Here is a 144,179-nt window from a genome sequence, read left to right as displayed (position 1 = left end):
TCGTTCAGGCCTTGTTGCCCAATGACAGTACACGTCGATATGACTTTGCGGTCGAAATGCTACGTATCACTTATTGAGGACGATGATGGTTATCTCAGACGAATTGCCTTTTCCGACGAAGCGACCTTTTTTGTCAGTGGGGTAGTAAATCGCCATAATGTGCGCATTTGGGGTTCACAACCCCCTGGCGAGGTCAAGGAGTGCACCAGAGGCAGTCCAAAGCTGAATGTTTGGTGCGCGCTATTGCACGATCGAATTATCGGGCCATTCTTCTTCGCTGAGGCTACCATCACATATGCAGTGTATCTGGACATGTTGCAACTGTATGCTGTTCCTCAGCTGCTTCAGTATCACCCCGATGTCTTGTTTCAGCATGACGGTGCACCGCCTCGTTGGGGTTTGGACGTCCGCGCCTATCTTGATATGACTTTTCCTGGGCGATGGATTGGTCGTGATGGGCCAACGGTTTGGCCTCCACGCTCTCCTGACATAACCCCATTAGACTTCTTTTTATGGGGTTATGTCAAGGACGAGGTCTACCGAACACGTGTTCTTGAAACCCTGCGGTAACGGATAACCACAGTCGTTGAATCGATCCCTCCAGTGATGTTGGCTAATGTGTGGACGGAAACTGAATATAACCTTGATGTGCTACGTGCTACCAAGGGTGCTCATGTGGAAGTTTACTGATGTGTGAAAAAAACTTTGATAGTTTGTAAACAATTAGACCCCAGTTTCATATTTGTATCTTACTTCTAGCCTGAGTTATCAATTTATGTAATCAGGGAAAGACTTTTCGGACACCCTGTATGTTCAGTAAACTGAATATATCAAATTCCCGGATTTGGAGCAAGTGACGGAAAGGCTTTAACGAGTCGGTTATACATTTGTGCCATACACCGAGGACTAAATCAATCATTAGTGCAATGTAAGAATGTGTTTTTTTGTATACCTTAAACTCCGGGAAGGGTTCGTTTTTCTCCCTTAAGCAATAACGTGCACAGAATATTCGTCTTGGCAGCAGCTTCATTCGGAATTCCTTTCATACAATGAGGCTGATATCCGTAAACACAAGATGGGCTGGACAAGCAAACCATGGAAGGGCGTTCCCAGGGTAGCAGCGTCATTTGATGGTTACATTTATTTAACCACCACATAGTAGCATGAATGAATAAAAAAAACAAAATAAATGTCTTTGTTTATATAACAGAAGCTGCTCAAAGAGTAATAGCAAAGATATCTCTAAAACAATGTAGGAAAAGGTCACTGAGGATTTCAAGAGATTTTCAGAAAAATAATTAAATTTTTTTAATCAAACATGACCTTCACACACAAGAGGACAAACGCAATCAGCATAAAATCTACTGAAAATTTTATCATGTAACAAAACAGGAAAATAGATTAATGTTGTCCATACGTGAGGCAAGTGCAGACCCAGTTTAGGTTCAAACCAGTAATCATGGATTAATGATTTGGAAATATTCGCCTAACATAATAATCAAGAGTACCTTGTGCTTCAGCAAGTTTAGAAAAAACTGAGCTACCCAAAATTCATAACATAGGCAATACAAGCGCATTAAAAAGGGGATGTACAAATTTAAGTAAAACTTTAAATAAGGTCCCATAGATCAGAACATTAAGTAACATAGCCACTACTTAAAAGTTATTAGAAGGCAGCGCGAACCAGCGCGCTAAGGCAATCGTGGACGCGCCTCAAACACAGCTAAGGCGGTGCGTAACAGCAACAGGCCCCGCGGCCACCTGCCGCTGACAAACTGGCCGCGAAGCTCAGAAGAGTCAGTAGGGCTGTCAACTAACACCACTTAGGTGAAACATAGTCCAAACAAACAAGTTAAGCAAATATTAATGGGCAACTTCTCGAGAAATGGGCAGATAGGCGTCTTAATGTGCCACCAAATTTCAAAGATTTATCTTTAACAAAATTTACAAAATATCACGAATGCGTAGTACTGACGAAGGTAATGTCTCTTAAACCATTTAGCCGAATAAAATTTTATACAGGAAAAGTTAATAAATGCCAGAGAATAAGATCCAAACCACACATCAAGGAACCTTGCGTGAACCAAACAGTAATGTGAGAAACATGACAAACCTACCTCTATTAGGAGGTACTTAATAATTAAATCATACAAGCAATGCTAAATGGTATTTAGACATGGAATTCAGCAACAAAATTTTGATACACCTATATTAAATACAGGAAATTTCTGTTAAAACATACACAGTATAAAATAAAAGATTAGATGTAGAATCCTTACACGGACGATTTAACCTGCAAAATAACTGCCCAAAAATTTTCCCGGAATACTACATCTACATCTGCATCTACATGGATACTCTGCAAATCACATTTAAGTTCCTGGCAGAGGGTTCATCGGACCACCTTCACAATTCTCAATTATTCCAGTGTCGTATAGCGCGCGGAAAGAATGAACACCTATACCTTTACGTACGAGCTCTGATTTCCCTACGCCACAAGAAAACCGGCGGTCATATCAATGGGAAGATCTAACGTTGTTAACCAATGAATTTAGTCTTTTACACTGCGTATAGCCAACACAAAGACAATACACTGAAGCTCTCGGTGGTACACAGAAATCTCCAAACCAGGCCCCATTTACATATAAAGCCAAATATTCGACTGATGAGAAATATAAATAATCTGAAGCAACAGAGCCCTAGATCAGATAGTTACGCTCAAACAAATATTTCAGCAAGCCACCAAGTGCAGGCAGTATAGGTGGGCATACCGTAGTGTGAGAAATACTGACCACAAACGCACGATGTGGCAGATATTTGATAATCCTGGAAATATCCAGTGCACCTCGCAGCAGCCAGGCCCACATAGCATGGAATATAAGAGCCGTGCAAATCAGCGGGCGCGGACGGAGGGACGCTGTACTCAGCTCAGGGTCATAACTCCGACAACACCAGCTACACCACGTCTTAACACAAACGGAGCTAACAGCCGACTGACCCACTACGTCTGAAACTCTGCACGTCATGTCCTTTAGTCTGCTGCCACTCACTGGCTCGCTCTTACTGCCCCACCAACGCTTCTCAAGGCCTAGTTTAGGACGCGCTCTACCGAAATTAATCACCGACGGGGAACAATCGATTCGCGCTGCCAATAACAGCACCAGTGAATAATTCCCGAAATCAAGGCTGGCGAACCGATTGCAAGCCCCCCGCGGTTTAAAGGCATAAAATTTTCGTTCTTTACTAATCCAAGGCTCTGGAGAAATGTATTTGTCTTCTTTGGTATTATCAGTATTCGTTACTCATTCAGATACTTTATTAACCCTCCTATTATTATCAATTTCGAAGCAGAAAAATGCAAATGAAAAAAAAGCTGCTGAATACATCTGGGAATCGAACATACATTCTCTGCTCCCCAGCGAAATAAATGCCTTGGTTGCTACGCCAGCGGCGCTTTCGTTGGATCGCCTGTACCTTTTCGGTGCTTAAGGGAAGTTGCAGTAGTTGTTTTTTCGATTTATGGGAAAGTATGCGTAGGTGGAACTCATATGTGCTGATGAAAAATGCTCGGTTTTCAATTATCTACCAATTCAGTCAATTTTGAATTGATTATTCGTCATGAAACTTAGGGGTGGTTTTTTCAGAAATGGAGGGGTACTGCGCCGAAATATCATTTTGGTTTGTACATAAGCGACTAGGGATGCACATATTTGAAAAAAATAACGTTAAATACTATATTAATATTTATATATGAGATCGATATCGTTGAGACAAGTGTATCGGTATCTTGGAATATTTATATTTTTCGCCCAACCCTATGCGAGAGAAATTTCGGGAGTGAAAGACTTGTGATAATTGTTCTGCGCATAATGTACTCTACTTACCATAAACATTTCAGACATTACGATAAACATTTCAGACATCCAAATTCCATTTTTCACTAAATACCAGTGCAGTATGTATGTAACTTCTGTGCCGAGTCTACGTTTCCTTTATACTGCGTTTATTTTTCTTGATTCAGGCAGCCAGGAGGAAGGAGAGTGCACATTCTGCCTCATAGCTGAGCAGTGGTGATTTCCACGATTCTCAAACAGTGCTGTCACCAAACGTGTTCATTTGCAATGGTAGAAACGACTCACGGAAGTAACAAACCTTCATGAACACGCAGTACAGACAGATTCGTGTTCAAACCTGGTGCTCATAAGACATTTACTGCTAGATTGCAAATATTGGCAGTTGATGGAATAGGCAAGAAACCTGCAGATGAGCACTATAGTGCTTATGAGTGAAAAAGAGACAGAAAATAAAAATGTCATTTTCATACCCAACATTTGATATCTATTAATGGAAATATTGCTTATGAATGTAAATGATACGTATATGGATATCTTATGAAAATGTATCGATATTACGACGAATCGATAATTTTTGTCCGTTCGTACAAGCGACCTGCAAAATATGCCTGCGGCCTCCCCCTTGTGAGTCCTAATCGACGGTTCAGTGGACGCAGTATGGCTCCAACATCTTTTCTGATATATTGGAAATAATTCTACTACCTTGCCTATTTTACTACATGTAGACTGTGAGAAAAGAAAAAGCGCAGGATGCTGAACAACCGTGCGTTTTCGTTCCCTACAGAGCACTAACTTAATGTATCAGTCATTGTATCCATTCTTTCGAGGCAACTGCGTTAAATATTTAATCTTCAAATTCAGGAGGTCCAAGCTATAAACTGTTGAAGCTCTACGTATGTTAGTTTTTTGAAAATTACTCTCTTTTGGGTCGGTTGATGAACGGTGTGAGCGCTTAGCTATCGACGAGGAGTGTCTTTCTTGCTGTGTGTGGACTTTAGGCAATTGATATTTTTTTTTTTTTTTTGTAAATTATAGATTTCAGCGATCATTCAATAAACTGTGTATGAAGCCCGACCAACAGGCATTACATGCATTGAGCAAAAATAATAACGTATTGAGAATGGCTAGCTCCTAGCTGAAATCTAAATCTGTCAATAAAATTTAAAAAGGACCACTGACCGCGCCTTCAGCAGTCTAAAGTCAAATATGTTTGCCCTACTTCCTGCATCACATAAACTACCACTTAACATTCAGAGATAGCGCCACACTGGACCAAAAGAGGATTACGAACAACTGAGCAGCTACACTAATAAAGCATCTCCCGGTGAATGAAGCGACATCAGTTTTTCTAAATCACAGTTTTCTGTATGAGAACTTACGATACCAGGTTAAAGTGAAGAGAAAAAGTGAGAGAAACAGTCTATACCAGCACCACTTACAAAGAAACAAACCAGTGATGTGCAATGCGACGTAAATGGTAAGTACACAACCTTGACTGGTGTCAGTCACTCTCCGAAAAAGTGTGGCAAAATTATTTCTGAACAAAGAGACATATTCTTCCTGCTGCTTTGTAGATAACATCCCGTGAAGCAATAAAACACGTAAAAGCATGACAACCTGTACCATACCATATTTAAAAGTACTGCTGTTTGTAATATATAATCCCCAGGCCATATCTGCGTGTCAGTCCTCTTCCTTATAATGGTCACAAGAGCCAGTTTCAGATTGCAGAGGGAAGAGGATTTTCGTTCGGCCTTCCGATGATGGACTCGTATTTCCCGAATCCACCTGAACGGATAGAGGCTGGAGGCCACTAGGCTGATTTCAAAGCCAACCAATTTTCCAACATTCGTTGAAGAGAACCTTCTGAAAGAGCGGGAAACAAAACCTTGCAGAAGTGCTGTAAGCGAGAGCGGTAAATGGCCAATGACAATTCCTACATATTGCTTCTGATGTGACTGCCAGGAAGACCTCAATGTTAAACAATTTCGTGGAGCGGTCTGGAGCTCGCGAAATATACTACTGGCCATTAAAATTGCTACACCACGAAGATGACGTGCTACAGACGCGAAGTTTAACCGAAGGGAAGAAGATGCTGTGATATGTAAATGATAGCTCTTCAGAGCATTCAGACAAGGTTGGCGCCGGTGGCGACACCTACAACGTGCTGACATGAGGAAAGTTTCCAACCGATTTCTCATACACAAACAGCAGTTGACCGGCGTTCCCTGGTGAAACGTTGTTGTGATGCCTCAGGTAAGGAGGAGAAATGCGTACCATCACGTTTGCGACTTTGATAAAGGTCGGATTGTAGCCTATCACGATTGCGATTTATCGTATCGCGACACTGCTGCTCGCTTTGGTCGAGATCCAATGACTGTTAGCAGAATATGGAATCTGTGGGTTCAGGAGGGTAATACGGAACGCCATGAGGGTCCCAACGGCCTCTTGTCACTATCAGTCGAGATGTCATGCATCTTATCCGCATGGCTGTAACGGATCGTGCAGCACGTCTCGATCCCTGAGTCAACAGATGGGGACGTTTTCAAGACAACAACCATCTGCACGAACAGTTCGACGACGTTTGCAGCAGCGTGGACTATCAGCTCGGAGACCATGGCTGCGGTTACCCTTGACGCTGCATCACAGACAGGAGCGCCTGCGATGGTGTACTCAATGACGAACATGGGTGCACGAATGGCAAAAAGTAATTTTTTCAGATGAATCCAGGTTCTGTTTACAGCATCATGATGGTCGCAGATGTGTTTGGCGACGTCCGGGTGAACGCACATTGGAAGCGTGTATTCGTCATCGCCATACTGGTGTATCACCCGGCGTGATGGTATGGGGTGCCATTGGTTACACGTCTCGGTCACCTCTTGTTCGCATTGACGGCACTTTGAACAGTGGACGTTACATTTCAGATGTGTTACGACCCGTGGCTCTACCCTTCGTTCGATCCCTGCGAAACCCTACATTTCAGTAGTATGATGCACGACCGCATGTTGCAGGTCCTGTACGGGCCTTTCTGGATACAGAAAATGTTCGACTGCTGCCCCGGGCAGCACATTCTCCAGATCTCTCACCAACTGAAAACGTCTGGTCAATGGTGGCTGAGCAACTGGCTCGTCACAATACGCCAGTCACTACTCTTGATGAACTGTGGTACCACATTGAAGCTGCATGGGCAGCTGTACCTGTACACGGCATCCAAGCTCAGATTGACTCAATGCCCAGGTGTATCAAGGCCGTTATTACGGCCAGAGGTGTTTGTTCTGGGTACTGATTTCTCAGGATCTATGCACCAAATTGCGTGAAAATGTAATCACATGTCAGTTCTAGTATAATATATTTGTCCAATGAATACCCGTTTATCATCTGCATTTCTTCTTGATGTAGCAATTTTAATTGCCAGTAGTGTACTAGAGTCGGTTGCAGCTTTCGTGGGTCTCGAAATCGTGTGATCTCTGTGGACAGATGGTGTTTTCCAAATGTATATCAGAATTCGGGAGATTCTCTATCATAAATTCAGTTATTTCTTGCACTATGGAAAATTGAGAGAGTTTCAAAGTGAGCTCCATTGCGCGAACGTAGATACTCGGGTTAAGTCATTCCTGTTTTGTAGCCGAGTGTTGCCGTTTAGCGAGTGAACAGATGCTCAGTAGGCAGAGGCCTGAGATTAAGTTTTATGAAGGCAAGCAAATGTCCGCCTCGACAGCTTCTGGGTCAGCGCAGCAAATGGCTAACGGAGGGGCCTAGGTGCGATTCCCTACCGGATCGTAAATTTTCTCCCCTCAGGTACTGGATGTTGTGTTGTCCTAATCTTCGTACCGCATTAATTGACAAGAAAATCACCTGTATGACGTCACATGATAAGTCTAAGCATATGTAACTTCGTACCAGGGTACGGTTTGGTCATGATGAATGTTCTGAGCTCTCGAAACACACTGACTCGAAAGTCAATTAAATAACAAAGAAGGAAATAGCTAGCCGGACGGTTTGGTGAAGAAGATGGGCTCGGCGAGGTTTAATAGAAGACGATAAATTATATTTTTCACCCTTGAATTCAGGAGTAATGTGTTTGTGTGATTTTTTGCCCGTTTAAGTGAATTTTTATTTTGTTATGTGAAGATTATCGACAGAGCGAGCTGGAGGCAGTTGAAAAATATATGCCGTGCACAGTTTTCTGTCGAATGGTAGGGTCTTTCTGAAAGTTGTTGGACTGCTATAGGGCTTGAGTTATCGGTTCTGGAGTAGTGAGAAGTTTAAGCCTGTTTCGCTGGTCGGCTCCGCCGGTAAATCGGGTCCGTCAGTAAACATTTCCGATTAAATCTGCGGAGCAGAAGTACGTCGCGTAACTTGCCGCACATTGCCAAAAGGTGTGACCTCTGTCAGTGGCAGCGAGCGTGATTTAGCGTGACGTCATGGGATCTCCAAGTTATGGATCAGATGAACGTTCGTATGAATAATTAAATAAAATGCATATTTCATAGAGTCTTGGCCTAAAATATAAAAACAACCAAATGTAATGTACGTTTTAATGGTTCTGGACCTAAATCGGTAAACGCGGAATCTTTATAAGGTTACTTTGCTGTCCGTTGTTCTTACGACTCCTTTTTCTTACAAATGGGTAGCGTATCGAGTTCAAATTTATGCCAACTGCTAAGATCTACGGTCCGTTGGCGGTGATAGTAAATAATAGATAAAATAAGAAATGAAGATATTACAAAGGAGCTTGAAAATCTGGAGTGTGAAAGAATAAATGGATGACAACAAAAAGAAATGGAATTAACATCTGCGAAGATTGCATCCAGAGAGTGCTCAAATAAAGATTTTTGAACCAAAAGGGAGAAGGGATCCTGACAGGCTGAGAAAAAGATGGAAATCGTACCAGGCCACAATTGGCCTAGTACGAATAGTGTGGAGGAAGATGTTTAGAAAATGGTATCCAACTTACTGTGCCTGCTGCCAAACGAACGTTTTTATGAATATTACAAGTATATGAAAGCGTTTTCCATATATGCTTAGCATTTGATCCTATTGGCTTGTAACGAAATTCTGTAGTTAAGAGTACTGTGTTAAATTTTTCTGGCGCGTTAATTGTCTAGGACACTTTATGGTACTCAATATGTTGATAAAGAATTATTTTCTCTTGTTATAAAGAATTAATGCAATCCCAGTTAACGTATATAACGTGTGCTCTATAGCAGGTTATTGCCTGTAAGCGTAATGGTGTGTGACTGTGTGGGGGAGGTATGGGGGAGCGGAACAGAAAGGACAGTGCTCCCAACAGCCAAAAACTACGCTGCAGCAGATAAGGGACAGGTACCAAGCTCAGCATTCCAAGTGTCATAATTACCGCATGGTCTTGTTGTTGCAAGGCAGCTTACTGTAAAATGTCCAGTCACAGTATTTCATAACAATTAAGGACAAGTAAGATGCTCGCAATTATTTCTGCTATGTTCAGCAGCTTCTAATTCTCGAAAACGATAAAATATACTTCTGTTGTTGCGAACGAAAGACTGCGTTTTACTGGCAGAACAGTTAGAGAATGCTATAAATATATTAAAGAGGTTCACTAAGTTTCTCCGTGCTCATCTGGACGACGTGGCACCCGTAACAAGTAGGACTGACGGAGGACATCGAGTAAGACCAAAGAATGACAACATGAAACTTCCTGGCAGATTAAAACTGTGTGCCGGACCGAGACTCGAACTCTGGACCTTTGCCTTTCGCGGGAAAGTGCGAGTAAAGCTGTGAGGACGGCGCGTGAGTCGTACTTGGATAGTTCAGATGATAGAGCAAATGTCCCGAGTTCGAGTCTCGGTCCGCTACACAGTTTTAACCTGTCAGGAAGTTTCATATCAGTGCACACTCCGCTGCAGAGTGAAAATCTCATTCTGGAAGGACAACATGTTTATTAGTATCAGTAAATAAGGGAGTGAGATTCATGGATATGATAAGCGAGTTCAGGTGACAATAATTAAAACAAAGGCATTCCGCACAGGGGAGATATATTCACGAAATTAAGAGCCCAACTTTCTCCTCGAAGAGCCGGAACATTTTGTTGACTCCCACTTGCTTAGGGAACAATAACCATCATGATAAAATACGAGAAATCAGAGCTCGCACGGAAATATTTAGGTGTTCATTTCTCCCACTCGATATCGGGGGTGGAACGTTCGAGAAACAAACTGAAAGTGTTTATATGAATCCTCTGCAAAACACTTCAGTGTGTATTTCTGGATAACTACGTACATGTAGATGTGGATGTTGGGTTCTGATCTAACCGACATTGGTTATATAGTTTTTTTCTTCTTTTCATTTTATATTTTCTCCATGAGTGTTGATTGGTTTATTAACCTACCAAATTCCAAATATTAGCAGTGTTACTGTATCCACTGTGCACATCCTACATCAGATATGATATATAAATCCTCGTCTTCTTCCTGGCCTTCTTCCATTTCTTCAAGGGGTCGGCATGATGATACGGATTTGGCTGTAGAAAGTGGCCGGATGCCCTTCCCACCGTCACGTAACATTTATCCAGTCATTATATCAGACGCTCTTTACTGGATTCCAAGATATGAGAGACTACCGAGACCGCCTGAGGGAATGTGTGTAGCTGATATGAAACGTTCAGGAGCGACGCGAATGCGTAGAGCTGATGTCCGTACTGCATGGGAAAGCTAGTGGAAGATAAAGTAGAGCAATGGATGTCTAACGGGATGGCAGCTGCTGCTAATTAATGATAAAATTATATACAGTTTTTTTAAAGCGATAAAAAGCTCAATACTTCCTTAGCAGAGACCTGGCTGCAGACAAGTTACTACCCAAGAATAGGGTCAAGAGCTGATAGTGCCGTTACTTTAGTGACAGATTAGAAAAGTTATAAGACACGGATACAGCCTTTCACCCCCACCGTTCAATCTACATATCTACAGCTACATACATTCTGCAAGCCACAGTGTAGTGTGTGGCAGAGGGTACTTTGTGTTCCATGGTTATCTTCCCCTTTTCCTATTCCAATCACAAATGGTTCGCAGGAAGAAGGATTCCTCATAAGCAATGACACAAACAAAGACAATTTCAGGAATATGATTAAAATTCGGGGTGAAAGGATGTCAGCTACCAGATTCGATGATAACATTGCTATTCTCAGTGAAAGTTAAGAACAGTTTCAGAAGGTCTTGAATGGAATGATCAGTCTAATGACTACAGAAAACGGTTTGAGAGTAAGCCATGTGAAGACAAAAGTAAGGAGGAATAGCTGAATTGAGATCAACAGTTCATGTATCATCAAAATTGGGGACCACGAAGTAGATAAATTGAAATAATTCTAATTATCCTGTGGTGTTGCAGTTCTTCTTGTTATCCCCGTGCTTGCAGAGAAATGGGAAGAGGAATTCCGCTTTATGCAAGACGCCTTTTCTTTTCTTTTGTTACACCCAGACATGTTTCAGCACATTTGAACTACCTTCCGGGAGTTCTTTTTCATTTTTTAACTGTAAAATAGTTGTTGCATATTAACATTCAGCGAAACTTTTGTTACATAATATTTACAATTGTGAATGAGTGATTGTTGTAAAATATTATACGTCATTTGTTCACAGTTCACCGTTTAGATATTTATTAACGATCTGATGCACTATGTGTTGTTTCTAACATTATGTGAAAGTTCTGTTTATAGCTAATTGGCAAAAAGAGAGGATGTATGCATTAGTTTACATACCTTACATGATATTATTGGACATTTATGGTAAAAATGGCTCTGAGCACTATGGGACTTAACATCTGAGGCCATCAGTCCCCTAGAACTTAGAACTACTTAAACCTAACTAACCTAAGGACATCACATAGATCGACACCGGAGGCAGGATTCGAACCTGCGACCGTAGCAGTCGTGCGGTTACGGTCTAACGCGCCTAGAACCGGTCGGCCACCGGCTTGGAGATTTATTTTGGTAGCTATTCTGCTACACAATGTACAACTTCTCATCTGCAGAAGAGCAAATGTAATTTTTATTTTTCTGTTTATTATGCATTTACAAACGGAAATAAATGTATGTTCCGTTTTTCGTGTGTAACTTACGGTTTTGATATTCTGGTGCCGTCTCATATGTTGTTGGCAAAGTGAATAGGCAGATTTCATGACCTGTGGTCGCTTGACACTGGACTTTCTCCGATTTTTCAAACTATAGGCAGAGTTTTCGCCGCCATTACGTGTTGTTGTGGCTGTGTGGTGTTCGTTTGTTTCGTAGCGTCTTTGGCTGGGTGAGGAGCGCGAGTTGGGAGTGTATATGGCATATGTGGTGTTTGGGATGTTTGAGTGTGCATGTGTGTGTGTGTGTGTGTGTGTGTGTGTGTGTGTGTGTGTGTATGTGTTCAGGACTGAAGCAGAGAGAGGGAGAGGTAGAGAGAGAGGGAGGGAGGGAGAAATAATTTTTTTCCTGAGTTGTTATGGTGTGGCTATAATTTGTATAGTTTATCTATTGTGGCGAAGAGGGTTTTATTGGACAGTGATGTGTAATCATTGAGTACATTCTTTCCTTGGGCTATTGATTTTTGTATGTGATAGTTTTCTTCTATAGTTAATTTTTGTTATAAGCTGCTGCTAGTTTTAAGGATGTGTAAGTCAGTTTCAATGTTTGTTTGGTGGTGATTGTGTGCTATCACATGGTCTGCAAATGTTGAGTGTGAGCTACTGTTCTTCAGTGCCCTGAGGTGTTCTGTGTACCTGGTTCTGAAATTCCTGCATGTTTGACCCACATATACAGACTGACAGCAGTTCCGGCAGAACAAATTAACACAAGAAAAAGTCCCATCATCACAAAATCCGACAAGGATAATTCAATACTAGTCATACACAAACAGGAAAACATTGACAAAAAGAAAACCCTCAAAAACATAGAAACAATTTTCACAGAAGCACAGATTACAAGAATGATACAGAAAAATCCCAAGGTCCCCACCCTAAAATCATTGACTAAAGTTCACAAACCCAGAATACCCATATGTCCATTGATAAACTTTATCAAATCACCAGCATACTACTTAGCCAAACACACACACAGACACACACACACACACACACACACACACACACACAATGCTACAGACACTATACAAATACACTAAAAATTGAAGTCTGAAGAGCCAAGTGACTTAATAGATAAGAAATGAAAACATACCAAACACATCAACATTGATTTCACTTGACACAATTCCCTGTACACACACATCAGAAGAGAAGAAACCGTCAACATCACAGAAAAATACCTTGAACTACAAGGAAACATACCCACAACAAACATACAAGAAATATGAGCCATCCTCAGGCTCACCACAGAGCAAAATTACGAGGGCAGTTCAATAAGTAATGCAACACATTTTTTTTCTCGGCCAATTTTGGTTGAAAAAACCGGAAATTTCTTGTGGAATATTTTCAAACATTCTCGCTTCGTCTCGTATAGTTTCATTGACTCCCGACAGGTGGCAGCGCTGTATGGAGCTGTTAAAATGGCGTCTGTAACGGATGTGCGTTGCAAACAACGGGCAGTGATCGAGTTTCTTTTGGCGGAAAACCTGGGCATCTCAGATATTCATAGGCGCTTGCAGAATGTCTACGGTGATCTGGCAGTGGACAAAAGCACGGCGAGTCGTTGGGAAAAGCGTGTGTCATCATCGCCGCAAGGTCAAGCAAGACTGTCTGATCTCCCGCGTGCGGGCCGGCCGTGCACAGCTGTGACTCCTGCAATGGCGGAGCGTGCGAACACACTCGTTCGAGATGATCGACGGATCACCATCAAACAACTCAGTGCTCAACTTGACATCTCTGTTGGTAGTGCTGTCACAATTGTTCACCAGTTGGGATATTCAAAGGTTTGTTCCCGCTGGGTCCCTCGTTGTCTAACCGAACACCATAAAGAGCAAAGGAGAACCATCTGTGCGGAATTGCTTGCTCGTCGTGTGGCTGAGGGTGACAATTTCTTGTCAAAGATTGTTACAGGCGATGAAACATGGGTTCATCACTTCGAACCTGAAACAAAACGGCAATGAATGGAGTGGCGCCACACCCACTCCCCTACCAAGAAAAAGTTTAAAGCCATACCCTCAGCCGGTAAAGTCATGGTTACAGTCTTCTGGGACGCTGAAGGGGTTATTCTGTTCGATGTCCTTCCCCATGGTCAAACGATCAACTCTGAAGTGTATTGTGCTACTCTTCAGAAATTGAAGAAACGACTTCAGCGTGTTCGTAGGCACAAAAATCTGAACGAACTTCTCCTTCTTCATGACAACGCAAGACCTCACAAAAGTCTTCGCACCCGAGAGGAGCTCACAAAACTTTAGTGGACTGTTCTTCCTCATGCACCCTACAGCCCCGATCTCGCACCGTCGGATTTCCATATGTTTGGCCCAATGAAGGACGCAATCCGTGGGAGGCACTACGCGGATGATGAAGAAGTTATTGATGCAGTACGACGTTGGCTCCGACATCGACCAGTGGAATGGTACCGTGCAGGCATACAGGCCCTCATTTCAAGGTGGCGTAAGGCCGTGGCATTGAATGGAGATTACGTTGAAAGTGTTGTGTAGCTAAAAGATTGGGGAATAACCTGGTGTATTTCAATGCTGAATAAAACAACCCCTGTTTCAGAAAAAAAATGTGTTGCATTACTTATTGAACTGCCCTCGTACTTCACATTCAACAACAGATTTTACTCTCAACAAGATGGACTACCGATGGGATCACTAATCAGTGGCCTCCTAGCTACATATTCCTCAATCAGATAGAAAACAAATCTTTGACAATATAGTAATACCAAAGTAGTACAAAATAATATATTGGTACATATATGTAGATGACATAATTTGCGTAATAGATGAATCACAGCCTCACATAAAAGAACTAAATGACAACAAGAACTCCATCCACCCACAAATACAGTTCACCATTAAAATACAAACAGAAGAAAATCTTAATTTCTCAGATCTCACCATACACAAAAGAACCAACAAACATGTATTCACAATCTACAAAAAACCCACCATCACCAGCACCGTTATTCATAACCATTCCAATCACACCATAACTCACAAAGAAGCCAGCTTTAGAGGAGGATTGATATGATCCGAAGAGAGTAGACAAAATACACTACAAAATACAAAAACAAACAACACGTAACAATGAAACACACACAAATAAACACAATGCAACACACAACAAATCAGCAGACAGTAAGCAACAAATGGCACATAATGACTTACAACAACAAAGTCACACACAGGGTGTGTAATATACTAAAGAAACATGGACTCGACGTAGCATACAGAACCAACAACACAATACAAAGCAGACTTGGAAGAAATACCACCAATACCGACAAATACATCCAGTCTGGTATATACCAACTTACTTGCAACTGCTGTCAGTCTGTATTTGTGGGCCAAACATGCAGCAATTTCAGAACCAGGTACACAGAACACCTCAGAGCACTGAAGAACAGTAGCTCACACTCTACATTTGCAGACCACCTGATAGCACACAATCACCACCCAACAAACATTGAAACTGACTTACACATCCCTAAAACTAGCAGCAGCTTAGAATAAAAATTAACTACAGAAGAAAACTATCACATACAAAAATCAGTAGCCCAAGGAAAGAATGTACTCAATGAATACACATCACTGTCCAATAAAACCCTCTTCGCCACAATAGATGAACTATACAAATAACAGCCACACCATAACAACTCAGGAAAAAATAATATTTCACCCTCTCTCCCTCTGTCTCTACCTCTAGCTCTCTCACTCTCTCATTCTCTCTCTCTGCCTCAGTCCTGAACACACATACACTCTCTCTCTCTCTCTCTCTCTCTCTCTCTCACACACACACACACACACACACACACACACACACACAAACAACCCAAACACCACAGATGCCATATACACTTCAAACTCGTGCTCCCCACCCAGCAAAACGCGCTACGAAACAAAAGAGCACCACACAGCCACAACAACACGTAATGGCGGCGAAAACTCTGCCTATGGTTTTGAAAAATCGGAGAAAGTGCAGTGTCAAACAACCATAGGTCATGAAATCTGCCTATTCACTTTGCCAGCAACATATGAGAAAGCACCACAATATGAAAACCGTTTACACACGAAAAACGTGATATATATTCATTTACGTTTGTAAATGCATAATAAACAGAAAAATTAGAATTACGTTTGCTCTTCTGCAGATGAGAAGTTTTACATTGCGTTGCAGAAAAGTTACCAAAATAAATGTCCAATAGTATCATGTAAGGTATGTAAACTAATGCATACATCAACTCTTTTAGCCAATTAGCTATAAACAGAACTTTGACATGATGTTAGAAACAACACATAGTGCATCAGGTCGTTAATAAATATCTCAACGGTGAACTGTGAAAAAGTGATGCATAATGTTTGCAACAATTACTCATTCACAATTGTAAATATTATGTACCAAAAGTTACACTAAATGTTAATATATAACAACGATTTTATAGTTAAAAAATGAAAAAGAACCCACTGAAGATAGCACAAAATGTGCTGGAACATGTCTGGGTGAAACAAAACAGAAAAGGTGTCTTGTATAAGGCGGAATTCCTCTTCACATGAAATAATTCTGATACAGTGAAACAAAAAACATTATGGACGTAGCGAAGTGTCATAAAAATCAGCTTAGCACAAACGAAAGGGTCTTCATGGCCAAAAACAAGTCTTCGAGTATCAAAGTCTGTCCATAATTATTTGAGGAGAAAATTTCTGAGAATGTACTATTGGAGTACAGTACTGTATGGAAGTGAGTCGTGAACTGTGGCGACGCACGAAGAGTTTGATATTTGGTTCCGTAGAAGGATGCAGAAAACTAGGTGGACTGATGAGACCGAGGGGGCTCTCCACAGAGTCGGTGAGAAGAGGAACATGCAATAGTCTTACGAGAAGAAGGAGCAACACGACAGGACTTACGTTTAGATATCGAAAAATAATCTCCATTGTACCTCCGTTGGGAGAGAGGTTCGTGGCGTGCCGCATCAAGCCAGCCAGAAATCCAAAAAAATAGTGTCTTTCTTCAGAATTGATCATACAGTCCACAATTCAGTTATTTGCTGTTATTGTCTGCTGTAATGGATAAGAAACATGTAGAAATCTCATTAATGACGATTACAGCATTTTTGCGTAAAGATTAATTACACCTTTGAAAAACTGAAATTTCACCCTTCACATCAGTCAAAAGGATCCATACTGATAACTGCCAGTTATTATGAAAATATTTGTTGACAAGTAATTTGATTTATAGTCTAGTTCCGTCCCTTTATTACGTTTCAGGTTTTCGGTTTCTTTGTCGGAGGTGTCTTTGCACAAACTAGAAATTTTTGTAGAGAATTCAAGTTATAACAGCTTCTTGCAACACTGGTAAATACAAGGCGTTTTTCTCATCTTTCTTGGCTGATAGGCGGAGCATGTTTGGCGTTTTTCCAATCGTTCTACAACGAGTTCTGCTCTTGTTTCTGCTACACCCAACACGCGGTGAATGGATGCTTGAAGCTGCTGAGTATGTAATCGTTGTCGCCTGGCTTTTTATCTCTGGTGCCACTAAAGAGTCTGCAAGCTACTTCGGAAAATTAAAGTGGTTCACCCGAGCATTGTTTTGGTAAGAATTGTGAAGGAGATACGCATTCACCCCACTTACGTCCAACATGCAGAAAAATAATGCCCGTGGCTATCGTTGGGAGAGGCTCTGACGACCAGCGGTTTTGTTTCGACAAACTATATGTCTAGAAGAACCTTTAGCTAAAGATTCAGTCTTCACACATCTGTCTTCATCACTTCGATCACGTGTTTCATTCAAGGAATTCACTGGTGGCAAAACAAATTCGTTTCCACTTCCTCACTGTTTGAATTCAGAATTATGTTCACTTTCAATTCCATAGTCACTTACTGATCCAAAATCACTTCCTAAACTGTCCTCAAACCACTTTAAAACAGTATCCTCGAAGTCAAGGTCCGTAATGTAAAACGGTAGACCACTACAACTTCTCTTAAGAACAACTAGACAACGCTGTAATCTACTACCCCAACTCTATGCATTATCAACAGACTAACGATTCTAGCGGTCTATGAGACCGCTCCTGGATGTCAAGAGTTAAAAAAAAAAATACCAGTTCAGTGCAAGAACGTGAAACGGAAGGAAAAGTAGATGAAGAAAATAATTCGGCGGAATCATTTGAAGCCACGAAAATAGCTTTCAGATGGTTCGAAAAGCAAACGGTTTGTGGTACCATAAGTTTGCTAAACCTTGAACGAATTTTCGATGTAGCAAAAATGAAGAGAAAAACCTGTTTACGTCAAATGACAATTATCGTATACCACAAACAAAATTAAAATACAGTGTTTGTCCTATGTAACTTTGGTTAAGTATTCCAGATATGTATGTACATACGAAAATGTGTCTCTGATCTCTTAATAAACATCGCTTTTTGTTGAATATAATTAGTAAAATTTGTTTTTGTTGTTTTAATAATCATCTAACTTTATATGTTAACCACAGAAAGATTATAACATGACACTGCGTCTAACAGATAACCGTACGTGGGTATGTTAATATTTCTAGAGTTAATAATACAAAAAATGATTTTCTTCACATATTCAGTCATCAAGATTTACGATTATCCGAATGATTTAGGAGAGCAATTGGTCCGGTTAATAGAGTCTTAACTGTAGGTGCATACAGTACGTTGCCACAAATCAGAAATTTATTTCTTGTAATAACAAGTGGGAAACGACTTTTTTGTATCGTGTCTTCTCCAATGTGGCCTTTGTGTTTCAGTACGAACCATATCTGTACAATAATGACCGCTGCAACTGCAGTTTACTATTTGCTTTTATAACGACCCCGGACGGGGCCTCCGGGCTAACATTGCCACACGATTATTTCATTTTTTCACGACAATAACAAATACTCTTCGCCAGTTTGTGTAGGTATGATAGACAGTAGGCTGCTTTGTGAATTTATGAATTTGTCACGGGTATCAAAATGCAGTGCAATGTATGTATCCTAAAACATTATGAACTTTTTGTTTCGTACACATTTCGTTAACCTACGCCCAAATGTCCATTATTTTCAATAGCGCTGCGACCTTAGGGTCCAGTTGCACATGGTCCATAAAAATACTACCTGCCATACCCTCATTTGATGGTGAGCCTGCAGTGGCTCCAAAACGAACTAATGGTACAATAAATCGTATCAAACTCAAAAAGCGCCTGGTTCTTTCTCATACCATCAGTGAATGGACATATTCGAGTTTGGGTACTTTAAGACGCTAATTTCTGTCTATACAGTACAGCTAAGCAATTTATCATCATCAGTATTTAGTCATGGAGTGGAGATGTTGTGGTGGGGAAGGAAGGAAAGAAACAAGCAAGAAAATAAGGTAAAAATGAAAGACGAAACGTATGAAGTCTGACAGCGCGTGGAGGACCTGTTACTAGTGTTAGTTGGTTGCAGTGTACCCTGCATTACTTGTGCACAGCCGACCGCCTCATAATTATTATCGTTACTACTAATTCATCCAATAATAAAGGAGATAACCAAAGTGAAAGACATAGTTTCTGTTGTTCATCCACTCCTTTCTACTAGAACAACGGCCATTACTGTTGGTCACTATGTGAGCGTGTGGGTGCTATTCTGTCATTCTGCGCAACGGATTAATCTGAGACGTACGCTTTACCCTGTGGCTCCTGCAAGATGCACTTTCCACCACCACACTACTACAGAAGTCAGACAGACGTTCCTAACGTTCTAAAGAGAAATGCCTGAAAAACTTTCAGCAATAAATGTCTTCTGGAGTCATCCACTGTAAGGAAATTACACAAAAATTCACCAAATTTCTTACGTAACTAGTGGGATACTTGGGTACTGGAGTAGTGTTAGTTAGTGTAAGAAAAACATGAAACTAACGAAAATTATTATTTATTTTGCAAAAATTCTGAGAAATCACAATGGCACTTTTAGTTATGAACTTAAGAAGTTATTTCCGGGTTGTTTTCAGAATGTGAAGTTACCTCATAAGGATAGGATTCGCTAATGAAATTTCTATACAAAGTTTAAGATTGTTATTGACTTGGTAGAATGGCTGTCAGCCGTGCCTACTCAACTTGAATACTTATCCGTTAGAATGTTGCTAGTTACGCTCGAGGCTGTCGCGTGTGAAACGCAGTGAAGTGTATTGTTGTGGAGGAAATATGGGACTCGCAAGAGCTGTAGCGTACAATACCGTAGGCTGCGATGACTGCTGTCTGCGCCGCTCGCTGCTGACAAATACGATAACGCTCGTTCTATCTGGATTGACCTTCGCCAATCAAACTCTCCCTATGCCTTCATGAAGTCAAGGACGCCTATTCGCCCCTAGTCTAACTATTGGCGTGGTACACCGGTCAGATAATCAGTCCACCGCGATGGTACTCAAAAATTCGCTCGCAGGCGTTTAACTATAACTCTGTCCGTTCACACCGCACAATAAGTGTGGCGGCCAACACAGTGAACAACGCTTAATCACGAGGACTCAGTATAGAGTTGCACTCCGATTCACTCTCGACAGAGGTCCTCTCCCATTGAAGTACTGAGGAGAGACTTGTTCCTCGCTCTTTGAGTACGAGTGCACACTCTCTCGTTACATGTTCTTGCTCCAAGAGCGACAATGGAACGGCCCCTCTCCACGCCAGACGTGAAGGGGTATATCTTTCGGTCTCTTCCATTACTCCTTCAGCTCAAGGCACCAGGAATATCGTCTGCCAATCAGCATTGCTCTTCTAAAATGGTAGAATGACGTTTCGTTTAAGGCGACCAGTCCAGAAATCTGTAGCATTGGCGTTTGCTATCTCCCTGTGAAAAACTCTGAAACTGCGTGCTATGTTTGTGAAGAATGCGTAGGCTGGGTGCTCCCACACAATGTAGCGGAATTTGCTTTTAAGCTGAACATAGGGTCGTTCTCCCCTTTCACTTGGGCAAATGCTGTCTGCTCCACGGTCGGTCGCCGTCCGACGTAGATGGGCTGAATCGTCCTCTGAAGGGACTGGCCTCTCGGCATGCAGTCCGCCTCTCCCAAACTAAAAGCTCTTGTGACCGTTGTGACTTGAATGTGTGTGTGTGTACGCCAGCCTCAAGTGTCTCAACCCCGGTGCACACTTGTTATTTGCATATCGTTTACATGAATTCATACAACATTGACTTTATCTATAGAGTCTGGGTTCGAATGAACCGTCTTGAATGCGGAATATGATTGTGAGGGCGGAATATGTAAGCAGTGAAGGTCAGGAGACCACGACGTCTTACAACTACTATGGATTTTTTCTCTCACTTTCTTTTAGATTCGTCGTCTTGCGGTTTGCGGAGACACGGGTGTTTCCACTCTTCATTTTCTACAATCTTCATTTCACACACTGATTGTCAGAATGATGTCGACCACACAGCATGTCGACAAGAGATATTGACTTATATCCTGTGGATGGTGATGAAATCATAGATGTAGGTCAATAAGTGATGAGAATAGAATGATAATCATCTTATACAGCTTCCAGCTTCTGGCCCAGTCTGTTTGGAACATGAGCCTCTCCATCGGCTTCAGTCTTCCCACCGCATCCCCATTTCCATGTCAACCCAGTTTTCCCATCCCTTTTGCAAGCAGTACTTCACTTTTTCCAGACACCTGTCTATTGGTCTCCCTCCAGGTCTTTCTTCCTTCTCTTTCATCTCGTGTATCTTACGGGTATCGTCTTCTCCTCCAATCTCTTATCATGTCCGCACCACCTTAGCCTCGATTCGTCTATCCTATCCCGTAATGGTTCCTCATTCACTAATTTCCTAATCATCTCATTCCTTAACCTGTCCAACTCTGTCACTCTGATACTATTTTTCCAAATTTTCATCTCACTACCTTGTATGTTGCTCGTCTGTCTTCCCTTCATTATCCATGTCACTGAGGCATACGTCAGGACTGGGCCATAATACCCCTGATGTATAGCCCATTTGCTTTTTTGGGGACGTCCTTGGCCCATATTAGGCTTTTAACAAGCTGCCGGAATGCTTCTGCCTTGCGTTCCCCGCTCATCTATTTCTCTGTCGTTCCTTCCACTCTTCTGTATTATGCTTACCACTTACTTACTTCAGCCAACGGCCTTGCCGCAGTGCTAACAACGGTTGCCGTCAGACCACCGAAGTGAAGCACTGTCGGTATGGACTAACACTTGGATGGGTGATCATCCAATCTGCACTGAGCCATTGTGAGGCAAACTGACGAGCTACTTGATCGAGAAGTAGCGACTCTGGTCTCGTAAACTAACAGTCGGCTGGGAGAGCGGTCTGCCCCTCCATATCCGCATCCAGTGACGCCTGTGGATTGAGGATGACACGGCGGCAGGTCGTTACCGTTGGACCTTCATGGCCTGTTCGGACGAAGTTTAGTTTAGGTACTACCTTGAAACTCTCGATCTTCCTCAGTAGTTTTAGCTGTGATTTTCTCTTGCTTCTTGGTTGTTGCTGCGTGGAGTAGCCGCTTTGTCTCGGGCACCTTGTCATGGTTTGCGCGGCTGCCCCCGTCGAAGGTTCGAGTTCTGCCTCGGGCATGGATGTGTGTGTTTTCCTTAGCGTTAGATAGTTTAAGTAGTGCGTAAGTCTAGGTACCGATGAACCCAGCAGCCTCGGCCGGTGTGGCCGAGCGGTTTTAGGCGCTTCAGTCCGGAACCGCGCTGCTGCTACGGTCGCAGGTTCGGATCCTGCCTCGGGCATGGGTGTGTGTGATGTCCTTAGGTTAATTAGGTTTGAGTAGTTCTAAGTTCTAGGGGACTGAGGACCTCAGATGTTCCATAGTGCTCAGAGCCATTTGAACCATTATTGAACCTCAGCAGTCTGGTCCCAAATGAACTTACCACAAAATTTCAAAAATTTCCTTGTTTTCATCATTTCATCCCATATTCTTGTGCTGTTCGTTGACATGTGACCAATTGCTCCTGCACTTTCGCCTCCGTGTTTCCTCAAATCGTCTGCAAACACCATTGCTTTCATCTTACCTTCAGCAGTTACTTGCGTCACGGCACAGTCAGGAGGAACTTTGAGAATAACTAACGGGGCACAAGCCTCGATTACGGAGGGATGGGGAAGAAAATCCTCTGTTCCCTTTCAAAAGAAAGAAACCCGGCAATTGGTTTAAGCGATTTACGGAAATCACGGAAAACCTAAATCTGGTTGGCCTATCAGCGATTTGAACGGTCATCGTCCCGAATGCGAGTTCTTTCTTATGAAGACATCGATAAGGAGTTAAAGGTACGTACCTTTAAGAAGAAGTAATAAAATACAAGGGGATGGAAAAGAAACATATGACAAGAATAGATGAATCAGAATTCTATAGACGTTGCTATACCACAAGCTGAAACGCAGAATAAGGAACGTTACACGAACGAGGAAGAGGTGGCCGGAACAAGACTTCTGAAGGTCGAACAAACGAAGAATGGTTAATCCATGATGGTTATGTACCCTTGTTTCGGCGGTGACTCATGGAGGGAGAGAACGCGTGGCGTTGTCGATAATGCACGCCAGGGACAGATTCAGTTTTCCGTTCTGGGGATTTCAGTTTACTGTTTCTTATCGTCTCTTCCTCCCCCGCCCCTATTCCCAAATACAATTTGCCGTCGCCACCAAATACAATTTGCCGTCCCTTAGATACATACGATTATGGCAAAACGACCAAGATATTGCAGTTGAGATAAATATAGCAGTTGGAAAGTAGTGGTCCAAAAATTGGAGAAGTTTTGATGCCTGCCTCCTCTCAATATATTAAAAATTATTAAAAATTATGCGTTCCAAACCTTGTTTATTCAACGAACTGGTTCGGTTTAATTTTCTTCAATGTCTTAAATAAGTGAAGAACAGAGGCGACAGCTGAGAAATCCCCTATGATTTCCAATACCAAAATTAAAAGTCATTATTCTGACTTACCTTATTTCCTGAAGTTCTTTACATTGTCTTCGTACTGTCGGCACAATCTTGAGGGATGTTAGCTGTCTTATTGATGCAGGAAGGTATTGGTCTCATTTAATGTTGAGTATTAATACGAACGCTAAAAGTTGCATGTGTTCGCATTCACTGTTGACATATTTATTCCATTTTTTCTAAATTATCATCTTCCAAATTATCATCTAAATAACCAACTTTAATATCTTACTTCCAGCCAATTACGTATAACAGCGTCTTCCAAACAGCTCAAGAAGAACAAAGACAATATACGTATCAAATAAACTCTTTTGCATAAGAAATTAATTACTTGCCGACAATCTTTTCTGAAGTTATTTTTAGAGTTTATAATTAACAGTCTTAATGTCAATGATTTCAAATAAAATTAAAAATGGATATGAAAATTTTGAAACAAATCCAGGCCCTCATAAGCAATTGAAAACTATCGTATGTTAAGGCAGTAATCCAGTTCGAAGTGTCGAAACCTACCCTGAAACTTTTCAAACTGGAAATACACAATGAAAGAAATACAGTCTTAAAATTTTAACTGCTTAGGCGCAATGCAAGTATTAAAACTGTGTTAAAATTAATTAGTTTTACCGTACGAAGACCCAGTTATGGCAGCGGTTTGTACAGCCCTTTCTGTCTAGTGAGCAGATCGGCGAATAAGCAGACACAGTGGGTAGAAACCAACATAGTGGCGCGCAGCGAGAAGTCCGAAATACTGACAGGCGAATTTTAAGCACTTAAGTCATATCTAAAATGCCTCAAATCATTAACTTTTTGAATAAATAGAGGTTCATAATGACAGCTAAACTGCTGCAGATGTAATTATTACACAAGTGACTACCAGATGAAACAGAATCAAGGCAGTGTATGACCTTCATTACAGACTACTTTCTTGAATTGGAACTAATGAAAAATTTATATCAATTCCTGCAACACAGTTCTTATGATGATATTTGAATAATGCACATTTTACTAACTACTACTACAGTTCCTGTAGCAATGTTAAAAACACGGAGCGTCAATTGGATGTGCGAGCTAACATCCCAAAGATGTTCGGGCACACATGCGGTTCCTCTTCGTCGGAATTTCTTGGCTCAAACTCATCAAGGAGTTGAACCGCACGTGTCGCTTTACACTCCCTAAATTAGACACTTGTGATCCTTTGGTTAAATTGTCTGGCTGATGGTAAGTTTGTGAAATACGGAATTACTGTAACATATAATAACAGTAATAATAATATCGGGAACTAAATTAACGACCCATAAATGATATAAGTCACGCAGTTGCAAATTGGTTAGAATAATGTTTACTCACAAAGCAAACTAATTGCGAAAGTGGTAGTATTTAGAGTTACTGTTACACTCGAGCGCATGTCCATTTGACACAGTTCGATCATCCATAATCTCATCGCAAAATACAAATTCGATACTCCATCTCGTTAACTATGCGAAAAGCTAGAGCTCACACCAGGCGCGAGGCTGCTCACCTCTCAGAGACTAAGTCCCGCGATACCACACAATTTTCTAAGTCGTTTCCCTTCCTAGCTGCCTGAAGACCGACCGTCCGCTTCCTCGCCTCCACCAGTACTGTACCCTTTGGTGTCTCCAGCCGAACTGTACACTTTGATGTCTCGACTAGAACTGCCTCTGCCCGTCCACGACAGCGTTTCCCGCGTGCCGAATATCTTCGCTCAACTGACTAGCGCAGTTCCCTTTCCTGAAGGAGTCCATCTGATTGGCTACAGCTTATTCTACATTAATTTATATTTCAACATATTTAAATAATCAAAGCTTGGCCACTTTCACGTTCTAAAGAAAGTATCAATAACATCCATTACATAACAAAAATTAAATTCTTTTACATGAAACCAATACAATTTCCTTCTTAACTTTGAATGTCACGGCCAGCATCCTTGCACCAATGTGCTCTCTGATACATAAATAACGAACAAAAGTAACTATTATGCACTAAACTTTACAACAAATATTCTATAACCTAATGGTTCAATAAGGTGTCATGTGTCATCGTTCAATGTGTTTTGTGTGGACGAAATGATGATCTGATGCTTAACTGAAAATACTGATAATTTAAGTTTACTATATATTTTAAACAAATGAAGTTACAGAGTTGATATTTACTACGTTTGTCATTTTAATGATGAGCTTCTATATGAAATGTCGATCGTTAAGATCGACTAAAGCATGCACATTTTAGCATTCAGGTCTTTGTTACAAAACTTGTGAATTTCACTTTAACAGTAAATCCTAAACTATTATATATATGGTCAATATTCAAGTTTTATTGGGGTCACCATGAAAATTTACGAAGGATGGTAGATTACAATTACTGTGGCTTGATTCCCTGGATTACTACAGAATTAAATAGTTTTCATAAATGTTTCCGCCATATTTAATACTGCTACGTATCCTTGGCCACAAAAGGCTTCTACAGGGTTTCCCTATGACGTAGGTTCTCGTCTGTCTCAGTCGCACGCTACAGCGATTAGGCCTCAATAGACAATAGACGCCTGTGAGTTTTCCCATTTCGTCGTGAATCTGCGCCCTTTGTTGCACGCGGTCCTAGACGACAGGGTTCGTTTCACAATTCCAGAAGGCTGACTCTTTCGGTCATATACTTAAATGAGAGCGAAATGCACGTTAACTCACAGATGACAGAAATAAAGATTTTCCTGAAACAAGGCACTCATGATGAAAGATAAATTAATGCATAAAGGCATTTCAAAATAATTACTCTTGTTATTTAGACAGAATTAGTATGGAGAAAGAATTAATCCAGGACGTTTTTCTGTACATTTTGCTCAGTATCAGGCATATTTCGTAAATTCGTAAAACGTGATCTCGTCGATCACGTTTTACGAATTTACGTCGCTACAGTTGGGCCTTCAACGTCTGTCCATTCGGAGTTTAATTTTAGTTTGATCATGCAAACTGAAAATATGAAAATGGTAGGAGATTGATAATACTGTTCCAGGGAAAAACTTGAAATTATTTTTTCCGATGATTTTTTGAAAAAAAATAAAAATAAACGCTCCACATTGTCGAAATATGCCTGTGGATGGATCACTGAGAAAGAGACGGTAAGACCAAGACTTTAGAGGGCAGTGAAAACGAATAATGGTTTTATCTTCGACCATCATATTGATATTTTCGTAGTGTCTAAATGGAGAAAGTGATGTTAATGAACCCGTCGTTGAAATTATTTTTTATTTGTTTAGCTTTGTCGCTATGTCCTTCTTGAGATGTGTAGGAAATGTGTCGGCATCGATATCTTTCCCTACTCTCAGCAATACAAATATGACACCACTCTCTTAACACAGACATTAAGCTACTACAGTGTAAACCGCCTCTAGATGTAATAATAACCTCACTATGGCGAGGAAGAGAATCCACAAATTTAATAGTATATAGTCATACCCACATGAAGCCACTCGTTGATGATTAGAATAATGTGGGTGGGTAACTCTGGGATGTAGTACTTCACTAGAAACTTCTTAACAGAAAATGTGGTATAAGCCGGTGCGTTGTCTTGATGCAGAATCCATGACTTGTTCTTCTCAGGGTAATAATGATAGCTAATAGTTCTGGAACCCAGTGAAGATACAGAGTTCCATGAATATCGAGAAAAAGTACTCATCGTTTTGAATTTTGATTTGCTTATTCTAGCTGTTTCCGGTCCCTTCCATTGCAAGTTACCGGATCACAAGTGAAAAGAACCAAGGTCCGGTACACGTTTTTACTCTTCGAAGAAATTAGGATCATTTTCAGCGATATTTAAAATATCAGTACAAGCATTTTCACAAGTTTCTTTTTGTTCGATCGTGATAATTTCGGCACTACTTACGCACACGTTTTTCTGATGTTAAATTTGTTTCGCAAAATTAGCGTTACCCACTCTCTGTCACTTCCTACTGCTTCAGCGGTCCGTCGCATACTAAACCGACGTTCAGATGAAATCGGATTACCTACTTTTTTGATACCTTCATCCGTTTTTGATGCCGAAAGGTGTCCATGGCATGAGTCATCTTCACGGTTTTCCCGGCCAACCAGCAAACGCTTGAACCACTCCCAAAACTGCCGGCCGCTGGTGGCCGAGCGGTTCTGGCGCTACAGTCTGGAACCGTGCGACCGCTACGGTCGCAGGTTCGAATCCTGCCTCGGGCATGGATGTGTGTGTTGTCCTTAGGTTAGTTAGGTTTAAGTAGTTCTAAGTTCTAGGGGACTTATGACCTCAGCAGTTGAGTCCCATAGTGCTCAGAGCCATTTTTGAACTCCAAAACTCGCCATACACTTCTTTTAATAAAATATAGGTTTCAGTTGCAGTTTTTCCAAGTTTCTTACGAAAATCACAACAGTTGTTTGCTCTATTATTACACTTTTCATTTTTTCGGTAAAACAAAATAACACCTCTTAAATGGTTCAATTTGCTCTGAGCACTATGGGACTTAACATCTATGGTCATCAGTCCCCTAGAACTTAGAACTACTTAAACCTAACTAACCTAAGGACATCACACAACACTCAGTCATCACGAGGCAGAGAAAATTCCTGACCCAACACCTCTTACTCAAAGGAAGGCCATGGCAACGCTGATTTGTTTACAGGTCCAGAGATCGCTCATGCGAAGACTTCACGCCTCAAAGCTATTGGTCGTTCATCTTTGGCGCATGCGTACTTAATCTGCGACAGCAACAGTCCCGCTGTTTTGTTGCCACACCTCGTACTCATCGTGAAAATGTACAAGAAATGGCAGCACTTGGTTACCGAGTATGTCCAGGTAAAAATTCAGGTTCGTGTTGACGCCAGTCTGAATGAGTGGACGCAAGTGTTGTCTGAACTTCACTCTCCGTACGTTGCGGGTTAAACACCTCATTGGGCCGTCGGTGCATTCCACCGCTTCAGTCCTTCGAATCGAGATTCGTTGTACCACGCTGCAGTTCTCCAGTCAGCTACTGTCTACTTTCTGTTTTGTTTGGCCCACTGAAGACGGGCAGCTTTAGGTGCCATTGTGAGATAAGACCTTTTTTCTAGGTTCCTGACTACAAATGTCCATTGCCTGCAGTTCCCTTAACAACGTTCGCTCGGAGATTGGTCGAGATGGACTTGCATTCACTGATGGCAGCAGCTGATAATGGCTTTACAACTGACTGTCATTGACAAACTGACACTCGTGCCCACTCCGTGTCGGTTAGGACATTTTCTCAAACACTGTTCATAGGCCTTGTTGCATGGCTGACACTGGCACACGAGTCTTTGACTACACTTTGGACAGTTGGACAGTTCACGTTGATAGACCAACAAACCTGAAACCTACATTCACGGTGTGGTCATGGGCACGTCCAAACACGACAGCTCCTTCCTGGTATTTTGTCATATCTCCATATGCACCCATCTTACTGCCGTGATTACACAAAACTGGCTTACACATATGAGGATGGTTTGGCACGTCTGGTAAATTATGTTGTATCTTCATGGTTGGTAATCTTGATTATACCAAGGATCTTAAACAATCAACAGTTCATTGTTGACAGTCATCTGAATTGGTCAGTGTGTCGACTGCCATTGAAACTGGAGGAAACGGAATTTCGTGGAGTTATTAAACATTGATTTGAAAGGCTGGACTCCCCACAAATCTTAACAAAACGGTCTCTACAGAATCACTGAAGGCCATGCACTTCTGTATTAATAAATTTAAAAATGGTCGACAAATACCGAAGACGAAGCGCACTATAGCCATCCGGTTTAGGTCACCACAAAGAAACCCAATGCGTGAGACTGATGAGACAGTAACTATCTCAAATGAGCGAGTGCATAACATCCTGCATGGATAATTGGCTATGAAAAAGCTCTGAGCGAGATGGGTGTCGCGATTGCTCACAATCAACTGAAGACACATGCTGCTCGACATTTCAATACACTGACTTCTCTGGCAATGTGTAATCGCAATCTGCAAGACTTCTTGCGCCGATTTGTTCAAATGGTTCAAATGGCTCTGAGCACTATGCGACTTAACTTCTGAGGTCATCAGTCGCCTATAACTAATTAAACCTAACTAACCTAAGGACATCACACACATCCATGCCCGAGGCAGGATTCGAACCTGCGACCGTAGCGGTCGCTCGGCTCCAGACTGTAGTGCCTAGAACCGCACGGCCACTCCGGCCGGCCGCCGATTTGTAACTGTTGATGAAACCTAGATCCATCATTACACACCAGGGTCGTTACACTACTCAAAACAATGAAACTGTGTCTGATGAAAGCGCACAGAAGAAGTCAAAGGCCATGTAGTATGTTAATATGGTGATGGTCACTGTTTTTTGGCATACTCAAGGAATAATCCTCATAGATTACTTGGAAAGAAGTCCAATCATAACTAGACCCTATTAAGCTTCACTGTTGGATCGGTTCATACTTACGTTTGCTGAAAAAAGACGAAGGTTGGCACGGAAAAGAGTGCTCTTATGCCAGGATAACGCACTATCCCACACACTAGCGATAACAATGGCGAAACTACAGGAATTGAGGTTTGAATGTGTTTCTCATCCACACTATTCACCAGACTGAACCCCAAATGACTTCTTCGTGTTCCCTAACTTGAAGCCGGCCGCGGTGGTCTCGCGATTCTTGGCGCGCAGTCCGGAACCGTGGGACTGCTACGGTCGCAGGTTCGAATCCTGCCTCGGGCATGGATGTGTGTGATGTCCTTAGGTTAGTTAGGTTTAAGTAGTTCTAAGTTCTAGGGGGACTGATAACCACAGCAGTTGAGTCCCATAGTGCTCAGAGCCATTTGAACCATTTGAACCTAACTTGAAACTTTGGCTTGTCGGAAGAAATTTTCACCAGATGAGGAAATGATAGGCGCAGTCAACGAGTATTTTGCAGAGTTTGGCTGAACCTGTTCCTGCGATCGATGAAAATTTTGGAGGATGGCTGGACCAAGTGTATATCACTCAGATAGGACTATGTCGAAAAGTATGGCGAGCTGTTTACTGGACAAATATTTTTTCACGATTTTTTATCAGACTTATCGAACCACCTGACTGTTAAAAATGGTTCAAATGGCTCTGAGCACTATGGGACTTAACATCTGAGGTCATCAGTCCCCTAGAACTTAGAACTACTTAAACTTAACTAACCGAAGGACATCACAGACATCCATACCCGAGGCAGCATTAGAACCTGCGACCGTAGCGGTCGCGCGGTTCCAGACTGAAGCGCCTAGAACCGCTCGGTCACACCGGCCGGCACTTGACTGTTATAATTTATGTCAGCGGTGGAGAGTCACATAACTGCTCGGTTCCAGTTCGACACCATCTATAGCGCTCCAAAACGACCAGCGTTCCCTGTTAAAGGGACGACTTAGAGAGTTTTTGAGAAAGTGATACAATGGCGCAGGCGGGCACACAGGGACGATATCGCGAGCGTTCCAGAGGCGTAGTGGCAGCGGACCGGGAGTGGAGTGGGAGGTGTGTCCAGGAAGCGACCATTCAAGGGCGGCGCCGCAGCGAGGCGCGCCGATTTGCATGGCATTAGCATATCGCGCCACCATCTGGGGAAATTACTTTATGGCGAATAATAATCGGCGAGTCGGTAAAGGGGGCCGGCATTATCGGAACAGTTTTACTGCCGTCAGTAATAAACAGGGCAATTACGGCTAACGAAGGCGGGCGCCGCGGCGCGGGAGCGACCCACCGCACGGCGCCGCACAGTGCTGTGGGGGTGGGAAAGGGGGGAGGGAGGGAGGAGGCGAGGCAAGGCGAGGCCAGGCCGAGCCACGTGGGGGGAGCACAGCCGCAGCAGGGCAGGGCACGGGCCCGGCGCGGTGCCTGCGAGTGGAGGAGCAGCTCCCTCTGGCTGTGCGAAAACTGCACTCAGGAAAGAATGGATCCAGTATTCCAGGAAACTACCGACTCGGCGTGAGCCACCTCTACCCCGAAGACCCGCATCCCTCCTAAGCTTCCTCAGTAAAATCCTGGAACACTAAATCCTCACGTTATTGCAATCCTTCCTCAGCGACAGGCAAATCACCATACCTGAGCAATTTGGCTTTCGTTCCGGTCATGGTACAGCAGCCCAGGTCACCTGAGTGGTTGAGCAAATCTGCAAGGCCAAGGCAGAAGAACACAGCACGTGAACTGTTTTCTCGGATATCGCATGACGGCATAATACACAAACATCATGAGATCGAATGACCCCTCCACGTAACCAAAATTCTTCCATTTTTCTTAGGCATTATTAAATGTTTTGTTAGCTTAGACAATTGAAAAAGTAAAATTAAACTAATAAAAGCGAGGACCCCAGGGTTCTGTTCTGGGTCCCATCTATGTAGTATTTATACTAATGGCTAGGACTGATGATATTTTTAAACGTATCAGGTGTCCGATATACCGATATTTTAATAAGATATTATTCCCAGCCATCGATATATCGACAAAATGTATAGCTATATCGAAGGAAAAAGTATCGACATAGTGGTCAATAAAATATCGGCGCCACATTTTATATTTACTGCCGGTTTTAGAACTGTATATTTAAATACTGATTGATTATTAGATATTCTGTACACCAACAAGCTAGCATCCTGCTTGTCCCCTTTACAGCAAGAATTAAAAGAAAAGCACTTAATCTCAAAATTTGTAATGGTACTCGCGTAGATGAAAAGATTGTATTACAATACTTTTATGGTCCACTCCACTGTTGTGTTGTTTATTAACAACTGTTAACATGGTACACACTAATGCAGTATTTCATTCTAATTAACCTCTCATACCACATTTGTCATTGGCTATATGTCGAAATTAACCTTTCTGCCTCCTCATGTAGGAAAACTGCGAGGTGATACTACACGTTGCGGTTTTTGTTGGTAGCGCCGAGCGCCGCTTACGTCAACTTTTCCCCTCACACGTCTCCAGCTGCCGCAAAGACCAATCTTGTCATTAGGGTTTTTGTTCGTCATTTTCAGTAACTGTTTTTGAGAATGCCGATGTGAGCACACTAGTTGCGATAAAAATTGTTTTTTAATGCAACTGGTCTGCTATTCCTTCCCACTGGAACTGTTGTTTTCCCATTCACACCACTACCGCCAAGTCCAATCGGACTTCTTATTTTGTGTCACCTGTACTTGCTTCGCACCATCAAAGAGAAATACTGGACGTGACGAAAGCTCAAAAGGTAGGAAGACTCCTTCACATAGGGAAGGTAAATTATGTTCTACTACAATTTCAAGAGGACAGTGTCAAATATCACCGAAAATTGCGAAAAAATAAATATAAAAAAACAAATATCGCTGCTCGATATTGTCATTTTTATATCGACATATCGCTATAACGATGCAGGAAATACAGCCGACATTTATCGATATTTCCAGTGTGAAGTACAGAGATATCGATATTTTATCAACAGCCTTTATAATGACTGCCCCAAACAAAACAACTCTCATCTCGCACCTTTCGCAGTCGATACTGCTATCTATTCCAGTCACCCAAATTACAATTACATCGTCATTCGCCTGCAGCGGCACCTTGAGGAAATAACTCTGTGGTGTAACTTCTGAAAAATTAAAATTAATCCTGAAAAATGCAACGCTATGATATTCACTAATAGGAGGAGACCTCCTAATCGTCAACCCTCTCTAGAAGAGAGGCACCCCCCCTGGTATTAATCGGTAAAATATTTGGACCACTAAATTGATCACAAACTACTTTGGAACTTACAAATTACCGATGCATTCATCAGGGTTTTCAAAAAATGGTTCAAATGGCGCTGAGTACTATAGGACTTAACTTCTGAGGTCATCAGTCCCCTAGAACCTAGAACTACTTAAACCTAACTAACCTAAGGACATCACACACATCCATGCCCGAGGCAGGATTCGAATCTGCGACTGTAGCGGTCGCGCGGTTCCAGACTGTAGTTCCTAGAACCGCTCGGCCACTCCGACCGGCATCAGGGTTTTCCCAGGCTTCATCAGCTGTATCGACCTCTCAGCGGCAAGGGTCGATAACCAAAGCCAAACCGTTAATTTATAATATCATAGTATTTCGCGCTGACTTCTATGACTGTGAAGTCTGGGGTATGGCTGTTGATACTCACCTGCGCAGACTACAAGTGCTTCAGACCAAAGCACTCAGACTCATTACAGATGCTCTCTGGTGTGTTTCGAACACGCACGTACATCAAGGCACAAACATGCCATCAATCACATCTGTCCTACAAAAACACGCACAGCCACTCTACAACAAAACAGACACTTTATCATTTCATCTGAACTCATTATCAAATACAGACCCCAATCATGTTAACTACAATCATAATAGGAATATTACCACTCACTAACTCCAAACAAAACACACTACAATACTCTTAATAGGGTACTATGCATAAAATTCAAAAACATACCAAAAACAAAACTCTCATCCTCCAGCCATACCTTATACAGAAGACAGTGGGAAAAGTCCACCAGACCTTCAAAACGGCATGGACAAATGTCCTGGCCGCGGCATCTCCTCCTCGAGGTTCCTCGTCCAATAGAGATGCTCCATATACCCGCAGCGAGGTGCTGTGTCGCGTCGACGCCGCCATGGAAATGACCAGCAACGTAAACATATGCAGCTGGAAGACGAGCACGACCGGTGACTGACATAACATCTGCAATGTGCACTCTCATGTATACATATTGCACTGATACTATTTGTTTTAATATTTAAATCAAGCCTTCCCTGCCTTTAGGATCTCTGTCCTAATACGAAAAATTAATTTATGCATTGTCATCTCGAAACGTTTTTTGTTTGCCATTATCTAAATTATTTCACGATGCATACTATCTCCTTTTAAAGCATTTCTTATTTAATACACAAATTTATAACGCTCATTGTCCTCGACTTGGCAATGGTGACAAAGGTATGCGGAATAATAAACATAGAAAAGATTGTTTACATGTGTTGAAGTCGCATACAGAGGATACGTCCATGTAGATCCAGGAGGAGGAGGAAAGGCTATGTCTAAGTAACCTACATACTTCCCCAATCCTGGCCTTTTACGAGGGGCACTGAATAAATAATGCAACAATTTTTTTTTCCTGAAAGCATGTTGGTTTTATTGAAGATTGCACTAAGGCATATTATTCCCCATTCTTTTGGCTACAAAACCAGTTTTTCATCATAATCTCCGTTCAATGCGATGCCCTTAACGCCATATTGCTGGGAGGGCCTGTATGCCCTCGTGGCTCCACTTTAATGGTCGACGTCGGAGCCAACGTGCCTCACTAACGCCGCCATCATCCACGAACTGCTTCCTGCTAAGTGCATCCTTCATTAGGCCAAACAGATGAAAGCCAGAGGGTGCAAGACACGGGCTGTGTGGTGGTTGAGGAACAACAGTCCAATGAAATTTTGTGAGCTCCTCTCGGGTGCACAGATGTGCGTGAGGCCTTGGTTGTCATTGACATGGTTTTTATTATCATCTGATAGGCGGCGAGAAAGTCAGCGTGCACGTACTTTCAGGTAACACAAATGGTGGACGAGTGTGTCAGCACTGGCAACACAGACGTCCTTTTGTACAGCGAAGTCTTTGATTGTGATCCATCAATCACCTAAAATAAGAGTGTCCGCACGTTCCAACACAGGCCATCGCACAAGTTTGCGCATCCTTGTTGCGTTGACGACAGACCCTCGCTCAACGACTCACCTTGCTTTGGTTACCTCCCCGGACTCGGTAGGCACTCTTGAAGCGCCTATGAATATCTGCGATGCTCTTGTTTTCCACCAAAAGAAATACAATCACAGTTCTCTGCTAGAAACGCACCTCTGTTACAGACGCCATTTTGAAGCTGCCGCCACCAATCGGAACTTCATGAAACTGTACGGGCTGAAGCGGAAATATTGCACGATGTCCCATAACAAATTCCGCCTTTTTTTCAACCAAAATGGGACTAGAAAAATGTGTTGAATTACTTATTGAACAACCACTGTAGTTACTACGTCAACACTTCTTACGTGCATTACAAGAACCAAATACTTATCCACGGGTGCGGACCGTATTTTATTTTTTCATTTATTTTAAAGTGTCCTTTGTCGAGTTGAAGAGAAACAGTTTTATAATTCTGGTTTCTAATTTTGTTCTTATATGGGAATATTGAAGTTTTTCAAGACTTGATTGTAAGTAAAGTTATTGTGACTGCGTCTGACCAGAAATAAAATAAATTATGATCACTTCATGCTACGAAAATTTTGGCATTATAATTCTTGTTTGAGCATCTCCGGTCCTCTTCAGCAGTACGCCACGTGAGAGCCTCCGGCCCTTCTATGTGCCCTGCAAATTACAGAGTTCGGACACGGCGATTAGTGGACTTCCCTCGATGTTTTCTGGGTGCTAATTTCACTTGTCGCATTTTATAGGACACAGTTCAATCTTCTTGAAGTGAACACCTCTTCTCCCAAACTTCGGCAAAGACCTAGCATTGCGGGCGTTTCTTTCACTTGTGCGATGTCCATTTCTGTTTGTTTTCCTTCTTCGGCTGTTCCTTCTGGTATCGATCTGAGACACATGGAAATAATACCTTAGTTTACATACTTTGAAATTTTGATGGTAGGAGATAAAATGCACCTAGTAAAGAATTTAGAAGAGCAGTTGAACGGAGGAGATAGTGTCTAGTAAGCCGTAAGATGAGAATGGAGAAAAGTAAAACAAGGGTAACGGAATATACTCGATTTCATTTAGGTGATACCGATGGAATTTCAATAAGAACACCTTAAAGTGAACACCTCTTCCCCCAAACTTCGGCAAAGACATAACACTGCGGGTGGTTCTTTCACTTGTGTGATGTCCATTTCTGTTTGCTTTTCTGATTCGGCTGTTTATTCTGGGCCGGCCGAAGTGGCCGTGCGGTTAAAGGCGCTGCAGTCTGGAACCGCAAGACCGCTACGGTCGCAGGTTCGAATCCTGCCTCGGGCATGGATGTTTGTGATGTCCTTAGGTTAGTTAGGTTTAACTAGTTCTAAGTTCTAGGGGACTAATGACCTCAGCAGTTGAGTCCCTTAGTGCTCAGAGCCATTTGAACCATTTTTTTTTGTTTATTCTGGTATCGATCTGAGACACGTGGAAAAAATACATTAGTTTACGTTCTTAGAAATTTCGATGGTATGAGATAAAATACACCAAGTAAAGGATATAGACGAGCAGTTGGACGGAGTAGATAGTGTCTTGAAAAGCCGTAAGATGAGAATGAAGAAAAGTAAAACAAGGGTAATGGAATGTAGTCGGATAATTTAGGGGACATTGAGAGAATTTCATTAAGAAATGAGACAATAAAAATAGTAAATGAGTTTTGCTATTTGGGCAGTGAAATAACTAATGATGGCCTTAGTAGAAAGATTACCAAATGCGGACTGACAGTAGCAAGAAAATCGTTTCTGAAAAAGAGAAATCTGTTTATATCGAAATAAATTTAAATGTCACGATTTTCTGAAAGTATGTGTGTGGATTGTAGCCTTTCACAGGAGTGAAAGGTGGACGATAAGCGGCTCAAACAAGAAAAGAAACGTTTGAAGCGTCGCACTACAGAGGAATGCTGAAGACAGACTGAACAATTAAAGAGATACTGAACGTTATTAGGCGGGAAAATTATGGAACAACCAGGTTAAAACAAGGGATCGATTGATAGGAAGCAACCTGTGGCAGGGGGTTCCGTAATGCAGGGAAGTGTGGAACGGAAGAAGTGTTTATCGAGAACAAGGCTTGACAACAGCAAGATGATTCAGATGTATGGAGGTTGCAGCAGGTAAGTAGAAATGAAGAGACTTGCAGAGGATAAATTAGCGCAGATAAGCCTTCGGACTGAATACCACAACAATGTGAAACCAAAAACTCGTTATTCTGCCTGCAGGAGTGGTCTCTTGGAGGCGTTGTGGAGCTGCACCCTGGGCTGTAGGCTGGTCACGTCGGTCTGTGACGTCCTACATTTCTTGTAGAAGTCATCGATCGCTCGCTTCTGCCAACCCTACTACCAAGCCCACATTCTCTGGCAACTCTCTCATCTATTCCTCTCCCTACCACAGCGCCCCAATCACCCATGATTATTAAGTTATTATCTCTCTTCACATAGTGAATTACCCTTTCAGTATCCTCGTATGCTTCCTCTATCTCTTCATCTTCCGCCTGTGATGTCAGCGTGTTTACCTGAGCTATTGCCGCCGTCAATATTCTGTCGTTTCTGGTGACAACAACCTTATAACTGGACTGTTCCAAGTACCTCCCCTCTGCCCTATCTTTCAATGCATAACGAATCATACTATTGTTACATCATTTCTACATCCGCAGATTTTACCCTACGAGGGCGTACTTAAATGTAACGCCTTAGAATTTTTCATGCGAATCTTCTTAAATCTATATATGAAGATAGTAACTGTTCTCGAAAGAACAGATACCATTGATGACCTTGCAGCTTCTCTAGAACAAATGATAATTCATTGAAACCCTCAGCTGCTGACAGGTGTTGTTGATATACCTTCATGGGGACAGCAGAAAATGTGTGCCCCGACCGGGAATCGAACGCAGGATCGTCTGCTTACATGGCACACGCTCTATCCATCTTATATATATATATATATATATATATATATATATATATATATATATATATATATATATATCCAAAGCAATTATTTTTATAGATGAAGAGATTCTATAAACATATTTTTCCAACAATAATATGAGGGTTGACATTTTCAGTTGAGGGCTAAAGCAATTACAATTGTAAACAATTGCAAATAAAGTACTGGTTACCAAATACATTGTTAAAGGGCTACCCGGCCATTGACCTTCGTCTGTGCGAATGCGCACAGATTGCCCGAAATCATACGGGAATCGTCGTGTGCGCGACTAATGAGTGGATGGGCAAATATCTATTAGGAACATTACGTATGTAGATTGTGGACATTTGGGAATTGGGTCTCACAGGAAGCGTGCAAGGGATAAGTCCGTGCAGTCGCACTATTAATCTGTGTCCTCGGTGGTTCAGATGGATAGAGCGTGTGCCATGTAAGCAGGCGATCCTGCGTTCGAGTGCCGGTCAGGGCACACATTTTCAGCTATCCCCAACAAAGTATATCAACAACACTTGTTGGCAGCTGAGGGTTTCAATTAATTATAATTTTCATTACCTCTTAAATCTTTTTAAAAGAAACGAACATTATCAAAATTCTACGTCTTTATTCTTATTGTCTACGTATTTGTAACCCTGTGCCGCTAGAGGGCTGCGCTTTGTTGCGTGTAACAGGGCGGTATGTAACAGCATGCTGTAATCGAGATTAGAATTCGAAGAGTTCATTCACACATGGAGTACCCTTTCCTATAGCATGACATTATCAGACTACCCACGACCGCTTCGACATGTGCGACAGTCCGACGCCTTGGGTTTTCTTAAATTCATTAATGGCTTTTGGGAATCACCTATTCTCAGATTCTAAATAACCACAATTATATGTGACATCCATTTAAACTGAAGCAACGATCTAAGCAAATTATCATATTAATATACCTACTCTTTGGCGCTTCAGCCCATGTAGGGCCTTGACCTCTCTGATGATCACAGCCCAATCCTGACGATTTTCTGCTCGTTTCCTCAACCCCCTGCCTCCAATCTTTCTCAAATCGTTTTCCATATCCTCCAGCCATCGTTTCCGGGATCTCCCTTTGCTCCTTTTGCAACCTGGATTTCCTGTGTAAACCTTTTAGACATTCGCTCTACATGGCCCAGCCATATCAATCTGTTACACTTAATTTCAGTCAACAAGTCAGTATTTCCATACAATTCTTCCAATTCTTCGTTTCTCCTTATCCGCCATTGCTCCGCCTCATACACAGCTCCTAAAATATTTCTTAAAATTTTCCCTCCCATCTTCTCAAGAGCTTTTCTTCTGCTGCAGTCATTGTCCATGTTTCTGAGCCATACTTTACCACCGGTATTATGACTGTTCGTTCGATAGACAGTCACCTTCGATTCTCTGTTCATGCTACGCGACTAAAGGATCTTGATCAGGGCTCGGCGAGCTCTATTTCCTGGAGAAATCCCAGATTTTATTTCTTCTCTTATTCTGCTATCCTTCGTAACCAGCACAGCCAGGTATTCGAACTCCTCACATCTCTCATAACTGCCTCTGTTCAACTCAATCAATTTCTCTTTAACAGGAACATTTTTGCTTTTTATTACTGTAATGCCTTTTATACGTTATAAGCTTATTACAGACTTCAACTATTGTATCCCCCTCTATTTTCGCTGTTTCAATTAATTATTGAAAACTAGTGTATGGCGACATTAGCGACATCTGGTGAACTTACAACACAAACATGGTTAAAATGGCTCTGAGCGCTATGGGACTTAACTGCTGAGGTCATCAGTCGCCTATAACTTAGAACTACTTAAAGCCAACTAACCTAAAGACATCACACACATCCATCCCCGAGGCAGGATTCGAACATGCGACCTTAGTGGTCGCGCGGTTCCAGACTGAAGCGCCTAGAATCGCTCGGCCACACCGGCCGGAGCAACACAAACGTCTTGTGGCTACTGTACGGCAGCTTGTTTTAAACAGTAGTACTACTGACAACATGACTCGTGTATGTGATGTTATTTATATGTATTTGACAATGCTGGTGCTGATTCCGCATTTAACATTTGACGATGCCACTATGGCTGCAGTACATTAGAACTTTGTTTTTACGAAACAGGTATGCCTCTTCATATTTAAAGCGCACAAATGTAAATTTTGTCAGTACTACTTTTAACTATGGTGTATTTACTGTTCGTAAGCTGTATACAATTTGCGAGTGTATTTATGTTTTCCCTATTTTTGCTGCAGATCTGATGATGGTCGTTGAAGTTCGAAACCGGTAATCTGTCAACAAAAGGTTTGTGACCAAAGACGTAAATTAAAGGAAACTTATTACATATACAGGTCACTGTTTTTTCGCGACGATGTCGCAGCTTGTGGAACAGCATTTTTCCTGGAAGCTAAGAGATACTATGCTTTTGTGTTGTTTACTCTAAGCCCCAACTGTTCTGCCTCCTTTTCCAGTCTGCCAAATCCTTCTTCCATTTCTTTCAAACTTCGAGACAATATGCACTCCTGGAAATTGAAATAAGAACACCGTGAATTCATTGTCCCAGGAAGGGGAAACTTTATTGACACATTCCTGGGGTCAGATACATCACATGGTCACACTGACAGAACCACAGGCACATAGACACAGGCAACAGAGCATGCACAATGTCGGCACTAGTACAGTGTATATCCACCTTTCGCAGCAATGCAGGCTGCTATTCTCCCATGGAGACGATCGTAGAGATGCTGGATGTAGTCCTGTGGAACGGCTTGCCATGCCATTTCCACCTGGCGCCTCAGTTGGACCAGCGTTCGTGCTGGACGTGCAGACCGCGTGAGACGACGCTTCATCCAGTCCCAAACATGCTCAATGGGGGACAGATCCGGAGATCTTGCTGGCCAGGGTAGTTGACTTACACCTTCTAGAGCACGTTGGGTGGCACGGGATACATGCGGACGTGCATTGTCCTGTTGGAACAGCAAGTTCCCTTACCGGTCTAGGAATGGTAGAACGATGGGTTCGATGACGGTTTGGATGTACCGTGCACTATTCAGTGTCCCCTCGACGATCACCAGTGGTGTACGGCCAGTGTAGGAGATCGCTCCCCACACCATGATGCCGGGTGTTGGCCCTGTGTGCCTCGGTCGTATGCAGTCCTGATTGTGGCGCTCACCTGCACGGCGCCAAACACGCATACGACCATCATTGGCACCAAGGCAGAAGCGACTCTCATCGCTGAAGACGACACGTCTCCATTCGTCCCTCCATTCACGCCTGTCGCGACACCACTGGAGGCGGGCTGCACGATGTTGGGGCGTGAGCGGAAGACGGCCTAACGGTGTGCGGGACCGTAGCCCAGCTTCATGGAGACGGTTGCGAATGGTCCTCGCCGATACCCCAGGAGCAACAGTGTCCCTAATTTGCTGGGAAGTGGCGGTGCGGTCCCCTACGGCACTGCGTAGGATCCTACGGTCTTGGCGTGCATCCGTGCGTCGCTGCGGTCCGGTCCCAGGTCGACGGGCACGTGCACCTTCCGCCGACCACTGGCGACAACATCGATGTACTGTGGAGACCTCACGCCCCACGTGTTGAGCAATTCGGCGGTACGTCCACCCGGCCTCCCGCATGCCCACTATACGCCCTCGCTCAAAGTCCGTCAACTGCACATACGGTTCACGTCCACGCTGTCGCGGCATGCTACCAGTGTTAAAGACTGCGATGGAGCTCCGTATGCCACGGCAAACTGGCTGACACTGACGGCGGCGGTGCACAAATGCTGCGCAGCTAGCGCCATTCGACGGCCAACACCGCGGTTCCTGGTGTGTCCGCTGTGCCGTGCGTGTGATCATTGCTTGTACAGCCCTCTCGCAGTGTCCGGAGCAAGTATAGTGGGTCTGACACACCGGTGTCAATGTGTTCTTTTTTCCATTTCGAGGAGTGTATTTCACTGGACCAATGCATACAGCTTCCTTGGCCATTATATCTACTTTTTCAAGGCCTTTTGTTCTGTTGTGCGTCTTATTTAGGTGATAAAGCCGGGCCGGCCGCGGTGGTCTAGCGGTTCTAGGCGCTCAGTCCGGAAACGCGCGACTGCTACAGTCGCAGGTTCGAATCCTGCGTCGGGCATGGATGTGTGTGATGTCCTTGGGTTAGTTAGGTTTAAGTAGTTCTAAGTTCTAGGGGACTAATGACCACAGATGTTAAGTCCCATAGTCCTCAGAGTCATTTGAACCATTTTTTGATAAAGCCGGCGCAGCACTCGCGGCCTACCGACCTCGTCCGAGCAGTGGGTTCTCCTGTTTCTCTTCAGCCCAAGTAATGCAGATTTATGACTGGTTACTACGGTGCTACAGTTTTATATTTTACATAGCCTAATTTTGGCATGCAAATAGTTTTGTGCCACTGGTTTCTGAAGAAGGCCAAATTATTTTGGCTGAAACCTGGGTAAAGATTGGTTTCTACTTGCAACTGAGGCTGAAGTGTTACATGTTCAGTTATCACAGTTGCTGACAGGGCTGTACAATGTTAAAAATTCGTTGTGATTTTCTGACCCCCAGATCCACCCGGTATGTGTCCACATTTCGACATCCGATGACATGTCGATTCATCACTGAAGACGACAGGATCCAGAAAACCTTCATCGTCATGCACAAACATTTCATTTACAAAGTTGGCATATTGCCCGCAGTCTGTAGGTCTTAGAGCATGTAACAGCTGCAACAGAAAAGGACATCGTTGTAAGCGTATCATTAAAAGTCTCCAAAAACACGTCACTGGAATTCCTAATTGACGTATTGCCTTCCCAACTGATTTCTTGGGGCTATGCGTGAAAGGCTCTCTCACTCTTTCATCACGTTCTTGATTCACTATTAATGGTCCTGCACTCTCCCTTTTGCAAATACAGCCGGTGTCTTCAGACTGACAATACTACCTACGGTGTTATTAACACTCGGAAGATTACAATATAACTTAATGAGGAACGCATCTTTTAGTCTAACAACACATTCACTCTTTGCATCAAGAGCTAACTGTTCACTAATCATAATCTTTGCTATCAGCGCTTTCTAACGGAAGACGCAGGAAAGACGCAGGAAACATTAATGCACACGAGTATACAAACAAAAATGTTTGAGTTGCTTCTTCACTTGATGTACAATGAGGTTATGGTTAGAGTTCAGCTACACACAGAGGTCCAGTGAGGGCTGTAATTATCGTGTGGCAGTGAAACTTGGCAGATATGCTAATGAGTTAATACGGAATCGATTTACGCTGAAAAAAAATTGATACGATTTTGGCCAGCAGGTGCAAATCTAGCGCTGGGAACGTGGGAAAGACGTGTAGAAATGTTTTAGAACAGGACGTAGGCAGGAAAGGTCAAACAAGTGAGAAAGGTAGTATATTGATTTCATTGTTAACTGCACTCACACAATTTGTTCTGTATGGGCACTGGAGACGTCAACGACATACTGTATTCGTAAAATGACGTGATGAACAGCTGCTCGCAGCCGTTCCGGTGGAATGGGGGCAACGTGTTCCTGTATACTGCCTGTCAGATCAGGTAGAGCCTGAAAGTGTCGCTGGTAAACGTGTTCTGTATCCCCAGAACCAAACGTCACGTGGATTCATATCAGGTTATCTTGCAGATAATGCATGTGTAATACCTCTGCAGACAACACGTTCGTGGACGGTCGCATTAAGCAGATCTTCCACTGAGCGAGTGACATGAGGTTCTGCCCATCTTGCATGAAAACAGTGGTTTTCGCACAGATGCGCTCTTCCAATGTAGGGAGCACAAGTTGTACAGGGAGTCCCGATATCGTACAGATGTCACGGTACGCCTTTAAGGCCCTCTGGGTGTATTATCTTCATTGACGGACGGACCGAAAATAAATATGCTTGTAATTCCACACAACACAGTACATCTACATCTACATCTACATCTACATCCATACTCCGCAAGCCACCTGACGGTGTTTGGCGGAGGGTACCCTGAGTACCTCTATCGGTTCTCCCTTCTATTCCAGTCTCGTATTGTTCGTGGAAAGAAGGATTGTCTGTATGCTTCTGTGTGGGCTCTAATCTCTCTGATTTTATCCTCATGGTCTCTTCGCGAGATATACGTAGGAGGGAGCAATATACTGCTGGACTCTTCGGTGAAGGTATGTTCTCGAAACTTAAACAAAAGCCCGTACCGAGTTACTGAGCGTCTCTCCTGCAGAGTCTTCCACTGGAGTTTATCTATCATCTCCGTAACACTTTCGCGATTGCTAAATGATCGTGTAACGAAGCGCGCTGCTCTCCGTTGGATCTTCTCTATCTCTTCTATCAACCCTATCTGGTACAGATTCCACACCGCTGAGCAGTATTCAAGCAGTGGGCGAACAAGTGTACTGTAACCTACTTCCTTTGTTTTCGGATTGCATTTCCTTAGGATTCTTCCAATGAATCTCAGTCTGGCATCTGCTTTACCGACGATCAACTTTATATGATCATTCCATTTTAAATCACTCCTAATGCGTACTCCCAGATAATTTATGGAATTAACTGCTTCCAGTTGCTGACCTGCTATTTTGTAGCTAAATGATAAGGGATCTATCTCTCTATGTATTCGCAGCACATTACACTTGTCTACATTGAGATTCAGTTGCCATTCCCTGCACCATGCGTCAATTCGCTGCAGATCCTCCTGCATTTCAGTACAATTTTCCATTGTTACAACCTCTCGATACACCACAGCATCATCTGCAAAAAGCCTTAGTGAACTTCCGATGTCACATGGCAATGGCTCTTCCTACACAACACGCGGTTTAACAGTACCTAAAATTCGTCAGCTCTGCGCATTCACTATAGCCTGTAGTGTAAAATTTGCGTCGTCAATCCATATAATATGGCCGGGCCACATGTCGTCGCTTTGATACGTGCAAGAAACCGAAGAACAAATTCAGAACGTTTCTGCGTATCATGAGGTTTCAGTTGTAACACCGTCTGGATCTTGTACGAACACCAGTGTAAAGTAGACAGCAAAACTTACCACACTGTTGACCATGGGATGGACAATTCTCGCGACACTAAACGAGCGCTAGCACTACCAGGGGCTCGGCAGTTAACAGCAACAGAAACTTCGGCAATCACTTCCTCTGGTACAGCACACCGTCTTCCAGGGGCCACACCAACCTGATTCGTGTTTTCGAATTTCATTTTCATCTTCTTTAAATCATTTAATAATGAGCCTCTCCTCAGCGGTACACTATCGATACAGCACTGTTCACATAAAACAGTTTCAGTAACGGCGCACGGTCTCTTTTCTTGATACCTATACTGTTCACTCACGTTATGGCTTGCCATATGACAGCGTGGATGTCATACCGTCATACAGACATGTATAGCGCCAGTCTTGTACCTGGTGGCAAAAATTGGAATTAACTTTTTTCCAGCGTAAAGCGACTCCACATTAATGAGCTAGCATTTCTACCACTTTTCGCTGACATACGATAATTACAGCCCACATCGGCTGTAGTTTATTTATAACTACCCTGGTTAATTTGTAATTGTAAGTTGAATGTAATAAATGCTACAAAGCCTTAAAACCGCCATATTAATTTTCAAACACATGGTAATATGATGGCTTCATCCTTACAAAACTGAAAGGGCAAGAGGTAGGGGGGGAGTGGGGGGGGGGCATGGGTAATAGGGCGGGGGTGAAGGGCATTTTGCGCAGCAGATGTATAAATATTATTCATCTATAACTAAAACGCATTTTTCGTGCTGCAGTGTTGGTTTTTACTATCGCAGACGCTTTTTTACAGGAGTCTTTAACTGCTGTCGTGGAATAGTATACAGTATTAGGTTTCACAAATATTTATCTTACATTTAAAAGAGCTATCGTGCTGATGCTTTACGAAAAAGAAATAATCCTCAGAGTTAATTTTACATTTCCTGGTGATTTCCATGGTTTGTCACCAGGTGGTCACAGGCCGCAATCGCAGCAGGACTTCACTAAAGAAGATTTCCGGCACAAGCACGGCGAAATCGTTTTGCAGGCCAATACAGTCATTTCCAATTGGCCCCTACCAAAAATCTAGACCGTGCCACTCGTTTCCAGTCGACCTCTACAAAAAATTCAGAGCACTTCACCTAAACATTCATAAAACCATTTGGCACTTAAAGAACAAAATCATCAGATAATCCAGCAGTACTGTACCCAAAATATAAACGGAAAGATTGAAACATCTTCACCCAGTGCTATGCTTACTAACGATAAAACTGGCTTGAAAGATGGAATCATTTCTTTTACGCAAAACAACATTTCAAATGTGAAATAAATAAAACACATCTACGGTTTTTAAACAGTATAAGCATATAATTATGCTGTTTCCGGTGGCCTGGTCGACAAGACTGAAGGTACAAGTGATAATAGCAACGTGAACGTCGAGGTAACTAGAGAACCAGCAAAAAAGACTTTCACAACAAAAGACGCCTTATAAAAGAGTTGTCACACATATAACACAAAAGCAAAAAAGAACACGCTTCACAGTGATAAAGTTGACATGAGATACATCTCATTGTGAACATTTTTAGAAAAGGAACAGAAGACCAATTTGCCTGCAGGTGATCACAAAACTACTGTCATACAATTTCCACACCCCTCCATTTACTCTAGTCCTATCAGCGTAATCCTTACAGTTCAGCTATTCTAGCCACCTCCACCAGCCTTCTGCAATTCCCCACACTTATACGATCACTCAACCAGTATCCTAACGTAATTTAAATCTCCTTTGAATAATGTGCGATTCTGTTTTCACTCGTTATTCTGTAATTATTAAAAATACCTAAAGGACATAGACACACACACACACACACACACACACACACACACACACACACACGAGAGAACAAACAGTTGGCGCTCCTGCACACAAACGAAATAACTGACGCGACAGTCAAGCAGGTAATTCTCTTTCAAAACTTCAACGGCTGTCGTAATGGTCGCCAGTGAAGTGTTTAAACCATACAGTGCATGCAAAATAGATTCATAAACTAGCGAAAAACGATCTCCCCCTCACGTAAAACGGAAAACAATCTGCGGTACTGAAAATCAGCTTTGCAGAACAAAAAATGAGATCTTTTATAAAATAATCAAAACTTTTACATATGACAACTAAAATTAATAGTTCTGATAGTAATATTAAAAGCGTATTGTCTACAGTCAAAAACATAACTGGAAAGTCCTTCATGGACCGAGTGGTTTACTCACTAAAGATAATGACAAATTCATAAATGACATCATCTACAACATATTTAGAAATAAATGACACAGATTTAGACTAGATACAAACAACTGTGAAAGACACACAGCTCGGAGAGTTGTAAGACGAAAGAGGGGCGGTAAGTAAGAATCTGAATGGCAATGTTGGGGAAGACGCAGCTCTGCGAAAAATGTGTGTAGAAAGAATTGTGGGGAATATGAGGGACGGCTCTAATATTGGCTTGTAACATGCAAGTGTGCCTGAATGTAAATTAAAAAAAATAACGTGTAATCGCTAAGTGATTAGTGAAGTATAGTGTGTGCTGTTACAAACGACCTTACCTCACCTGGATCATGTATATAAAACCTGCACGGATACCACGCCATACTCTAAGCTGATGGCTATTCGTACTATAACGCAACCAGCGTAATCTTGTAATTCGTGCAGAGAATGTAAATGCAGCTGTAGGAACACGAATTCTTCTCATTCGATGCTGGTAAAATGGAGGTAGCAGAAAATTTATGAGGTGGCGGAATAGAGAACGTCAACAGAATTCGATGTACTTCATAATTAGCTGTCTGTATGCATTATATTCCTAATTATACATATTTTGTTAAATAACGATCTGTTAGCTACAGCCCTTACATTTACATTTTAGTTATTATGTGGATTACTTTATTAAAAAATAATAACATTGTGTGGCAGATATTCAATTAAATAAATGTATTCTATGACCCACTTGAGACACTCAAGAGGACAGGTTTCCAAAAGTAGTAAATAAAAAGTTAAAATTCACATAGCAGACATTTTTGAGGATGAGTTCTTTACACTCCACAAATGAGAAAACCCTAGTTGGAAACTATCGGTAAAAGTGAATTAATTTTCTTTGCTGACGCGTAAGCTAGCCAAACAAGACAATCTAAAATGCATCAACGGTATCAAAGTAAATGAAATTTCAATAAAATCATAGGTTGGTTTTCAGGATATCGACTATCACTTAACTCAAGACATTCAGTACTATACAGGGCAGGATACAATTACAGTTTCAGTAAAACATTGTTATGCAATGTGTAAAATTGAATGTGGGAAGCTTTGAAGTTTGCATATTGATAAGATCTTGAACTAAACAGTGGAAATGTCAAACGGTATAACTACCACATCTCATGTTCTACAGGAGAAATAAAAACTTAATTGTGTCGAAAAAGCTGAGACAGTATTTTGATTTCACAGAATTATGCTACTTACATCACCATTGTATTATGAATGCAAAAAATACTGAGACAAATCCGTAAATAATCATTTAGTAGACAACCAAATCATTCCAGAATGAGTTTTTCACTCTGCAGCGGAGTGTGCACTGATATGAAACTTCCTGGCAGATTAAAACTGTGTGCCGGACGAGACTCGAACTCGGGACCTTTGCCTTTCGCGGGCAAGGGCTCTACCAGGTACTGGCAGAAGTGAAGCTGTGAGGACGGGGCTTGGGTAGCTCAGATGGACACCGGTACGGTAACTCGGCGTGTTCGGTCAGAGGGTTAGGTACCCTTTGTAATAAAAAGCTGAGTGAACGGATAAACAAAGAACCTGAACGGATGTCATCGGACGTCCGCCCCGAACAAATTCAACGAACAATTTGGAACAAAATGAGATCAACTAAAAAAAAAGAGGGTTAGCTGCCCTCTGAAATAAAGAAACTGAGTTAATGGATCAACGACGAACTGAAACGGGTGTCTTGCGACGTCCGCCCCGAGCAGATACAACGGACGAAATCGAACAAAATAAGATTTAAAAAAAAGATGGTAGAGCACTTGGCCGAGAAAGGCAAAGATCCCTAGTTCGAGTCTCGGTCCGGCAGACAGTTTTAACCTGCCAGGGAGTTTCTTCAACCGAATCACTTATCACTTCTTTTGAAATTTTTACAAGAGAATAATAAAATAAAATATAAGAAGAAATCTCTCAGCATTGATTTCATTTGTTGTGCAGCTCCGTTCCTGGGATCAGAAGATGCAAAATTACTGTAACTCCCTGTGCTTTTGAGGAAGAAAGGGCAGCAACGCCAACAGGTCTTTCTGTATTGCAATGATAAACAAAACTGGTCTTCCAGATGAACTACGCCAAGGCATACATCAGCCACTATCTTCCCTCTTTTGAAGACATTGACAGTTTTCCATTCCTCTGCTTCAGAGAAATGATTTATGAATTTTAATAGTCTGGCACGACTTTTCAGTTGTAACTACATACTCATTTAAATTGCAGATTCAGCATGTCTGAGCGATTTGCATTGTTCTCTCCTCATGTCACGGCATCTTCACTGATTTCAACCGCATCGATCGATTCATTTCGTTTCACGCAAAATAAACAATATGAAGCGAAAGTATCGGGCTATAATAGGACATTAAAACATTCGAGAAAAATTAATGCGCAGCCTCTCAAAACTAAGACATATTTTTTGTAATTTTTTCCTCACGTTTTTGTCTCAAAATATTTGATAATTCCGATTTACTTCTTGTATCAGTTATCTATTGGCGCCTTATCTGTCTGCACGGGTAGTACAGGGTTATGCTGTTCTGTAACTTAGACTAATTGCATTTGATTTGGCAGTGTGATTTCAGTTGTCTGAGAATGCGGTTATGTGTGTGTGAATTGCGTTTACGTAAGCGTGTATGCACGCGTGTGCGCACGTGCATGTGTGTGTGTGTGTGTGTGTGTGTGTGTGTGTGTGTGTGTGTGTTTCTGTCGCCTATTGTGGACGAAGGCCTTATTGGCCGAAAGATTTATTTGTGACAGTGTTTTTGTTGTGACTGTCTACGACTCAGCGTCTCCGCTAAATGGTGAGTAGCATCTTTACTTTTCATAATAGTGTTGCATTTGATTGAGACATGATATAACGTGATGCAATGTTACTGACATTTCCTGTACTAACCTAGTTTTTAATGCACTTTTCAGAAGTGTAATCGGGTAGTGTTACTAATACGGTGATGCTACTGATCGACGCAATTGGTGCGGCCATAAATACATACTGCATGGTCAATAAAAAAAAAGAACCTGCGTCATTTCCAGAGTTTGGTTTTCAAAGTCCGACCCATTTAAAGAAATACTGCTCTTCTACGTTAATTCTAGTGTTGAAATATTTACATTTCTTTCCATGGTCACGCATCACTTTATTATCAGTGGACAAGCAATTGGACATTGTGTTGATCCAAAGAAAGGTTTGTTCTCTTCGTAAATATTTATTCCATCTTCTCTCTTTTTTCTAATCATGTGTAACAAATAACATTTTAATCATTTACCCTAGAGGGAGCAGGAATTATAACACTAAAATTGCAAATGATGGTAAGTCCCTTTCTTCTGTCAGCACTTCCTCCGCTAACTTTTAGCTGTATGATCTAAAGCAAAAAGGCCGACTGGTAACAAGTCTCGCTTCGTCGGCGTCGTCCTGCACAAGTTGCTGCACCGCCTATTCTACTCCACTGATAAGATCCACGATGGGTATAGTACGTGGTGTAGGAGGAAAATTCAAACCTTTATTAAGGGCCGAGATGGCTCCTTTGTCCACGTTCTTGCCCGACAGGTTGACGACAGGGCATGCTGCTTAGAACGTTGACTCTGATCTTTGCATAGCTGCAAGACGCTCAGATTTCTTTACTTGTCAAGAGGGACTTGTTACCGGCCGCTTTTTGGCCTCAGCTAAGCCTCCCATATCTAATATCAGTAGAGAGGAGAGGGAGGGGCTCCGTTTACTTCGGAAGGATGAAGATCTTGTCATATTACCAGCTGAGAAAGGAAATGCCACAGTGGTCATTAATACTACCGAATATCACAGTAAAATGACTTCACTGTTGGAGGACAGTAAGTATAAATGTCTTAAACGGGACCCAACTTTGACGAACAGCAGAAAAACCATGAAGTTACTGAAGAATTCCAGGCTGTCAGACGGTGTTGCAAAAAATCTCAGAGTTCGAGCTCCTAGACCGCCACAGGTTGTATGGACTACCGAAGATCCAAAAGGATAATGTTCCCATGAGACCTATTGTCAGTGCAACTGGTTCTCCTACTTATAAGCTGAACAAATACCTAACAAAGTTGATGACTCCTATAGTCGGCCGGTGTGAACATCGCATCAAAAACTCCCAGATGTTCATTGAGAAAATCAAACAGATTAGAGTTGGTCCAAACGACATTTTAGTCAGCCTGGATGTGGTATCGCTGTTTACAAAAGTTCCTGTGAAGGACACTCTGAAAATGCTGGCGGATCTTTTTCCTCCTAAAACTATAAAGTTGTTCCGGCACATGATGACGACCACCTACTTCTTGTATGGTAATAAAATTTTATGAAATGACAGACGGTATGGCGATGGGCTCTCCGTTGTCTCCATCACTGGCTAACTTTTTTATGGAGAATTTTGAGGAACGTGCATTAAATTCGGCTCCCCTCCGTCCATCCTTATTTTATCGTTACGTTGACGATACGTTTATGGCCTGGCCACACGGCGCAGAAGCTCTTGAACAATTCATGGAACACATGAACAGCATACATTCGAACATCCAGTTCACTGTCGAGGTGGAGAAGGAAGAGAGACTGCCTTTCTTAGACGTTTTAGTACAACGACAGACGGACGGGCGTCTTGGCCACTCTGCATACAGTAAGCCCACGCATACCGATCTATACCTGAATGCACAGAGTTTCCATCATCCTGCTCAGAAGAGAGCCGTTTTGAACACGTTGGCATATAGAGAAAAAACTGTTTCTGACGAGGACCACTTAAGGTCCGAGGTTACCCATCTGAAGTACGTGTTCCGAAAGAACGGCTATGGTGCACGCGGTATAAAGGCAGCGTTCTCCAAAAAAAGGAAACGTGAAAATGCTGCACATTCACAGGATGAAACACCAATTGCGGTTCTTCCTTTTTGTGGCACGCTTCCCAGCAAAATATGAAGAATCCTGCGTAGATGAGATATAAGACCAATTTTTCGTCCTCTTAAGAAAATTAAGGGGATGATACGCTCTGTTAAGGACAATCTCGGCCTCATGGTCCCTGGAATTTATAATATCCCATGTGAGTGTGGAAGCAATTATATAGATCAGACGATTCGTACCGTTTCCGATCGATGTGCAGAACACAAACGCCATATTAAAAATAGAGAACTGGAGAAATCGGCAATTGCGGAGCACAGCCTCACGAACAAACATAAAATATTGTTCGATGAAACAAAACTTCTGTCCCATGCCTCCACGTACTGGGATTCTGTTATTAAGCAGGCTGTTGAAATAAGAATGAGCCAAAAGAACTTCAACCGCAATAGCGAATACCATCTGAGCTGTGCGTCGAAACGAGCGCTTGATGCAGAGAAGCAGCAGAGACGTTCCTTCCAAGGTTTACGTTCAAACGGAAGCGGTGGCGCCACCGGCGCACACAGCGACACCGTCTGCGACAGCCGTACGTAATCGCCGACAAATCATAAGCCGACCAATCAGAAGCCGTCCATGGGCTATAAAAAAGGCTACCACAGCAGAAGTGAACCCCCACCCCTCTTATGGGTCCTCATTCTCCATTGGCTCCTTTCCCCCCTCCCCCCTTCACTTTTCCTCTCCTTCCCCCCTTTTTATTTTCCCATCATCTGTTGTCCAGTCCCTCCCCCCCCCCCCCCCCTGCTCTCGGCTGTGGTATGTCATATTTGTACCAACTTTTTAGTGCAGTGTTTAAGTGAGTGTTCAGTGTTGTGCGTCTTTCCACAGTGTTGGGAACAGAAATCATGCTGTCGCTCGGTTTGCATTTTATATCTCTTGCGAACAGAAACCAGACTGTCGCCGTGTTTTTAACTGTCTGTCTATTATTTTTCTGCTTCCTGTGTATTTTCTTAGCATCATCAACCCTGTGTTTTATGTTTTAAGTTCCAGAATTTTCTGCCATTTTACCTTTAAGTCACCGATTTTATCGCCAACTGTTATTTTTTTATTATCTTTATCTTTTTAAAACAAATTCTTTAGGCTGAAGAGCGGCGTAATAAGCTGCTGCCAGCCCGCCCCCTTCAGGGAGAATCGAAACTCAATAAAGGAAAAAAAACAGCAGTGAAGACAGTCAGTTGCTCCTGACGATGACGTTGGAGGCTATCGTCGAAAGCTCGAGATTTTATCCAGAACTGACGCGGCAAGAATACCGAGAATGTTTTACATATACAGTGTATGCTTTCGTATGCTACTCTTTTCAGCGATGTCTTCCAGTGTTCTGTTATGAAATGGTTGATATTTACTCTTATTTGCACACAGAAAATGAATTTCTAAGCTAGGCAGATACTTCGATAAAATTAATATCTTTAGAAGCAGATTTGCGCTCTCCCGGATTCTGTGAAGTGTTTAGTGGAGATTGTACTGTTCAACTGTTCCATTAGCTGCCTACTCCCTTCTTTAATTAAATGTGTGACAGAGGACGATCAGTACGGTTCTGAAAGAGCACAAATAGACTCATAAATATTATGCGAGATGCATGGGAAAAATAATGTATCTCATTACTCGTCGTGGAATGTCTGTCTCCTACGCTTTAAAGGAAACCTTTTTCAATATGGAGGAGGAATTTCTTGGCAGCTGGTCCATGAGGATATCAGAATAATTATTCAATGTGTACAAAACAAATCCACGAGCAGAAACGCAAGTCTACTGTGAACCATGTGTCTCTTCTATTGGCTCACCTTGTTAAGGATGCCAAACTAAAGTAATAATCGGACGGACAAGACCTTTCGTAAATGACTTCCTTAGTGAATGTACCACCCCTCATTAGGATTCATTCAATTCGTAATCTCTTGTCTGCCTTTCAAAAACGTGTGTGGTCATTCCACCTTAAATTCCTCCAAAAAGGCAGCAATTCATATGTGACTGTTGGTTTCTGAGATTCATCAGCGATGGTTTGTTCAAACAACGTCAGAATTTTTCCGTAGATTACAGCAATGACATTAATTTTTTTGTGTTGAGCTTCAGCTGCCAATCTTTGCTTCTCTCGTTCTTATTGCGTAACCTAGCAACTTTCTAATGGTGGGGTTTTCTTGTACGCGATTCGAGAAAATAAGGGAATATGCCTTCATCAACCATAAATTACCGATTCATGCACATGAACACCAAAATGACACGACACTAATATAATGGTAACACATCTGGAAATGGAAGAAAAGTAAAGAGTATCTTATCCCGACTATAACATTTAATCATGAAATACAGGTATATATGCATTGACCCCATGTGGCTTCATAACAGTGTAAAGACTGAGATAAAAAAATACCAATAAAAACATATTAATACTCTGATATGTTGTGAATTTCTGTTCTTCTACGTAAAAATACTTCCTGTGATTAAAATTATATTAAAAACATTTTGCCACACTGAAACGAACTCTGTACATCTTTTGCTGTTAACAGAAGATATGGAATTTCATTTTTTTCCTCCATTCCGTGGCGTCTTTTTCTGGCTGGCTGTTGCAGAGTAAGCACACAAGTTTCTATGTCCTTATCTTTAGATAAAATATTTTTTGGAGATATGTAAGTGGAATTTAACTGTCGTATCAGATCTCATCATATCCCATGATAAAAACCGTAACTTTGTACGAATATCTGTACTTTTCTTTTCAGAGACCCTAAAGAAAGGATTGGTGACAAATTGTTCGAAGGTAGAACGTCTGAACATATTGCGTGGTCTCTCGTTACCTGTTCAATATTGCTAATCAGAACGGCCCTGAGATCGAGTTGCTGATCATTTTTGTCACTCCATACGTATATTTTTTACGTAAGAATCAAGTTAGGTTGGTCGAACAATGACGTCGCCAGTCGCTTTAGTGGCTTGATAGCAACAGGCGGTAGGTCTGGTATTTACGTGAATATGTAATTTACATCTCTGACAGTAATCATTAATGTCAGCTACCTCATCTTTTTGCTCAGGTTTACCGGCTTTGAATGTTTCTCTCGCCCGTGAGGGAATTGCATACTAATCGGTATTTTTTATTCGCCCTGACGTAGTAGGAAAGGTTTTTATAACAGTACTGTCCTAGGTGTTTCTCTTGTACTATAAATTCCAGATGGAAACGTTTCACGACGACATTGCATTAATTCTGAATGAAGTGTCAGTAATATTGGAGGCGATCTGGAATGGAAGCGTTCGTGCTTTGTTCAAATAAACATTTCGTAATTCACCTGATAAGAAAAGCCGTACGGGTATCTGAAGTTCAATCATAGCAAATCGGAGTTCCATGCCTTACATTTCACCGTTAACTCACTCAATAAAGGAACATGGAAGAAGTCAATAACAAACGATATCTACCGAAGCTGTATAAACCAAATAATTAGATGTTTCCGTGACCGCTACTACCCTAGTTTATACTACAGATTATATGTGAATAACACCACAGGAGGAGCTAACTATATACAAGACCGAGAGATTTTCGTGTCCATTGAGATACTCTGAAATCCATTACATCAGTTCACTGACTGACTGACAGCGATGCTACTCATCTCTCATGCCAACTGAAAATCAAACAATGGAAAATCCGTGATGGAATGTGAAAATATTATGAAAAAAATAGTTGCTACTCACCATATAGCGGAGTTCCTGAGTTGCAGATAGGCACAACAAAAAGACTGTCACAAAATAAGCGTTCGGCCAACAAGGCCTTTGTCAAAATTATATGACACACAACACACACACACACAATCACTCGGACACACACAACACACACACACACAAACGCAAACGCAACTCAGACACACATGACCACAGCCTCTGTCAGCTGAAGCCAACTGAAAATTTGTATTCTGTCGATGTTTGAAGCTGGATGACTCCCTTCCCACGCTCAGTAGCCTTAAATCCTCAATGTCACCGAGATCAACGTTCGACTGCCGTTTTCACGTAACTTTTCAGTTATTATGATGGATGAATAATAAAACGATTATGTGCAAGCTGACTGATTTAGTTCTCTGAGTGATTCCATGGATAACAGAGACTGCATTTCCAAAACATATTCACTAAACGCTTTACTTTTGATAATCTGTTATTTGGAGACACTGCATGCTGAAAGGTAACACTTGCTAATATCTTCCACTAAGAATACTGCTAATAGTGGCGAATTAAATACAATAAAAAATTATATTTGAACTATAATACTGTGTGTGTGTGTGTGTTTGAGTGGGTGAGAGATAGATAGATAGGTAGAGAGAGAGAGAGACGGGGGGAGGGGGGAGAACAAAAGAAAGAACAAGACAATTAACCTTTATTTCAGCTGACACCACAGCTGTTCATGTTTGTACATGAACTTCAAGTACGCATGAATAAGGCCGTTAATGCTCACAACTGTAGTGGCATTTGTTGCATACACTGATGAAAACTAAACAAAACTCCGTCCGAACAGGTCATGAAGGGGAGGGGCATGTGCTCAACACCGCTCTCCCGGACTTATGCCATTTTACGAGACTGGAGCCGCTACTTCTCAATCGAGTAGTTCTTCAGAATGAGGTTTTCACTCTGCAGCGGAATGTGCAGTGATATGAAATTTCCTGGATGATCAAAACTGTGTGCCAGGCCGAGACTCGAACTCGGAACCCTTGCTTTCTCGGACAAATACTCTACCGTCTGAGCTACCCAAGCACGACTCACACTCCGTCCCGTAGAGCACTTTCCGGAGAAAGGCGAAGGTCCCGAGTTCGAGTCTCGGTCCAGCACACAGCTTTGATCTGCAAGGAAGTTTCAAGTAGTTGTTCAGTTTGCCTTACAAGGGCTGAGTGCAACCCGTTTGCCAAAAGCGCTCGGCAGACCAGATGGTCACCCACCGAAGTGTTAGCCCAGCCCGACAGCGCTTAACTTCGGTGATCTGACGGGGACCGGATACACTGATGAGCCAATACATAATGACCACTGCCCTCCGCGAGGCTGAATGCCTCATGGTGCTGTTGCGGGCACTTGCCGCAATAAGGCAATAATGTAAGGGGAATAAAGACGAATGAGGAGTCATTGCAGCGACGATACGGCCAGGAAATGCGGAAATCCACTGATATAAGCGGTTTTGACAAAGGGAACATTCCTATGGCTCTGCGGCTGGAAATGACAGTCTCTGAACTGAATTGGAGAAGCTGGTAGCCTATGGGCGTATTACAGCCGTGAGTACCTATGGAAAGTGGTTGAAGGATGGTGAAATAAAGAGTAGACCATACGGTATTGGATTACCATGCCACATCACGAAACGTAGAGGTCGGAGATTCCCGACTTTGTTATCCAGAACAGGCAGCGATGTGTTGCAGATCAGACGACAAAATACAACGCTGGTGCAGGCACAAGTGTTTCGGAGCACACCGTTCAAAGGCCATTGTTGAACATGGAGCTCCACATGACAAGACTCTTACTTGTTCCTGTGTTGTCCTAATGACATCGTTAGTCTTGATTGCAGTGGGCACAGCATCACTGAGTTTTCACCGTGGATCGGCAGAAATGGTCCTCCCGCCGAATGAATCGCATTTCTTGTTCAACTAGGACGATGGTTGGGTCCTTACACGCCATCATCCAGTCGAATGGCTGCACGAAATATGGACCGCACCCATAAGCGGCTGTTGGAGGCAGAATTATGTTATGAGGTACACTGAGTTAGGTGGTAATCGAAGTCACCATGACAGCACTGAATTACGAAGGTTGGAACTTAAATAGAGGCAACTATTTATTAACAACTGATACAAAAGAGTTACATGTTTGCACCTGTTTCTGTCCTTGAAAGAAGTCGCCAGTGTTGTGTAGAATCAGTTGCGAGCGATGTGGAAGCCGTGGTATACCGTTAGCAGAGCATGTTCTGTTGATGGTGCTAATGGAGCGGTCTAAAGTTATGATGATTCTCGTGTACGTCTGTGATGGTGTTATCCTAACGCATTACGTTCCTCCACGGCAGAGCGTCAATGCACAGTATTACTGTTTGTGTTTGGAGCATCACCTGCGACCAGCTTTGCGAAAGAAGCGGCGACACTTTCTGCGCAACCCATCCATCATTTTGCACGACAGTGCGCAGGCGTATACAGCGCAAGCTGTGGCTGCTCTGTTCAGTCGATGGGACTTGGAAGTACTGTACCATCCACCATTTGATTCCGAAGATGAAGGAACCACTTCGTGGCATTCGCTTCAGAACTGTTGCAGAGATTCGACAGGTAGTAGACCGCTCCATTCGTACCACAACAAAACAGGCTCTGCTAACGTATACTACGCCTTCCACATCGCTGGCAACGGGTTCTACACAACGCTGGTGACTACTTTGAAGGGCTGTAATAGGGGCAAACATGTATCTTTTTTGTATCGATAGTGAATAAACAGCTGCCACTATTTAAGTTCCAACCCTCGTGCTTGAACATAATTGCGGACCACCTGCCTCGCTTCATGGTTGAAGTCTCCCTCTACGACCGTGACATCTTCCAGCAGGATAACTGTCCATTTTGCAAGGTCATAATCGTGCTAAAATGGTTTGAGGAGAATTGTAGTGAACTTACACTGATGTCTTGGGCAGCAAATGTGCCTGATCTGCACACATATCGAGCGCCAGATGTATGCCCGTAAACGCCCGTCCCGTAATTTGCGTGAACTGCGTAGGCATTTGGTGTCAATTACTTCTGGAGGCCAGTAAAGGTCTTGTAGAACCCATGCCAAGCATCATCTCTGTTGTACTGTGTTTGAAAAGGGCAACAACGCGCTATTAAACAGGTGTTCATAATGCTATGTTTCATCGGTGTAGGCACACCCTTCGAATGCACTATCCAATAGTGAAAAAGTAACTGCGATGAAATAAATGGCCGGCCGCGGTGGCCAAGCGTTTCTAGGTGCTTCATTCCGGAACCGCGCGACTGCTACGGTCGCAGGTTCGAATCCTGCCTCGGGCATGGACGTGTGTGATGTTCTTAGGTTAGTTAGGTTTAAGTAGTTCTAAGATCTAGGGGACTGATGACCTCAGATGTTAAGTCCCATAGTGCTCAGAGCCATATGATCCATTTTTGAAATAAATGTTTGTTAACTATACCGTCCTCCCCGATAACGAAAGCTAAAGTGAAACTCTCGAGCCGCGCGGGATTAGCCGAGCGGTCTGGGGTGCTGCAGTCATGGACTGTGCGGCTGGTCCCGGCGGAGGTTCGAGTCCTCCCTCGGGCATGGGTGTGTGTGTTTGTCCTTAGGATGATTTAGGTTAAGTAGTGTGTAAGCTTAGGGACTGATGACTTTAGTAGTTAAGTCCCATAAGATTTCACACACACTTTTTTTTTTTTTTTTTTTTTGAAATCTCGAATTAGCTCTCGTTTCCAAGCTAAAGGAGGGTGCATTCAATTATATTTTATTAGCATTCATTGTCAGTCCGTTCCAATATAGCTCCGAAATCCCGATGATGGTAGACAGAATGATGAAGTTCCAGGCAACAATAGCTGTGTGTATTTTGTAGCTGTTTTTAGCCTGGTCTCGCAGCAACACGGGGAAGGAGTAGAGGTAGGGAGGAGCGGGGCACCTTTCATTTCAGCGTAGTTTCAGTCTGTTAGATGCTGTGTTCCGTCCGTGTACTGGAGAAACTGTTACGGATGTGTAGGTAGTGCGTGTGGTAATTGTAATTCCTGTGATACTATACTCCTCGCAAATGCGTCAACAGTGCTGATAATGAGAGACTTTAGTTTCTCCCGGCGTATACAATGTTCAAACAACTTACAGGAATACACCCCAATGACGTCGTCCACAACCGCCGATATTTCGACAGCAGCGCAGCCTGCCATTTTCAGCAGTTGTGCCTTGAAAATGTCGAAATATCGGCGGTTGTCGACGACGTCCCCTGGCTGCATTCTCGTAAGTTATTTGAACAGAGCTGAGAATTTTTGCTAAATTTGCGGACAGACAACACTGAAATCGCGAAGGAGGCCAGTAATGGTGTATATTAGGAAGGATTAGAAACTGTAATCTGGCTGTGAAGTCGGGGACCAGGACAAGCCCTGGGCTCCTCATGTATAATGCATGTCTTGTGTCTCGAGTCTACATCCGTGGTTGAATTGTAAAAGATTTTCCATGGAATTTGCTATACCCACGATCTGGCGAGAGCGATCAAACCATGTGAATGATTGTTACTTTTGTATGACAATTCCATTAACACATAGTATTTCCAAGGAGAAAACGTGTTCCTTGACGTATCCTGACATATTGTCGGCCATGCGACCAGTGCCTCAGGGAGAGAGACTGACCGTTCCTGTCTCACCTCATAGTCATAGTGCTGAGAACGGTAGTGAAATTAGTACTGCACCAGCATCTTCCAAACGCAGTTCTTCAAAAGCTCTTGATTTTTTGTAGGGCGAGGCGTGTACAGAGACTGACAAAATAACACAGTGTGTACTTAATGACGTAGTGAGGGATCGGGAATTGCTGAAAGGTAAAGCTGAACTGTTGGCGTCAAGACTACAGATGTGAAATTGTCTTGATAAGACGGTAAATGCGTTCCGTAACAGCCATATGCCACTCCTTCCATTTTTCGAAAGTGAAAAGAACTTGGTATTTTGCAGTGATGTACAGGGACTAATGGTAGCTATGGCCATTAACTATAAAAGTGATCAGTGGAGGTTGTTCATCGACTCCCCGAAATTAAGTGTCAAGTGTGTGCTACTTCAGAATGGCAACGTATTACCACCGACACTGATTGGCTTTGCACCTTACTTCAAAGAAACACATGATAACATGAAACAATAGTTATTGCGACTGAACAATGGCCAGTTTAATCGGCTACAAAACGGCTACACCAAATTCTGTTGCTTCCTGTGCCTCTGGGATAGCCACGTCAAAGCACTTCATTATAAAAAGAAAGATTGGTCTAAGCATCATTCAGGTGAACCAGGATCTCACAATGTTATACACGAAGCACTTGTCGAATCCAAGAACATAATTCTCCCTGCTCTTCACATAAATTTAGGCCTAATGAAAGGCTTCTTTAAGACCATGGACCAAACTGGATAAGCATTTCTCTATTTGCGCGAGAAATTTCCGCGTTTTCGTGAGGAGATTTTCGTGCGCCCCCAGATACGTAAACTGTACACAGATGAACATTTAAACACCATCCTGAGAGGTGATGAAAAGTTAGATTCGGATGCCACTGTTCAAGTATCAAGAAACTTTCTAGGAAATACGAGAACGAAAACTAAAGCGATCTCGTGGTAAATCTTCTGCACTGCTACAGCAGACTGCGGTGCAACATGTCCTTAAAGTTATATTTCCTAGGTTCCCACTTGGACTTCTTTCCTGACAACTGGGGTGCTGTAACCGCCGAGCTCGGAGAAGTCTACCACCAGCAAATTTCGGACATGGAAATGAGAAACCAGCGAACCACCAGCAGAAAACGCAAGCGTTTGGGCCTTCAATGACCTTCGTCCGAGGGATAAAGCCAAGGTAAATACATGCATAAGATTATTTAGGCAATAACGTAAAGTTATAATAATTTCAAAACGAGAGCTAATTTTACGTTTTCATTAACATTTTCGTTATCAGCACTCCCGAAAACATAAAGGTTAGCTGCTTTCATGCCACTTACAGAAATGTGTAAAATTTTGTTTGCTAGTGGTATTGGTGGGCACATCTGCATCTACATCAATACTATGCAAATCACATTTAAGTGCTTGGCAGAGGGTTCATCGAACCGTCTTCATTCTCTATTATTCCAATCTCGTACAACACGCTGAGAAAACGAACACCTATATCGTTACGTACGAGCTCTGATTTCCCTTATTTTATTATGATGGTCCTTTCTCCCTGTTTAGGTCGGCGTCAACAACATATTTTCGCAGTCGGAGGAGAAAGTTGGTGATTGGAATTTCGTGAGAAGATTCCGCCGCAATGAAAAACGCCTTTGTTTTAATGACGTACATCCCAAATCCTGTATCATTTCAGCGACACTCCCTCCCCTATTTCGCGATAATACAAAACGTGCTGCCCTTCTTTGAACTTTTTCGATTTACTCCGTCAATCCTATCTGGTAAGGATCCTACACCGCGGAGCAGTATCCTAAAAGAGGGCGGACAAGCGTAGTGTAGGCGGTCTCAGTAGTAGATCTGTTACATTTCCTAAGTGTTCTGCCAATAAAACGTTTTCTTTGGTTAGCCTTCCCCACCAAATTTTGTATGTGTTCTTTCCAATTTAAGTTGTTCGTAATTGTAATTCCTAAGAATTTAGTTGAATTTAGGCCTTTAGACTTATCGTGTAACCGAAGTTTAACGGATTCCTTTTAGCACTCATGTGGATGACCTCACACTTACGGTCGATTGCCAATTATTTCACCATACAGATATGTTTTCTAAATCGTTTTGCAATTTGTTTTGATCTTCTGATGACTTTACTAGTCGATAAACGACAGCATCACCTCAAAACAAGACGGCTGCTCAGATTGTCTCCCAAATCGTTTATATAGATAAGGAATAGCAAAGGGCCTATAACACTACCTTGAGGAACGCCAGAAATCACTTCTGTTTTACTCGATGACTTTCCGTCAATTACTACGAACTGTGATTTCTCTGACAGGAAATTACGAATCCAGTCACATAACTGAGACTATATTCCACAAGCACTCAGTTTCACTTCAAGCCGCTTGTGTGGTACAGTATCAAAACCCTTTCGAAATCTGTAAATATGGAATCAATTTGAAATCCTTTGTCAATAGCACTCAACACTTCCTGTGAGTAAAAAGCTAGTTTTCTTTCAAACGAACAATGTTTTCTAAATCCGTGTTGACTGCGTGTCAACAGATCGTTTTCTTCGAGGTAATGCGTAATGTTCGCATACAACGTGTATTTCCAAAATCCTGCAGCATGTCGACGTTAATGATATGGAACTGTAATTTAGTGGATTACTCCTAGTGCCTTTCTTGAAATCGGTGTGACCTGTTCAACTGTCCAGTCTTTCGGTACGGATGTTTCGTAGAGCGAACGATTGTATATGATATGACGTCGATGAAATTGACCAAAAATGTCAATTTACGATTTATTTTTTATTTTCTTAGTACAACTCGTGGACAATAAGTATCAATGTTGAAATCGCATCCGAAGTACCTGAAAATTAATTAAAAGTGTGACGCGGCCTCCTTGCAACGCCCACGTTCTGAAGCAGCACTTCAATACTAGCTCAGTGAACAACGATTTTATGTATTACTTTCAACCAGGCATGTGCGGGATGCATCTAAAAGGTCGTAATACATACTATTTGGTTTTAAAGATCATCTTTGGCCGATCCTGCACTTCTCAAAAAGCGTGTTCATGGCAAATCTCAAAATCCAAATGTCTCTAAATTCACTCATATGGAAACGATGCCGTAAAAACACATTTGCATCTGCTACAGTTGTCAGAATTGCAACTTGTGAAGCAGTTTTTGTATTTAATGATGGGAACGTCGGGAGGATGAAGGTATTAGAAAGAATGGTCTTCAAGATAGGAAATTTTACTCAAGACATGCTGAGAAAAATAGATTTACAGCGCATCTCTGCAGCTGAAAAGTCAGTTGAAGGCCTGGTATAGGAAAGAAGACAGACAACAAGAAACCAGAAGAGAAGCCTTGAAGGAAAAGACGATCCAGAGTACAAATGTGGTGCCTTCTGAAGAAGTGACATATGGAAAAAAGTTAGGTTGAACTTTAAATTGCGTTTCCAGATATTTTTTTTGTTAATGTTTATGTACCTATTCCTCAGATTCTATGAACGCTAGAGTTATGAAATTTTGCACAAATATTTCTGTGAACCTAATAAACGTTGTCTCAAGAGCAAATTTTGAAATGCTGATTGTAAGCTGAGATGTGGGGCAAAGTGATAGGAATTTTGCGTGAATTTAAGATTGTACTTGTGGGATTATAATTAATTAATTATGAAAATTCTCCTGTTTGACCTATTCCAAAAACCTCATGAGAGAAGCTTACAAAATATGAAGAGATGAAACAGAGAAATTTTTCCAGAAATGTGTTGAATACTTTCTGAGAAAAAAAACATACATTATTTTTTGAAAATAAAACTTCAAATTTCATTAAAAAAGTTGAATATATGTAATCAAAGGATTTTATACACTCCTGGAAATGGAAAAAAGAACACATTGACACCGGTGTGTCAGACCCACCATACTTGCTCCGGACACTGCGAGAGGGCTGTACAAGCAATGATCACACGCACGGCACAGCGGACACACCAGGAACGGCGGTGTTGGCCGTCGAATGGCGCTAGCTGCGCAGCATTTGTGCACCGCCGCCGTCAGTGTCAGCCAGTTTGCCGTGGCATACGGAGCTCCATCGCAGTCTTTAACACTGGTAGCATGCCGCGACAGCGTGGACGTGAACCGTATGTGCAGTTGACGGACTTTGAGCGAGGGCGTATAGTGGGCATGCGGGAGGCCGGGTGGACGTACCGCCGAATTGCTCAACACGTGGGGCGTGAGGTCTCCACAGTACATCGATGTTGTCGCCAGTGGTCGGCGGAAGGTGCACGTGCCCGTCGACCTGGGACCGGACCGCAGCGACGCACGGATGCACGCCAAGACCGTAGGATCCTACGCAGTGCCGTAGGGGACCGCACTGCCACTTCCCAGCAAATTAGAGACACTGTTGCTCCTGGGGTATCGGCGAGGACCATTCGCAACCGTCTCCATGAAGCTGGGCTACGGTCCCGCACACCGTTAGGCCGTCTTCCGCTCACGCCCCAACATCGTGCAGCCCGCCTCCAGTGGTGTCGCGACAGGCGTGAATGGAGGGACGAATGGAGACGTGTCGTCTTCAGCGATGAGAGTCGCTTCTGCCTTGGTGCCAATGATGGTCGTATGCGTGTTTGGCGCCGTGCACGTGAGCGCCACAATCAGGACTGCATACGACCGAGGCACACAGGGCCAACACCCGGCATCATGGTGTGGGGAGCGATCTCCTACACTGGCCGTACACCACTGGTGATCGTCGAGGGGACACTGAATAGTGCACGGTACATCCAAACCGTCATCGAACCCATCGTTCTACCATTCCTAGACCGGCAAGGGAACTTGCTGTTCCAACAGGACAATGCACGTCCGCATGTATCCCGTGCCACCCAACGTGCTCTAGAAGGTGTAAGTCAACTACCCTGGCCAGCAAGATCTCCGGATCTGTCCCCCATTGAGCATGTTTAGGACTGGATGAAGCGTCGTCTCACGCGGTCTGCACGTCCAGCACGAACGCTGGTCCAACTGAGGCGCCAGGTGGAAATGGCATGGCAAGCCGTTCCACAGGACTACATCCAGCATCTCTACGATCGTCTCCATGGGAGAATAGCAGCCTGCATTGCTGCGAAAGGTGGATATACACTGTACTAGTGCCGACATTGTGCATGCTCTGTTGCCTGTGTCTATGTGCCTGTGGTTCTGTCAGTGTGATCATGTGATGTATCTGACCCCAGGAATGTGTCAATAAAGTTTCCCCTTCCTGGGACAATGAATTCACGGTGTTCTTATTTCAATTTCCAGGAGTGTATGTAAATGTGTTACTTTCGTTTAAAGCGTGGAACAAAATTTCATTGCCATTCTCCAAAACTGTGGATTTGGTGCATTTTTGAAATAGTGTATGTTTTTCATCACGTCCCCCCTTAAGTATGGAGCTATTGTACTCTGTACTCTGAAAGGAACCTAGCTGGTATACTGTCTGGACCGGAAGACTTGCTTTTGTTAAGTGATTTATGTTGCTTCACGACTGCGAGGACATCTAGTTCTACGTTACTCATGTTGGCAGCTATTCCTGATTCGAATTCTGGAATATTTACTTCGTCTTCTTTGGTGAAGGAATTTCGGAAGGCTGTGTTTAGTAACTCCGCTTTGACAGCACTGTCGTATAGTACTAGTATTTCTATTGCTATCGCGCAGAAAGGGAATTGATTGTGTCTTGCAGCTAGGATACCTCACATACGACCAGAATCTCTTGGGATTTTCTGCCAGGTTTCGAGACAATATTTTCATAGCGGACGAGGGAAGATAAGGCATGGAATACATTTTGTGATCACAGAACGTTGCACTAATGAGTAAGATGTCTCGTGGAGCGAGAACGTGTGACAGTGTTGATGGTCCCGGCTCCATCACGGTCACCTGCTTGCTGCTATGGGAGAGCTGGAGGCCACGTGTCGGAACCGAGTGTCGCCCACTTCCTTCTTTCCCATTATCTTCGACAACACAAATATGACGCTGCACTGTTCACGCTTCCAGTAACCGACATCTAAACAAGATGCACTTAAGAAACTTGACGCAGAATTAGCTGAATCGGCGTCTTTTAGACTGACAAGCACCACTCACACTAATTTTTTTAACACATTCGTGATATTTGTTATGGATGTCAAAGTAGTTGTAAAGTTTAATAGTTCCTTAATAGGTTCCAAACCAACGTAGCCGTTAGCTTAGCATCCTCTGTCTCCCATTCATTCGACAGTCTATATATCTATGCATTTGAATCGCTTTGTTAGTTGTGGGTGGAGTGCAGTACTGAAATTATTAAGGGAATGTCCGCCCCCGGTAGCTGAGTGGTCAGCGTGACAGACTGTCAATCCTAAGGACCCGGGTTCGATTCCAGGCTGGGTCGGAGATTTTCTCCGCTCAGGGACTGGGTGTTGTGTTGTCCTAATCATCATCATTTCATCCCCATCGACGCGCAGGTCACCTAAGTGGCGTCAAATCGAAAGACCTGCACCAGGCGAACGGTCTACCCGACGGGAGGCCCTAGCCACACGACATTTCCATTTCCATTAAGGGAATCGAAACCATATAACTAAACCGTGTATCGGTCGTTTTCTGTTGACATGTAGTATATATCTATCAAGCTACATGTGGTTGCAGAGTCCACACTGTCTTCAGACAGTTAAGTACAATATGCTGCTATAAGGTATTAATGGTAAACATAATTCATAGTCCTGTAACACCGAAAACTGCAAGATGAGACTAATTGTAATTGAAATGTCTCAGCTGGAACTATAGTTTTATTCCCAAGTGCCAGTTACTGTCGAAAAATCGTGTTTATTCCTAACTTTACGCATTACATTTATAATACGGTAGAAAGCCCGCAATTACAGAGAAGTCCGTAATGAGAAATCTGAGGATCAAACTTTTATAGTTCTTTCGGATTTATTGTTAGCTAGAGAGTGAAAGGAAACTTTGAAAAGTCAAATTCTCGTACACAAAGCTACGAACAATCATATCCCCTCCTACACACAACCTTACGTGTAATTTTACGCGTGAGCATTAAACTACACAAAAGTACCGATACGGATTAGACACAGAAAATGAGAAACACATTGACGTTTGGATGCCGCTTAGGAAACATAATATCCCCTTCGGTTGACAGAATATAAAAGTCAGCATAATAAATCTATTAGCGCCAAGGACATGAAATCAGCCAGTGAGGTCTGGCAAAGATTAGCAAAGCATATTATTCATATCTTTTTATTAAGTCATCAGTCTTTCTACAGATCTGATCTCTGCCGAGCTTGCTCTAATCTTTTGATATCTACATATCTGTAGCACCGAACACACCTGATTATCTGTTTTACATATTCTAATCTTCGTCTGCCTACAATTTTCCCCCTCTTACGTTCCTTTCAGTGCCAAGTCGAGCTGTTTGTCGCTACTTTAACGGTTGCGCCGCTAACCTGTTTCTTCTTCTGAAACTTTACAACTCCAGAGTCCGGGAAAAAGACCTTCCGTATTTCAAAAGATAGCTCCAAGAAAGCAAAGAAATGTACAGAGAATATATTTTATTTGTGAGCAACAAACAATACGCCATTTTACGTTACGTGGTTTTAAGAATTACGTGCGGTAAACGGGGTCTTCCATTGCAGACACATTGACGAAGCCTTTACCGGAAGCTGCCTATAATTGTTTTGTGTAATTTCCGGTGGCATGGCAATCTCTTCCTGCGTAACTGCCACCTTAGTGCTTGCGGGGTTGTGGGGCAATTTTTGTACACTTGACCCGATAAGTGTCGCCAAAGAAAATACGACAAATCAGGTGACCTTAGGGGACCAGGCGGTATCACCTCGCAAGGAGAGATGACGTCTAAGAAACAATCTCTGAAAATTTCTAGAGAACGTCGAGACGTGTGAACAGTGGCTCCTTCTTGTTGGAAGCAGGCTTCTCACTCTTCATGGTCCCCTAGAAACTGGTTGAACTTTACGTCGGAGGAGTGTATCTGTCATGTAACAGGAGCGATTTGAACTAACCGTTACCGTTACGCCATCTTATTCGAAGGAGTAAGGACCGCACACACCAAACTGTTACACGATGGCTGTGGAGCGTTTGTTGGTGAAGTTCCTGAGTTTTTTCTGCTATCCAGCAGCAGAAATTTCGTTTGTTTACAGCACCCGACAAGCCGAGATGGGGCTCATCACAAGAAATCAAAACAGCGCCAGGGAGAATGTTCTGAAGAATTTCCTCTCACTCAAGTCAGCGAGCTTCGAACTCACTCACACTTAATTTTTGGGTAACCGTATTTTGTATGGGTGCATGTAAAGATCTCTGCATATCATTCTTCTTGCACTCCTATCAGGCAATCCGAGAACAGCCACATATTTAAATACCGAATATTTGGGAGGTAGCCGAACAGACGCTTTCACAAGTACCACATCTTTCGGCGTTGTCACAGTCCGAGGTCTGACAGTAGATTCTACTTTCAGCGCAGAATCCGATGCTGTGAAGTTGGTTACCCAAACTCGAGTAGTTTTATTATCAGGAACAGAATCATATCGACCAAATTCGAATCTAACGCGAAATGCTCCCTGAGTAGTAATAGCAGAACGTATTACGAATACACTCCTCCACAACAAACGCACGACGCCATCTAGAAAAGCCATTGTGTCTGCTGATAACGGCACTTACACCGCAATCGATTGATACCCCCTCTGCATTAGAGTCCCCATTACAAGTCACACAAAGGCCTCTCCAAATAAGGGAAATTTTTCTGTCGGACCCTGTATATCTAAGCTACGCAATTCACATTACAGTGTGGGGCAGATGGTACACCTGGTACTATTATCTTCTTCCCATCTTTCCTCTTCCACTGCGAATGATGTTTTGGAAGAATGACTAGCGATAAATCTCCGTATGAACTCTCTTTAATTTTCTCGCCGTAATCGGGTTTATGTGGGAGAAATTAATATGTTGTCCGACTCTTCTTCGGACGGAAACTCTCGGAATTTCAACAGTAAACTTCTCCGTGATGTACAACGCCTCTCTTGTAGCGTCTGGAGTTTGTTGAGAATCTCAGTTACGCACTAAAGCTCACTATACGATCTCTTGCCGAAATTCGCCGCTCTTCGTTGGAATTTCTTCTATATAACTTTTATTAATTCAACTTTATAGGTTCCCACACTGATGAACGATACTCAAGAATCGGTCTGCAAGCGCTTCGTAAGCTACTTCTTTCGTCGATGAATCACATTTCCTTGAGATTCGTCGAATGAATCTCAGTCTTATATTTGCTTTTCCTGCTGTTAGTTTGATGCGTCTTACCTTAGATCACTCCGTATGGTTACACCTAGGTATTTTATGATAATTACTGTTTCCGTGGTTCCGTCGGCAGCAATGTAATCGAACAGTAGCGGGTCCCTTCGTCAATTTATGTGCTACACTATACTTTTGTTCACCCTCGCGGTCAGCTGCCGGTCGCTGTATTTAGCGCCGAACTATCGATCCTTTCTACAGATCTTCCTTAATTTCGCTATAATCTTCCCGCGTTGCAGTTTTCCAGCAGGCGACGGGATGTACCTGGAATTACCTTACGGAGAATCCATTTTCCACTATGCCAGTGGTCGTCGGACATTTAGCTCAAGAGCCATTTCTGACATCGTGGAGTGACACCTCAGGCTGCATACGTACCGATCGTACTACTGATTGGTAACCTGTAAGTCACTATATTATGATCCGCCAAGACACTAACTAAAGTAAGGGCCTGATGAGTTGCCAACTGGCCCCCAACTACTGATCATTAAAAGTTGGCACCATTCGGAACACTTCGTGTCGACTGTTCTGTTTCAGATTGCTGCCGCCATCAGCGACCGCCAAGTTATGACTATGTAATTACGCGACGAGATTATGTTGTGTTGGTCGTATGACCGTATGATTAACCGATTAATAACAGTAATTGTAGCCCACTTGCATTTAAATGCGTTATGCAGAATGGGACACCATCACATACTTTATGTTTACTAAATCTTTTCAATGTCATTTTCCCTCTACTCACTTCATTGCATTTTGATATTCTTTGCTACAAATACGAAACACATTTGAAGATGGTCCTTTCTATAATGCGCAGTCACGAATCCAAGTTACTTCTTTGTCAAAATTTATGCCTTAGTCGTTGATCTCTAGAAGTAGCTCATGTCCGTGAGTTGTCAGTACTCGAATATCCTCTAACCCTACAGTGCCTGCGTTACTATCCCTCTTCTCCTGGCAAGCCACCAACTTTTCTTAGCTAACGGAGGAATTCCCCAACGTAAAAAAAAAAAATGACGCTCATGTTAAACTATTTCTGTGTCTGTGAGTACTTTTGTTGGTTACTGAGCAGGGAAACTGCACTCTTTAGAAGCGCTTAACGGTAACTAACGTTTTCGGATTCAGCTGTTAGCTGCTAGACGCGTATTGTCATAATATGCGGTTACCATCTGGGGACCGCACGAGTACTTCACTCGTATGTGCCCCACAGGCCACAGTTCAAAAATGGTTCAAATGGCTCTGAGCACTATGGGACTTAACTTCTGAGGTCATCAGTCCCCTAGAACTACTTAAACCTAAGGACATCACACACATCCATGCCCGAGGCAGGATTCGAACCTGCGACCGTAGCAGTTGCGCGGTTCCAGACTGAAGCACCTAGAACCGCGCGGCCACTCCGGCCGGCCAGGCCATAGTCTGAAGGCCTCTGCATTAGATCATTAATGCACGAGAGGCGTTCAGTAAGCAACGCAATACAATGTTTTGGCTACAAAACCATATTTTTTGTCTCTGTTCAATGCGAGGACCTTACGTCACCTTTTCGGGAGGGCATGTATTTCCGCTTGGTAGCACTTCACTGCTCGACGTCGGAGCCACCCCCTTGGTGCATCAGTAGTCCTCCGTCATCCACGCACTGTTTCCCGCGGAGTGCATCCTTGGGCCAAACAGAAGTCATAAGATGAAAGATCCGGGCTGTACACCACTGAGTACCGCAATTGATGGACGAGTACTTCAGTACCACCAGCAGAGTCGTCAGGTTGAGCTGTGGGGTGTTTGATCGTGATCCGTCGATCACCTCGAATAACAGTATCCACAAGTTACAACACTGCAGGAGTCACAGATGTGTGCGCGTACCGGAAGGCGGGAGATGGGACAGGTTAGCACGACGTTGTGACGTTAATGACGCTTCGCCCAATGACTCGCCGTACTTCAGTTCGCTACTAGGTCTCCGTAGACATCCCGTAAGCGCCTATGAATATCTACAGTGCTCACCTTTTCCAGCAAAATAAAGTCAATGACAACTCTCTGCTTGGAAAGCACCTCTGTTACAGAGACCATTTCGAAGGGTATTTATAGCGCCGCCATTTATCGGAACCTCATCCAACTATTGAGGATGGAACTGGAATCTTCTATGGTGTCCCACAACAAAGTCTGCATTTTTTAACCGAAATTGGCGGAGAAAAAAGTGTTACACTACTAATCTAACGCTACTCGTTTACTGTAAACAGTAACCGTCCTATAAAACTTCCTTGACGTACCGCCGAAACTACTCTTACATACGTCCCATTGAGAACGAGGAGTAGAGTTCTATATGACAGAAATTTCTGAATCAAGCTACATATCTGTTCCAACGCTTGGTAAACTCCTGTTTGGTTCACTAAGAAATAGTGGTGAACTGTATCCAATGGTTTCAGGAAATCAACGGAAACGGGATCAACTTGGGCGCCGTTTTCTACGGTGCTCTGGTCGACAGATTTCATTCCTCACTTGTTGTTTTGAATATCTTATGTTCAAATGTGTGTGAAATCTTATGGGACTTAACTGCTAAGGTCATCAGTCCCTAAGCTTACACCCTACTTAACCTAAATTACCCTAAGGACAAACACACACGCCCATGCCCAAGGGAGGACTCGAACCTCCACCGGGACCAGCCGCACAGTCCATGACTGCAGCGCCTTAGACCGCTCGGATAATCCCGCGTGGCTGAATATCTTATCATTCGATAATTTGCCTCTCCACTTCACTTGCACAGGAACAGAATAACATAGATGAATATGTCATATTCCATCTTTCTCAGTCTTTGATTTTTCCCTGGTTAATCCACGACTGTAGAGATGAGAAGAGAGAGTTATCGTTTCTTGGACAGGAAAGGAAATATTCAGATTCGACAAAACCTGAGCAGCTAAACTTGATTCTTTTCAATAATTACCTTTTGTTCACTGCATCGTTTACGGATATAACCAAAATCCACTACTCACGCCGAGATCATGCACATTGTCAGTAGGAATCGCTAGTGCTACCCGAGTATGCAGGTGACTTTTAGTTCTTGTAGATGATCAGCAGTAATCACTTTCTTTTAACAAACTTCGTGGTATAAGGAGCCATCAGGAATGACACAAGGTTATGCCTGGCAGTGATTGTAGGAACTCTGGCGGCGGATTGGTAGGTCAGGGACGTCTTGCTTCCTCATCTGTTACTTCTTATGCGACGGTAACGTCAGTTGCGTCCCAGTGCCGTTACTCTGGATAACATGGAGGAGCTACGACAGTTGGGAGCCAGTTTGCCTCAGGAGAGAATGCAACACCTTTTCTAGACCCTTTCCAAACGAATCAGAGCAAGCACCGAAGCTACAGGGGTGCGACGTTATACACACTGAGTACTAGTTCCGTTGGGATTGCTTGTGCGAAATTTCTAACTGAAATGGTGTCTCGTGACGAGTTGAGGCGTTACGATCCTTGAATTTTCAAAAAACAGTCGTATAGAAGGTTAAAATGCTAGCATCTCTGCAGCAGGCATCCTGGCCACGTATGTAACAGTGTTTGTCTGACACTCGTCGGAAAATGGGATTGGAGCAGTGAGATCTCCAGCGTTTGCGGGCGAGAATTAGTCGAATTCGGCCTGAGTACCGAGAGGAAGTTTCTGGTTGCTTTTCCATGACGACACCCAAGACGACAAAGATAAGATTGTGCAAGAGATTTTGGACAGCAAATGGATCGCAGTCCTGGTTCACCAATCGTAATCGCCGGATTTGGCCACAGCCGACTTCAGGTTGTTCCCCAAATTGCAGTTGGCAGGGACAAGATACCGTTACGACGCAGTTAAGGACATAAAAGAAAATTATACTGCAGTACAAAATTCTCGGTCACAAAATGACTACAGTGACTGTTTCAAAACACTTTTAAAACGATCTCAGCTGTGTCTTGATTCAGGGGGAGACTATTTTGAATACATTGATTTTGTGGACATAATCCATGACTCTATTTTTCGTAGACACAGACCTAAAGGAACTCGGACACACTGTGCACTAATGAGTCGGGTCATTATTTATAAATCTGACTCGATTTTGTAATCATAACGTCTCAACATGTGACGTTTCATTTCGTTTCCCCCTCTTCTTGTGGGTGCTTCTGTTTGCTTACCAGGTAGCGTATGTAATCTGCCGATGACTGTTTGGCTAAATAACTATCCCTCTGAGGACAGAACATATTGAGTTAACTGTGCTCACCTCAGCTATGATTTTACGCAGAGAGCAAATGAGCGCATCTGATCTATGAAAGTATGATAAATTGTAAGTTGGTTGGTTGTTTTTGGGGAAGGAGACCAGACAGCGTGGTCATTGGTCTCATCGGATTAGGGAAGGATGGGGAAGGAAGTCGGCCGTGCCCTTTCAGAGGAACCATCCCGGCATTTGCCTGCAGTGATTTAGGGAAATCACGGAAAACCTAAATCAGGATGGGCGGACGCGTGATTGAACCGTCGTCCTCCCGAATGCGAGTCCAGTGTAAATTGTAAGTGGCTTCGGGATAAGATATGATTGAAGAGAAACTGAGACAATTAAGATTATTACTCAAGAAAATCAACACGACAGCTCAGCAGTGAAATGACAGGTGTCCTCCATGGGACCAAACATCATCAAATTTAGAACAAAATGAACCCCACATAATTTCTAATCTCCTTAGTAATAGTAAATAAGTGGAATAGTTACGTGTTCAAATGTTCAGATTTGTGTGAATACCTAAGGAACCAAACTCCCTAGAGTTACACACTACTTAAACTAACGTCTGCTAAGAACAACACGTACACCCATGCCAGAGGGAGGACTCGACCTCCGGTGGGAGGGGCCGTGCAATCCGTGACATGGCGCCTCAAACTGCGCGATAGTTACGTGTGCCGTGACCTGTGTTCACGTATGAGATAATAAAAGACCGATATTGATCCTTAAACACGGAACAAAGTCTCTCGCTTGGAGCATTGGGTTTAACCTTGATCATAAAGGAAGTAATCTATAAAGTTGAAAGTTACGCGAACAGACTATTTCCCCCAAAGCACACTAGCGAGCAACCTTCTCACTACAAATTTCTGTATGTTGCAGCGTAGAAACGGACATCGTAATTTAACATTGAACAAAGTCATCAAATTTCAACCAATGGAGCCTTAAGGTTCAAAATTTTTCAAATGGCTCTGAGCACTATGGGACTTAACTTCTGAGGTCATCAGTCTCCTAGAACTTAGAATTACTTAAACCCAACTAAGGACATCACACACATCCATGCCCGAGGCAAGATTCGAACCTGCGACCGTAGCGGTCGCGCGGCTCCAGACTGTAGCGCCTAGAACCGCTCGGAGAGCCCTAAGGAGACCAGGCTTTATCTATGTGATGCGACTATCCCAACGGTCAGCGGAAGCACAACATCTGTGTTTTGTTTCTCAGTCGACGCGGGCACGCTAGCTCTGATCTCAAATGTGTTGACCCAGAATTGGTCATACAGGTACTGCCTTCAAAGTACAGCGTATAGATATACGCAAATCTAGCAAATCGGATGCCGCTCTGATGTTATAAGAGAGGGAACCTTACCAGCTCACTACAATCAGTTGTAGTCCTTGACGACGGTGATGGTGTATATCATCGAAAGCTTGGAATTTTACCCGAATTTGATGCGGCAAGTGAACCGGAAAATTTCTATGCGTGCGCAAATAGATCAGAAATTGATATTCGTACATGTATAGACGGAAAAAGCAAGACTGTAAATTTTGGAGGACTATGGATGACTGTGTGACGTTGCAGCCCAATTTCACCGGCAGCTGGCAAGGACAGTAAACAGATGACGTGTCGATACTAGGCATTATTGCGAATTTCGTTCCGTGCACTCAGCTGAACAGTAACTAGGCCTAGCGGATAGGGACATGAACAATACACACCGTTTCTGCATTTGAAAGAAGACGTGTATTTGCGCTCAATGAAGACAGTTTGAGTAATCGGTGAATCGCTCGACTTTTGAATAGGGGCGATGTCACTATTCGACGATGTTGGTCGTATTGGGTGAACCATCGCATCAAGAAGGAAGCGGTTGACCTAGGGAGAAGACAGAACGTGAGGATCGAGCAATCGTCGGAGAGGCACCCACAGCCCCTGATTCATCATTATCATCTATCCGACATACAACTCGTGCTTCAGTTACCGTTAGGGCCACTAATAATTGGCCCACAGAAAGGGAGCCCAACTTACGACGCCTTTGCAGTGGTTTCGGGCGTGTTATCGTTGTGTTTCAGTGAATGGCACAATGAGATACATTTTTGAATAGGTCTTTTAGGAGAGGAAACGAATTACCGAACAAGAAATTCAGGGTGCCATTCAAAAACGTTATACCGTTGTTCATATCTTTGCAGAAAACAAAGCTACAACGAAGGCAATCATGCTGATTGACGTCCCCCTGACGGCTAAAGAACATTTGCTTAAAACATTTTGTAATTTGCATCTGGCCAAACAGTTATTTAGGATGGTCAAGATAAACGTGACACCCTGTATATAAAAGAAAGGCGAAAGGAGAGGTACATCCGACTACAAGGGTATAAGTATTCTCAATAATCCTTATGGAATCTTCAGCAAAATAATAAATGAAAGACATGTCGCGGATGTAGTTTTAATGGAAGAATACGCAGATTTTCGAACAGGAATGTCATGCATGTTTTCACACTGAACGTGATCAAGTAAAAGAGATGAAAATTTAATCAAGGAGTAAAATGAGGGTGTAGCTTTTCAGCAACAGTGTCTATAAAGATGAAATAATCAGAGAATGAAAAAGAGGTAGAGCACCATCAGCCATAAATATTGGGAGGAATAAACATCTTGACACGATGTTATTCATGGATGATCGAGTTATCCTACAAAATAGCGAAGATAAATTACGGACGACATTAATGAGAAAACTTTAAGCTACAATGTGAGATATAACTAAAGTCATGGGCTTTATCGGTATTCGCCCACTACTAACAAAAATAGTCGTTGCCAAAAAACTGACAGAACACCTGTCCATTTCAGATGTTTAGGATGTAATACATCATGTGAACAAAATGTAAATACACACAAAAATTATTACCAGCTAACTTGTGGCACAATAAACAGAACACATGTTTGGATTAGGAAACAGACATATCTGAAATTTTATAAACTCATCGCAGTCTTCACTTTAGTAGATGGGGTGGAAGGTTGGAGGCTAAGAAATAAAGATCTTCTAAGAACTGCGAAAGGCTGCATTAGCGAGAAAAAATTATAAACTAACTAACAAGGGAAGAGTTATGGGTGCAAATAATTAGCCAAAAAGCAATCCATTACAAAAAGAAATGGGGGGGAGGGGGACAATTACTTCGTGTACCAGCACAAAAACATCCTAAACTATGGATTATAAACTATGAGGAAAGGGGGGGAGGGGGGGGGGGAAACAGAGGTGAAAATAGTGAAGCAGAGGCAGGGCCTCTAGGTCCAATCCTGGATTGGCAGAAGATGAATATGAATGCGCTCTGCATCCGCCCCTTCCCAAATGTCATCTCTCCAAACAACGGCTTCGAATTCCAATGAAAAAGTATCAAAGAAGGGGTCCGTGAAGCCATTTCGGCAGTTTCTGCTGCAACATACGAATCCAATAACTGAGACAACCCATAACGACATTGCAATAGCTTTAAGGAACAATAATGGATCTGTAATAGCTTTAAGGAACAATAAAAGGAGACTGATTTGTATAGGTCTCGTCAAAGGAATGAGTATCGTAGGGGAGGGTGTGGGGTCCGTGAAGCCAGTCCGGAGGTTTCTGCTGCAACTTGAGAATCCAAAGAGTTAGGAAACCGACGGCGACAGTAACATTTTCAAGGATCTACAAAGGAAGACAGAACTGTGTAGGTCTCGTCAAGGAAGGTTGAATTGTGGGAGTACCGCGGGTGGGGGGGGGGGGGGGGCTTTAAGGAACTGCAAATAAAGACTGAATTGTAAGAGGAATCGCGGGGCGGGGGAGATATTCCGTGGAGTCAATTCGGTAGTTTCTGCTGCAAGATTAGAATCTAAAAATGAGGCAACCAAAAGCGACACTCCAACAACATACATTATTCAATCCATGCCACAAACAAGATTTGAGCCAAAACGACTTCACATTATTAAAGGCATGAAACAAAAACGGAAATAGCAATGGAATTAACTCTAGACAATGCAGTGATACGAACACAATTAAAGTGAAATTCTTCGTATTTTTAAAGAAATCGATCACAACATAGAAACTGAAAATATCTTTTAAAAATTAGACGTGGCCCTTGACAACAGGAAACTAATGAATTTACAGCCATGTTCTGAAAATATCAATAAACTGCATGAGAAGATCAGATTACTAGTTGCAGAACTTAAGCTTCTTACAATTGAAGAAATCAATCGAAGAGAAATTCTCAGGCCACTCAGGCAATATTGCGTAGTTAAGTTTCATTTGGACAACACGAATAAATAGAGAAAGACAAAAACCCGAAAAATTGTGTTCCAAAATGGTAATCAGACGTTTAAAATTGTTACCGAATTTGTGAGCGTTTGTTGTCCTATTGCCTGTTGGCTGTCGTTTCGGTATCTCCGGCTGCCACTTCTTTAATGATTTTTCTGACGTTTCGAGTGGCTGGCAAGATTCGCTCCTCCAAGGGAGCTGTTTCCAAAATGATATTTCACTCTGCAGTGGAGTGTACGCTAATATGAAACTTCCTGCCAGCTTAAAACCCTACGGTGGACCAGGTCTAGAACCTGAGACGTTTGCTTACTGTTCCACAGGAGACAAACTCCAGGTATGGTTGGTATCGTCCTCACAAAACGTATTGTGTCAGAATTTAATTTAACAACGTGTTACCAGATCGCTACACTTGTGAGAATAACACCTCCGTTCACACGCACGTCGCTGGGAACAGTAAAATAGGATTCTTTCAAAGATGGAACCTCTTACACTCAATTTGAGCGAGAACACTGAAACTGAGGTTACATATCCAAATGCAGCCTCCTCTAGAGGAATATAAGTAACAGGAAAACGTATGCAATTGCATCGCTTCGGCGTGGCTGATCCTACACGCATCGTTTGCAAATGATAGTAGCTGAATGGTGGAGCAAAAAATGAGAAACCAAAATCTGCCCCTTCCTCATACAGACGATAGATGAATGGCAACTCAACAAAACCCTAAAACATAAAACGTGGAATTATAACGCCGGTGACACTTTAGATCCATTAACTGTCGCCGAAACTTTTGTCCACAAATACAAAGAGCAAAATACTTTATTGGCAACTTATCACTACAAAAATCGTTTTTTTTCTGTCTTGTTTGATACAGCCCACCACGAATTCCTATCCTGCACCAATTTCTTTATTTAGGAGTTGCACTTAATACCCTACGCCCTCAATTATTTGCTGAATGTATTCCTTCCATACAGTTCTTACAAGGGAACCTCCCCATCGCACCCCCCTCAGATTTAGTTGTAAGTTGGCACAGTGGATAGGCCTTGAAAAACTGAACACAGATCAATCGAGAAAACAGGAAGAAGTTGTATGGAACTATGAAAAAAATTAATAAAATATACAAACTGAGTAGTCCATGCGAACATAGGCAACAACAAGGAGAATGTGAGCTCAGGAGCGCCGTGGTCCCCTGCTTAGCGTGAGTAGCTGCAGAACGACACGTCCTTGGTTCAAGTCCTCCCTCGATTGAAAATTTTAGTTTCTTTATTTTCGCAAAGTTATGATCAGTCCGTTCGTTCATTGAGGTCTCTGTTCACTGTAATAAGTTTAGTGTCTGTGTTTTGCGACCGCACCGCAAAACCGTGCGATTAGTAGACGAAAGGACGTGCCTCTCTAATGGGAACCGAAAACATTTGATCGCAAGGTCATAGGTCAACCGATTCCTCCACAGTAAAACACGTCTGATATATTCTATACGACACTGGTGACGGCATATGCGTCACATGACAGGAATATGTTGTCGGCCCACCTAACTTGTACACTTAGCGAATGGGTAAAACGATTCTTCTACCTTGCCCGATTTAGGTTTGCTTGTGGATGTGATAATCACTCCCAAAAAAGTGATGAAAACTTAAGAGTTTGTCACATAAACTGAAAATAAAAAATTAAAATTTTTACTCGAGGGAAGACTTCAACCTAGAACCTCTCGTTCCGTAGCTGATCTCTCTAACCACGGGCCCACGGCGCTCCTTGACTTCCATTGTCCATGATGTTGCTTATCTTCGGATGGACTACTCAGTTTGTATATTTTACTAATTTTTTTCATAGTTCCACACAACTTCTTCCTGTTTTCTCGATTGATCTGTGTTCAGTTTTTCAAGGCCTATCCACTGTGCCAACTTATAACTAAATCTGAGAGGGGTGCGATGGGGAGGTTCCCTTGTTAGCAACTACAGTTCCCTCTAGTGCCAAGATGGTTATTCCCTGATGTCTTAATACGTGCCTTATTAAGCAGCTCTTCTTCTTGTCAATGTTTTCCATGTTTTCCTTTCTTCGTTGATTTTACGGAATAACTTCTCATTCCTTATCAGTCCACCTGATTTGCAGCATTCGTCTGTAGCACCACGTCTCAACGCTTCGATTCTCTTCTACTCTGGCTTCCCACTGTTCATGATTTGCTACCATGCAATGCTGTGCTCCAAAGGTACGAGGTGCAACCAGAAAGTAAGTTTCCCTAATTAAAAAAAAAAAACAAAGACGACATAGTTACATGAAAAACACCAAAAGAACTGAGACACTTGTCTTACCGTGAGATCAACTTTTGTGCTCCTGTGTCGTAGTAGTCCTCCACCTATGAATGGAACCAGCGTGTAACAGTCGCCTTCAGCTCTTCGTCGTTGTCAAAACGCTGGCTGGAGAACAGGAATTTCTTAAGGGTTAAAGAAAAATGGAAATCGCTGGGAGTAATGTCAGGACTGTATGCTGCATGATCTGACAGGTCCCAGCCGAAGTTCTGTGCACCGAGTCGTAAGGGAATGACCATTGTTATGGCGTAGCACCGCATCTGCAGTAAGCATTCCACATCTCTTATTCTGAATAGCACGTCGCATTTTCCGCATTGTTTCACAGTGACGGTCAGCGTTCACCTCTGGGCAGGGAGTCAATAAGCAGAATGCCTTCCCTGACCCAGAACACCGTGCACATCACTTTCTGCACCGAGGCATTCTGTTTTAATTTCGTCTTGACCGGAGATCCACTGTGATACTAGTGCATAGCGCGTGACGATCCTGTCGAGAAACTGGTCACCGTCATGATGACACCGCCGCGGAAATGGCAGTGCTGCTCCAAAGCGTTTCGTTTCTTACTCAGGTGTCAGGTTTTTCAGTACCCACGTGGCACACAATTTCTCGAACGGCACGTACTGAGTGACAATTTCATGCAACAAAGACCGTGATATGTGCGAAAAAAGGCTGCTGTGCTCTGTAATAGTGAAGCGACGGTTCTCCAAGTTTCGTTGCCGCCTCAGCTCAAATAGGTGATCATTGATGAGGGATTGTCGTCCATTGCGCTCATCGTGGACGCTATGACGACCTTCAGAAAAAAGCCTACACCAGCGACGCACTCTCTGTTTGCTCATCATCTTCTGCACTTAGACCTGGGCTATGTTTTGTGCATTAAGGAACCTTATCACTGACCGAACCTTGCAGGCGGCGGAGAAACGAATAGGAGACGCCTCTTCGGGGCACTACCGCCGCGCTGCTGGCACTAGGCGGGACCTATCCGGCCGGCAGTTGATTGTCACGTCATAAATCTGTTGCACCTGTGCAATTTTCCCGGTTAAATACGTCTACTTTAAAGGTAACAAGATCGGGGAACTTACTTTGTGGATGCCTCTCGAGCATTCTCAGAGATTTCTTCCTTAAATTAAATCACATGTATGATACCTGTAGAGATTTCTTGCTCAGGAATACACTCTTTGCCTGTGCTATTCTGCTTTTTATGCCCACCTTCCTTCGTCCGCCACGTATTATTTTGCTTCCAAGATAGAAGAATTGCTTAATTTCGTCTACTTCGTGACCAACAACTTTGATGTTAAGTTTCTCGCCGTACATATTTCTACTATTTCTCTTTACTTTTGTCTTTTTCCGGTTTACCCTCGATCCACATAACAGGTGCTGTTTTTCTTCTTCCTCTTCACTAACAGTAGCAATGTCATCAACGTATCTAATCATTGATTTCCTTTCACCCCAAATTTCAGTCCCAATCTTGAACTTTTTTTATTTCCTTTATTACTTCCTCGGTAAATTGATTTATCAGTATGGGAGAAAGACCGCTTTCCCGCCTTTCACCATTTTTAATCGAAGCACTTCATTCTTGGTCTTTCATTCTATTGTTCCCTCATGGTTCTTGGTCATATTGGGTATTGCCCGTCTTTCTCTGTAGCTTAATCCTCTTTTCCACAGAATTTCGAGCATCTTACACCATTGCACACTCTCGAACGCTTTTATAGATCGGCAAATCCTATGAGTGTGTTTTGATTTTCCTTCAATCTTGCGTCCGTTACCAAACATCATAACAACCTTTCTGGTACCTTTACATTTCCTAACGCCAAACTGAGCGTCATCTACCAAATCCTCAATTTTCTTTTCCATTCTTCTGTACACTATTCTTGTCAGCAACTTGGACGCATGAGATGTACAATAGTTTACGCACCTGCCTGTCCTGGCTATCTTCCGAATTATTAGGGTGATATTTTTCTAAAAGTTTGATGGTACTGGGCCAGTCTCATTGATTCTACACAAACTGAACAGTCGTTCAGTTGCCGTTGGTCACAATGATTTTAGAAACTCAAATTGAGTGTTATTTATACATTCTGCTTTATTTAGTCCCATATCTTCCAGACCTATTTTAAATTCTGACTCTAATATTGGATCCTCTATGTATTCCTTATCGACTCCAGTGTCTTCTTCTATCAAGTCATTAGAGTCCTCCCCCTCATAATAGCCTCCAATATACTCTTTCCAACCTTGGACTCTTCCCACCCGTGGACCCCTTCCTCTGCGTTTGACAGTGGAATTGCCATTGCACTCTTAATGTTATCAGTGTTGCTGTTAATTTAATCGTAGGTTGCTTTGAATTTTCTAGATGCTGAATCTGTCCTTCCGATTATCGTTTCTTTTACTAGTCCTTCACATTTTTCTTGCAGCCTTTTCGCCTTGGCTGCCCTGTGATCCCTATTTATTTCACTCCTAAGTGATTTATACTGCTCTATTCTTGTCTTCCCCTGAGCAATTTTGTACTCTTTCCGTCGATGAACTGAAGTATTTCTTCTGTTACCCGTGGTTTGTTTGGAGTTACCTTCCTTGTAGCTATGCCTAAATGTCCATCGTATGTGACTGCCCTTTACAGAAATGTCCACTCCTCTTCAACCGATTTGTCTACATTGGTAATCTTTATCGCACTATCCACATCCTTGGAGAACTTCTAATGCGTTCCGTTATTCCGCAGTACTTCAGTACCCTACTTCCTTCCACGTTGATTCTTCCTGACGGTTCCCTTAAATTTGAGTTTGCTCTTCATCATTAGTAAATTCTGATCTGATTCTGTATCTGCACCTGGATACGCCTTACAATCTAGTATCTGATTTCGCAATCTCTGTCTGACAATAATATAATTCAGCTGGAAACTTTCCGTGTCTCCGGGTCTTTTCCAAGTATACCTCGTCCTCTTGTGATTTTTGAACAGAGTGCTGGCTAATACCATCTGAAATTTATTGCAGAACTCATTCTTACTACTTAGCACATATTGTTAGAATTTCATCTCCCTTTACTGACTGAATTATTAGTTCAGTGTGCTCACAGTCTTTCTCTGTCTCTTCAGGTTCTGCTTGCGACGTCGTCTTGTATACCTGCTTTATCGTCGTCGAAGTTGGTTTTCTCTGGAGTCTGATGAGAACAATCCTATCACTGAACTTCACACAGTAGCTCACTCTTTGACCTACTTTCCCGTTCATAATGAATTCTATTGCCGTTATACCATTTTCTGCTGTTGTAGATATGACCCTATATTCGTCTGAGAAGAAACTCTTATCTGCTTTCCATTTCACTTAACCGACCCCACAATATATAGACTGAGCCTTCGCAGGAGAAATTGAACAACCGGTAAAATATTCCGACCGTAGTTTACGGAGACATGGTGCCAATGGTGAAAAACTGTGCCGTGTATCAGTGGTATGTGATGTGTGGTGCAACAATCAATAAAAGTTACTTGGCCTGCCATAATGGTGGGTAACGTACGTTTTGAAGCCACTTTTTACAACGCACAGGGACCAGCAAAACGGCATTGAGCGCAATTCAGCAGCATGTTACGATTCCATAAACTTGTCATTACTTTCGAGTAGACAGACTTTATTTTTTAAGTTTTTATCTAACAGATAGTATTTTTAGCTTTATTCTGCTCCTCCAATGTAAGCCGACAGACGTCTGCAGATACGCAGGTAAGTGGCTGGTTGCTGCCCTAACACCATCAACAAATGCAAAAGTATTTTCGACAGTTTTTAAGAAACATCCTCATAGCAGTAGACTGTACGGCATATTGGTATAAAGCCTGAAAGTATTTTAAATTCACTGCCATTTTATGTAGACGACAAACCAGCTACACAAAATACTGCTGGATCCTGTATGATTCGGACAGCGGTGCTACAGACAAACAATATTCATCGAAACTAAGCACTGATAACTTCTTCTAACAAAAAAATTACCACAAACATTAATAAAGCAATGAGAAAGCTTTGTTTCACCACTACGTATAAAATTTTAACGTATGAAAAACTTTGTCGAACAGTTAGCTGTAGAATCCTATGCAATCAGTTGTTCAAATCAAAAGAAGCCCAGGATCTGATTAGATACAGCAATGCAGGTGAGTACAATGTAGGATATATCATAAAACTTTTTAAAGCCATTCACTTTCAATCAGTGTTAAACGTCAAGGATAAAAGTCATCAAAATTCTGTGACATGATTTTTTGGAAAAACTGATGGTGGATAATTTCAAAGAACTTGTGGATAAACTGATTCGCTCGTAACAACAGCTACAGTGCAATGTGAGCTTTGATGATGGGAGCGACGAATAAGATGAGTGCTTTTATCAAGACGTTTGTTGAATTAAAGGTAAAAAGGCAATTGTTTGTGGAGTGTTGAGTGGAACGTGCAAATTGACGTCTCTCCAATACACTATCAGAACCCGAAAAGAGACTTCCTAAATTAATTTCCTTTTTCATTTTTACTTGAAACAAACGTACGATAAAAGTAGTATCTCAAAAATGAGATTCTATGTGTTAACTTAAGCTACACTGAGTAATTATATTGTACACATAATTATATTGTACACACCCAAAATACACAAATTTTCAATTTTTTTCTCTGACTTTATTCGCTAAAATATTTCAAGATCATTCATAAAAAACGGATACCCACATAACCTCTTCATACACATAGCAGGTGCTTATAAAGGTATCAAGACTCAGTTTTAATAAAGAAACTAAAAGGCTTAAACATTGCAAATATAGTTGTATGATGGACTACCTACCTTCATAGTTAGTAGCCTAATTTGTAAGGAGAATATTGATATATACTAATCTCATATCGCCACAAAAATTGTGTCCAGAGCAGATACACTACATACAATACTATATATCTAGTGCAAATATTGAATTTTCCCTGTGGACCTACGTGAATGAGACAGTCCTTTACATACGGTCACATGTAGGATAGCACATGGAGCAGTTGTTGAAGTTATTAACGCAGGTAAGATAGCTGATACAAATCTAATGTAAGAGGTGGTCGTACAATGCTGCGATCTGCTCATGGAGCAGTCCTTGTATAAGGACAAGCGTCATTACGCTGTTGTTCTGGGTCTGTCTCCTCACCACCAGTTCTGCAGTCATTGCGATACAGCCAACTGCCGATCTTACCTGTCGATATGGTGCCCCCGCCCCCTCCCCCATCACGTGCCTTATGACAATGATTTTACCTGCCGAAATGCTGTTCCCACGTCTCTAATGGCGACGAACTGGCTTTTCTCAAAGTCCTGAAGATAGCGGTAGCCTGCATGTGTACTACCGGGCATGCTGTGTTGCTATCTCCACCTGAAAAGTTCCAGTAATGTTAGTCACAACCAACTGCCATCACGTATTTCTGAGTACTAAAAACACTAAACATGAGCTGGCATAAGGAAGAAGATTTAATAAATAATCCCACAAGCTCAGAAATACAGGAGTATCTGTTCTGCAACATTTGGTCAAACTGTTCATGTTGTACCACTTTCCATTTCCGGCAGTGTATTTCACAAATAATTTATTATCATTCAAAGAGAGCTCCGTATTTGGTACATGCGATTCTTGCTTTTCCTCCTACGACCTACAGAAACAGGGCCTCTTGCGAAGTTAGTCCTGTAAACAGCATGTACAATGAAATTGGTATCAGTTCTTTGGTAATATTCCCAATATTGTAAAGTTTAACTGGCTCCAATCAGCGACCTTGTCTCAAATGAGCTGGTGCCAACAACATACACTGATACAGCATGTTGGGCCACCTTCGGGAAGCATTACAACAGCGATTTTGCGCGGTATGGATTTGGAAAATCCTTGGTAGGCTTCCGGATGTGCGAGGTGCAGATGTCTTCGCCAAGGTCATGCAACTCTTGTGGATTTCGGGCCGTCGGTTTGTGGACGCGTAGCTGGCGCCCGATAGCATTGGCAGATGTGTTCCTTCCGTTTCAAATCAGGCGAATTTGGGAATCAAGACCTCAACATGAGTTCACTGGTATTATCCTCAATTCATTGTAGCACGATTATGGCCTTGTGACACCGACAATTACGGTGTTCCCTTCGGGGAAGTCATCAAGCATGAGGCGATGCAGGTAATGCGCAATAACGTTCACATCGCCCACAGCTGTCATCGTGCCTTTGAATACTGTGACAGACCGCATGCGTATAGATGTGAATGTATCCCATAGCATAATAATGCCCCAAACGGCCTGTGTTCATGGCGCGACGCTTGTTTCGAGCAACCGTTCGAATGGGTGACGGCGTATCCGGAAAGGACCATCAAACTGATGTAACAATAAAGTTGATTCGTCCGACCACATTCTCACTGATCTACGGTTCACTGAAACCCTAAGTGACAATGTCATTAGGTCAGCAAGGGAATACGTAACTACCGTCCGCTGCGGATCCCCAGGTTCAACAATGTGCGCCGACTATAGCACCTCGTTCAAACTCACTTGATAAGCTGCCATTGTAGCAGCAGTAACCGATCTAATAAATGTGCCAGTCACTTGTTGTATTATATAGGCGTTGCCGACCGCAGCGCCGTATTCTGCCAGTTTACATATATCTGTATTTGAATACGCTTGCCCATAACAGTTTGTTTGGCGCTTCACTGTAATAATAAATCAATACTTAAATATACAGCTATATACAGCTCTAAAACTGGCACTATAGTTACAGTGTGCAGCCGGTATTTTTATAGGCCGGTATTTCGAAATTTTTTTTCGTCGATATATAGATACTTCTTTCTGATTTATATAGGGCTGATAATTATATTTTTTTAAAATATCGATACATCGGGTACTCGATATTTCTTATATTGTCAATGGTCCTAATGTAAATATCGAACGCATTATAGCCTACTCGTGGTTTCCCCTCCTTCAACCACTTCCCACTTGTTACTGCCCGCCATCCATGTGGAGTACTTCTAGTACTGAGCCACACACAAATGATTTCATCAAAGTGTACGGGCCTGAAGATGGCGTTGACGCAACGTCGAAACTAGTAGCCAAATAAATATCAAATCTTAAGTACAGCTGGAGGAGTTTCATTTTTAGTAAAAATTATACCATCTGTGTCCCACCTTCATCCAGTTTAAATATGGATGAACAAAGACTTCCCATTGAGGCTCACGACAGCTGTACGCGATCGCCGACCAGCTTCACCGTTTACGATATGCTTGTCCCCAGGCACCGGGGTCCTTAATCAGAGTCGCTTATGTTAGTGTATTTCTCCTTTAGCGGCCCGTATCGTCACTAGAACAATTCTTCCTTTCATCTCTGCTCTGATTACATTCCTTTCTTACCACATCGCATGCCAACACTATCAGGCGGTATTCAGTTTCGCGCTGGACAGTGGTCTTAATCAGACTGGAATTCACGTGATCCTGTTTTGCGCAGCGATCGTTGGAGAAAATAACAGCAATCGATCACTAAATCCGTCATCTTATTACAGCAGATCTATATTTCAACGATTACATACTCATCTCCAGCGCATATAATAACAGGTGATATTGGTCCAAAGAGTCACAAGTAAATAACATTTGATTAGAGGTTACAGAAGACCTGTCAGCTGACTTCTATAAGCTCTACACCAATATTGTTTACTAAGTGACTCTTTGGACTAATGTCACTTGCTATTACATGCACTGAAGATTACTATATAATCGCCGGCCGGGGTGGCCGAGCGGTTCTAGGCGCTACAGGATGGAACCGCGCGACTTTTGATAACATAGTGTATGTTCAGGCATACATTTCTCGCGGTGTTTGCATACTCTTTTCCAACCTCACAAGTAGGCTGAAATAACTGTTATGTTCGGTTACCCAGTTGAGTCACGGAAAACAGAAACTAACGTAAAATATCAGAGAGTATGCGTTCAGACTGGCATACAGTGGAACGAATACCGTAAAATTGTTGTAGAAAGTAAAAATACCAGCCTGCAGTTTATTAGAATTATTCTAAGGAAATTTAGTTTACTGACGAAGGCGGCAGCTTAGAAACACTGCACTCGACAGCTTCTTGAATATTGCTCGTCACTGTGGATACTTGTAATGTAGGATTACCTGAAGAGGTAAAGAAGATCCAAAGGTGAGTTGAGTGTTTCATCATGTTTTCATACACTAAGCGCTTGAGCGTCACAGAGATGCGTGTTCACATTCAGTGGCAAACGTTACCACAGAAGCGTTGTGCATCACCCAGAAGTTTACTGTTAAAATTCCAAAACCATATGTTCCAAGAAGAGTCATGCAACATACACCTCGCTCTAATATACGTTTCAAAAAATGATTATGACGGGAAAAACCAAAGAATTTTTGTCTAATAGAGAGGCTTACCGATTATTCCCACGCACCATTCGCGAATGGCACAGGAAATGGTGGAAATGATAGAGTGATACCCTACACAAAAGGCCGTAAGGTGGCTTGTGGGAAACTGAAGTAGCTGCAGACGTCCGTGTACATATCAGCCCGTCTGAAAGAATTTCACGGATATCACTGAATGTCATTCCCACCGATCCCATTTTTTTGTGAATTTAATTCAGTGGAAGCGAAAGTGATCCTCACACATGAGTACAAGTGACATACGGACTCCTGAGACAATCTACCTGAAACATATTAAACATCTCTTTTATGTGATGCCCAGATGAATGACGAGTCATGTTGCAGAAATTATCTGTATTACAAAATGCCAGTTTTTGGTGACTTTGTAGCTGTATTTATCTAATAATTTTACCACTTTTTTTGTATTGTAGCTTAATACGGAATTTGATCGATGGTGTTAATTCATATACGAAGGAACAATAAACATGAACCGCAGTTCGATAAGTTTCCACTCCGCAAGTACACAGAGGTACCGATCACAGTACAAATAAAATTATTTCACGGGTTTGAGGTCAAAGGAAAATGTCATTTGCCCACACAAACGAGATGGCACAGCGAACAAAATAACAATGTCTCAAAGAAACGGGTGTCATTCAAGGTAATTATTAACAAGTATACTTGGAAGGAGAGACAGCATTGGTCGTATATTTTTGTTTATTATCGCAAAATCGATTTTCGGTCACTTCGTGACCATCTTCAGTGCTGTAATATATAACTTAAATTAGTAAGCACTGGTGTCAATAAGCATTACGGCGATCACATGTAGTCTATGTGATCGCCGTAAATCGATTTTGCGATAATAAACAAAAATATACGACCAATGCTGTCTCTCCTTCCAAGTATACCCATTATCTGGTCGTAGTGCACAGGACACTATGGAGTCGCCAATCAATTATTAACAAGATGGTAAGTGCAGGAAACAACAGGCTGTCGCAGCGCGTCGTACCTCATGTATATAAATAAAAATGTAAATGTTCGTATTTTCAAAATCGTGTATCTTCACCTATTCCTTTGAAATTTTGAAACAACGTTGCATTCGAATATGCACATGTTTTTACATACCTGCTAGAGTGCCATGAGATATACATATGGCGCTCCCGTAAGTGCATAAAAATACGGGCGTTTTTGAATGCAACGCTGAGTAAAAATTTCAGAGGAATCGGTGAGGAATATTCGGAGATTTAAGACTTTGTGCAAACATACATTTTCATCTAGATAAACAAAACTGTAAATATGCATTTGTTCAAAATCTTAAATCTCCGACCGGCGAGCGGTAGGCGTGCCGTTTGAGGCCCTTCGCCACGGGTCGTGCTGCTCCCCTCGTCGGAGGTTCGAGTCCTCCCTCGGGCATGGGCATGTGTGTTGTCCTTAGCGTAAGCTTCTTTAAGTTAGATTAAGTAGTGTATAAGCCTAGGGACCGATGACCTCGGCAGTTTGGTCCCACAGGAACTTACCACAAATTTCCAAAAAATAAATCTCCGAAAGTTCTTCACAATTGCTATGAAATTTCGACACAATGTTGAATTCGAATACACGCGTTTTTTTTAAATACGTATTTTAATATAATATATAATAAGCATGTAAAGATGTTGTAAATAAAGGGAAAATTATAAAAATTATCAAAAATTTCGATAAGTTCTGGACCGACTTACTTCAGATTTTTACACAATACTGTGATGGAAATTCATAAGGTCATAAGATATAATTTTATTATATATATCCACATGGTGAATCACTAACTATTGCCACCTATAATAGCTCCAAAAGTATGATAGTAGCTGAAAAGTTTGTGGAACAAATGTTGCATTGGACAGAGGGGGACATAATATAACGTTGGGGTTTTGTTGCTAGGTGGGATCGCGTCAGAGATATCAAGGTCAACTTTCTTTTTTAATTGGGATGCTATAGTTTGGTACTTATTTTCTGATAGCGGCTATCGAGACGAATCCAATGACGTGCAACAGTAAGGTCTTTGAAGGTCAACGAAGGTAAAAAAGGTGGCATGAACGTATATTAACAGAAGGTGTTCGAAGTGATGACCATTGGTATCAATGCAGTGCTGCAATCTTCTTATCATAGATTCAGAGCTGTTCCTTATCACTTCGGCACTTATCGAAGCACATGCTCTGACAATTCTCTCTAGCATATCATGCAAATAGTAAATATTTGCCGAATACGGCGTATCCATGTAAAGTGCCATTGGCATGTAAACACCATTCGACGGTTTCACAATACAACACTAATAGAAGTGGTACGACTAGTATCGTCGAATTAAGCGAATGTGAATGATGTATTCCTTCGAAGAACAAGTCAATATGTTTCTCATTTACGGAGAAAGTCAACGAAATTTAGTGAGAGCTAGAGACTTAAATGCTGAAAGATATCCTCAAGGTACTCACCCTACATGTCGTACATTTAAATATGTGTATGACAAAATGAGAACAACTGGATCTGTAACGCATCGAAAACATATCCGGCAAAGGAAAGTTACTAACGAGGAAATGAACATTGGTACTCTTGCCACTGTGGTTCGAGATCCTTGCGTTAGTTCGCGTCAAATCACAAGGGAATATGACATGAGCCAGAATAGTGTTGTTCGTGTTCTGCATCGCCATAAATATCATCCTTACCATATCAGTATCCACTGGTACAGATTGTAACTGTCACACTGAATTCTTCAGATGGGCTCATCTTCATAATTAGAGGGATGACACATTTATTAGTTTTAGTCTACATTCACAAACCATGGAAATGTTAATTTGCATAACATGCACTATCGGAGAACTACAAATCCGTGTTGATCGCAGAAAGTTGCACTCCAAAAACCGTGGGATTCTGGAGGATAGAATTATAGGTCCCTATTCCATCGAAGGAAATGTTAATGGTGGGAAGTACACCACATTCCTGCAAGAAACATTAGGTCTGTTATTGGAAGAAATACCTTTAGGAACAAGGAACAGAATGTGGTGTCAACACGATGGGTGTCTGGCACATTTTTCGCTGACGGCTAGAAATGAGTTGCAGAGACAATTCCCAAATCGTTCGATTGGACCCGGAGGAGATGTGTCGTGGCCGGTTCGTTCGTCAGATTTGACGCCCCTGGATTATTTCTAGTGGGGTTTCGTAAAAGACATTGTTTCTAAAGACTTTCCAACGACAACGGAAGATATGCGAGAGAGAATTGTCAGAGCGTGTGCTTCGATAAGTGCCGAAGTGATATGGAATACCACTCAATCCATGATAAGAAGATTGCAGCATTGTAGTGATACCAATGGTCATCACTGCGAACACCTTCAGTAAATTGACGTCATATCATGGCTCCTGTCGCCCCATTCAACTTTTGTCCCACAAGCTTTTCAGCTCGTATCATACTTTCGGAGTTATTCTTGTGGCAATAGTGATATATATATATATATATATATATATATATATATATATATATATATATATATATATATATATATATATATATATATATATATATACTGTTACTGGAAACCTCGGAAAGTACTCGAACGAATTACTTCAAAGTCTTACACGTTGCTGTAATAAACACGTGGACACATATAAGCTACCAAACAGGAAATTTAAATTTACATCTTACTGGTTTATGATCAGAACTGCTGAGTTTGTAGTAACAATGGACAAGGCTGAAAGTCAGAGAGAGGGAGGGAGGAGTAGGAGAAGGAAAGATGGGTGGGAGGAAATGGATACAGAGTACGGAAAGGAGAAGATGGAAAGAGAGAGGGGGGAGGAGGTCTCGGACAGATAGAGGAGGTAGGAGGAGGAGGAGATGGATAAAGAGAGAGGTAAGAGGAGATGGACAGAGATAGTAGGGCGAAGGAGATTAGGACGTATATCCAATACGTGTGCTTTCTGTTTCCCTTCTTTCTTTTCATTTAACCAGACAGAACCACAGCGACTTGTGGATCGGAACACCTAGTTTCGGTCATAAAAATGACTGTATCCAAAAAAAAATATGCCGTTTTCTAAGACGGACTCAGATCTCAACTAATTCCGTCACAATATCGATAATTTTATATTTAATTACTTTATTTATTGTTAGAGACATGGATTATAATTTTGAACTTTGCTTTAATGAATGGCAGAAAAAAATAGCTAGTAGTTACAGGAAGATCATCAAACAATTCGCTAGTTTTGAGCTAGGAAATTAGAATCGGCTGTCCAGTGATTTAGTTAAGTAAAATATTTTGCTCTTTCAACACTAATTGATGAAGTAAAAGTTAACCAAACGTTTAAGAAATCAGGCACTGCTACTGTTCATTTAGTGAAAATATTTTTGCCTTAAAACACTTGCAATCCATTTTTTTATTTGGGTAATGACTGGTATTTTACAGATTAGATAGTCTGGATTGCCTGTAGGTTTAAGAAATAACAAGGTATGTTTTCAGATGGTGGCATCAGAAGAAATTTGATGCCTGCAGATTGAAGAGTTCATTATTAAAACAGGTTTCAGGAGATGCTGAAGATAACACATATGTATTATGTGTTGACTGAAGGATGTGGGCCAGCCGATGTGGCCGAGCGCTTCTAGGCGCTTCATTCTGGAACCGCGAGACCGCTACGATCGCAGAGAAATGTTCAAATGTGTGTGAAATCTTATGGGACTTAACTGCTAAGTTCATCAGTTCCTACGCTTAAACATTACTTTACCTAAACTATCCTAAGGACAAACACACACACCCATGCCCGAGGGAGGACTCTAACCTCCGCCGGGACCAACCGCACAGTCCATGACTGCAGCGCCTAATACCGCTCGGCTAATCCCGCGCGGCTACGATCACAGATTCGAATCCTGCCTCGGGCATGGATGTGTGTGATGTCCATAGGTTAGTCCCATAGTGCTCAGCCATTTGAACCATTTTTTGAAGGATTTGAATCGCCCGAGGCGGCTCAATGGCTAAGACTTGCATTCTGAAAAGCAGGTTTCAGATCCCAGTTCAGCATTTCATTCTTCTTTCCTTGAAAGGTTCGGGAAAACATTCTCCTCGTGTATGGACACATACGGAGAACCAGAAAAGATAAGTGGCCAAGGAGAGGATGAGAACTGCAGCCACGAAAGATAAAATGAAGAGGGAGCCAGAGAGAGGACTGGAGAAAACAAGTGATGTAAGTAAGTGAAGGAAGGGAAAGGTAAGGAGATTCCAATCCAGACGTGGATACTTTGATAAGAAGACGTGATAAGTGACTGGTAATACTGTAACAAACTCTAGAAAGTACTACCTCTTTAGGTGGGAGGTATTGTTGTGGTCGTTCATACATTTTAAGGGTACCTGTGCTGTGAATGCAGAGCTTAATTCATCTTTAGATTGGTATTTAATAATACGTTGTAACAGGCGTGATTGGGTGATATTTGCCTTAATGTGCAACATCCTTTTGTTAGTATTATAAATCATAAGCAGTAAGTTTGTAACACTTACTGAATAAAGTAATATTTCGTGGAAGAAAATTTGTTATTTACTATCGAATGTTTTCCTGTATTAGCAGTGGCCGTCTTCCCACCTCCAGAGAGAGTAAGTCAATGTCGCGAGAGAAAAAGTTTTTCTCAATAACGGTATGTAAAACAGAAGGGATTAGCCACATCTGCTTGACAACTAATTTTATCGTTGTCGGATGTGTCCCACATTGACGTAAGCCATGTGCCTACGTTGTATGCAGCAATTTAACGCCTGTCTCTGACGTTTCGAACGATGTCACGTGAGATCATTCAGAAAAAGGATGTGCTGCTGTTTATGAATGTCACGAAAAGAGACGAGACCCAGTAGCTAAGAGATTTTTATTTATTGTTACGTAAAGCGCGTTTAGGAAAATTTGCATGCAAGTGATTTACATACGTAATAGCTCTTAATAGCGGTTAAGAGGATCTTTCCTTGGCCGACATTCGATGACGCACAGCTACGGTTACGGCGGATGGAGGACAGAGGAGCACTCATTTAAATCTTGCCTGTTTTCTTCTCGTTGCCATTTACCGGAACACATCTTCTCTGCCGCATTACTTACTATACCTGGAACGAATACTGCACGACATGAATAAATGTATACAGAACCAGGGAAAGTTGCTTTTCGTGACTATTGTTTATCTTCTAAACGTTTATCGAAGATAGATACGTAAATAGCCAGTAAAATACTTGTTATTAAGGTAATGTTGCCCTAAGCACTATTATTAAAATTTATTGCACGATACTGAAATTACATTGAATTATGTTCATACTGGTATTCTTGCACCGCACCTTTCTGTGAGTTCCACTAAAGCGGATGAAACTTGGCTATAATATTATATTTATTTTCTTGTATCTTTTAACCACAATAGCACATTGATATTCTCTAGAACGATCCTGATTTCTCTTCAACTATTATGTAATGCAGCTTGCGAGGTTTCCTGTGAAAATACGTCGTATTTTTCAGTCCTAATTGTACTACTTCTCTGGAGCTTGCAGGGTCCCACATCTCTTTAGAATCGTACAACGCGGCCTATCACGCCAAGAAGGCCAACTCAACGGTTTTAAACCGATAACGAATACAGCTTCGGGTAGTGACAGAGTTATCGGTAATGTGATCGTCTTTTAGGCCAGCAGATGTGTGACTAATCAGCTGTTTAATCACTGATAGCGTTTCTTGACGTAGCAGAATTAATAAAATATCTTTATTAATAACCGATCGTTTATTGGTATTACGAGCGGCGTGAGACCTTATTGTCGCCTGTTCAAGTATCACTACTGGTTTCTTTTTTGTTTGCAACAAACCAGCGATGCTGCTAGCGAGCAGCTACAATTGTGTAAAATTAATTTGCGCATTTACCATCACTCAGCCCAAATTGAACGCATCTGGACGAACAGTTTTAAGCTAAATCCAAGAACGACTTAGAGTTCAAATGGTTCAAATGGCTCTGAGCACTATGGGACTCAACTGCTGAGGTCATTAGTCCCCTAGAACTTAGAACTAGTTAAACCTAACTAACCTAAGGACATCACACACATCCATGCCCGAGGCAGGTTTCGAACCTGCGACCGTAGCGGTCTCGCGGTTCCAGACTGCAGCGCCAGAACCGCGCGGCCACTTCGGCCGGCCGACTTAGAGTGTGCTGGTAGAAATTTTAATAATGTGAGGACAATCATTACCCTTCTCTAAAATCACCTCCGTAGAGTAATATCACTTATTTTTGGAGAGTTAAGGAAATCTGAGGATATGGTTGGTTAAAAATCAGCTGGAAGTTCTCCGAAAATTACTGATGTAAGTAAAATGTAATTGATTTTGATTATTATATAACCTTTTATAGCGAGAGTCGACAGATTATACACTGAAGAGACAAAGAAACTGGTACGCCAGTCTATTATCGTGTATGGCTCCCGTAAGCACACAGAAGAGCGATAACTCGGTGAGGGATGGACTCGGCTAGTGTCAGAAGTAGTGCTGGAGGAATTGACACCATGAATCATGTAGGGCCTTCGATAAATCCGTAAGAGTACGAGTGTAGTGGAGAACTGTTCAGAACCGCATGTCACAAGGCATCCCAGATATGCTCAGTAATTGTCATCTCTGGAGAGTTTCGGACAGCGGAAGTGTTTAAACTCAGAAGAGGAGTATTCCTGGAGACACTATGTAGCAATTCTGAACGTGTGGGCCGTCGCATTGCCCTGCTGGAGTTTCCCAAGTCCGTCGGAATACACAATGGACATGAATGGATGCAGGTGACCAGACGGGATGCTTACGTATGTATCACTTGTCAGAGTCGTATCTAGATGTATCAGAGGTCCCATATAACTCCAACTGCACACGCTCCACACCATTACAGAGCCTCCGCCGGCTTGAACAGTCACCTGCTGACATGCAGGGTGCATGAATTCATGAGGCTGTCTCAATACCCGTACTCGTCCATCCGCTCGATGCAAAGCGTAACGAGACCCGTCAGACCAGTTAACACGTTTCCGGACATCAACAGTCCAATGTCGGTGTTGGCGGGCACAGACCAGGCGTAAAGCTTTGTGCCGTGCAGTCAGCAAGGGTACACGAGTGGGTCTTCGGCTCCGAAAGCCCATATCGATGAAATTTTGTTGAATGGTACGGACGCTGACACTTGTTGATGGCCCAGCGTTCAAATCTGCAGCCATCTGCGGAAGGGTTGCACTTCTGTCACTTTGAACGATTATCTTCAGTCGTCGTTGGTCCCGTTCTTGTAGAATCTTTTTCCGGCCGCAGCGATGCCAGAGATTTGATGTTGTACTGGATTCACGATATACTAGTGAAATGGTCGTAGGAGAAAATCCCCACTTCATCACTACCTCGGAGATGCTGTGTGTCATCTCTCGTGAAGCAGCAGTAACCGATCTAACAACTGTGGCAGACACTTGTTGTCTTATATAGGTGTTCCGACAGCAGCGCCGTATTCTGCCTGTTTACACATCTCTGTATTTGAATACGCATTCCTACACCAGTTTATTTTGCTCTTCAGTGTGTTTCATAATTTTTGTCAAAGAAACTTGGGCATTTTTGAGATTGTACTAAAAGGGTGCGCAGTTTAGGATAGTGGCGTTCCTAATTTCGGGTAGGCTTATACCATAAGGAAAATTCAAGACTGTAGAGCTATAGGAATATTGTTTTATTACAAAAAAGTGATGTTGAGACAATATAAGTTGGATTATATTAATAGTAACCTTCCAACTACACTGAGGCTATCATTTGCAGTTTTCACATTTGTAGTTCTCCAGCCATGTTTCTCTGTCGCAGCAGTACCTTCTTCGTAATTTTTCTCTGTCCAACACTTCCTTCTCTTCCCAGACATTCTGAAATCTTTACAGGGGCCCAGTTTTTGTATGGTCGAAATCAGGCGCTCTAGCAGTATTCGTGATCAGGCATCAGTGCTACTTGCCAAACGAGGCTGTACTACCGAATCATGTAATGAATTATTGCTATTAAATGTGATATATCACTACTAAATAATAATAATATATCAAACTACTTTCCATGCAGCTTCTTACATAGTATGTACAAAGCATTACGTTGAAATGCAAGATATATTAAAAAATGAACTACAAGCACGGTGCGCGAGTGGTGTGCTTTTTGATTAACAGGATACTAAAACGGCGGAAGCACTATCCAGAGGCCAAATATCCATCTATCCCGGATTAGGGTACTATCCTAAAATAGGACACCTTACAACATCGCAGCACTTACAGCAAATGAAGTAAAATAAAGAACTTAGGCTGACCTTGTCTTAAAATAAATTAATAAATGACAAGACAATACTCAAACTAATCTTTGCCATTTGGCTGAAATTCTTTTGGTCACTTAAAATTCGTACAAATGATTTTAATTGGTGTAGAAGTCTTAAATCTCAACTTCATCGATCGCACCAGCTTTCAATGCAATTTACTGACCATGCAGTTTAATTAAAATTACTTTTACGTGTGACTCAGCAAATAATCAGCTCTCAAGTTTAATTTAAAACTTACCGTTTTAATACATCCCCATTACAGTGGACTGTACTTCTGAAATCCTGTACTCTTCCCACTGTTCTTACTGTCTTTGCCTAGTTTGTTCTCTAGGAAAAGTATTAAAGAAATAGTATTTAGCTGAAGAGACCACTTTTTGCCCTCAAAATAAAAATAATGGTTCTCTACCACTTAAGGTGCTGTCTGTCTGAACTAAGCCTTACCAATATTTTAGATAAATTACAAATACAAATGTTCAATAGCTACTCACACAAAATTTAGGGCAGAACATGTTCAGCTGTTCGCCAGTACCCTGCCTTAATTCTAAAATATGCGGTTCCTACCAATAGACACGTCCGGTCAGAAAAGCAGACACTAAACATCTCTCAATTCGTTTAATTTGGCCCCTTTCCAATAACCACCAGCATCGTTGAATGACCTTTCATCAGTATATTAAATGATTAGTAAGTATTATAATCATTCATTTCTTCTTGGATATTCTCTGGGACGCATTTGCTCAGTTGATTTCTGAGTTTCCCACCAGATGCTTCAACCAGCCTTTTAATTGCTGTTGGTGGACGTCTCGGCTTATTAAGACGTCTTCTTTTGCTTTGGATGTCGCATAATTAACAAACATGTAACACAATAAAACATAAATAGGTACAAATGTACAAAACCAATTCAACACATTACCACTTTTCATACCTGTACTATAGATGACGCGAACAAAAATATTGGGTTGGGGAGGGGGGGGGGTTCCTTTGAGCACAATAATAACGGGAGCTAGCTGGTTCCAGAAGCCACCATATAGCGTATGGTTAAGGGTGTCCTGTAGTATCATTTACCACCTTTCAAATTACTCTCAAAGACGGCACGCCCACTTATCAAACCGAATTTCTCAAATTTTATATCGTGGTCGTTTTTGAGAAGTGTGCGGCAAACAATATATTGATTCGTCTTAAAAGTAGGTTCTAGGTCTTTTAATACTACTTATTTATGCAATGCACTTCACCTTTTCAGTAGCGTCAGACACTGAAGATTGTTAACATTTCTGTGACTAAGCACGTCCGTGACAAATTGTGAAACCATTATTTTGATACCGCTACGGTCGCAGGTTCGAATCCTGCCTCGGGCATGGATGTGTGTGATGTCTTAAGGTTACTTAGGTTTAAGTAGTTCTAAGTTCTAGGGGACTGATGACCTCAGAAGTTAATTCCCATACTGCTCAGTGCCCTTTGAACCATTTTGTAATCCACATCCTTCGTCGTCGAATTACGCTGCTTCAGTACGTTTTCGGTGAAGTGCAGTCCGATATACAATACACTACATCTAGATAAAAGAACTCGTTCCTCCTAACAGAGTCTCGAATGGATGTCCCTAGACTTTAGATGTTATGATTGATTCTAGCGATTGTTCAACAACGGTATGATCAAACCCTCCTATAATAGGAATTATTTTATGATCAACGCCACATCGTAATAGTGGCGTAGAGGAATTGGCGGTTTGTGATCCTACATTGTCCTTCAATAAATAACTGTAGATCTTTTTGTTAACTGCTTACACTCCAAAGAAATTATGCAGCATATTATTCGCACACCTATCAGAAGGTACGATATGGTGGAAGAAGATAGGTACAACAAATCGTGTCTCACTAATTTTTTCGTTCTCTCTTTTTTGCCAATGGCTGATAACAGTGGATATGTTTATATATTCATAGACATTGAAAAACTTACTTCCACGAACTGTCAGCAGAAAGGTTAAATTGTTACAAAATGTAAAAGGAACGAACTTCACCTCTTGATCTTCACATGTATGGTGTGAGCTTATGCATATCCCGTTTCTCACAATATCTTACATAACTTAACTGCTCTTCTGACAAAAGTTCTTCTTATTCTTCTTTTTGTGTTTAGGCAGTTGCCTGTTATGTCTTCTTGGTTGAAATTATTCAGATTTTCCTACGTCTTCATAGACATCTTCTGCTCTTTGTTTAATAATTCATCATTAATTATAGCAATGTATCGCTTTCTGTTCTTGTGACTTGGTTCTGTATATTGTTATTGTATTACTTAATATATTCATTTAAATTTACCACTTCAAGTTCTTCTCTAACGTTAGCATTTTTTATACTGTCAGACAGTGCAGTGTGTACTGAGGTACTTTCTCTACAATTCCTTAATTCATCTTCCTGCTGCACGAATTCATATTCAATAGCAAAAACGTTTTTGTGATGTAAACAGAATCGTCACAAAGTGTATCTGCTTTAAGTGACCCCACATGTTACAGCGCTGAAATACCACTGACACTATGATGGAGTGAAGAGCTTTTGCCAACTTTTACCGTATTTTATCTACAAAGAAAGAAACAGGATGATTGTATTTCAAATATTATGGAACAGTACGTGACGAAAGCTATGGCCATACGTTACTATCTTTGAAAATAACAGTCTACAGTGTGAACCTAATCTCCATCGACAAAATTTCAGAGGTGGTTCAGGTATATTTTATGAGTAAGAAAGGAAGATTAGGTTTTAAAGTATCGTCGATAGCGTAGTCACTTGAGAAGGAGCATAAGCTCGGGTTACGAAAGGATGGGGAAGGAAATCGGGCGTGCTCTTTTCACAGGTACCATCCCGGCATTTGCCTGCAGCGATTCAGAGAAATCACAGAAAACCTAAATCTGAATGGCCGGACGGGGATTTCAACCGTCGTCCTCCCGAATGTGAATCCAGTGTGCTAATTACTGTGCCACGTCGCATTTTCTGAGTATTTCATTACAAGAGAGCCGTGTGGCCGGTAGCTCGTTACGGAGTAACAACGTAATTATTATTTATTCCGTGTGTTGCTCCAATTACATTTGTTTCTGTGCAAATACCTTCACATCAGCAAATGTCTGTAACATGTAATCACCAAAACATAAAACACAAAAGAGTACACAACAAATTCTGAGCCGTTGCTTCATAGCTATTGCTCGAAACGTCGATTGCCATGATCGCGGTAGTGTGTGCAGAGACAGATAACGTACAACACTGTCGGAAAAACAAATTCGAGACAGAACGGATCAGTACTGAATGCAAGTTTGAGGGTAAAGAGTCAAGTGTGCATTACTGTTGTCAACACGAAGTACTGAGAGTGAACGGAACAATTTCGTGTCTAAACACACCGCGCATACCGTCAACATTTTCTCTGTCATGAAGGTATTTTCAGTGCGATACAGCTACAAAAATAAATGGGTGTAAGAAATGAAACAAAATGTAATTACTCTGTAATGAGGCGCAGAGACCATAGGTCTGCTGAAACAAAATACTTTGAGAATATTCCTCAACAAAATAAGAAATTTTGTCGGCGTAGTGATAGTTAAAACTGTGTAAAACAAGATAAGGAAAGGAGAATTGGTGCCTCCATTCTGAGTAGTATGTTCCGGGCACCCCGAGCCAGACAGTATACAGCAAATTTTATTGAATTAGCCAGCAATAAATAGCAAGGAAGTCGAATACGGCCATGTCGAGGTACAGCGCGTGTTTGGAAACCGAGATGTCGTGGAATTGAAGCCCTGTCGGATCACAGAAATTTTCAGCTACCTTTAATCTAGCCTCCACCTCTCAATGACGTGAGGAGCCCTCAGAAACGACTCATGGATCGGATTCCACGTTAAACTATAGGCCCCCTTTCCAATGTTGGATAGTAGGGTAGGTTGCGGACAAGCAACTCCCCGAAACGGCCATCAGTTGAAAAACATGTATACGCCCATTGAGCCACACAAAGCTATTACAACGTCGAGAATATTTATAATTGTATGTAAATTGAAAGTGGAGAAGGGGGAAGAAAGGGAAGGAGAGGGATCATTGCTATCAGCTGCATTGGGAAGTTAAGCGGAATCGATGGCGACGAGTGAAAATACCGGGTGATCAAAAAGTCTATATAAATGTGAAAACTTAATAAACCACGGAATAATGTAGATAGAGAGGTAAAAATTGACACACATGCTTGGAATGACAAGGGCTTTTGTGAGAACAAAAAAAAACCAAAGTTCACAAAATGTCCGACAGATGGCGCTGGACAGCAAAACGTAACTGCTACCGTGATGGGTGAGAGGTACGCCGATGTTACAGAATCGCATCATCCCCAGCATGGCTGATAAAGACCTGCTGGAACGTACGATGTTTATGCAGGATGGCGCTCCACCCCATATTGCCAGACGCTTAAAAGACCTCTTACGCGTGTCGTTTGGTGATGATCCTGTGCTCAGCCGCCACTTCCGTCATGCTTGGCCTCCCAGGTCCCTAGACCTCAGTCCGTGCGATTATTGGCTTTGGGGTTACCTGAAGTCGCAAGTGTATCGTGATCGACTGACATCTGTAGGGATGCTGAAAGACAACATCCGACGCCAATGCCTCACCGTAACTCCAGACATGCTTTACAGTGCTGTTCACAACATTATTCCTCGACTACAGCTATTGTTGAGGAATGATGGTGGACATATTGAGCATTTCCTGTAAAGAACATCATCTTACTTTGTAATGCTAATTATTGCTGTTCTGATCAGATGAAGCACCATCTGTCGGACATTGTTTGAACTTTTGTATTTTTTTGGTTCTAATAAAATCCCATGTCATTCCAAGCATGTGTGTCAATTTGTACCTCTCTATCTACATTATTCCGTGATTTATTCAGTTTTCAAATTTATACTGACTTTTTGATCACCCGGTATGTAACGTACCAGGATTCGAATCTGGGACCTCTTCCTTTTCTTTTTGTTTTTTCCTTAAGGAACCGCTGCAGGAGTAGGGCTATGGGTAGGGCAGGGGTGGAAACCCGAGGCCTGGCCATCCCGTCGCCATACCCACGCAACGAGATCTAGGATCGAAGTATCAGTTAGAGGATTTAGCGGTTTTGTCTATGTTGTTTTATTTATTTTTATTTTATTTTTTAAATATTTTTATCATTGGAATTAATTTTGTTTTATCAAAAAAAGGTCCTACAACTGCCTTAGCCGAGCGTCCGGGTCGTCTTCTTGTTTGTTGGTAGGGGTTCCCCCCCTCCCCACCCCTATTCCGTCCGTAGTGGATCAATATGCTCTAGTATTCTTCTTCAGTTGCAGCATCTCGTACCCGGCACGCCCCAGTGAGCAGGAGTGTCCGCAAATAACGAACCTAAATAATTAGCGAAGTGGGTTCTGTACATCGAGTGGCGGCTGAAGAATGTATGTGTCGACATCAGTAGGGACCAAAAGTCGAGTGTGCCTTTGTGAGCATCACGAAATATGTGGTAAAGGGCCATACCCTTTAGCCAGTTAACAGCGTTCGTCCTGGTCTGTGGAAAGCATACGCTGTCGGGGCGCAAATATGATCAGGGGAGATAGACTCCAGCAATCGCCGTAAGAATAATGCCAGCATACGCTGCGTGAGTAGCCAGCAGTCGTTGGTCGTGGCTCAAGTCAGGCAGTGTGCATCCGAGTCAACGACTGAGCATGTCGGACACTAGAGGCCGTCCGTCAGGTGAATGGAATGTAGCCTCTGACGAGTAGCGAACTTCCCATTCAGAACCACGTACCACAATGAACGCACCGTCGTAGGTAGAAAGGGCGTGTGTACTGCTCGTCAAACTGTGTTCCAACCAGCTTCGGGATGTCTGTGTGCGACCGTATTGACAAAATGGCTCTCTGTACTATGGGACTTAACATCTGAGCTCATCAGCCCCCTTGACTTAGAACTACTTAAACCTAACTAACCTAAGGACAACACACACATTGTGGTGGGACGAAATTGAAGCGTCACCCATCCACCAGTGTCAGCCCAGTTTGCAGGTGAATATAAGTTTAATTTAGTTTTGTTTATGTATTTTTTGTAATATTTGTAATGGTTGTGAATTGTCTAAAGTTTTGTATTTTTTTTCTATGTTTCATGTACGGAGAGGGCGGCGCAACGAACGGAGACAGCATCTTCGCTGCCGGGACCAGAGAGAAAATTGCTGGCCACTATACTTCGCGGGTCGACAGCCAAAGAGCAACAGAAGATCCTGAAACCGAGTTGTTGCGTCGTGCTTCTAAAAATCAAATAAATGAGAATTTGTAATGTTTTGTACAACAATGATATCATAGGAAGTTTAATCTTATTGAAAATGTTAGTTTTGTCTCGTCAAGGCTCAGGTTCACGTCTGTATGTAGGAAGATAATAAACTAGTGGATGCTACTAAAGTTGAAATACGTGTTCCGAGGATTTATTTATGAAGAATTATGTGAATGAATTAATAATATATTTGACAAGATTATTGAATTTTGACAGCGTTCATCGCGACTTTGAATCTCAAAAGTTTATTCAATGTGGTTCTAATATCGATTAAATCAGATAACGTATATCAATATAATTTCTGAGGAGAAACAAACGAAATCTAAATTGAAAAAGTTTACGCAAACCAATTGGCCCGAGTGACGTAATTCTGCGCATACGACTCAAATGATGTTTTACAGTTTCGTTCAAGAACCATTCTGAGACAATTTAAAAAGAATATAAATAATTTTGAAGTGGGTTGTAACTGACGTAGGTGACGAAGTCTACACATGGTCATATGTCGAAAGAAAATCATTTATAAGAAACTTACGTCGTTACACTACACCGTGGCGACCTTGGAAACAGGACTTGTGTGCATCTAAGGCACACAGGTACGAAACAAAACATCAAGAGTCCTTCGGAAGTCAACGCGAGTTTTCGTGGAGCCTTCACCAGCCAGCGGCGACTTCGCGGGTGTGGGCATCTGACGGAGCGCAGCCAAGCAGTACGGTCACGCAGTTATTCCACGAGAAGGCGCATCTGTGGGCAGCAGCTGAACGCTGCAAACCCCGACAACCTTTTCCTCCTATACTAACGGGCCCAGTACGTCAGCTGGGGGGCGTTCATCCGGCTGGTATTAGAGGTGTTGCTGAGGGCTTCGCCTGTCTACGGTGGTGCCGGGCGTGGTTGCAGCAAGTGACGTCTCCGGTGTTCGACTCAGCGTCCTGCCGGTTGCGGAAGCGGGGTCGCAGCATCTCAGCGGCTGCATCGACGGCTGTTACTTCTGCAGCCCATAGCAGCACACTGATCACCGAGAACTACAAACTATAATATTAGTGTCCGGTGAGTTTGTTTCAAGTTGGAAGTGGAGTGAGGGAGTGTGCTTTTACAGGATTGTTGATTACAAGTCTGCGTGTGTAACTAGTGAATATCTTACAATAATGTCGGGAAGTGAAATGTCAGACGAAGAGCAATCTATGTCCGATAGGAGCATCAGATCCCTTTTTAGGGCGATCGCTAAATTGAAACAATCTAACGAAGAATCTACTGCTAGATTAAAGGAGGAATTAAAACAGTCTAACGAAGAATCTAATGCTAGATTAAAAGAGGAATTAAAACAGTCTAACGAAGAATCTACTGCTAGATTAAAAGAGGAATTAAAACAGTCCAACGAAGAATCTACTGCTAGATTAAAAGAGGAACTAAAACAGGAATTAAATCAGTCTAACGAGGAATCTACTGCTAGATTAAAAGGGCAGCTAAAAAAATCTTTAGACAGGTTACAGGAACATCTTAATGAAATCAGTCGAGAATTAAGTGATAAAATAGAGGCTTCTAAAGCTGAAATGCAGGAAAAACTAGTAGGACTTAGTAATAAGATTGCTGATAATTGTAAAAGGTTAGAAGAACATATCCAGGAATCGCGTGAGGAAAAAGCTCGCATGCGAAATGATATTACTGACTTAACCAAGAGACTAGATAATGTCCATATCTTAGTTGTAAATGAAATAGAGAAAAATAACGATAAGTTACGAGATGAATTTTCTATGCAAACAGAAACTGTTCGTAGAGAATTATTAGAATCTATTAAAGAGGTTTCTACCAGACCTGTAGAGATTTCGTCAATAGATAATGTAGAATTAGAGATACTAACACATCGAGTAGAAAAAGATCATACTGAAATAGAAAACATGAAATTTTAATTACTGAAATATGCAGTAACCTTGAGACCTCCAAAGATAATAACATTGACGAAGGTACAGAGCGTTCACATCGTGAACACAGTGAAGAATCGATATTAGCTAACCGCGTATCCAATACAGAAATGAGAATACAGGAAATTACTAAACGGTTATCGGAATTAGATAATAATGAAAACATTTCAAGTAGTAGAAGTAATAACGTAATCAGAGACAACAGTCGCATCGTGTTTGCTAGCTCGGACGACAACAATACAAATAAAGAAATCATGGCAAGCAAATCCGACGCAACTCCGTCTCTGCAATCTAAACAAAATCCAACTATGTCTCTCGCAGAATGTTTGGATGATATAACGACAAATTCAAATGTAGCAAGTCGATTTCCTGTATTCAAACCAGGAGGCGAACTTCACCCTATAATCTTTATAAAAGCTTTTGAAACTTCATTATCTCCTAAATGGAGTAATGAGAAACGGATTCAATTTGTAATAGGACATTTAGAAGCAGAAGCTGCGGAATGGGCAGTACTACATAGAACTGAATTTAGGGACTGGGATGAGTTTGTTAAGCAGTTTAAACAAAATTATTGGTCAAGAGGAAAACAACAACACTTAACTTTAGAGTTGTTAGACCCTCCTCCTTATTCTAAAAGGTGGGGAGGTTATAGGAATTATTTCAAATGGCATTTAAACCGTGCTAAATTAATTGAAGAACCAATTATTGAAAGTCATCTACTACGAGTCCTAATTAGTAGATTACCGTATTATGTAAAGGAAAGAAAAATGTTATTCTCCGAATTGTCTATCCAAACGAAAAAGTTTGCGAACTGATTGTTAAAAATGCTGAAAGGAGAATTAAAAGTTATAATCAACATGTTACAGAACCCGCATTTCAGGTAGGAGTTCTTGTATTAGTACGATCTCATCCTAAAAGTTCGAAGATCAATAAGGAATGTAAAAAATTCTTCTTTATCTTTGAAGGTCCATATGTTGTACATAAGATAGTACATCCCAAAGCGTTACTTCTTATGGAGCCTTCATCAGGTGTCATTAAAGGATTATATAGTGTCGATCAAATGAAACCCTTCATTCCTACATAAGTTAATATTTAGTATATGTTACTTACGGAAGAGCGTTCATAGTTTGTTCATGTGAAGTTTTTCGTGATAGTTACGTGTTATTTTAAAGAAATGACAGGAAGCTTAAACAAGTGTTCTACAATAATCTACCGGTACTTCAAAAAGAGAAAGATAACTAAAAGGGGATTTATATGGAAGAAATTTTGTTATTAGGTCAGAAGGAATTCTGTATATTTTTATATTTACTCGGATAGTAGGAACCAAAGGGGATGGTTAATAATTTTAGGGACCATGGGCGTCCAGAGCTATATGTCTCACGAGAACATAGCAGAGTGCCTTTAATAGAGATTTGTAATAGTGTTAATACACAACACACCAAACGGGGCTCTCTCGCTTGTTTCTCCTAAATAAATTGCCATTACCCAACAGGGTGTCCGAAGGTAAAGAAAGCCGTGCCGAGATTCTAAAGAAAGTTTTGCTTGATTTCTTATTGACCTCAGGCATAAATAAGGCATTAGGGAAAAGAATGACGTAAAGTAATAGTGCTATTAGTTATTGTGAGAAACTCATTAGTAATATACATTTTTGGAAAGAATAACTCTAGTAAATGAATAAAACTGAAACTAATCTATCACAGTTTGAACGCTCTGTCCTAATGTAACAACGTTAAAGAACGTACTAAATTATTATTTACTAGCAACTATTAAATGAAAAGGAGTAATCTCCCTATATTCGGTTATGAATTACCATAATAGCACAATTAAGAGTAAATGACAAATAGTCACAACAATATCGTAGTAAAAGGATTAAATCTATCTAAGAGCAAGGACTCTAGATTACGTAAAATGTGAGGAAAATGTATTAACAGTTAAATATGGTATATAGAAAAAGTTTTATTTTCGGTTAAAACCTGACAAACTGAGCTTGTGGGTGGGGGTATGTAGTGGGACGAAATTGAAGCGTCACCCATCCACCAGTGTCAGCCCAGTTTGCAGGTGAATATAAGTTTAATTTAGTTTTGTTTATGTATTTTTTGTAATATTTGTAATGGTTGTGAATTGTCTAAAGTTTTGTATTTTTTTTTTTTTATGTTTCATGTACGGAGAGGGCGGCGCAACGAACGGAGAAAGCATCTTCCCTGCCGAGACCAGAGAGAAAATTGCTGGCCACTATACGTCGCGGGTCGACAGCCAAAGAGCAACAGAAGATCCTGAAACCGAGTTGTTGCGTCGTGCTTCTAAAAATCAAATAAATGAGAATTTGTAATGTTTTGTACAACAATGATATCATAGGAAGTTTAATCTTATTGAAAATGTTAGTTTTGTCTCGTCAAGGCTCAGGTTCACGTCTGTATGTAGGAAGATAATAAACTAGTGGATGCTACTAAAGTTGAAATACGTGTTCCGAGGATTTATTTATGAAGAATTATGTGAATGAATTAATAATATATTTGACAAGATTATTGAATTTTGACAGCGTTCATCGCGACTTTGAATCTCAAAAGTTTATTCAATGTGGTTCTAATATCGATTAAATCAGATAACGTATATCAATATAATTTCTGAGGAGAAACAAACGAAATCTAAATTGAAAAAGTTTACGCAAACCAATTGGCCCGAGTGACGTAATTCTGCGCATACGACTCAAATGATGTTTTACAGTTTCGTTCAAGAACCATTCTGAGACAATTTAAAAAGAATATAAATAATTTTGAAGTGGGTTGTAACTGACGTAGGTGACGAAGTCTACACATGGTCATATGTCGAAAGAAAATCATTTATAAAAAACTTACGTCGTTACACTACAACATCCATGCCCGAGACAGGATCCGAACCACCGTAGCAGCAGCGTGGTTCCGGACTAACGCGCCTAGAACTGCTTGGCCACAGCGGCCGGCCCGTATTGACAGGCTGCTGCTGTTGATAAAGGCGATAATAGTCTTTTGTGCTGGGCATCCGTGTCAGCGGAAGGTCTGATCTTAAGTAGCTGAGGGCAATAAAGAACACTCTGATGTAGGCGAGTGCCGGTGAGATGTGTCCTACAGAAACTGGGGAATGCAGAGAGTGTGGTGCCATTTCAGATATCAAGGTGGTCGTCAGATTAGCGTGGGGAGAGGTCCACATGTGACGCACAGTATTGAGATAAAGCGATCGCGCACGGTTATGGACATGAATTAAACCGATACCGCCCGTCAGCTGCGGCAGAGTCAGGGTGGCGTATCGGACTTTAAAAACAGGAACGGTGCTCAGGAAACGTCCAGATGCTGCCTGAAATTTGTCGGCCATGGTAACCGTCAAGGGAAGGGCATGCGAAAAATAGTTCAGTTTGGAGATAAGATAGGTCTTGACATGATATGTTCGTAGGAGCTTTGTTAAAAGCTAAAGCATGCTTCATCTGCTCTGTTAACCGTCATTAGAGACAAAGTGTTTCTCTCGGCTTTCCAAATAACTAGCCTTGAAGCTAAGCAGTCCTGCCTAAACGAGGAAAATAGGCGATTAAGACTTGAACTAAAGAGAGCATCGAATCCAGTCAAAGACTTACAAATACAAACGTTGCAAGAGAAGGCTGAGAAATTAGAGGACGAAAATAGGGAACTCAGTGTAGCAAACCAAGATTTGCTGCAACAAATTGGAGGGCTAACCAATAAAGTCACACAACAACCACAAAGACAAGCACAGACACTGACATATGCTGCCGCCTTAACAATAGAGCCCAAAACTAAAGAGGCTCGAAGAACAGAACAGGCTAAAACAAAACAGGCCACAACCCTATACATCAAATCGATAGCAAATCAAGACGCCAAAGCTGTTAGGCAGACTATCACAAAGAACATAAATCCCAGGAAAGATAATATACATATCAAGTCAATCAGAACCACCCAGAGTGAAGCTATAGTAGAAACGGAAACACAGGAGGATTTTCGAAAAATAATAGAAAAGACTAAAGACCTGCACGCCACTGTCTGTGAAGGACCACGAAAACGCAAGCCACTCGTGGCAGTATGTCACGTGAAGATACACTTACCGGCGAGTAGTTTCTATAAAGCTTTTACGAGCAGTTGTTGTTGTTGTGGTCTTCAGTCCTGAGACTGGTTTGATGCAGCTCTCCATGCTACTCTATCCTGTGCAAACTTCTTCATCTCCCAGTACCTACTGCAACCTACATCCTTCTGAATCTGCTTAGTGTATGCATCTCTTGGTCTCCCCCTACGATTTTTACCCTCCACGCTGCCCTCCAATACTAAATTGGTGATCCCTTGATGCCTCAGAACATGTCCTACCAACCGATCCCTTCTTCTGGTCAAGTTGTGCCACAAACTCCTCTTCTCCCCAATCCTATTCAGTACCTCCTCATTAGTTATGTGATCTACCCATCTAATCTTCAGCATTCTTCTGTAGCACCACATTTCGAAAGCTTCTATTCTCTTCTTGTCCAAACTATTTATCGTCCATGTTTCACTTCCATACATGGCTACACTCCATACAAATACTTTCAGAAAAGACTTCCTGACACTTAAATCTATACTCGATGTTAACAAATTTCTCTTCTTCAGAAACGCTTTCCTTGCCATTGCCAGTCTACATTTTATATCCTCTCTACTTCGACCATCATCAGTTATTTTGCTCCCCAAATAGCAAAACTCCTTTACTACTTTAAGTGTCTCATTTCCTAATCTAATACCTTCAACATCACCCGACTTAATTCGACTACATTCCATTATCCTCGTTTTGCTTTTGTTGATGTTCATCTTATACCCTCCTTTCAAGACACTGTCCATTCCGTTCAACTGCTCTTCCAAGTCCTTTGCTGTCTCTGACAGAATTACAATGTCATCGGCGAACCTCAAATTTTTTATTTCTTCTCCATGGATTTTAATACCTACTCCGAATTTTTCTTTTGTTTCCTTTACTGCTTGCTCAATATACAGATTGAATAACATCGGAGAGAGGCTACAACCCTGTCTTACTCCCTTCCCAACCACTGCTTCCCTTTCATGCCCCTCGACTCTTATAACTGCCATCTGGTTTCTGTACAAATTGTAAATAGCCTTTCGCTCCCTGTATTTTACCCCTGCCACCTTTAGAATTTGAAAGAGAGTATTCCAGTCAACATTGTCAAAAGCTTTCTCTAAGTCTACAAATGCTAGAAACGTAGGTTTGCCTTTCCTTAATCTTTCTTCTAAGATAAGTCGTAAGGTCAGTATTGCCTCACGTGTTCCAGTATTTCTACGGAATCCAAACTGATCTTCCCCGAGGTCGGCTTCTACTAGTTTTTCCATTCGTCTGTAAAGAATTCGTGTTAGTATTTTGCAGCTGTGGCTTATTAAACTGATTGTCCGGTAATTCTCACATCTGTCAACACCTGCTTTATTTGGGATTGGAATTATTATATTCTTCTTGAAGTCTGAGGGTATTTCGCCTGTTTCATACATCTTGCTTACCAGATGGTAGAGTTTCGTCAGGGCTGGCTCTCCCAAAGCCGTCAGTAGTTCCAATGGAATGTTGTCTACTCCGGGGGCCTTGTTTCGACTCAGGTCTTTCAGTGCTCTGTCAAATTCTTCACGCAGTATCGTATCTCCCATTTCATCTTCATCTACATCCTCTTCCATTTCCATAATATTGTCCTCAAGTACATCGCCCTTGTATAGACCCTCTATATACTCCTTCCACCTTTCTGCTTTCCCTTCTTTGCTTAGAACTGGGTTTCCATCTGAGCTCTTGATGTTCATACAAGTGGTTCTCTTATCTCCAAAGGTCTCTTTAATTTTCCTGTAGGCAGTATCTATCTTACCCCTAGTGAGATAAGCCTCTACATCCTTACATTTGTCCTCTAGCCATCCCTGCTTAGCCATTTTGCACTTCCTGTCGATCTCATTTTTGAGACGTTTGTATTCCTTTTTGCCTGCTTCATTAGTTTTAATCTACAGGTCATAACCAATAGATTGTGGTCAGAGTCCACATCTGCCCCTGGAAATGTCTTACAATTTAAAACCTGGTTCCTAAATCTCTGTCTTACCATTATATAATCTATCTGATACCTTTTAGTATCTCCAGGGTTCTTCCATGTATACAACCTTCTAGCATGATTCTTAAACCAAGTATTAGCTATGATTAAGTTGTGCTCTGTGCAAAATTCTACCAGGCGGCTTCCTCTTTCATTTCTTAGCCCCAATCCATATTCACCTACTACGTTTCCTTCTCTCCCTTTCCCTACACTCGAATTCCAGTCACCCATGACTATTAAATTTTCGTCTCCCTTCACTATCTGAATAATTTCTTTTATTTCATCATACATTTCTTCAATTTCTTCGTCATCTGCAGAGCTAGTTGGCATATAAACTTGTACTACTGTAGTAGGTGTGGGCTTCGTATCTATCTTGGCCACAATAATGCGTTCACTAAGCTGTTTGTAGTAGCTTACCCGCGTTCCTATTTTCCTATTCATTATTAAACCTACTCCTGTATTACCCCTATTTGACTTTGTGTTTATAACCCTGTAGTCACCTGACCAGAAGTCTTGTTCCTCCTTCCACCGAACTTCACTAATTCCCACTATATCTAACTTTAACCTATCCATTTCCCTTTTCAAATTTTCTAACCTACCTGCCCGATTAAGGGACCTGACATTCCACGCTCCGATCCGTAGAACGCCAGTTTTCTTTCTCCTGATAACGACATCCTCATGAGTAGTCCCCGCCCGGAGATCCGAATGGGGGACTATTTTACCTCCGGAATATTTTACCCAAGAGGACGCCATCATCATTTAATCATACAGTAAAGCTGCATGCCCTCGGGAAAAATTACGGCCGTAGTTTCCCCTTGCTTTCAGCCGTTCGCAGTACCAGCACAGCAAGGCCGTTTTGGTTATTGTTACAAGGCCAGATCAGTCAATCATCCAGACTGTTGCCCTTGCAACTACTGAAAAGGCTGCTGCCCCTCTTCAGGAACCACACGTTTGTCTGGCCTCTCAACAGATACCCCTCCGTTGTGGTTGTACCTACGGTACGGCTATCTGTATCGCTGAGGCACGCAAGCCTCCCCACCAACGGCAAGGTCCATGGTTCATGGGGGGGGGGGGGGGTTACGAGCAGTATCTAAGCCGAATTGTTGCCTACGCAGATGACCTATTAGCTGTAATCACTTCAAACAACAGAGCCCAGTTAGAAGAGAAAGCCAGTGGAATACTACAAACAATTACACAATGGTGTCACAACGATACACTCAGGATAGCCGAAACAAAACAATATACACATTACTGAAATGATCACTCCAAAGGAATCCTTCGGTTAAAATTGGGGACACAAACATCAAACGAGCACATATTAAGCGCTATCTTGGGACACACATAGATGAAAAATTGAATTTCCACGAACACATAAGTCTAACAACAGAGAAAGCAGAAAAAATACTACACAAACTGGTGAGGCTAAATTCAAAACTGTAAAGATTACTACGGTATATTGATAATTTTCACTTATGGACCGTCTGACAGCAACTGAATAAAACACAATTTTAGTGCCATACGCGTTTCGCCTTTATTTTCTGCAAGGCATCATCAGTGGCCTGGAATATGTACATATGTTAGCTATTTTATTTGCATTTTTGTCACTGTGCCTATAGATTATAAACAGTTCTGGTGGTTGGTATTTCCTATTAAGTAGTAATGTTTTGAACTGTACTTACAGGTTGCGTAGACAGTTTCTTACATATTACGCTCCTGTTGCATTTTTGGTGTTGTTCTTCTTCCTATGAGCGCCAATTTGCTGTTTTTGCCGCATTCCACAGCACTATGCACTGAGCGCTTGTTTTAATGCAATGTTTTGGTTTCTGTTGCCGACTGTCAAATGTTTTTGCCAAAGATCGAATATTACTGCCAAACTTATGAGTGTAACTATTGAAGTATCTGTGGTCTGTTCGTGTATACATTTGTGTGTGTGTGTGTGTGTGTGTGTGTGTGTGAGTGTTTTTTGGTGTCGTATTAATTTAATTTTATTCTATTTATTTATTTTTGTTTTTGTCTTGTGTATGTGTGTGTGTGTGTTTTGGTGTAATATGTATTTTTTTGTGCTGTGTGTGTGTGTCTGTATTTTGGTGTTATGTAATTTTATTTTTTTTATTTTATTTTGTTTTTATTTTATTTTTTTTAGGAGGGGGCTGTGTGTGTGTGTGTGTGTGTGTGTGTGTGTGTGTGTGTGTGTGTGTGTGTGTGCCTGTATTTTGGTGTTATATATATATATATATATATATATATATATATAGCGCTTAATATATATATATATCCACATCCAGAAAGCCATAGCAGAAAACAAACATGTGATAAATGAACAAACACACATCAACACAGGCTCCCTACTACACTTAATAAAGGAAATGATAACATAATATATATATATATATATATATATATATATATATATATATATATATATAACACCAAAATACAGGCACACACACACACACACACACACACACACACACACACACACACACACACACACACAGCCCCCTCCTAAAAAAAATAAAATAAAAACAAAATAAAATAAAAAAATAAAATTACATAACACCAAAATACAGACACACACACACAGCACAAAAAAATACATATTACACCAAAACACACACACACACATACACAAGACAAAAACAAAAATAAATAAATAGAATAAAATTAAATTAATACGACACCAAAAAACACTCACACACACACACACACACACACACACACACACACACAAATGTATACACGAACAGACCACAGATACTTCAATAGTTACACTCATAAGTTTGGCAGTAATATTCGATCTTTGGCAAAAACATTTGACAGTCGGCAACAGAAACCAAAACATTGCATTAAAACAAGCGCTCAGTGCATAGTGCTGTGGAATGCGGCAAAAACAGCAAATTGGCGCTCATAGGAAGAAGAACAACACCAAAAATGCAACAGGAGCGTAATATGTAAGAAACTGTCTACGCAACCTGTAAGTACAGTTCAAAACATTACTACTTAATAGGAAATACCAACCACCAGAACTGTTTATAATCTATAGGCACAGTGACAAAAATGTAAATAAAATAGCTAACATATGTACATATTCCAGGCCACTGATGATGCCTTGCAGAAAATAAAGGCGAAACGCGTATGGCACTAAAATTGTGTTTTATTCAGTTGCTGTCAGACGGTCCATAAGTGAAAATTATCAATATACCGTAGTATTACGCGCAACTGAGGAGGACAGGACCACAAAAGTCGAAGATGTAAAGATTACCTCTACCAGTCGTACGAACATACCACTGTGCGCTGTTCGAATCAGTACTCAGCATCACAGCTAGCACATGGGCACATAACTGAACGTGATCACTGTTGTGAACTGTCAAGAGCAGCCAGTCCACAATAAGGTAGCCGATAGGGCACGCGTAACTCACGCCGTCTTGCGTTAAATCTGAAACAGGATATGTGGTAAAAGCTATAAAGAAAAGAACTGAGCTTCTCATATACTTAACTTTAATTTGTTCTTGTACATCGCTATGGTGAATACAATTGAGACTCTATCCAGATATGGATAACTGCGCCTTGCTAGGTCGTCCGTACAACTGGGGCTGAGTTCACGTCAGTCTCTCGAGACCTGCCATGTGGTGGCGCTCGGTCTGCGATAACAGTGGCGACACGCGGGTCCGACTTGTACTACAGGACCGCGGCCGATTTAAGCTACCACCTAGCAAGTGTGCTGTCTGGCTGTGACACCACAATCACCAACAAAGCATCGATCAGACGAGGGCAGAGAAGTGTCCTACTTAGCCTCTCTGGAGCCTTCGGCACCACCTCAACCCATGCAATGTGTTGTGCTCGGAATATGCCCCAAAGATATCACGATCAAATACCGAGCTGCAGGGTACTGGTTAAAGATGTCGAGACTAGATAAGGTACACACAATAACGTGTGCCGATAGAGATGCTATGTCACTTTAAAAGTTGGCGTTTGGATACACGGCACGGTGAGTGGGATGTAAGTGATAAGGGACGTAGACTGCACGACTTCCACCCTTACATAAGGGAGCAGTTGAGAATGAAACATATCGATCCCAGCAGCAGTATTGTACATTTCTTAACCGGACAAGGACCTTATACCATGCACTTAAGCCGTGTCAGTCTGAGGCGGACACCTATATTCACATGCGGGGAAGAAGGTTCCTCAGAACACACTGCCTTTTCCTGCGGGCAATACGCGAACAATGGACATACACTACACTTAGACTACACAGATAGAGACATAGATATATACACAAAATAAGAGACGAAGAACAATGGGCTCAATTAAACGTATTGACAAACAGTATTTCGAAAACAACAAATGAGCAGTACATGCGGACACGACATAACAGACATGCCTGGGTGCAACGTAACAATAATCTCCAGAGGGTGGACAGCGATACCCACAGTAACAGCGTAAACTGTGCCGAGATGTGACAGTAAATAAGCATAAGGTGTTGGCGATCTAGCCAAGAAATCACCAAATGCTGTACACGGATGGGTACCTCAAGTTAAAACATACTGTAACCTCCCCACAAAAATCGTTCACATTTAGTGTAACCTCAAAACAGATAAATTCCTAAACTTCTCAACAGTAAAAATTATAATTATATCGTTCATATTCAGTGTAACGTCCCAACAAAAAATAAATTCAGTGACCTGTTAATTATACAATGTAACTGACCACTCAATTAAATTGTCGCTCACTTATAACTCTTCAATAATTGACTGTGAATTTAACCTGGTAAATTTTGGACGTCAGCAGTGCTGCGTCATGGCCCCGAAAGATCATTCTGAATAAAAAAAGAAAACTTCTTACCTCAATGAAGTCGCCGGATAACGCATATATATCTGCTCTTACAATAAATTTTTCTGGCACAGCCCTGTGCAATGCTAGCCGATAGATTTGTCATTTATGAAAGGAAACAACTGATTTTTCTTTTGCAATAATCGGGATGATCATGGATTGGAGAAATTAGTAAATTCTTTAAATTGAAATGAATCGTTGCACCACGATCGGCACAGCCAACACGATACACCAGACTGCTCGCTAGCAACAACTTACTGCTACAGCTACACAGTTCCTACTGCAGTCAACACTGCTCTCTCGTCTGAGATTCTCTTACAGCTTGCATATCGCAGGCAGCGCGTGAGCAATACATCGAAATTACATCTGCTCGGACCTCTTACATAACCCTCCACTGGGAAGGGGGCAACAATTTGGCAGCGATGGTGAGTCAATTGGACTTGCCATGAGCAACAAATTTTTCTATAATCTATTTAATTAACTAAGTCTACAGTCACAGAGTATATACATATATATATATATATATATATATATATATATATATATATATATATATATATATATATATATATATATATAAGTGCGGAATATGAAATGAAATAGAGTGCACATGCACTGAGTACAGAACATATCAAGAAATGACAAAATGTATACGCAATGAGTACAAAACATATTAACAAATGATAGAAAGTGCACAGGCACTGTATATGTCTTTAGCATACTTAGGACAACTGATCATATTAACAAATTAAATAAGGTGCACACGCACTGTAAAAGTCTTTAGCATTTTTACAACAAATAAACATATCTAAAAGTGCACACGCACTGTAGAAGTCTTTAGCATATTTACAACATATCATGGAGTGAAATAAAGTGCACACGCACTATAGAACGCGTTTGCATATTTAGGACGACTGATCATATTAACAAATGAAATAAAGTGCACACGCCCTGTAAAAATCTTAAGCATTTTACAAGAACTAGGAAAGGAATGGGAAGGATTGCATCATGGTTGTAGCACAGTAGGTTGCACGTAGTTGCACCGAAAGTCCATATCTTTCTACAGAAGCACAACAACAAGTGAGACAATCTGAAGTTCTCTTCCCTGAAGTATTTATCAGTGTAGCCAAGACACTGAAATGTTGTATTAATATTCAATGTTATCATTTTGGTAATACATTAGGTACACCAAACAGTAGGACCATAATAACATCTCCATCGTTCAAGGTGGTGGACAGCATGATGTGTCAACACCACATTCTTGTAGAATCCATACTCTTTCACCAATGTAGAATTAGTGCACAAACCAAATATAGTGCTCCATGATCATGAGGATGGACAGCCCAAACAGATATTGCAGTAATTTCTGGTAATTAGGTCAGAAGGTGAAGGACATTAAGTCTTATGCTAGTCATCATAGAGAATTACACTAGTCTATCAACCGATTTGAGTAATTGTTGGCACTCATTGCCTAGTTACTAAACATTTCTGTACTATGTATGGAGTATTACAGAACATTATCCATAATATTGGCACTCATTGGCCAGTTACAAGCCATTTTTATGCATTATTCAGAAGTCATCATTCAAAGCAAGAGTTAATTAATGGCATAGCATTTATACATAAGTCATCATATTACAGTAAACAGTGGCATTCATTGGCCAGTTACTAAACATGTAGCAAGTATTGAATATTACAAAACACTATTCATAACCCATCTGGTTGCGGTAATTATTGGCACTCATTGGCCAGTTACAAAGTATTCATATAGTTTTACAAAACATTATTCAGTATTATTCAGAAGTCATCATTCAAAATGAGTTAATTATTGGCATAGCATTTATAGAGTATAACAAAAATATTATTTATAGAAATTATTGGCATAGCATTTATGCATTATTACAAAACATCGTTCAGTATTACTCAGAACTCATCATTCAAGTGACATAGGACATATTTAAAATGTAACACACTGTAACTATTACTCAAGGTCTGTAGTACAATAATACATAGACATAATGGAATCAAAACATCAGAGAAATTTGCGTTATATTTATGACTAGAAATGTATCTTCAACTGATTGCATTATTTAGTTGTATACTGGTAATAACTGGGATTGGTAACAGATTTTTTTGTGCTAGCAATGCATTGCGTTGAGATCGATAATTAATTGCTGGGGCATGAAAATATTTGCTTTTGACTTATTGCTGGAAATAAGGATTAATAACGTCATTCGTCATGAGTCAGCTGTAGCAACGTTATGAAACAAGTAGAGTATATGTGATCACATTCATGAATGATATACACAAATGGGTAAAAAAAATGCAAGTACTAGAACAGGTTTAATGACTAACTGCTTATAGCACATTAATTTCATGAATAGCTTCTCCTGGAAAAAAATACAAAATGGGTTATTGAGCTGAAGGAAGAAACGCATATTATGCTGAAAAGTAGTGAACTTCGAATTAACAGGTAATGAAACGTGTACTCAATATGTATGTACTCTAGCTGTCCTTTCCAAAACATTCAGTCATTATACCATGCGACATAAGACATACTGTCAAAACGAACTACAACAAATACTTAAATAACTACATAGCATCTCTTAACTAATAGTAAATATATAAACGTCATCATTATCATCATCTGCAAAGAAAAACTTCATTATTCATATTACCATAACTTCATCACTATCATCACCTGCAAAGAAAAACCTCATTATTCGTATTAGCATATTCTTCATATAATTATTCATCATCATTTATTATCATCTGCAAAATATAGACACTTCATTATTGTTCCATAAAAACACGGGAGAACTGCCGGATATCAGTAACTTCCTGCCACGATATTTCGGCGCAGAGTCTTCTGGCCATCTTCAGGAGAATGCCACTGTAGTAGTACTGTACTGATATCCGGCATTTCTCCCGTGTTTTTATGGAACAATCAATACGCCGGGAAACCTTTAAACATCATACTTCATTATTCATTATTCATATTACCATTTACTTTATACAAGTATTCATAGTATAGAGTTTCTTATTTCTAGCATATTTCATCACTAAAACTAAGATGTGTAGTTCTGTCTAACAGCTTGCATCAATCGCCTCGTATTCTGAAAGAAAAATAATTAGTTAAGACAGCTATCATACGACGTGTATAGTATATTCTTGTTAATGCTTGTTAATTCTGATCCATTTACTCTTCATGATAAGGTATTGCATTTTCTTTCGTTCATTCCGAAGGTGAAATTCCCATTTCATAGTAATCCACTGTGGTTTGTTTAATTTATTTCTTTTACACGTTATTGCTTTCTGAAAATGATGAATAAGGATTAATATATTGCATTTAAATCATATACTCATTAAATAAAAACTTGTTTCTAGTGATATAATTAAGCATACAGCATAGCATGACAGAAAACGCATTATGTAAAAAACATAGACAGTTTTCAAGTGCAAAAAAAAAAAAATAAATGTACACAGAGTATCATAATGTAGTAGCAAAAAAATGTAAAATAGTCAAGATGTTGAGATATCATACGGAAAAATGTCACAGTCAACTGGTGTTTGTTATATCTTAAAGATTTCGTATTGCGTACAAACAAAACAGGAAAACAATCATACATACACGAAACATGGAAAATGTGCACGTTCTGATATATAACGACAAGAAAAGCGACCTGCTAACCTTACCTTGCCGGGCACTTGCCAGGAAAAAATATGATAATCATCAGTAAGTAGTCACATACATAGAATTGCATAAGTGGTCATAAAATATGTAAGTTTATCTGGAAAAATGTGCACGGTCTGATATATAACGACAAGAAAAGCGACCTGCTAACCTTACCTTGCCGGGCACTTGCCAGGAAAAAATATGGTAATCATCAGTAAGTATTCATATAAATATAATTGCATAAGTGGTTATGTAAAAATCAAGAAATGGCATTACAGTGTGATAAATCATAAAGTATCATCATTCAATAAAGGGTTTAATATTGGAGACATTGTGATTGCCCTTGCTTTTTCTGGTTCTCAAACTTTCGACGTGTACTACATTGGGGTGAGGAATGCTGCGAATTCGATATGGACCTGCGTATAGAAGCTCAAATTTACTGCATCTACTCTTTCCTCTGTTGGATAAATAGTGTGTACGTACTAATATCTTCTGTCCTATGTGAAAGTCACGGCGTGTACAAACCTGCTTTTGCTGTCTCCTCTGGCGCTCTGCGGCACGTTTGATGTTGTTCAGCGCAATGTCAATTATTTCATGGTGGCGTAGTCGACGAGATGTAGGAAAAGATACTAGTTCTTTAATGTTGTTGGGCGGTTCAACATTTTTCAGTATAAAAGTCGGAGATAGCATAGTAGATTCATTTGGTATGGAGTTAATTACATCCTGGAATGAGAGTATGTGTGTGTCCCAATCAATATGTTTTTTATGGCAGTATATTCTACATAGTTTACCAATTTCTTTCATTAGACGTTCACAAGGGTTCGAAGAAGCGTGATACTTGGATATATAGATCGGAGAAATGTTTCTTGTTCGTAACATACGTGTCCATATAGCAGATCGAAACTGTGGTTCATTGTCTGAAATTACTTTCAATACATGCCCTACATGAAATAAAAAATGTTTTACAAATGCATTCGAAACAGATTTAGCAGTAGCTTTGCGTAACGGAGTGAAGGTAACAAATTTCGAAGTGAGTTCAACAACGACAAAGATGTAACAGAAACCTCTATTAGATCTGGGAATCGGACCAAAAATGTCTACAGCGGCCATGTGTCTCAATTTAACGGGTACAATGGGATGTAACGGAGGAATATGTGAAGTCGTGTCTGATTTAGCTATCTGGCAGATTTTACATGACGCTAAAACTCGTCGAATACGTTTCTACATGTTCACAAAATAACAGTTCTATCTCAGTATAAGAAAACATTTTCTGGCTCCATAATGTGCGTAACTTAAATGAGTATACCAAATTAATTTGTTGACAAGCTCGTCAGGAATGCATAGTAACCAGTTGTTGCTGTCAGGGTGAGAGCGGCGAAACAGAATATTATTGCGTACAGTGTAATGGTTTCTAATGGTAACATTATTCCTATCTTGCCAAAGGTGTTTAATTTCTTTCCACACGTTGTCTTTGCTCTGCTCTTGTGCTATGTCTCGTAATGATGCCGAAATAAAATTTTCGAATGCAACTTGTTGAATATACATGACGCTAGAATTTGCTTGGCAGAAGTTGGTTGCGATGTCTTGCTGATTGTTGCTGAGAGAACGGGATAGTGCGTCTGCTACAATATTTTGTGTAGCGGTAATGTGAACAATTATAAAATCAAATTCCTGTAAATAAAGTTTCCATCTGCATAATCTGTCATGTGTAAATTTAGCTGAAAGTAAAAACTATATAGCTCTATGATCTGTGTAAACGGTAGTACGTCTTCCATAAAGAAAATGCCTAAATCTGGTAAATGCCCAAACAACACATAATGTTTCAAGTTCTGTAACAGAATAATTGCGTTCAGCAGGTGACAGAATGCGACTCCCAAAGGAGATGTTTTTAATTACTGTAGTACCGTCTTCTTCAATTTCCTGAAAAATATGTAACAAAATCCTCTATTAGATCTGGGAATCGGACCAAAAATGTCTACAGCGGCCATGTGTCTCAATTTAACGGTGTTAGAACTGTCGGTGGAAATGGAAAAATTTCTAGTAGGATCTGGGAGCGATAAAAGTAGTGCATTCAACAAAGCTTGTTTCAGATTGACAAATTCAGACTGTGCTTGGCTATCCCAGGACCAAATAGCGTTTTTACCCGTCGGTTGGCATAATCTAGGGGTGTCTAAAGCAGAGTAATGAATAAATTTGCGGAAAAAGTTAATTAAACCCAAAAAGCTGCGTAATTGTTTCTTCGTCGTAGGAACAGTAATGTCACGTAAAGCCTGAAGTTTTTCCGGGTCAGGCGCAATGCCATCTGCTGAAATTACATGTCCAAGAAATTTTATGGAAGTTTTACCAAAGTACGATTTGCTAAGATTAACTGTGAGTCCTTGTGCACGAAAAGTTTGTAACAGTTGTTCAAGAATCAGATTGTGTTCAGACCAGCTAGCTTCTGCAATAAGAATGTCGTCTACATACGTTGTGAGTCTGTCTTTAAGTTCTGTCGGAAGTATAGCATTCAAACCGCGAATAAACGCTGCTGAAGAAATTGTTAAACCGAATGGTAATTTACAAAATTGATAACAGTCTCCAAAACAGAGAAATGCTGTGTACTTTCTGCAGTTCGGATGGAGCTGAATTTGCCAAAATCCCGATTTCAAATCTAATGTGGAATAAACAGCAGTACCATGAAATTTCTGTAGAAGTTCTTCTAGTGTTTGTGGACGATCTGTTTCATTAATAATAATGTCGTTGATGTGACGCGAATCAAGTACGAGGCGAAGTGAGCCATCCTTTTTCTTAACAATATGGAGCGGGTTTATGTACGGACTAACTGCCGGTTCAATAATTCCTTGGTCAAGCATAGCTTGAAATTCTTTCTTAATTTGTTCTCTGTGAATATATGGAATGGGATAATGTTTGGCTTTAAATGTGTCGTGCTGTTTAACTTGAAATTCATACATAAAACCGGACATAGTACCAGGGATGTTGTCAAAAACTGGAGCTTGCTGTAAAAGAATTTTGCGTAGTTGAGTACGTTCGTCGTCTGTATTTGCATTGCTCTGTTTAACTTTATCAGAAATCATTTGCATAACGTCATAGTCGGCTTCGTCTGGAGTATTATAGTTGTGTACGTACGTATCTGTGAACAATGTCAAATGACAGTCTATGTTACGTGATGCAGAAATGACCTCTGTACGATTAATTGTTTGTTCTTCTGCAGATAAAGAGTGCTGAAATTCTAATGCCAGTTGTACATTTTCATCCTTTAACATTAAATAGGAATTTTGAAAGTCAATAATTGCGTCATGTTGTACCAAAAAACTCGTACCTAAAATAACGTCTGTTGTCAATAAGGGAACAATCCAAAAATTTGAGTGAAACGTATGACCTGCAATACAAAATGATAAGTGTGTCTAATTTTACATCTACTCCTTTACTAGATACTACTCCTTTTACTTTAGTCTTGCCTAATGGTAACGTAGGATAAATATTCTCTTTGTTACATTCGTTGAAGGTTTCTTCATTTATAACTGACATAGGTGATCCAGAATCGATTACTGCTGAAAATTTGGATGATCCAATCTTTACTTAAATGATAGGGTGGGAAATGGTTTTTTGAATAACAGGTTTTTCATGGAAAAGAGTGTCTCGGATGTCGTCAAAAGTAATAACATTTTCGTGAACATGATTCTCTGTGTCAAAAGTATTGCTTGCGTTGCTGGAAGATGCAACCTGTACTGTATCTAGTCAAATTCTTTCTTACGTCCTGTTATTTGGGAGAGGATGCTGTGGCATCTCGACTATTTGTACTGTTCTGTTATTTCGTCCTGACGTATTAGGTTCGGGATGATACCCACTGTCTGGTTCATTCATGATAATCTGTTGTTGTGGTTGAATATGCTGCTGGAAAGACCGACTGTTATTAAACGTACGCTGAAAATTGTGCTCATTACTTTTACGTCTGTCATGATAGCCATTGCTATACGGCGCGTTGCGATAGGAATTGAAATGATGTGTCTTCTGCACGTAGTGATTTCCTTGTTGCTCTGCGTTACTATTTGGTGGAGCCGACGCTATACGTACAGGCGGCGAAATATTAAAGCTTGGTTGACCTTGCACATTACATTGTTGGTTAGGTATGCTAACCGGCTGGTTTTGTTGCTGTTGTTGGGAAAAACCTCTATTGTTACCAAAATGTGGTTCCTGTGGCTGATAATTTTGACGATACTGATAATTAAAATTTTGTCTGTTATTAAAGTTCTGGTGGTTGTCGTTGCTGGAGCGTCAATTACCTTTGTTATTGAAATAGCGTGGCTGATCGTAATTATTGTATGTTGGTTGGCGTTGGTCATGATGTGAAAAATTTTTGTTTATGAAGGAATAATCTGATTGTTGAACTTCCAAAAGCTGTAACAGATCTCTGAATGCCGAAATATTTTCTTTCTGCTGACCTGTTAAAAGTGATACTCTTAACGATCGTGGTAATTTAGAAATACGTAATTGGATAAGTGCAGATTCACTGTATGGCTCACTTAAGTACTGGTTTTGTTGGAACATGTGTTCAAAAAATTGCGTGACAGTGGAAAAATTTGAGTTCTCATAATTCGGTAAACTAATTAATTGATCCTTGATTCCGCGCTGTGTCGTCTTCGACCAATACGCTGACAGAAAAGCATTCTGAAATTCTTCTACGGAGTAGCATTGTCTCGCGATCGGTCTCATACGAGTTGCCGGTTCGCCTTCCAAAAAACTGCAAATAAATTCAAGTTTGTGTGTTACGGGCCAAGTTGGTGGAAAAACAAAGCTAAATTGTTGTATTCAATCCAAGGGGTGAATCTGTGTTCTGTCATTTTTGAATACCTTAAATTTTCTCACGGATAGAAAGTGCTTGTAATCAAAATTATCGTCTCTGTATGTATGAACAGGTTCAGGGTTGTATGATAATCTGTTTGTCTGTGACTGTTCGGAATCTAACTCAAGTACTCTCTGTAAATTACCTAAATTATACTGGCTGTGTGAGTCTGACAAATGTTCGGAAAGTGGCGAATGCTGTGATCGTCTGCTGTAAATTTTGGAATTCGGGTGTTTGATTAAGCGAAACTGGTGACGTATCGTCTGATTTGGTGTCATTATTATTTTCGATAACATCAATACGACTGGCCAATTCATCATATTTTTCAGTCAGTGCTTTTACCTGATCATTGTTTTTAGTATCACAAGCATTAATTTGTATTTGTATTTTACGTGTGGTTTGTTCAATTTCTGCTTTGATGGCATCGGGATCCTGTGTTAGTTCCAACTTTTCAAGTCTGTTGGCCATTGTCTGAAAGTCTAATGTGGGTGTGTCTGTTTTTGTTTTAAGATCGGAGATTTCATAATGCAATTCGGTGTTCAACTGTTTGATTTCGTCTGATATTGTAGCAATATTGTTGTCTACGTATGATTTTGCTTTCGTAAACAATTTACGCTTATCTTCCTGTCTCTGTGCAGTAATTGTTTCCATGACTTGTTGCTTTACTTTATTCTGTTCCTGTATAAATTTACTGTAACGCGTTTCACTATTTTGTAGGTGGTGATTAAAACGTTCGTCAATTTGGCAGTTCTGTTGGTCAAATTTCACGTCTACTTTCGCATCCAGTGTGCGTGAAAGTACTGCTGACGATAATTTAAACTCGTCGCGTAACTGTGTTGCGTTTTCGGAACATTGTTTAGCGACTGCACTAATTTCATCTCTAAGTAATTTAGTTGTGGCTGCATGTGTATTACTTAATTCTTGTGCCACAGATCTAATTTCTTCACTACTGTTCCTAGCACAAGCCTTAATTTCCTCACGTAATTGTTCTTTAGTATCATGACATTGCGCGGCAACGGCTGTAATCTGTTCACTAAGTTGTTTGTTCTGTTCATTAAGTTATTTGAAATTGTTGTCTTGTTTATCATTCAGTTGTTTGTTCCATTCATTAAGGTTGTCGTATTTTTCATTCAACTGTTTGGAATTGTTGTCTAGTTTTTCATTAAGTTGTAGCAATAGTGCCATAACTTAATCCACGCCAAAATTAGCGACTCTATTTTCTATGCTGTGTGTTAGTGTATCTGCATTTGTCGCGTTTTGTATAAACTTTTGATCATTCTCTGATTCTTGAAAATGTTTGCCAACCGGACGTGCACTGTTGGTCACTACGTCGGAATCAAATAAATCTGACGTATTCTGACTACATTGTTCATCTTCGTGAGAAAAATTTATCTGTTCACAATTTAAATTTTGCAAACTGGGTGTGTCTAACCGTGCATCGTTCATTGTATCGGAACGTGCCGTGTCATCAATTGTTAAATTTACTGTGGACATAATTGAATTTATTTGCCCATCATTAGGATTTAACTCAATACTAGTGATCGGCAGGCACTGATTATCTGTAACTAGACGATTATCACTATTACACTGAGTGTCGCAAGTATTATCGGTCAAATTATTCGAGTCGGCTATTTCACTCATTACACATCGCGATGTACTGTTAACAGTTTTTCGCGGCTTTTTCACAAATCGAAGTTAAGCACAAAATCTAACAAATACAAAGCAAAAATGGAACAAATACAATTACAACAAAGAGCAATAAATTGCCGATGATCTGTGAAAGAAAGAGTGACATTAGTAAATGCGTTGCGCCAGATGCAAACTACATTTAATATTATGTAAATAAGAGTAGATATATAACTGAGTACCTCTCAGAAATTCACAAAAATACGATCCTGGCCGGTTGTCGACAAGTGTAACCTCCCCACAAATATCGTTCACATTTAGTGTAACCTCAAAACAGAAAAATTCCTAAACTTCTCAACAGTAAAAATTATAATTATGTCGTTCACATTCAGTGTAACGTCCCAACAAAAAATAAAATCAGTAACCTGGTAATAATACGATGTAAATAACCTCTCAATTAAATTGTCGCTCACTTGTAACTTTTCAATAATTGACTGTGAATTTAACCTGGTAAATTTTGGACGTCAGCAGTGCTGCGTCATGGCCCCGAAAGATCATTCTGAATAAAAAAAGAAAAATTCTTACCTCAATGAAGTCGCCGGATAACGCATATATATCTGCTCTTACAATAAATTTTTCTGGCACAGCCTTGTGCAATGCTGGCCGACAGATTTGTCATTTATGAAAGGAAACAACTGATTTTTCTTTTGCAATAATCGGGATGATCATGGATTGGAGAAATTAGTAAATTCTTTAAATTGAAATGAATCGTTGCACCACGATCGGCACAGCCAACACGATACACCAGACTGCTCGCTAGCAACAACTTACTGCTACAGCTACACAGTTCCTACTGCAGTCAACACTGCTCTCTCGTCTGAGATTCTCTTATAGCTTGCATATCGCAGGCAGCGCGTGAGCAATACATCGAAATTACATCTGCTTGGACCTCTTACAATACGTTTAGTAAAAACAGGATAAGCAATACTATATCTCTATTGACAGCTATTTGTGTGTGAGTGTGTGTGTGTGTGTGTGTGTGTGTGTGTGTGTGTGACTGGCGGTCAACGGCTCGAAGAAATCATTCTGTGGTATTCACCGTCAGTCACATTCGGTGATGGTACTATCAAATGTCTTCTCTATCCTATAATCTTTTTATATCCTTCTCAAAAACAACAAAATTTTATTTATGTTTCAAGCTTAAATTATTGTTATTTTGAAAAGTATGATTCATCATAAATGTTATAGACGAAGCAAAAGAAAGGAAAACTGCAGAAAGATGAACAACGAAAATTGTAAGATGTGCGACCTGTTTTAAGAAACCAGGTAACAGGTCTATAATTTGGCAATAATTAAATAAATAAATAAATAAAAATGTCCATTCGACGTAATTTGTTGTCCTGTATCAGAGCACGTGCCTGGTTTAATAGCCGGCGGTACGTGGCCGCAACCGTGAGGCGAACATTGCTATTGAACTGCACTCCTAAACATTTGAGTACGGGCACCCTGTCAAAGGACACCGCCGTTACGTGGGAAAGCCGCCCCCCCCCCCTCCGGCATCCTTGTATTTTGTCTTCTTCACGTTGATGACGCTCCCAGCGACAGTCCCGTACTGGCGTAGCCACTGAAGCGCTATGTGCATTGTGCATTTCATCATCTGATCTGGCCAGGAACACCACATCATCGGCGAGTGGACCACAACAGAGGTCACGTCCAGCATGCAAATGCCTGCTAATCGCCTCTGTAGACCATGCAAGGCTGGTTCAAGCGCTGCCGCAAATACACTCCTGGAAATTGAAATAAGAACACCGTAAATTCATTGTCCCAGGAAGGGGAAACTTTATTGACACATTCCTGGGGTCAGATACATCACATGATCACACTGACAGAACCACAGGCACATAGACACAGGCAACAGAGCATGCACAATGTCGGCACTAGTACAGTGTATATCCACCTTTCGCAGCAATGCAGGCTGCTATTCTCCCATGGAGACGATCGTAGAGATGCTGGATATAGTCCTGTGGAACGGCTTGCCATGCCATTTCCACCTGGCGCCTCAGTTGGACCAGCGTTCGTGCTGGACGTGCAGACCGCGTGAGACGACGCTTCATCCAGTCCCAAACATGCTCAATGGGGGACAGATCCGGAGATCTTGCTGGCCAGGGTAGTTGACTTACACCTTCTAGAGCACGTTGGGTGGCACGGGATACATGCGGACGTGCATTGTCCTGTTGGAACAGCAAGTTCCCTTGCCGGTCTAGGAATGGTAGAACGATGGGTTCGATGACGGTTTGGATGTACCGTGCACTATTCAGTGTCCCCTCGACGATCACCAGTGGTGTACGGCCAGTGTAGGAGATCGCTCCCCACACCATGATGCCGGGTGTTGGCCCTGTGTGCCTCGGTCGTATGCAGTCCTGATTGTGGCGCTCACCTGCACGGCGCCAAACACGCATACGACCATCATTGGCACCAAGGCAGAAGCGACTCTCATCGCTGAAGACGACACGTCTCCATTCGTCCCTCCATTCACGCCTGTCGCGACACCACTGGAGGCGGGCTGCACGATGTTGGGGCATGAGCGGAAGACGGCCTAACGGTGTGCGGGACCGTAGCCCAGCTTCATGGAGACGGCTGCGAATGGTCCTCGCTGATACCCCAGGAGCAACAGTGTCCCTAATTTGCTGGGAAGTGGCGGTGCGGTCCCCTACGGCACTGCGTAGAATCCTACGGTCTTGGCGTGCATCCGTGCGTCGCTGCGGTCCGGTCCCAGGTCGACGGGCACGTGCACCTTCCGCCGACCACTGGCGACAACATCGATGTACTGTGGAGACCTCATGCCCCACGTGTTGAGCAATTCGGCGGTACGTCCACCCGGCCTCCCGCATGCCCACTATACGCCCTCGCTCAAAGTCCGTCAACTGCACATACGGTTCACGTCCACGCTGTCGCGGCATGCTACCAGTGTTAAAGACTGCGATGGAGCTCCGTATGCCACGGCAAACTGGCTGACACTGACGGCGGCGGTGCACAAATGCTGCGCAGCTAGCGCCATTCGACGGCCAACACCGCGGTTCCTGGTGTGTCCGCTGTGCCGTGCGTGTGATCGTTGCTTGTACAGCCCTCTCGCAGTGTCCGGAGCAAGTATGGTGGGTCTGACACACCGATGTCAATGTGTTCTTTTTTCCATTTCCAGAAGTGTAATATACCCGACAAGGGGCATCCTTGCCGCACGGACCGTCCAACAACAATGCGACGAGACTGGTAACAGTTCACCATCATAGGGGAACGCGCTCCGTGGATCAGACGAAGGACCACCTGTGCAGACTGTGGAGAGAGGCCCATGCATTCCAATGTTGCACCTAGGATGATGTAGTCGATTCAGCCGAATGCGTGACCAAAATCGACGGCGAGAAGGGCACCTCGTATTTTGCAGACCGCCATCAAAGTAATTACGTCGCTGTATGTTTCTAACGCTGTATGAATGTTGCTGACACCACCTAAACATGTCTGATCGGTGTGGATGGCTTTCCCGATAGCAGTGTGGAGACGTGCGTGGCGGTGAAGATCTTGTAGTCGTTGTTGAGGAGTGTGAATGGGTGAAAGTCCTTCCACCTACAACCACCATTCGGTTTATGTACTGGGATCAAGATGCCTTCTGTGAATTCCTTGGTGACAGTGAAATCAGGGCGGATCAGTTCTTAAAACATTTGGAGCCACTTGTCGCCCATAAGGTCATAAAAAGTGCAGTAGAATTCCAGGGGTTAACTGTCCGGCCTTGGCGATGTGTTCGGTGCTCCACGTGCTAAGGCCGATGTCAACTCGTCGGGTGTGATGGGCAACAGTAGAGTGTCATCCGGTGCCACGTCCTTAGGCGCGGAAAAATCGTGCAGCATCTCGTCATAATTACGTACGTTTCGCGGATCTTCCACGTACAAGGTCATATAGTGTCGGGCAAGCGTGTGCGCTATGTCCGTTTGCGTCACTGCGCGGCCGCCTACCTCTGTGTTTATGGCCGTAATGAGCTGACGTTTGCGGTGGCGCCTCTCGCGCACAGTGTGATACACTGATGCCGTTTCGTTTGGGATGCAGTGTTGCATTCGAGCACGGATGCGGACACCTTCCAGCAGCTCTGCCCTGATGCGAAGTAGACGAGCTTTGATGCGTTTTACGGACATCTGACGTTCGGGAGATGGCAGTTGCGTCGCCAGCTCACGTAACGCAATGTAGTAAAATTCCGATGTCGTTCTTTGCCAGTTCGTTCTGTCTCGCCCGTAGGCCATCAGGGTCTTTCTGAGTGCAGGTTTGACACAACGCAGCCACCACAGCAACGTGGAAGCGTACATGGGCTTGCGCCCGAAACAACGATGCAACGTGTCAGTAACTGCTTGCCGACGCGCTTCCTCGCGAAGAACGGTGACGTTTTGTGTCCATGGGCCTCTGCTGCGTCTGGTGAGTGGTCGGGGTAAGGTGATAGTGCAGATATACGCGAGATGATCCGTGAAGGCCGTCGGCCAGAGTTCTGCATCACGCGTCGCTGTGCGGATGTCACGCGAGACGTATATCCGGTCCAGACGACTGGCAGAGTGGCCAGTAAAACGCATATATCCGCTCTGGTTCCCATGATTCTTAGAGTCATGTGTCGTGGAGCGCGAGGTCACGTACCAGTGCTTATAGGGACGGGTATGGGACGGGTATGGGACGTACGAGGTGCATTCAAGTTCTAAGGCCTCCGATTTTTTTTTCTAATTAACTACTCACCCGAAATCGATGAAACTGGCGCTACTTCTCGACGTAATCGCCCTGCAGACGTACACATTTTTCACAACGCTGACGCCATGATTCCATGGCAGCGGCGAAGGCTTCTTTAGGAGTCTGTTTTGAACACTGGAAAATCGCTGAGGCAATAGCAGCACGGCTGGTGAATGTACGGCCACGGAGAGTGTCTTTCATTGTTGGAAAAAGCCAAAAGTCACTAGGAGCCAGGTCAGGTGAGTCGGGAGCACGAGGAATCACTTCAAAGTTGTTATCACAAAGAAACTGTTGTGTAACGTTAGCTCGATGTGCGGGTGCGTTGTCTTGGTGAAACAGCACACGCGAAGCTCTTCCCAGACGTTTTTGTTGCAGTGCAGGAAGGAATTTGTTCTTCAAAACATTTTCGTAGGATACACCTGTTACTGTAGTGCCCTTTCGAACGCAGTGGGTAAGGATTACGCCCTCGCTGTCCCAGAACATGGACACCATCATTTTTTCAGCACTGGCGCTTATCGGTTATTTTTTTCGTGGCGGTGAATCTGTGTGCTTCCATTGAGCTGACTGGCGCTTTGTTTCTGGATTGAAAAATGGCATCCATGTCTCATCCATTGTCACAACCGACGAAAAGAAAGTCCCATTCATGCTGTCGTTGCGCGTCAACATTGCTTGGCAACATGCCACACGGGCAGCCATGTGGTCGTCCGTCAGCATTCGTGGCACCCACCTGGATGACACTTTTCGCATTTTCAGGTCGTCATGCAGGGTCGTGTGCACAGAACCCACAAAATGCCAACTCTGGAGGCGATCTGTTCAACAGTCATTCGGCGATCCCCCAAAACAATTCTCTCCACCTTCTCGATCATGTCGTCAGTCCGGTTTGTGCGAGCCCGAGGTTGTTTCGGTTTATTGTCACACGATGTTCTGCCTTCATTAAACTGTCGCACCCACGAACGCACTTTCGACACATCCATAACTCCATCAACACATGTCTCCTTCAACTGTCGATGAATTTCAACTGGTTTCACACCACGCAAATTCAGAAAACGAATGATTGCACGCTGTTCAAGTAAGGAAAACGTCGCCATTTTAAGTATTTAAAACAGTTCTCATTCTCGCCGCTGGCGGTAAAATTCCATCTGCCGTACGGTGCTGCCATCTCTGTGACGTATTGACAATGAACGCGGCCTCATTTTAAAACAATGCGCCTGTTTCTATCTCTTTCCAATCCGGAGAAAAAAAATCGGAGGCCTTAGAACTTGAATGCACCTCGTAATGCGGTATCTGGTCCTTGGGCCACAGAACAGTGTTAAAATCGCCGCACACTATGCAATGGTCCAGATTTCCTTCCAAAAGTATGGCGACCGTCTCCGAATAGAAGACGTCCCTGTCACCGAGGTGTGAAGTACCGGAGGGAGCAGAGACGTTAACGCCAAGGGCGAGACCGATGGCTCGCGCGTTCGGCAAGTATGTTACGTCCGTCGCTTCCATGTCATCACGGAGAAGGATAGCCGTTCCTTCTGCGCCATCACCAGATCGTAGGCTGTAGGTGATGTAGCCATATAGGTCTAAACGCAGCTCAGGACGGACCTGCTGGAGAAGGGCAATGTCCAAGTCTGCTGCTCTGATCATGTCGTGTAACATACGGGTCTTGACAGTGGAATGGACAACATTGACATTGACTGTTCCCACACGGTATGACTGAGACATATCAAGTGGTGGAGGCAATGTACGGGTGGAAGCCCATGGTGAGCTCGCACACCACACAGCCTTCCGGCCACATGACGTGCATTACTGTGCCGTATGATCCCCAGACTGGCAGGGCCCTCTGGGCTCACTGTCAGCCATGGACTCTGTAAGAGTTGACGATGTGTGCTGTGCATCATATGCCTCCATGTCGTCCGCTCAATCACCAAGAGAGGATTGAGAGATCAGTGGTGAATGGACACTTTCACAGGAACCCACACTTTGGGAGTCTACCCGATGCGCCTCATTTTCAGGGCCACCAGGTGTAGGAGAATGTTCGTTATCGTCAGGCGCCTTCTGGTGAATGAGGCCGCTGGATCCCGTAGCAACTGCTGACACGGCCACGGAGTCTATGTCTTCCACCAGTCTCACATCCCTGTCTCGTTCTTCAGCTGACAATCGTCTCTTCTTGTGTCGCTTGGGTGATTTTTGCTTGCGAGTCGGAGACTCGACATCCACTAGAAGGCGGGGCTCGATACGGTCTCTGTCACCGGGAATCCCTATGTCCGATCCCGACAGTCACGGCGTCTGGGTGCCCACGACGCCGCGAAGGGCAGAGGCTGCAGGAACGTCTGTACCGTTTGGCCAAGGTGGCGTCGTCGTCGATGCCGACTCTCCAGAGGAGCTTGCAGCGTCTTGAGGTGGTAGCAGGTTTTGGTCATCCGTCACATCATGTCGTGCCGCCTCCACATACGTTAGCGTGAGAGACGTCATAGTACATCGTTGAGGAAGTTCATTGCGGGGCACCTGAACGAGGCGGCGCTGCAGACACTCAGTTCTAGCATGGCCCTTCTGGCCGCAGCCCGAGCAGGTCCTCGGCTGGCTATCATATATAACAACTGCGCGGCAGCCGCCAACGAAAACATACGATGGAACGTGCTTCTTAAGTTCTATACGCACTTAGCGTACCCCGTTAAGTACAGGATACGTATTCCGTTTCTCCTCTGTGTGGCTCAAAATTGTGCCATATGGCCTCAGCGCGTCAACGACAAGGTTGGCGGGAACTTGGAACGGTAGTTCAAAGATGCGCACGGTACGCACCCCCAAGTCCAGCATAGTCAGCTGCTATAACGCCCACGTTACCGTCAGCGTAGCGGAAGCGGAAGCCGTTTGTAGATCGCTGAAGGAGTCTGTCGTAGGTCGCTACGTCCATCAGTTTGAGGTACACTGTGCTGGATACAATAGACAAATGGATGCCTATCAGTTCTTGCGGTTCTATGTGCACGACGTCTCGAAGAAAGCGATCTATATCATGGGTCTTCAATCTCGTGTACGATGCGTCGAACTTTAGTCTGATTGTGGCTTCTCGATATGATGCCATAGTGGGTCTGTACCGGTACCGTAAGTCAATACAACGACAGACGACCGCGTGCTAGCGAGCAAACAACAGCGCCTGCGGAGCGCTGCTCGGCGCGCTGAGCCAGTCCGCACGGTAACACGGCTGAAAGCCGACTTCTTATTAGACAAGTGCGGTAACCACTGCGCCAGCCGGGTCACAATGTTAGCACAACTGCATGGGCTATATTGGCTCGCCTCATGGCCGATCCACACTTCCATCGAGCGCCAGCTATCTGCAGCCCCTGTCCATTTCCTCCATACTCGTTCTTCCGAGATTCCCACAGGAGGTTGGATTCCTTTCATGTTAATTTCTTAAATCTGTTGTCATTTACGGCATAAATTCCTCTTCTAAATTTACTGCGGTGTTTCTGACTATCTGGGAGGAGACTGAGCAGTGAAACATGTTACTTTTACACATAAACAAGAACGATCTGTCACACTACTACACTTTAAATCACAGTTTATATGTAATTCATGTCACACAGTCTCATACAGAACCTACATCCGCTTTCTTTTATATACTGTATATGATAAGATACTGTCATCCCCCTTCCCTTCTGTGTGAAAGAATGAATGAGCAAATGTATTTCTAGTTGCATGTTGGATGGTAGCAGACAAGCCTGTCTGCTAGAGAACAGTAGGACCAACGTCGGAACAGGTAGCTACGCTTTCTAAAAGCAAAGAGGTTTCTATCCTTAGTATGGTCCTGTCCGTCCCTTGTCATGTTGGTATAGGAAGCTGCCTCTCTGGTCACTTCCGTCTGTATTTGTGAGGCACCCCTCAGGAAGGGACCACGGCAGTCTGTCCGCGGCGAGCGTCTGAAGTGGTAAGATCTCCGGCTAAGCGCGTGTCTGCTAAGTCCGTACGACAATGGATTTCTCAAGTTCAGCCTAACTGAAAATTTAATCACCTTTATTTCAGGTTTAGCTTTAAAATATCTAATGTTATCTTAAATTGCAACGCAGTGTAATTCGAGTGTGAAGTTCAGAATATATTCCGGTAGTTGCTTTGTCACTACTTTGTGAGTAAAGTGGAACCACGTGTTGATCAGTAACTCTAACTAGCATCATCAATCTTAAATGCGAATGAGCGTGAGATTATAACGTCTCGTCTTGACAATATTTTTCAATATACCAACTTCTCTTTATGTTCAACCCACGTGGGGTGTACTTTGTGAGACCAGTACCACGTGCTTATACAATTGTTTGACCCATCAGGTTAATAGTAAGACGTTAGTAGCCAGTTCGAGGTTTTTCTTTTTTAAATTGCGTTTCGATGTAATTTATTTTAATTATAAAAATTGTTGTGGATTTACACTCTTTGTGTAAACCAAGTTGACCACGTGAAGCATGTGGTGTAATCATCAAAGTAGCCCTCAGTTATTCTTTTCGGGAAGATTTCACAGAGAGTTAGTATGAATTTAGTATACCAGTGCGTGGTAATTTCATGACGGACAGGATTGCGCTACAAATGTAACTTCTTTGGGTGAAAATTGAATCGGTTGGTTGTGGTTAATTTCCTCTTGCATATGTTTCAACGTTCGTTGTGTGTTATTTTATGAATGCAGTGTTGTATGTAGTCTCCCGATCTTGGCTCCCTATTTGATGTGTTCCGTAAGATTACAAACTCACATATTCACAGTCCTAAATAAGGCACCAGCTTAGTTATATATATATATATCACCGGTTGTCGCATGACGATTAAAAGATTATAATTAATGTTAGTCTGGTTGGGAATTTGGTAAGCTAGACTGGATACCTGGTGAAACAGTTGCTCAGTAATGCAAGGTTAACATCCCCAGACAGCTCACAGCTTTTAACCCGCTTTTATTGTCTATCAGCACCGGTTTCATAGAAAATTAAAGCAACAACGTTACAAGGTCGGTCGTATTTGTGCATTTGCACATGTCCGAAAGAACAGACACCACACATTTCTATAATTTGATAGGCTTAGTTGGCAATGAGTCCCACTTCTTCAATGAGAATGGACATAAATACGTCCGCCCTCCGACCATCACGCACACCGCAAAATGACCGCTTTAGGCGGCCAAAATTCAAATATGTTAAGTAATATGTGCCTTTTATACTTAGAAAGGCTTCTGACCTTAGGGTATATGTGTATTCAGACTTGACAAGATTAGTATCTCTCATCATGATCATCCATTGTTCCGTCGTCGTCGTCGTCGTCGTCGTCGTCGTCGTCGTCATCATCATCATCATCATCAGCAGCAGCAGCAGCATCCATTGTTTCTTCGTGATCATTATCTTCAAGCATTTTCACAACAGGTTCTTCTAACATTAACAGTACCTCCTTAGGAAAGGGTTTTCGTTTTTTTATGTGCCTCCTCCTCTTGGAGGCAATGATAGGATCTGAAGTTATCAGCATCCAGTGGACAATATCCGTATTGGTATGTATTCTTGAAGTTTTCTATGCATGGAAAAGTCTTAAACCTTTATATTCTTTGTGACTAGGTTCCAAGACTTCTTCTGTAAAAAGCCCCACAGGCTAAGGTAGTTCCTTTATTATGTTGAGAGACACCCACATGCCTTGCTTATACTGTGGCATCAAGCAGTCAGGCCTGCAAGATGAGTGGTCTGCCAAGCGAGTGGATTCATTCTTATTTATCGTGTAACATGAACTCTAGTACTCACACTTAAGTTACAAGTTATCGTCCTATATGATTAATACGCAACAGAAACATGCATCTGACTATCAGTAATTTACAGAACTCTGACTGTACACTACGCACTGGCAATACCACATTTTCTTTCTTTTTTTATTTAACGGCTTTTGTCAACACGTGGCCACCGCACTGAATATGAATGGCGCACACATTATAAATTCGGGACATTATGACAACATGCAATTCGAAGGAAAAGTCCACCAATCTTTTTCTTTTCACTATCTTATTTATTCCGATAAATTCTCTAACCTAAACACACAAATTCAATAACCTACAACAATAACACATGAGAAATTCCGCCCAGTGGGCATGGCTTTATATTGGTGAATCTCTATATTATGGTCTCGTAATTATTTAACGCTACAGTGCACTTTCTGGATAGGATGGTGGATCTTTCATTATACCTCACACTTCGACTCTCACAATCATCATCACGAAACTTTCCTCCAGACCGAGCGGTACCGAAGGAACAAGCATAACCCACTAATCTTTTGAAACTACCTTGCTACTCTCCCATGCAAACCACACATACCCAAATTACATGACATACATCACACTACGACATGGAATACAAAACACTAAATAGTCACAACACTATCACTTTCAGCTTTCCCACTTCAATTAGTATCTATCCCAGTTTCACACGGCACTGCCCCACTTTGTAATTCTACTTTCCTACTATGAACTCTGGAGATATTTGCACGTCTTCCTGTGCAATGCAAGCCAAGTGGCGTTGCTGGATAGACGGCCGACTCACCTTGCTTCTCTCTCAGAGTTTGAATCTAGCGTCACACGGAATCATATCACGCAAAGTAATATTAAGAACATATTCATCACACACGCGAGTCCTCAACTGATACCATGGACGAGTACTTCTCTTTATCCTTTGTCTCATACACAGCTTGAGACTCACACAGTACTCACCACGTGGAAGTACTCGTCTCTAATTTCAAGTCCTGCACACGCCATTTCTTAAATATTTCAACTTATGGTACACACGCTATTTCTTAAATATTTCAACTTATTGTACACACGCTAGTAATTCAGCTTAACTTAAGCACACGGAAGTATTTCAACTTATTGTTACACGTGGTTTCATTGTGACCGTTGGTCACTTCCGAAGATTACTACAATCCCATTAATATTACCTGCCTGACATTTAATTCTCCCCACAAAAGTTCCTGAAATAGAGAAATTATTATTTCAAACTACTCTTAAATATTCCACATGCATACCATGTCTCCACTCTTTTGTCATTACGGAGCACAACTAAAAAAGTTCTTTACAGCACAAGATCCAGCGGCAGAGTGCTGAAACATGGCCGTTGTTCAGGTCCTCTCGCACCTCTGCTGAAGTGGGGGAGCACCTTGCTACCGTATTGGTCAGCCACATTTCAGGCGCTCAAATCTCAGGTACATTTCATCTCTTTGGTCCCACCAAAGGTGGCCTAAGGATCGTCTCAAAGATGATCATATATTCACATTCACTATCTGCGGTTAGCAGACGACCATACATTCATTCATTTCACAGATCTCACCAAACTGGATGTAGGGATTTACTTTGTGGGAGTGCACATGTGATCAGTTAAATAAATAAATTGTCATTCTTTCCCACACTGGTATCCGGCTTCGCTGTATTAATTGAAATTGAGTTATTATTAGAAAAAATGTGTTGTTCTGACAAAAATAATGAAGTATGTTGTACCTATTTTCAATGTCGGGCGGTACTGTACCCTTTCACCACCGTCAACCCATACAGAAAAAAACGGCACAGTACTATCCTTGCAATGCGAGGGTAGTTCCAAACATTTTTTTAAGAAAACTGTATTAGAACAAACATAGCAAGTCATCAAAATAACCAGGAGGAGACCTTAGCCCCTGGTGACCTCAAACAGACGACCAAATGCTGTTACTTTACCAAATTATTGACACAGTTGTTGCATTATTGTACTCTCCACAATCCGGAGTAACGAACACATACAAATTTACAACAATCCACATGACAAATAAAACATTACATCATACAAATAAAAAATAATGTTGAGATAAAAATTTTCTTAGTTACTGGGATCTTTGTTATTTTTATGAGTAATCCAAACTTCACTAATTCTATGACAAATAAAAAAAATACTAATTGTACTCATGAAATTTTAAATAGCTCAGCGTCCAAACACAGAGCAAGTAATCTGACATTCATAAATTGCGGCATAAAAACCTTTACACAGCAAAGTCTAAATACAAAACAAAATCAACAAAAGTAAAACATTGCGTACACTAGTTACATGTAGAATGTCAGGCTCCATACCAATACTCTAAAATATACACCAAACCTACAGAGAAATAAAACTGAGAAGAAAAACAATGAAATATACCACAAGTTACATACTGGTTATGTAATATAGTTCGTCTAAGACATCATGTCATACCTAATTAACTATCATCACTTAAGCAATTGCCACAACTACTCGACTGAGTTTAACCTTATCGGCCGGCCGAAGTGGCCGTGCGGTTAAAGGCGCTGCAGTCTGGAACCGCAAGACCGCTACGGTCGCAGGTTCGAATCCTGCCTCGGGCATGGATGTTTGTGATGTCCTTAGGTTAGTTAGGTTTAACTAGTTCTAAGTTCTAGGGGACTAATGACCTCAGCAGTTGAGTCCCATAGTGCTCAGAGCCATTTGAACCATTTTTTAACCTTATCCTTGTCCGCCAGTACAAATACCTGCTGCTGAGCCAGTCAGTCCATCAACTTTGATCAATACACACAGTAAATAGTTTAGCAATAAGTGCTTGAATCCACCAGTAGCTCTCGTATCTTACTCTACTGCTCATTTCTCTGTTGTTACACATTTGGACGACAAGAACTTGCATTTCGACTAGCCTTCGTTATACTTTAATGTGAAATATCACCACTGTGATAATGAAAATAAGTGGCTTCAGTCAACACACCAACAAGATCATTACTGTCCACGACATCAAAATGCATCAGTTAATTCCGATATTCGTTGTGCAATGCAAACTCTTGTCCCCTGTGACAACCTTACTGACCAATGCAACAAGAGCCACTACGTTAGTATTACGCCACTGGCTAATAATTAAAGCATCATTGTACCAAATATTCTAATAAACATGCTACGTGAACTTGATAACCCAGAACAAACAAAAAAACACTAACTATTCTAAACACAAATGTTAATGAAATACAATTACACTTGCTGTCCCTTCAGGAATGAAACACATAAAAAAATTTACACAATTACAAGTACAAATACATTATTCCCTATCTTGCGAGTCACACGGAATCATTTCATTCTGTGATTTTCTTGGGGTCAAAAAAGTTGCTGACAGGTTCCCCAGAAACACTGTCTCGGTCTCAAAGCTTTCCCATGGTTACCCAGACGAAAGTCTTTAAGTCACTCAAATCGGCATTTTGAACACGCACTGAACAGTAAACTGTATCTCACATTAAACACAAATGTCATAGTCACTGTCAGAGTACCATTCACATGAATCTGGTCGTCCAAAAATGGCCCTGCAACTACTATTACCCACGGTTCTGTCCTTTCAGTTCATGGTGTAATTAAAAGTCGTAAGTTCCAACAAACAGCACTTATTCCCGCACCAATTAAAGAAATGTCTCCTACTACAAATGCAAATGTTAATGTTCCACTTTAGTTTCTTGCGTTCATACAATAATTAGTCACCAAACGACAACTGTCCTCTTTAAGTATACCAAGCGTCCCACATGTAATTCACAAAGCTCACTTAACAAGTCACTGCCAAAAGTTTATGGATCCCACCATTCAGTGGTCAAGACAAAACAAAACGATCGTCCTGTCTGCTAAAGACAAAATCTTTTCCACCACTCACAACGTGGAAACACCAGTCCTTCACTTTCCACCTTATGGAGACATACGAGCAGTCATCTTGCTTCACGGCTCCACAGTCCAGTACTATAGTTCAATTCATTTATCTTGGCGGCTCGCGCATGCCCGCCCAGACGCGGGAGATTGCAGCGTTGCCAGTTGTACGCGCCAAGAGAAGCAGCGCCGTAGCAGTGTAGTTCTCAAACTTACGTTTAGGAGGGAGCGCGCAGTTTATGAAGTAAAGCCACCACGGCCGCATTAAACCTTTCGCTGCTACAGAGACGTGCTCCCCGCATTCCACGCCGTGTGCGATTTTGTAACCACTGCACTGCTCGCCTGTGCAGACACATAGTGTTCCGACTGCTTTGACACACTTATCATTCGATTTCACAAAAACTATTTGGTCCAAAAATTTGATTTTGACACATCTTCTTGACTGATACCTTCCCCCCATAAGTGACTTAATTTTGTTTCGATTTTCAACGCAGTTATATTGCAGCATTAAATGTAGTAAACCATTGCACGAAATTTTGAAGAGTTTGCAGAGGTAAAGTTCATAGCGTATACTTTCCGTATGTTCGATTGTAGTTACCACAATGTTGAGAATGAAATGTGAACAAGATACCTAAATTTCATATAAAATTTACTGTATAACAATATCTCATTTAATTTAAATACCAGATTGGTGTTGTATGTAATATTGAGAAATATTCCGTCTTTCGCGACTGTAATAAAAGTTTTATTTACACCGGGCGCGTTTGACTTTATTTTAAAGCACTTCAATCAATCAAAAGGAAGTACACAAAATACGTTAAACAAAACTGTGGACTTACAAAAACATTAGGACTTGAATATACTGTGTATCAGTGCTCTGAGCTATGTCAAATATAATTTTTGTGTGTGGCACACACAAAAAGCATTTATTTGCTAAAACACTGATCGGCCGACACAAACGTTGAATATTGTGTTACCTCAGAACAAAACTACGAAAGGTGACTTGGCAATAGAGGAGACAAAATGCTGTCCAAAGATGCTTCAAAAGAGAAAAACGCGTCTGGTCTAAATAAGACGCTTATTACAGTTGCAGAAGAGGAATATATTTCAATACCATTGGTAAAATTGCAACTGTGGAACAAAAACAAGAAAGAGAACATGAGTATTATTGTGTATGTGCCTTACCCTTCATTGTTGTCAATCGCTGCGATAGTCTTCTGCATCGCTGTAGTCAGTGTCGCAGTCCGAATCATCAGGTCTTAGAGTTATGACGATGGGTTCAAGCAGATTGTCAATTACAATTTCCCTGTCTATGTCCTCCTCCTGTAGCCTTTGTGCATGCCGAACACATTCAGCCCATGCTGAAGGAGTAATTCTGTCAAGTGCTTCGTGCAGAAGCCTTTCTGTATCGGCAATTTTAAATGTTACGTTTCGTTCTGCGACATACCCTTTCACTTGTGCCCAAATTAACTCTATCGGATTGTATTGGCAATGGTACGGTGGCAAACGCAAAACTGTGTGTCCATGTTCCTGTGCAATACAATCGATTTCATAAGCTTTTGTGCGAGGCTTATGAAGCACTACAGGATTCAACATTTCAGCACGAGTTTGGTTGGCAGTATGTGGAATATTTTTACTTGCAAGCCATAACATGACATCGGCTTTTTTTGTACTTGTTGTGGGTGTCTTGTCAACAACAACAGAGTGATAACTCGCATTGTCCATTACAATCACCGAGTTTGCAGGCAAGTAAGGGAGAAACTGATTCCTAAACCACAATTTAAATGTCTCAGAGTTCATTTCAGAATGATAATCCCCTGAATTTCTCGTTTTTGCCCGGAACACTAATTTGCTTTCTGGAATGAATCCAGAAGCAGAACCAGCGTGAAGCACAATTATTCGTCCACCTTTACCAAA

This window comes from Schistocerca nitens, chromosome 4, assembly GCF_023898315.1.
Source record: "Schistocerca nitens isolate TAMUIC-IGC-003100 chromosome 4, iqSchNite1.1, whole genome shotgun sequence".
NCBI lineage: Eukaryota > Metazoa > Arthropoda > Insecta > Orthoptera > Acrididae > Schistocerca > Schistocerca nitens.
The sequence above is the reverse complement of the archived record's forward strand: the minus strand, read 5'-3'. Positions refer to the sequence as shown.